At 35.4% G+C, this 144,179-nt stretch overlaps 7 protein-coding genes, 2 long non-coding RNA genes and 2 pseudogenes across 9 annotated transcripts in view; 6 read left to right on the top strand and 5 right to left on the bottom strand.

Moving 5' to 3' along the window:
• Positions 1–2,180, bottom strand: part of LOC132616092 (cytochrome P450 89A9-like) — a 2,733-nt gene extending 553 nt beyond the window's left edge. The window contains exon 1 of the mRNA XM_060330682.1: positions 1–2,180. This exon is cut by the window's left edge and continues 553 nt beyond it. Within this exon, the coding sequence (XP_060186665.1) occupies positions 199–1,782 (1,584 nt within the window). The 5' untranslated portion in view covers positions 1,783–2,180 and the 3' untranslated portion in view covers positions 1–198.
• A 6,479-nt stretch (positions 2,181–8,659) lies between these two features.
• LOC132614476 (protein SOSEKI 5-like) lies at positions 8,660–10,811 on the top strand. The gene is made up of 4 exons (XM_060328932.1): positions 8,660–9,079; positions 9,520–9,589; positions 9,684–9,944; positions 10,184–10,811. The coding sequence occupies exons 1-4, from the start codon at positions 8,857–8,859 to the stop codon at positions 10,512–10,514; spliced, it is 885 nt and encodes a 294-aa protein (XP_060184915.1). The 5' UTR covers positions 8,660–8,856; the 3' UTR covers positions 10,515–10,811.
• A 9,867-nt stretch (positions 10,812–20,678) lies between these two features.
• Positions 20,679–21,326, top strand: LOC132613351 (uncharacterized). Its single transcript, XM_060327366.1, has one exon. The coding sequence runs from the start codon at positions 20,679–20,681 to the stop codon at positions 21,324–21,326; it is 648 nt and encodes a 215-aa protein (XP_060183349.1).
• A 13,370-nt stretch (positions 21,327–34,696) lies between these two features.
• On the top strand, positions 34,697–41,328 carry LOC132614105 (uncharacterized). The gene is made up of 6 exons (XM_060328467.1): positions 34,697–34,767; positions 36,075–36,147; positions 39,055–40,329; positions 40,407–40,475; positions 40,578–40,776; positions 41,054–41,328. The coding sequence occupies exons 2-6, from the start codon at positions 36,145–36,147 to the stop codon at positions 41,122–41,124; spliced, it is 1,617 nt and encodes a 538-aa protein (XP_060184450.1). The 5' UTR covers positions 34,697–34,767; positions 36,075–36,144; the 3' UTR covers positions 41,125–41,328.
• Positions 41,329–78,528: 37,200 nt separating this feature from the next.
• On the top strand, positions 78,529–92,149 carry LOC132616070 (uncharacterized). Its single transcript, XR_009572974.1, has 3 exons — positions 78,529–78,639; positions 79,432–79,516; positions 91,886–92,149. It is a non-coding gene; the product is annotated as an uncharacterized LOC132616070 (long non-coding RNA).
• Positions 84,897–87,421, top strand: LOC132616069 (uncharacterized). Its single transcript, XR_009572973.1, has 3 exons — positions 84,897–85,628; positions 86,029–86,074; positions 87,141–87,421. It is a non-coding gene; the product is annotated as an uncharacterized LOC132616069 (long non-coding RNA).
• LOC132616065 (WAT1-related protein At2g39510-like) lies at positions 90,766–95,650 on the bottom strand. Its single transcript, XM_060330671.1, has 7 exons — positions 95,395–95,650; positions 94,324–94,386; positions 94,104–94,220; positions 93,287–93,530; positions 92,873–93,037; positions 92,160–92,311; positions 90,766–91,473 (listed from the first exon to the last, which is right to left on the bottom strand). Exons 1-7 carry the CDS (start codon positions 95,601–95,603, stop codon positions 91,296–91,298), a joined length of 1,128 nt encoding a protein of 375 aa, XP_060186654.1. The 5' UTR covers positions 95,604–95,650; the 3' UTR covers positions 90,766–91,295.
• A 3,300-nt stretch (positions 95,651–98,950) lies between these two features.
• LOC132613350 (WAT1-related protein At2g39510-like) lies at positions 98,951–104,131 on the bottom strand (annotated as a pseudogene).
• Positions 104,132–121,081: 16,950 nt separating this feature from the next.
• On the top strand, positions 121,082–122,961 carry LOC132613349 (uncharacterized). The gene is made up of 2 exons (XM_060327364.1): positions 121,082–121,706; positions 122,954–122,961. The coding sequence occupies exons 1-2, from the start codon at positions 121,082–121,084 to the stop codon at positions 122,959–122,961; spliced, it is 633 nt and encodes a 210-aa protein (XP_060183347.1).
• An 8,108-nt stretch (positions 122,962–131,069) lies between these two features.
• LOC132616066 (WAT1-related protein At2g39510-like) lies at positions 131,070–141,230 on the bottom strand (annotated as a pseudogene).
• A 2,138-nt stretch (positions 141,231–143,368) lies between these two features.
• Positions 143,369–144,179, bottom strand: part of LOC132615794 (WAT1-related protein At2g39510-like) — a 5,952-nt gene continuing 5,141 nt past the window's right edge. Inside the window, exon 7 of the mRNA XM_060330385.1 lies at positions 143,369–143,767. Coding sequence (XP_060186368.1) covers positions 143,590–143,767 — 178 coding nt within the window. The 3' untranslated portion in view covers positions 143,369–143,589. The remainder of the gene's footprint in view (positions 143,768–144,179) is intronic.

The raw sequence follows: 144,179 nt of genomic DNA, 5'->3' as shown, positions 1-144,179 counted from the left end.
AGTGTGGTTTGTTTAAACATTTATATATGTAAAGACAATATATACTATATGATTTCGCTGAAGTCTGATTTACAGGGAAACATACATACATCAGCTCATTCAGCTGATCAGCACATTCAATGATTGCTGATTTTATTGTAATATGGTCAGTGAAGCTTCAACGGAAAGATCAAATAGAAGATTTCGTATAGCAAACAATCAGTTCAGCCTGGGACTGACGCGAGCTCGAAGTGGATTCTTCATGGTAAAGGTGAAGTCTAACTCCTCGGTTAAATCAATGTCGTCTCCCTCCACAGGCTTCCATTCGAAATGCCAAATCAAGTTAGCCACGAAGTACTCTAAATGGAGCATAGCAAAATCATACCCCGGGCATATTCTCCTCCCTACGCCAAATGGCATCATCTTCATCTCTCTTCTTCCGCTTATATCAAATGGTTCGCCATCTCTATGATCCATCAAGAACCTCTCCGGCTTGAAATCCATCGGATCCTCCCACACATTTGGGTCCATGCCCATTTCTCTCACCATGAAATAGATTATAGCGTTCTTAGGTATGACGTAGCCGTTCAATTCCATTTCCTTTGTCACTCTATGTGGCAGCAAAAAGTGAGATGGCGGGTGCCTCCTTAGACCTTCCAAGATCACTGCTTTTAAATATGGCATTTTCTGCAAATCCTCCTCTGGTATCAACTTATTGCTATTTTCTACCTTTGATTGTTGGGGTCCCTCAATTTTGCACAGTATTTCTTTATACAGTTTTTCCTGAATGGCAGGGTACTTAACCAAGTTGGCCATAATCCACTGCAATGCGGTGGATGTTGTATCGCTGGCTGCACCGAGAAACTCGCCACAGAGACTGACAATCTCTTCGTAAGTAAGTTTCCTCTTTTCCTCTGGCAATTCCAAATTTAGCAACGTATCGACATAACAAACCGTTTCCTCTTCTTTTTTATGAACACATGAGTTGGCTTTTTCTTCTTTGTGCTTTATTTGAGCTTGGATTAGAGGTATGAATACACTCTCTACCACTTTTCGTAATGCAATAAGCTCTTTCCAACGGTTTCTGAAGATTAATTTTCCGACTCTGGGAAAAATGTCAAGTATTTTAAATTGGAGCATGGCTAGAAGTGCTCGATGCTGTGAATCTTTTATTTGAATAATTTGAGCCTCGTTAAGCTTGTTCCCAAAGCACATGAAGGCAAGAAGACAGAAGATGGCATGCTTAATATGATCAAGTACCATCACTCCCACTTCAGAATCAGCTTTATCATGTAGCTTTTGAATGAGGATACTTAATGCACGATTAGCTCGAGATTTTGACCGGGACTTGATAAGAGAGGGATGTAACATTTGCGATCTGAGGTTTCGACGTAGGACCCTCCACGTGGGGCCACACGAGGCGGTATTGATGCTACGGTCATTGCTACTTAAAATCTGATTGGTCGGTAATGCAAGTGGACGGTCGGAGCAAAGAGCGCCTTGTTGGACTAAAGCTTGGTAGGCTAAAGAGTGGCTAGTAATGAATATAGAAGTTGTAGTACCTATTTTGAGGGTAATAATCGGACCATACTTGGACTTGAGTTTTTGTAGAATGACTTCAATATCAAGTATGGATCTATTTCTCAACAATGGTAAGTTCCCAATAAATGGAAATGTAAAGGGTCCTGGTGGGAGCTTCTTCTTGGTTTTGGAATTGGAGAAAAAGAAAAGATTAAAGAAAAATGTGAAGGAAGAAGAGATAACAATACATAGAAGGATGACAATGATGAACCAAGAATCCATTAGTCTAGTTATATCCCTCAAACATACCAATATACATCGGGCTCGACTTAATTATCCTTCTTACTGAGTCTCTAAGATAGTTTTTCTAACGAGATATGGCCATTATGAGTTTTATATGGCTATATATTACATGCAGATTGTGGAGGGAGATAGACTTGTGCGTGTGAAAAAAGAAAGAATTAATGATAGGATGACAAAAGCTAGAATATGAGTTATGGGCAGGTTATTTAGAGCCTGTTTGGATGGGCTTATGCCTATAAGCTGTTTGCAGCTTATAAGTTAAAAAAAATAAGTTGGGGTAGTCTAACTTATTTTTTTTGGCTTATAAGCTGTTTTCAACTTATAAGCTGCTTTAGATAAGCTAAGTCAAATGGGCCCAATTATTTTTTTGAGCTTATTTAAAGCACAAAATGACTTTAAGCTGGTCAGTCAAACACTCAAAAAAGCTGAAAACAGCTTATAAGCTAACTTATAAGCCAATCCAAACCGGCTCTTAATAAAAAAGTGCACTACGTACCTTGTTCCTCCTTATAGGGCAGATAAGGATTTCTCAATTAAAAAAAATAATCTTGTTTTGTTGTACAATGGGTCACCACATATCCTCTCTGCCTAACAATAAATTCTGACATGATCATTGATTTCTTAGAAGGCATTCAATTTCGAGCTATATATATATATATATATATATATATATATATATATATATATATATATATATTTGATTTGCCATCTAGTATCTCGATTTGTGCGTGTCATCCATGTGCATGTGATCACATCACACTAATCTTCTCTTGTTTCAGTTTTATCAGATGTTTTGGAGAAGGGACCCATGTAGCGTCTAATTGTGAATTTTCCGTCGGTTGTCCTTTTTGGCCCGTTATTTAGCAAATGACTCTATTTTTATTTCTTTTGTAACTTATGAATCTTTAGTTCACGATCTAAAGATATCTTTTGAGAAAATTAAAAATCTTATTAGAAAATGTTAGACCAGGATTTATAATTTTGTGAGTTATTATAAATGTTAGATGATAATCTAGTGTTTTACCCGTAAGGTTGAGCAATATATAAGCGAATATTAGATCCGACTCTGAGATTGTTCCGAAAGAAATTTTCAAGGGGCTGCATTAGCAGAACTTTAAAAATAGAGACAAGATTAAATGGTGGCCTAAAAAAGGGACATTGCGTAAATCAGCTATGTCCGATATGCACCCACATTGAGCCTTGATTAATCTAGATTATGGTCACATAAGGCCATTAAAAGGGGAAGTCACACTCAGAGCTCGAACACTATACCTCTGGTTAAGGGTAGATACATAGGCATATCTAAAAAATTTAGTTTATAATTCTTGAATTCTAGAAAAGGTAACTTACTAGGTTTTATATTGATTATCTATATATATTAAGTGGATTTTTTTAATACATATATATAATTTTGGTTTAAAGTTGGTAAATTTTGCCGAACTTGTAACTAGAACTCTAGCTTCACCCCTAGGTAGAAAAATTCTATCCATTCCATTACGATCCTTAGTGGTCGTCTTTATATGCTATATTATTATAACTCCAACATTTAGCCCATGACCTCACTATATTCATTTCATGTGCTTAGTTAAAGCTTTTAAGCAATATGTATGCTTTCTCAATTGTTCTTGATTCCAGTCAATGAACGAAGTCCTGTGTTATTATCTTTTTGGTACATCTAATAGTTTGTTATATTTTTGGGACATCTAATAGTTTGTTATGTTCCGTGCAGGTTATGGCTCGTAACTGAATGCCTTAAAAAAATAAAAATAAAAAGATTCCATTCAGCATTCATTAATGCTACTATTCATTAAACCAATGCTACTATTCATTAAACAAAATAAACTAAATATATATACTACTCTTCAATGAATCCATAAAGCCACGTTTATTGCTCTCCCCCTCACCCCACCAAGAAAAGAAAAAAAGAAAAAAGAAATAGAGACCCCATTCATATCCCTTTGTATTAACACAATGAGAACTTTGTAAAATTTCTTGAATAGGTAGCACATTTAAATGCCAACGGCACATTAGCAAACCCAATGCCAAATATGAACAACAAACTTCTTGTTTTATTTTTTGTATAAATATTCTCGAAGATAGGCCATATCTTGATGCCATGTCATTTTACCTAAAGAAAACAACTACTTATGCGCCAACAACATTTCGTTTCCTTCCTTTAATACGTGGTGTCCGGTATCGTATTAAGGCTCAATCAAACTCTATACTTAGAGCTCAAACTCGAGACCAGCTCTGATTAAAAATGAAAGAATACTTACCACTCCACAACAATCCTTACCATTTCATACACCAACGGCAATATTTCAAATCATAGAATAGCTAGAAATTAAATTAATCTTCCAATAATTTCTATCACTTTTTCTACAAAAAAAAAGATAATCAAAAACACAATTTGAATAAAAATAGGCTTACTCTAATTAGGGCTTTGCAAATATTTGTATCCCTTAAGTGCAGCTTCTCTTTTAAGTTGGCTTAAATAGCTTCTTTATTTTCCGTAAGGATTCCTGCTGTATGATTTGGTAAAGTTGTTCATCGAGTATTGTAGCACTTTGGCCATTTCGAGCACAACTCTTCAGTAATAAGGTACATTTAGAAGAAAATTAGGATAAAGATAATGAACAATTAGAGACAGATTTATGATTTGAATTTTATGCGTCTAGGATGCTATTGGGCCTATTGATCATTCGAATTACTGAGTTCAAAATTTAATTCGTACAATTTAGCCAAAACTATTGAATCCAGTACTGTACATTCGCCCTAGTTAGTAGTAAAGTATAATGAGAACAACGAGGACAAACAATTTTGTCCTGGAGAAGAGTAACAATTCACATGCAACATAGGATATATATGTCCAAACGTTGCAAGAAAAATATATATTCGGAGTACGACAGTGTGTTCGGAGAACACCTTAAATCTCTTGTACAGGAATCAAGAAAAATATATATTCATCTGCAGTGGTGGAGCCAGAATTTACTGTAAGGAGGTTCAAATATGAAAAAGTAAATACACGAAGGAGTCCAAGGATTATCTATAATTTTCCTCCGAAGGGGGTTCTGAACCCCCTTAGCCGTATGTGGCTCCGCCCCTGTTCATGCGAGACTTTAATTTGGGATAAAGTGAAATAATAAAAAGCTAAAGAATGAACGAATTCAAGCCATTAGTTTCTGCATATACGGGAGGTAAATATATGGGTTAATATCACCGATAGTCCTAAACTTACTCTTTGTAACACTAGAGTTATAACAATACTATTTTTGTAATAGTAAAATTACTAAACTAACAATTGTAATTCTAAAGGCACAAAATTAATTTTTGTAACAATAAAGTCACTAAATTATGTGTCAGTTGTCTAGGAAATAATAATCATTGAAAAGTCAACTTTCAGTGTCGAAAAATTGTTACCCTGGAACTAATAGGTTTACAGGTTACTGATTCGAGCTGTGAAATAAATTATTAATGTAAGCAATTAATGCTTGTATCAGGATAAATTGCCTATAAATATTACACCTAGGGGTGCTAAATGAGCGATTTAAACGGAATTTAATTGGGTTGAAATTGGTTGAGCTAAAATTGATTCGTCCAAAAGTTGCCTTAGCTGAGTTGGGATGAAATTGGCTAAACAATGGGTCATAGTCCAACCAGCCCAACTCTTATACGTTTTAATTTCTTTGTTTTTTTTTTTTTATAATTTGTTTAATTATCTAATAAAAAAAATCTTTATTATTGCTAATATAACATATCAAACAATTTTTTTTTTTTTAAATTGACAAGATTTCTCATGAGCCAATTTGAATTACATATCAACCAAAATTTTGGATGGATTAAATTTGGCGGATCAAAATGGGCCTATTTAACAAATGAGCCTCAATAACCTCCCTAAATTGGACGAATCATGAGCTAATTTTGTCACTTCAAATTACACCCCTTGGAATGCGGTTCTTCTCTAACCTTAACTTAACTTAAAATACTTCGTACATCCGACTACTTCTTTTTGTTATTTGCTATAGAATCAAGAAATTTTTGTAGCAACATCCAAAGTTGCTGTTGAGTGAGACTTTCGAAACCCCAGTTTCACGGGGAGTAGGTTTTGACTTTGGGAAAGGGAAGATGGGAAGTGTTCACAAAATTAAGTCAGTCAGTCTAGGGCAGGTGCGTGAACTTTGGTCCGTGAGCTTTACGGTCGTCTTTTTCACTAACTTCCCTAATGTATTTGTGGAAACATGTTGGTATTTTACCCTGCACATTAAACTCTTTTAAATCAATTAATTGGGAGCTGCTAGTAGTAGTCCTTTCGTTTGTTTCTTATATATAGCTTTAGTGTTTCACTAGCTAATTACCCTTTCTGTTTTGTCATCATTTTAGTATTACTCTCCGTCCCTTATTACTTGACCTCATTATTAAAAATATATATTCTAAATTACTTGTTCATTTATAAAATCAAGATAAAATTAATTAAATTTTTCTCATCTTACCCTTAGTATTAAATGTTTTTGAAAATAATCAATATTTATTAAAATGCATTCAATGGAGAGAGATAGGGACAGAATATTAAAATACATCTTTTATTTATGATTTCTTAAGAGATGTGCAAAAGAGAAAGTGACCAAGTAATATGAGAAATATGAGACGGAGGGAGTATTAAACTTCCAAAACCAAGATACTTAAGTTGCTACAGGTCCCTACTTAACTTAGGGTCGAACAAAACTTGGAAAACAAGTGTTACTTACGGGGAAAGGTCTCAATATAATAAATGTCTTAATATTTAGGTAGGGTGGAAGAGGTTTACCGGAATCCCTTTTGCCAAAAAATTATACTATATATACAAAGTTAAACTTATTTTTTATGTACATATTGATTTTTTTTAATACATATTTCTTTTATTTCCCCCTAATGCATTGTATTAATGAACATAATGTTTGGATAGACTGTATCGTTTGTTGTGGTTTAATAACATTTGTATTGTTTGGTTTGACTGTATGGTACTGTATAATAACTTATAAGTTTACTAAAATACCCTTAACTCTTAATTAGAAATTAATTTATATATATATTAATAAAACTCAGGTAAAGAATAAAATAGGAACTTTAAAAAGTAAGTAGGTAGTGAGTGGGGGTGATGGAGGGGTGGGTGGTGGTTATGGGATGAGAGTGGGGGTAGTGGGTGGTAGGGTGGGGGTGAGTGGTTGTGGGGGTGGGGTTGGGAGGTGGTGAGGGGTAGTGGGTGGTGGTGGTAGAGGGGTGGGTGGTGTGAGGTTGGTGGTGGAGGGGGGTGGTGTGAGGTGGGTAGTGTGGGATAGGGTGGGGGTGCGTTGTTGTGGGTGGGGTTGGGCGGTGGTGAGGGATAGTGGGTAGTAGTTGGGGTCGTAGGAGTGGGTGGCAGAGGAGTGGGGTAGTTAGGGGTAGGGGTGGGGTGGGGGTGAGTGGTAGGGTTGGGGCGTGAGGTGGAGGGTGGAGGGTGGAGGGTGGAGGGTGGGTATAATACAAAAATGAAATACATAATTACGGAAAAACCACCAAATTCGTAATTTCAAAAATTGGGACTTTTCATGGTTATATGACCATGGAATGAACCACGGGTTTACAACACCATACCACATAATTTTAAGAACAGTGGAAACAGATATAGTTTCATAGAAAACCATACATTAATGAACCACGAAAAACCACCGTCCAAACAGGGGGTAAGTAACTATCCGAACTCCTACATTGTATTCATGTCCTGTTTTCATCCAACCACATGCTAATAGTGGATAATACGAGGTTGAAATTCAATGGTCCATAACTAACTTTTCCAGAAAGAAATTAAATGGCTTCCTCGGTTCCGAGAAAGTGATGGTTTGGTATGCAAATCTTTAAACGACATAAAAGAAGCAAAGAGCTTTTAACTACTCCAATTAGTTACTCCTCATATTATACATGACATATTTAAGATCACAAAATTCAATAGACAATCTGGTACTATTACACATATATTTAGTTTAAGACAATTTGGTTGTATATTTAAAACTACAAAATTCAAAGTCTTCTTTAATTTCTTAAACTCTGTACTGAGCTAAACTAACAGAGACAAATTTAAACTCTCCGTTTCACTTTTACTTGTCACGTTTCTCTTTTCGAAAGTCAATTTAACTAATCTTTAGGGTTAAATTGAATCAGATTAATTCAATAGTTTAAGATTAAGATGTTCACAAATTATATGAAAAATACTATAAGTTGTAATTTATCTCATGTTAATATGATGAAAAAATATATTTTAAAATATTAAAAAATAAAACGTGACAAGTAAAAGTGAACGGAAAGAGTGTAATATACCCGTGCTGTTTGGCATGTGATGATGCCACAAGCCATCCTCTCAGAAAATTCAACCGATTTATCACATCTCAGTACTATAGTTAGTCATCACATGCCACACAGCACCAGCTTTTGAGTTGAACTATGAGAGTTGCTAAATTACCACACTAATTTAATTTAAATTTGATTATATTTATGTAAAAATTATTATAATCTTTATTATATAATTTTAAATTAAGATAAACTTTGAGAAGAAAAGATAGAAATATTATTAAATAAATATAAATTATTAAATTTAATTTAAATAATAATATAAATTTAACTCATTTGGGCCATTGTGACAAAAATAAAATGTGGCCAAAACACCTTTCAGCTGAAGGATATTGACTGCCACTAAACTAATACACCAAATCCCATCAAACTCAACTCCCGTCATTTACGCCACTCTACTTTTAGACTTGCATCAATCCTCTCACGGACTTCAATTTACCCGCCATCCCTCAATCTTTGTGTATATATATATATATATATATATATATATATATATATATGCATGTTCCCGCTAAACTACAAACAAAAACTTCCCGTCGAACACAGCTTGCAACTTTTTTCATGTACTAAATTAGATCAATTTTCAGGATAATTCAATTTACAAGATTCTCTCTTTTTTACCTGACCTTTTGGTTTGAAAACGCGCTAAAAACAAATTTCCGGCGAAGAGTTGGAGTTGATCAAGGCAGTCCAATGAGTTCGAATTCCAGAGCAAGCACTGAGGTATTGATCCCTAAGATATGGAATCACAAGGAGACTTCTTCTCCTGAAAGAAACATCATTTGGATTGAACCAAAACCTAATAAGGGTTTGAAAAGTGTTCCTGTTATATATTATCTATCCAGAAATGGCCAACTTGAGCATCCTCATTTCATCGAAGTTCCTTTCTCTTCTTCAGATGGACTCTATCTCAGAGGTAATAACAATAAATTCACTATGATTCATATTGGCATCCTCCCAAGGCGGTTGCTACAGGTTTTGGTCGAAATTTACCTTATACTAGTCTCGGTTAATTTCGTTAAGTAGCATCTGTGGGGTTTATGTATTCCTTGTGTAGTAATTTCTTGATTGGTAATACAAAGTCAAAGTTTCTTTATGGGCTCATTTTCTCTCACCTCTCTTTTGTCTTCTATGAAATGTAAAATGTCCCTTATTGGTGGTAGGAAGTCTTTCCTTCCTCTTTACAATGAGAAGTCCTTTATTGAGCTAGTAAATGGACTAGAATAAGAAAGGTTTTTCTGTTTTACTTGTTCTTGATCAATATTGTTCTAGTTTAACTAACAACATCCTTCCTAGGGGTTTGCTACATTCATAGTGTTTTCAAATAGAGAGTGATTGAATTTTTCTTATTCTCAGATGTGATAAATCGGTTGAATTTTCTGAGAGGAAAAGGCATGGCGTATTTGTTCTCTTGGTCCTGCAAGCGGTACTAAATCTGTATCAAATTCTCTTTCAGTTGAGATATACCAAAGAATTTTAGTTTCGGATATAATTTGTGTTCCAATATTGATGATCTGCAGGAGCTACAAAAATGGATACGTGTGGCACGATGTATCTGAGAACGACTTGATTCATCCAACGAACGGACACGATTATGTTCTCAAAGGATCGGAGCTTCTAGAAACTTCAAGGAGTTCACAATTTTGTGAGATTTCGTTACCTGAATCGCGGAAATCACCTTCCGATTCAGGTGAAAATCATGATTCTTCTTCTTCGACTAAGGCTAGGAGGAGGAGGAATCAGTCGTGGAGTTCATTTGAAAATCCTCAACAAGAGTACAGGTGTTGGAAAAAATAATTTAAAGTTGTAGAAATCAAATTTATTTAATTCATGTCTAAATAAAATTTCTAGTCAAAATAATATAGGATTATATTTTCTAGTTCCTAGGGAGATTAGGTTTTGCACTATTATAAATAACGTGTTGCTAGCTATTTTGATATAGTAGAAATTGTGAGGATTAGAGAATGTATGTACATTCAAAGATTTATGAGTTTATGAATAAAATATTTTCCATCAACAGACTAGTGTACAAGTGCGAGTCAAGCAGAGAAATGGCTGGAAAATCCATGTCGGTGGCGACGCAGACGGAGGAGAAGCGAAGGAAGGCTGGAATTGTGAGGGGGCAGGAGAACAAGAGTGTGGAGCTGAGCAGAGAAGAATTGTCTCCGCCGTCGATGTCTAGCTCCGACGGAGTGGACGGTGGTAGTGGGTCGAAGTACGTTAATGTTGGAGATCAAACGGCTGAGAATGAATTTAGTAGTGGTGGAATGAGTGCTTCTAGAGTTGTGATGCAGCTTATCACTTGTGGATCGTCCACCATAGTAAAAGGCAAAAATGGGACCAAATATTGATTTATTATTTGATTTAAGATAAGAGTTTAGTAATATAGACTGTTGGTGTAAAATACAATTTTTTTTTGTTTCTCGCCCGGTGTTCGGTACTTATTTTGGATCTCGATTAATTTGAATTCTGTCGGGAGTTCCACTTTGGGGTCAAACACTCTCTATCTAAGACAACTCTATACTCCTGAAACTCGATACATCTGATTAAGGATGGATGAGTATTCACCACTCTACCATAACCTTTGGTGATGTAAAAAACTCTTTTAATACTTTTCATCTTCTTTATTCAATTATAAGCATTACCAGCTTCTTTAATACTTTGTTTTGCATTAAGTACTATGAGTAGCTGAATTTTATACTAAGGTTGTGAATCTAATGATGAGTTTTATGTGAATGAGTATTTGTTATTAATATATGTATAATGGGTGGTTTGGGTTTACTTCTTTATTCTTCAATGTTAGTTGATGCTTGCAAACATCATCATTTTATGTGAATGAGTATTTGTTATTAATATATGTATAATGGGTGGTTTGGGTTTACTTCTTTATTCTTCAATGTTAGTTGATGCTTGCAAACATTAACTTACGCAATAAAACATTACTTTACTGGGAAAGTGAGTTAGGGTTTAGTCTTAATGAGTAGCAAGACTCGGGGCGTTAACCCTCGTTTAATAAATTCATTTTGGAATAAGAGGAGTTTACTTGACACATATTAACCGTTATTCATATCTACTCTTTTATATTTGGGAAAATCATAAAGAGAAATATTTTCAAACTATTGAGAAATATTAGGAAGTCAATTAGAGGTTAAGTGCATTCATACAATAATCCATTAGAAGTATATTATATTAACACCCGTATCATTACACTTCATCTAATGGGGGACACATCCTTGGTTTTTCTTTTATTCCAATTAATTACAATCCAATCATAATAACTAGTAAACACAAAACTCTTTTACAAACTTATGGGAATACGAACAAAGATCGAAAGTCAAGTAATACACTACAATATTAACCTTTTCACACCCTATTCTTTGTGGGATTCGACCCCAACCTAGTTGGGTTACTATATTTGACAACGTCCGCTTTACGCCATTTGTTAGGTGTAATTTGAGTGTATCAAATTTTGACGTCGTTACCGGGGAATACAGTTTTGAAATTACTAAAGAGCGTTTGCTTTACTTCAAGTCTTTTTTTATTCCATCACACCTTGTTTGTTGTTTTTTTGTGAACCAAGTGATTATGAGCACGTGTCGTGGAGCGATGGCGGTAGGGGTATGCAAGTAGTACCCCCAGCACCGGAAGTTGAGGAAGAAGAAGATGTATTTGCTGATCTTCTTAATGAGGTTGAATATGGATCTGCTATTGTTCCACCAAGAGTCGGTGCTGCCACTTTCAAGATCGATAGTTCGATCTAGCAATTGCTGAAGCTTGAGACCGAAATTCTACTGATGATAACCCACGACAACACCTGAGGAATTTTCTAGGTGTGTGCCAGACACACACTCAGAATGCTATTTCACCAGATGCACTCCGGCTACGGGGTGGTTCGAAAAGCTGCCCCATAATTCTATTCACTCTTGGGCTGAGCTCGTATATTCCTGAAGAAATGGTTTCCTTTTCCTCCAAGTAAGAAACCTGAGCTTAGAGACAAGATCTTTGAGTTTAAACAGCCTATCATCTCTGTAATCAACACATTGTATGAATTACAATGCTTTTGATTTATTCTTACTTCTCCTATCTTTGTCATCATCTTCTTTTTCTTTCTGCTACCATCTGTTTCTTCTTTACATGTTAGATAGTTTGTTCAATTCATCCATCACAAAAATATAACATTCCTATATAATATTCATATCACCATAGTTCCCCTCACAGTTTCCCTTCAAGACTCCATTTTTAGTTTCTAAAAACTTGCGTAGTTTCATCTTCAGCAAATGGAGTTTCCCAAATTTACTCCCAGTACTGCACTTTTCATTTCAACCATCTTCATACACACCATTATTTGCTTGCTTGATTCATGTTATAATGCATTATTTCCGATTAAATCCTTAATACTAATAGTGTAATTTTTTTCAGTCCTTCCAGCGCAAGAGATGTACAAGAATCAATTGCAAGAGTACACTCAAAGTGAAAGAACATCATCAACACCAACATAATGTCACGCCCCAAAACCCACCGTAGACGTGACCGGCATCCGTCATCATGAACAACCTTAGAAGAACCTAAACAATGCAATAATAACACATGAACCTACCAAGTTCAATATTCGCCTCCAACAGTTTATAAAATAAATGTAACAAATCATGAATATATGAATTAAATCAGTGGAAGTCTTTATTCATCCAATACTTAGTCAAACGTAATAACGTGCCCGAGAGTTAATCAATAACTCAACAACTACCCATAAGAACGTATACTATGGAGCTTCTAATATAAAGGAATAATAGTTTGACTCATTGGGACGCAGCCCGAAAAACTAATAATGAATAAACAAATAAATAGGGTGTCCCACGAATGAACGTGTGGGCTCACCAAATCAGTAGCAATAGCAAGTCCTTCCTAAGCGCCTGAAGTGTTAAGAACCTGCTCTTCTCCATTACCTAACATACCATAAAAAACAACAATGGTATGCCTGAGTACTTCGTACTCAGTGAGTGCCTCAGGGACAATAGGTAATACGAAAATAAAATATAATAATACATAAAGAAATTAGTTCTGAAAAGATAGTATTGTGATTCTTAATATCATTTGTTAAACAGTTTACAAAGCCATTTCAAAATCCCAGTTTCAATTATGCTTTAAATCAATCAGGCATAAATACCAGTTCCATAATAAAGATGGATATCACAATCGCCCATATGGGCCTAACTCAACATCAACAACACTGCGCAATACACCGGAATATGGATTCAGGTGGCTACTCTTCCTCTCGAATAGCAAGGAAATTAATACACCCTAGGTAGCGTACCCAGAAGTGGCCACTCTTCCCCCCCCCCCCCCCCCCCCCCCCGAATAGCAAGGCAATTAATACACTAGGATCCATAGTGACTACCCTTCCTCCCGAGTAGCTAGGCATAAACGCATCGGAATATGAATTCTCGGTGACCACTCATCCTCCCGAGTGACTAGGCAAAATCACATCAACAGAGTTCATGGCATAAAAGCCGAATTACAATTCATCTCAAGGTCGTCACATCACCATTTACCATTAAGGTTCATTATGTCATATCATAAAGATATATCATTTCAAAGAATGTTTTGAAAACGTATAACTTCTTTACAGAAGATTCCATGTCCTAATTCATCAATGAGAATATCATTACCAACCCTTAACCATCATTATATATTAAGCATCTCTTATAGAGGAAAACATTCATAATATCACATACATATATAAGATTTGTTACAATCTAGGCTTAATGTGGGTTTGTCCCCTCACACACATTAACCACCATTTAGACATGAATTAGAGTTCAAGAAACATGAAAAGATTACTTTTCTTTTCATCCATTAAAGAACCTTAAATGAAATTTATACTTCCAACAATAGTTTCAAAAAGTGATTTTCATTCAAAATAAGTTTTCAAAAGAAAGACATACCTTAATATGTTAAACAAAGTTTAACAATTCACTTTTCTAATGAAGAACACCCAAACCCTACCTTGAATCACTTTGGAAAGAATTATGTTGCAAACCCTTGGTTTTGGTCACAAGAATCATGGGTTTGATGTTAGAATGGATTAATAATGTTAAGGATGTCCTTACCTTTGATTTGAAGACTTGGAGGAATGATTTTCGTCCTTAGGGTTGTTCCGAAGGTGGAGGAATAAACAAAACAAGTGTCTTATTTATATTTTTCTGGTGAAAACGGGCCAAAGGACGTCCCCGAAGGACGAACCGTCCTTTGGACCGTCCTTTAGTGGAAATTTCCAGAGAGTTCTGGTGATTTTTGAGGCATTATTGTTCCGTGTTACGGCCCGTAACGTCTCACCGTAACACATGCCAAATTTCCAGTGAAGACAGGCTTCAGTAAAACGGGCATAACTTTTTCTACATAACTTTGCTTGGGCTGTGCGACCTACCATTGGAAAGCTATTTCAAAGATCTACAACTTTCATCTAGGAAGTTTTCCAAATTCGCAACACATTTTCATGAAAATCGCCCAGAAGGCAGACCTACCAAAACTTAGGCGAATTTAAGAGCCCTTAAGAACTTCAATTGTTGGTTTGACTTCAAAACGACCATCTTCCAGTCGAATTCATCAAGAATGGATTCATATAGATATAATATCATCTTAACACTAGATTTTTACACATTCACACCTAGTTCAAGTTTATGGGGTGTTACACATAAGCACAAAAGATGAATAGTGCAAAATCATAGAAAAGGAAAGCAGTTAACTTACAAAAAAAGTGACCCTTTTTTTTAATCACCAAGAAAGGTGAAATAATCAAACCCCAAACTCCCAACTACTATTTCCTACAAAATGTTGAGTAAAGTAGTTAGGGTATATTAATCATTGTGGTTAATAGTTAGTTATAGTCGTTAGTGTTAAGCTTGTAATTAACTAGTTAAGCTAATCATAACTAACTAACTAACTATATAGGCCAGTCCTGTACTCATTCAATACAGTTTTGATGATATGAAATTACTTCTCTCTAACCTCTCTTCTTGTTCTTGGATTCACCTTTGATAAATTCGAATCATTCTTTGTGGTATCAGAGCTTATGCTGAAGTAATCAGTAGAATTCGATCCAAGTTTAGTCAAATTCTTGACAAGTTCTTGTTGTTTCAATTCAGTTTTTTATTCTAAAATTTCTAGGGTTCCAATTGCAATTGCAAGTTACAACTCTCTCAATTTGCATTCGATCGCAACTGCGGTCTACACACTGAATCATTCTTCAATTTCTACTCGTGTAAATTTGTATTCTCAATTTCAATTTCTGGAATTATAGCGATAAACGGTGTTCCAAATGTAACAAATGCAACGAACAGTGACAAGGTAATCAGAATACTGCTGCAACATCTGTTAGTCATGTACTTCTTCTCTCTTAATCTCGTCTCTCTAACCTCTCATCTTGTTCTTGGATTCACCATTGATGAATCCTCATCATTCTTCAATAAACAAATAACCCCATAACGACCCTTAATTTCATTATTCCCCTCATATCCTTCAATCAAATCCAAGTTATAAACAAATCCTCTTTCACATCTAAGAAAAAGAAAAAGTGTAGCATATTCAAGAAATTAACGTGGTGGTTCTACAAACAAAGAGAGAGAGAAAGAAGATTTCCACAACATAACAACCAATATGGGAAATTTTCCGACATTATTCTCACACCAAGTTGCAAATCCTAATCATTTCAATCACGATAAGATGGAGTACAAATTATCAACTAGTCAAGTTTTCGAGTGTAAGACTTGCAATCGCCACTTCTCATCCTTTCAAGCATTAGGCGGACATAGAGCAACCCACAAGAAGCCAAGATTATCAATGGGAGATTTGAATAATTTGCAATTATTTCATCATGAGTTGCCTAATTATAAACCAAAATCACATGAGTGTTCAATTTGCGGACTTGAGTTTGCAATAGGACAAGCTTTAGGGGGGCATATGAGAAGGCATAGAGCTTTGATGAATGTTAATGAAAATCTTCAGAAAGGTCCTTCACATGTTCCTCATCATCAAGTTGTTAAGAAATTGAATAGTGGGAGAATTTTGTCTTTGAATTTGAACTTGACCCAATTGGAAATTGATTTAGAGTTTAATTTGGGAAAGGTAAGTTGCTTTGTATGATTGGAAGTCTAACCTTGTGAATTACCTTTTACATTAGATTATATGTAATTAAGAATATCGTAGAACGATTATAGCTTGTGATTCATCATAAAACCCAATGCAACCAATTTGATGTTTAAATATATCATGAGATTTCTATTTGTTAATCCCTGTCTAAAAAAAATTGTCTTAGTTTCTATTTGGACAGTCAAAGGATATTTTTTTTACCATAAATTTTTTAAATACTTTCTAAATATTTTGAATGTTAACTATTGTGACTTATTGTATTTTTTTATGTAGTTTCTGAATATGTAATTTTTATTTCAAAATAAATAAAGCACCATGTCTGGATTCACACAGAAAATTAGTTAGTTTGACCCTCGTAACCGTAACCGAAACATGACAATCTTTTCGAGATAGAGGGAGTACTATAAAAAGTAAAACTTACTTGCACTCAATGTTTACACCAAACCAATATATATAATGTCGTGTTTATCATCATAGAATTCAGCATACTCAGTTTAATATATATTCTCACCTTATTAAGTCATTTAACCTTAGTAAATTGATAAGATGTCGTGTACCACCGGATTCGTAGTAATTTACCCTGTAAGAGCATGCCATTCAAGGGAAAATGATAAATTATATGGCAACTGTACATACCTGCTGAGTATTTTATAAATATTTATTTTGAATTGGTAATAGGTATAAAGTGTAAATATTTTTAATGAGTATTTTTCGGATAATTTTTTCGGCCTTACAGGAAAAAACGTAATTTAAAAAATAATAATATTTTTTCAAATTGTTTACGGGCCATGAAAGCCCAGCCCATGTTTAAATGGGCTACAAATGATAGTCCAAACCCACCCAACTACTGAGTTAGCATTTTGACGGTTCTATAATTTTAAAACCGAAGAAAAAAGTAACTGTATTTCATTTACGTACATTTATCAAATTAGACCGTCCAAATTCTGATACGAAAATTTCACAATTTCACTAATGTGTCCTTTTTCAGGACCCGGTGTTTAAAAATTGTCCTCGTTTTATAATTTATTAATTTTTTGCAAAAATAGGCTATGAGATAGAAAATTGCTTTTATCTCCACACTCCTCTTCTCCTTAATTCTTTCTTGGAAGTAATTAACTAATTCAATCTTTGCAAGTAAGTAAACATTGAGATTTAACAATTGAGGACAGTGACGACAACAAGTGATATAAACTAGAGAATCCACACGGAGAGGATAAATCACATGGCTGAAGAAGATTAACATTAATTAGAGATATGAATAATTGAATAACACAGGAAATTAAGTTTCGGGCAATTCGGCAAGAATTGTAGACAAATTGAATAAAATAAGTAAAGTGAGACAAAATCTTGCTAGTCCGAAAAGACTATCAACAATTGAACACTGCATGCAAGTTTTGTCAATTCGGTAAGACTTGTGAATAATTTAACTAAATAAGTAGATGAAGATATTACGACAAGAGAGGGTTGCACAGATGGTAAGCATCCTCCACCTCTAACTTGAAAATTGTAGGTTCGTGTCACCAAGAAAGCAAAAAGGGAGAAACTCCTGAGGGAGGGGTAAAAAAGAAAAGAAAAAAGAATGAAAATATTACCAAGTACCAATCCAGAAAAATTTATGAACAATTGAATAACATAGACAACTCTTATCGATTTGGCGAGACTTGTCAACAGTTTAAAGACAAGTAAAATAAAAGTTGTACTACTTGTCTCGTGAGCATAAGTTGTTAGAAGGCAAGTCTTAGCTTGCAAATCCAGCAAGTATTATGAGCAATTTTAAAATGAATGTAGATTGCATTAAAATTATGTCCTGTCGGGATAACTTGTGAAAGTATAATTTTCCATTCTTCCGGATATATAGTGTTGAGGCTACTTTTGTGCATATTTCTTACGCAGGAACAAAAGTTAAATAGTAGTCCTAAATGATCCTATTTGTGCAAATCACCCCGCTCAGAAATATTCACTAGTTGTCCCGTTTTCGAGATAGTTATTTAATAAATGACTCTCTTTTTCTTTTCTGGTAACTTATGGACCTTTTAGATTACGGTTTAATTAAAGTTCTCTTTTGAAAGAAAAAGTTAGACTATAGTCTAGAATTTTGTAAGTTAGCAAAAGTTAGAAGGCAGTAAAAAAAAAATATGAACAAAGGTTAAATCCGAGTCTAAGGTTGTCTGAAAGGTTAATTTCTTAATAGCTATATTTCCGCAACTTCTACAAACAGACAAAAAATCTGAATAAAAGCCTAAAAAGAAATATTTGCGTAAATAAGTTGACATCGCTGGCACAAAATTTGCTTAGCTATTTTCAAAATATATAAATTAATTAGAAATTGTGATCCCTTTTTTTTTTTTTTTTCTCTTCTCTCTCTCTTTTTGCGGTAATGGAATACTCTAAATCACCAGCAAAAGCGAAACAAAAGTCAGCACAAACGTTGAATATATCATTCCTATTTACTACTCCGTCCGTCTCAAATTATCTATCTCTTTTTTGTTTTATACGCCCCTTAAGAAATTATTAATTAGGAGGGTATTTGACTAACTTTACTCTAAATGTTTAAGTTATAGTGTCTCTGTTCGAAACAAATTTTCAAGTGCCGAAAATTAACTGTAATAAAAAATAAAAGATAATGTAATTTTATTTATGAATCTTGTGAGTACAATTCTGTTCTCTCTTGATTCTTCTCTCCTAAACGTCTCCGTGTTTCGAGGGCCTTCGGTAGCGTATTTCTCGAATTATATTGCAGGATGATTTGGATTTTCTAGAGATGTATTTCAATCCCTAGGAATGTCGAGCAGTACTTCGTCGTTTGGTTGATCTCCGGGAAGAACTCCGTTGAATAATTATATAGTTGATGTAGCTGCTTTCTCCAATGCTTGCTGAAAATCCACCTCAAAAAGTTATGTAAATCCTCTATTTATAGTTGTAGGGAGTAGGCAACCCAAGTTTAGATAAACTCTTTTGCTCCTTCTGATTGGCTCATGTCAACCATCAAGCTTATAACAAATGATATGTGATAGGCTGCTTGTGATTGGCCAAGACATGTCATTTTAGACACTTGATGATTTTTTATTGGTTCTTATATTTGACCGGGATTGCCACATCATTTGAGCACGTGACATCATTTTGTTGGTCCTGAATTTAATTGGGATGTCATGTCACTTGACACGTGACATGAGTTTTGGGTCTCAAGATGAAATGGACCTTGGACTTGAATTTAATTAAATGGACTTATTTAATTGTTCAGTCCCAATTAATTGTTCAGCCCAAATTATCATGGATTTAATTTAAATTTTGTATAAATTTAACCCAATAAAATTTATGTGTCTACAAATGCCCTTACTTCAGGATTCATCGAGTTGTAAACTTGTTGAATTTTAACGAGGGAGCTTGAAGTAACCGTGAAAACGCTGACCTTGGACCATAGAATGAGGAACTTATCTTTTGAATAATTACTTTAATAATTGCATTTCGTTGCTTTGCCAAAATAACAATGTAGTTGAACGAGGCCAATTTGATCATGAATGAGACACTGTATAGATAACTTCATTCCTACTTGGACTTTAGCCTCAGATAAGAAGTCCTTATCTATGATAATCATCTAATTTTCATAGGAATCTTGCTTCAATAGCTTAAGTTAAATTGGATACCACAGTCCAACTCCAACTCAAATAAGGTCACGGACTTATGAAATCCATTTAAGCTTCATGTGCTTCAATTGACGAGTATCAAGTATTTTCTGAGATAGTTAACCCAGCAATCTCAAATACGACCCTTCCTTTTTCTCTTTGCTTTTGAGAGTGGCAGCATAACTCTGTTTCAACAGTTTTGCGGTAGCAGTCTTCGGATAGAACTTCAAGCTTTACGAATGTATCGGTACCTGTTAGAATATATGTAAATATCTTTCATTATCTCTATAAATATGTTAGGAGTATATTTAGTTACTTTTATTGTTAGGTGTATATTTAGTTACCTTTGTTATAGCCTAGGATTATGCTAAGCAATCTTTGTATGTTATTGACCAGTTGTCAAGGAACAAGGCAGACAGAATTACCTTCTTTTATGGTATTAGACTAGGGCACGATTCTGCTCCTCTCTCTTCCGCCAAGCCCTGCGTCATCTTCACCTTCTTTCTCATCTTATCAGCCACCATGACTGACTCCTCCTCCTCTGATTCCACCAAGTCCTTTTTCTACCCAGCTTTGGCTGTCTCAAACATAAAAAATCACATCTCCATTACTCTCAAGATGGAAAACGTCCAATATAAGACGTGGGTGGAACTCTTCAAAATCCATGCAAAATCCCACAAAGTCCTCCATCATATCATTCCACCGGAATCAGGGAAAAAGACCCAAAACCGATGTTGAAAAAAAGCTATGGTGACTCTTGATGCCACGGTTCTTCAATGGATTTATGCTACCATCTCTACTGACCTGTTGCATACTATCCTTGAACCCGACTCCATGGCCATGGAGTCGGGTTGTAATAGGCTACGTGACATATTCCAGGACAACAAAAATGCTCGAGCCGTCACTCTTCAGCATGAATTTTCTCACACCAATATGGAGGACTTCCCTAATGCTTCCGCGTATTGTCAACGACTCAAGATTCTATCCGATCAACTCAGGAACGTAGGTGCTCCAGTCTCAAACAACCGCCTCGTCCTTCAAATGGTAGCCGACCTCACTGAAGCCTATAAGGGGGTAGGTACAATCATCCGTCAAAGAAATCCCCTTCCTCTCTTTTATCAAGCCCGTTCAATGCTCATTCTTGAAGAAACAGGCTTTACCAAACAGCTTGCTACGGGATCCATTACCGCCATGCTTGCTCGAGATTACAATGATAATCCATCTTCTGGAAATAACCACACAAACCGTCAGAATAACAGTGGTAAAAAGCATCAAAACCGCAGCAACAATGGTGGAAAGAACCGCGGCAGAGACGGTGGCAGCAGGGACGGTGGCAACCTAAACAGTGGTGGTTTCGGTGGTGGACGCGGCAGCTGGCAGCAGCACCACGACTAGCAGCAACAATGGCAGCCTTGGATGGGGAATGGACAGCAATGGCAGTGGCCCTTCATGCCGTGGCCTGTGCCTCCTTGTCCATATCCAACCGCTCTAAGGCCCAAGACTACCACTCAACAGAGGCAGGCTGGCACACTTGGACCACGTCCACCACAAGCTTATTCTACAACGTTCAGCCCACTCCAACTGACATCGAGGAAGCAATGCACACGCTTAGGCTCACTCATCCGGATGCAAATTTGTACATGGATACCGCAGCTACTTCTCATATGACATCCGCGCAAGGTAATCTCTCGTCTTATTTTAATTTGAGCAATAATCGTGGTATAATTGTCGGAATGGTCATTCAATTCCAATTCATGGTTATGGTCATACAAACTTGGCTCCCCCCAACCCACCTTTAGCTTTAAAAAATGTACTTCATGCTCCTCAACTTATCAAGAACCTAGTCGCAGTTAGAAAATTCACTATCGATAACTTAGTTTCCGTTGAATTTGATCCTTTTGGTTTTTCTGTGAAGGATTACCGGACGGGGATGCGTCTAATGAGATGTGATAGTCGGGGCGAGCTTTATTCCATCACCACCATACCACCATCTTCTTTTGCAGCTTTAACTTCATTTTTGTGGCATTATCACTTGGGTCATCCGGGAGCACCTGTTTTTGACTCCTTTAGGCTAAAAATTTATTGAATGTAATGGAACACTTAACTCCATGTTTGTCATTCCTGCACTCTTGGAAAATAGGTTAAATTGCCATTTGTTGCATCTCATTCACAAACATTTATGCCGTTTGATATTGTCCATAGTGATCTTTGGACATCTCCCGTTTTGTGCTCTTTGGGCCACAAATATTATGTTCTGTTCTTGGATGATTACTCTAATTTTTTGTGGACATTTCCCTTATCTAATAAGTCTCAAACTTTATCCACTTTCTTAGTCTTTTGAAATTTCGTTCGCACTCAATTTGAACGGGAAATAAAGAACATTCAATGTGATAATGGTCGGGAATTTGATAATGGACCATTCTGGGAGTTTTGCAAATCTAATGGCTTGTCTTTTCGCCTCTCTTGTCCTCATACCTCATCACAAAATGGAAAAGCCGAAAGAAAAATTCGAACAATCAACAACATTGTTTGTACTTTACTCACCCATGCGTCATTACCTTCTTTGTTTTGGCATCATGCATTACAAATGGCCACTTACCTCCTGAACATTCTTCCTCATAAAGGATTATCCTATCAATCTTCTCTCAAAGTACTCTATCACAAAAACCTATCCTATTCTCATCTTCGGGTGTTTAGTTGCCTATGTTACCCTCCTTTTTCCCATCTACCGCCATTAACAAGCTTCAAGCCTGTTTTACCCCATGTGTGTTTTTAGGCTATCCATCCTATCATCGTGGTTACAAATGTTATGATTTATCATCCAAGAAAATCATCATAAGTCATCATATCATGTTCGATGAAACCTAATTTCCATTTGCTAAGCTGCATGCTTCCTTAGATCATCACCATTATGACTTTCTGGATGATGGGCCCTCTCCTTATGTGATCCACCACTTAACCTCACAAACAAGTCTAACTTCCAGCAACGATACTCCACTGCCCATTCGTCCTAGCAGTCCACCACCCATGGCCCGCACTCTCTCTCCCTCAAATGCTGCCACTAGTCCCACTGTTCAGCCCATGATAGTTTCCTTAGGTCCACAAAATAGCCCGCCTCCTAGCAGCCCAAGCACGACAGTCTACTGTTATTTTCCGGCCCAAAAATCGGTTACTATGAGTCAACGCGGGATTATCAAACCTAACCCAAAATACAGCTTCCTTACTCATGCTTCCAAATCTCCTCTTCCTCGTAACCCCGTGTCTGCCCTACGTGATCCGAATTGGGACATGGATATGGACGATGAATATAAAGCTTTTATTCAAAATAAGACGTGGGATTTGGTGCCCCGCCCACCTAATGTCAATGTAATTCAATCTATATGGATTTTTAGACATAAAGAAAACTCTGACGGTTTCTTTGAGAGGCATAAAGCCCGACTTGTAGGTGATGGCAAAACTCAACAGTTTGGCGTGGATTGTGGCGATACTTTTAGCCCGGTGGTGAAACAGGCAACCATCCGCATTGTTCTCAGTCTAGCTCTCTCTAAAGCATGGCCTATTCACCAACTTGATGTGAAAAATGCTTTCTTACATGGTGAACTCAAGAAAACTGTCTACATGCATCAACCCATGAGTTTTCGAGACCCAACACATCCTGACTACGTCTGTTTACTAAAGAAGTCCTTATATGGTCTCAAGCAAGCTCCCCAAACCTGGTACAAACGATTTGCCGACTATGTTTCTAGTATTGGTTTCACCCACAGCAAGTCTAATCATTCTATTTTCATCTACCGCAAAGGTATTGATATGGCTTACCTTCTTTTGTATGTGGATGATATGATCTTGACTACCTCCTCTGTTGATCTTCGAAAGTCTATCATGACACTTCTCAACTTTGAATTTGCTATGAAGGATTTGGGACCACTCAGTTATTTCTTGGGAATAGCTGTTACTCGTTATGCAGGTGGTTTATTTTTATCTCAAAAGAAGTATGCCGAAGAGATCATAGAACGGACTAGCATGTCATCTTGTAGGCCGAGTACCACTCCGGTTGACACCAAATCGAAGTTAAGTGCTACTTCTACCTCACCATATAAGGATCCTTTACATTATCGCAGCTTGGCAGGTGCACTGCAATATCTTACTTTCATGCGACCAGACATTTCGTATGTTGTGCAGCAGATTTGTCTATTCATGCATAACCCGATGGAGGTCTACATGAATGCTCTCAAAAGCATTGTGCGCTATATTAAGGGCACCCTTTGATCATGGCTTGCATCTTTATCCATCTCAAGCCACCACTCTAATTTCGTATACAGATGCAGATTGGGGTGGATGTCCGGATACCAGGCGTTTGACTTCTGGTTATTGTGTTTTTCTTGGTGATAATCTCATCTCTTGGTCCGCCAAGCGGCAGGCCACTTTGTCTCGATCTAGTGCGGAGGTCGATTATCAAGGGGTAGCCAATGTAGTTTCTGAGTCTTGTTGGCTACAAAATCTTCTTCTAGAACTTCATTGTCCAATACAAAAGGCTACATTGGTATATATTGTGATAATGTTAGTGCCAAATATCTATCCGGAAATCCTGTTCAACATCAACGCACTAAGCATATCGAGATGGATGTTCATTTCGTCCGTGAACAAGTTACTCGTGGTCATGTACGTGTCTTACATGTCTTATCACGCTATCAGATCGCAGATATATTTACTAAATGTCTTCCTTTGGTTCTATTTGAAGATTTTCGGGACAGTCTAAGCGTCCGCAAACCTCCCGCTTCGACTGCGGAGGTGTGTTAGAATATATGCAAATATCTTTCATTATCTCTGTAAATATGTTAGGAGTATATTTAGTTACCTTTATTGTTAGGTGTATATTTAGTTACCTTTATTATAGCCTAGGATTATGCGAAGCAATCTTTGTATATTATTGACCTGTTGTCAAGGAACAAGGCAGGCAGAATTACCTTCTTTTAGTATCCACCAAGTTGAAACATCATATAGCACAATGTTCACGATGCCAACTCAAAGCATCGTGCCGTTGGCACCGATTCATCGGAAACCAATAAACTTCATGCAAATAGCAGTACCGTCGTGGGATCCAAAATCTTTTTTTTCTTTTTCTGCAGGTTTTCGTCTTAATATCTGACCAAGGAGATTGAAGTGACAGTCCATATACAAGGACCAACTTGGTGGTGTTTACCTTCCAGACGGGGCGTTGGTGAGGAAGTTCATGGAGTATTCCTCTTTATGGCGGCATTGGCAGGAGACCATCGGAGCATCCACCTTGCATTGGAACATCCTTGTTGGCATATATCTACAACTTCCTTTTCCAGATTGTTGAGCTATTGTTGACATCTATCATGAAGCGTCTTTCCATTGGTACCGCTACTAACTACTGAACTGAAGCTTCGCGTTGCTGGCATCAATCCGTGTGGCAGAAGAAAGAAACGTAGTGCAATTGTCCGTGGCTCCATGAACACATTTTTTTTCTAACTTCTTATTGTAGATCCAGAAGGTTCGTCCTTTGGTGAGCGATCACGTAGCGTACCTCATTCTTACGGCTTTGCTGAAAAAGGCTTCGAGCAACCGCATTCCATCCTTGGCGAGCGAGAATGTGGCGTCATCCGACTTGGAGAGGTTGTCACTATTCCAACTTTGACGAGCAAATGGAGCATCTCCCTCTTGTTTAATTTTGATGAAAAAACATATGTAGCTTTATCTTCTGTCATTGTGCCATGATAAGAGAACTACATGGTGGTGTTCGCCATTCTACTCGTGGTGAGAGTAAATTGAATATCCTCTAATTGCAGCTTTGTGGAAAGACAACATGGAGCATCCTCATCGGCTCACTGTGGTAGCTTTAGCAACTTGAATAACTCATATCCCTGAAGCTCACACGAGAGACTAGAATATCCTTATTCTTGTGGCCTTTGCAAATTGGAGTGTTTATGAAGCATCACCTTCTTAAGGCTTGGCGAAAGGCCACTACCACCTTCCTGACCGTGTCAACGGGAGATCATTTTCAGTATTCACCTTCCTTAGGGACTTGGCGAGAAAGCATTTGAAACATCAAACTTCTTTGCAGCCATGAAAAGAGATCGCTTGAAGCGTACACTTTCCTTGCGGCCTTTGGCGTCGAGCAACTTTCTCTAACAACTCATCCGAAGAAGTTCATGGCGTGTTTGTGTTCCACCCTTCGCAAAATGATGCCCCTAGTTGCAGTAAGAAGGCCTTGGCACGTCACTTCAAATTCTGCCACGTCAATTTTCAGATTTGCGCCTTCACCAAAAAAAAAAAAAAAAAAACCGTATCTTGATGCAGGAGCTTCTGAATCGAGAGCCGCTTGCTTCTGTATAAGTCCTACTTTATGAGTGCAACATATCAAAAATTTACAGCCAAGCGTCACCTGGATCAACAAAAATTAATTCTTGAAGTTTACGATTCATTCTTCCATGCTGAATTTACAGCCTTAGTGTGTCAGTGGTACAAAATCAATAATTCGGTCTAGGAATATCTAAATCATGAGCCGCTTGTTCCGTAGGAAAGAAAATTCCCAAAACTACAACCTATATGAAAATCACAACCAAAGTCTTTCTGGATTTGTACAGGTAGGGCCACCAAGTTAGCTCAGATTCTGTCTTGCTCGATTCTTCAGCTTTGCGCCTCTGCGGTAGAAAATTCATAACTCGGCATAGGAGTATCTAAATCACGAACCGCTTGTTCAGTTGGAAAGATAACTCTTCGAACTACAATCGATGTAAAAATCACGATAAAAAGCCTTCTAAATTTTTACAGATAATTCCCCAAAATTCGCCTAGACATCTAACATGCTCATTTTTTCCAGCTTTATGCACTTTCGCTGAAAAATTTGTATCTCTGCAAATTTTACAACTATGCCGAAGATGGGCACGTAATTTCATGTTGGATTCTGCTATACAAACTTTCTTGCAGTGGCGTCTTCTTTTAAAGAAATAACTCCAACTTGATAGAGGCATTTAAGATGTGTTGACGACAATCCTTGGCGTCACTTGCTTTCATGAGACAGATTTTCTATATAGGATGATGTACAAATATTTTCATCCCCCTTTTTTCCCACTAAATCATTGATGTATAACTCTTGAAGCAATACAATATCTTTTAGGCTTTGGATCCAGTTGTCTTCTTCTTTTTATTTATGTATGCCACTTTCTTCAAAAGAAGGATGATCGAGTAAGGCCATGCTTTGTTTTTTTTTTGTTGGACCGTACACAGTTTAAACTTATGCGGGCCAGGAGTAATATGCGGTTTATGCTTGTGCGTTAAGAAGCTTAGCAACTTGCACTTTAAGCTCGAATTTGAGGAGCTTTACAACTTGAAGACTTTGCTCTAATTTGAGGAGCATTGTGACTTGAAGATTTGGCTCGAATTTGGCGAGCTTCATGATATGCAGTTTAGGCTCATGCATCGAGGAGCGTTTTAACTTGAAGATTTAGCTCGAATTTGATGAGCTTTATGACATGGAGTTTAGGCTCGTGTGTCGAGGAGGGTATCAACATGCTGTTGAGGCTCGTACGTTGAGGAGCGTTTCAGCTTGCATTTTAGGCTTGTGCTTCGAAGAGCGTTTTGGGGAAGAATTCCAGCAATGTAACCATCCCTTTAACTCTTTCTTATGAAACCTTGTTGCACTTCGATTTGGCGTTGGTATTTGTAATTTTATTTTGTTGAAGATGATTTGCACTTGATTTTGTATTGACTTTCGAAAGCCGAAGTTTAGAAGTCCCTTGGCGCTTTTGTCTTTTGCTAGCGATCAAAGTCCAATTGTCACCATCATTTTTGTTGGACAGGTCATCTACCTTGAACGTTTTTTATGTTTTCTTCAAGGCGGGAACTTTAATAGGTTCAAAGCTCCCAAACTGTAGCATGATGATTTCTTCTTCAATTTTTGGTGATGCAACATAGCGCATTGGTTATAGAGCTTCTAAAATTAAACCTTTTGAGTGGTCAAATTTGGCACTAGAATGGTTTGCATTAACTGTCTCACCATCATCAATGATGATTTGTCCTTCTCTTACCAGTTCCATGATTTTTTCCTTTAAGATGAAGCATTTTGCCGTGTGATGACCGACGATGAGGTGAAATTTGCTGTACTTTGGATCGTCGACTTTGTTGGATTCTTCGGGTCGCTTGGATTTAGGGAGTTCAATGACTTTCTTGGCTAGCAACTTGTTAAGAATCCCAGGAACGTCAGAGTCAGGAAAAGATATACTTTTGCTTGTAACTCCTTCAAGGTTGGTTCTGTCACTTCTCGTTGATTTTCAGCTTTTTGTTTCAACTTTTTTCTTGTGGAGTCCTTCGTCGAAGCCACGGTTACCGCCATAGATTCCTTAGTTTGGTGTTTTGACGCCTCCTTGAATTTTGTAGCTTCTTTCCTTGGATCAAATACATGGGATGCCCTTCCATGGCTTGCAATACTCAACTCCATGTCATGAGCGCGTGCATAGCTAATTCTTCAATAGTTCGAGGCTTAATCCCTTGAAGGATATACACGAGGCCCCAATGCATTCCTTGGATACAAACCTCAACTGCAGAAGTTTAAGAAAGTTGATCCTTGCAATCTAAGCTCAATGTTCGCCAACGATTGATTTATTCCACTACGGGCTCATCCTTACTTTGTTTTGTGTTCGTCAACTCCAGCATGTCGCACGACGAGTGCTGTAAAAACAATTGAGGAATTGACTTTCAAGTTGCTCCCATGAATCAATTGACTCAGGCACCAGGTCAATGTACCAGTCAAATGCATTCCCATTCAGCGAACGAACAAACTGCTTTACCAAAAGGTCACCATGTGTTCCAGTGTTGCTACAAGTTTTGATAAAGTGAGCAATGTTTTGCCTTGGGTTACCTTTGCCATTAAATTGCTGCAATTTTGGTGGTTGGTAGTTCGCTGGCATGGGTAGACAATCAATCCTCCTAGTATAAGGCTTGGAGTAATATAATGAACTTTGCGGCGCTCCGCCGTATTGAGCCCTGATGTTGTTTGTTATCATGTCTTGCAATTGTTGGACAGATAACACTGCAACTGAAAGCTATTGTTTTTCCTCTTGAAACTTGGACTTAGCAAGTGATTCCTCAACTTTTTTGTTTTGTGGAGTGAAACCAGGCGGACAAGAAGTGGGGATACTCAACTCTGCAGGTGTGAATGCCCCCAACTTTTTCATAAGTTGAGCGATCTGAAGATCCTTATCTTCAATAGATTTTTTCAAGGCCTCAATGGTTTGCATCATCACAACAAGTTGTTCATCGACATCAATTGCATCAGTCATCAAGGCATTGACCTTTATTGAGATAGATGAATCTGCTGAATCGTCAAAGTCCTCAAAGTTGGTGTCAGTTTGAGAGATTTCATCTAATGGAAAGAAGTGGATGTTGTCCCCAGAGGTTATAGCCGTAGTATGAGATCTGCTTTTCTCTACTGTCTCCAAAGAGATGAATTACTCCAATCTATCAATATCGCTAGCCTTGAACATGTTACGGCTCATTGGACCATTGCAGTTACGTTCAGCAGATGCGGCAGCATAGATCTTGTTACATGAATTGTCGTTGTTCTTTCTAAAGGCCACTAAAGCGGTTGATTTTGAAGTTTGAAAGCGTCGATTCACCAGAGGAAGAGATGAAGAGCAGAATTGGTCCCACTGGGAGTGCCAAAATTTGTTCACAACAAATTTTCAAGTGCCGAAAATTAACTGCAATAAAAAATAAAATAAAAGTATAATTTTATTTATGAATCTTGTGAGTACAATTCTGTTGTTCTCTTGATTGTTCTTTCCTAAACGTGATTCGAGGGCCTTCGGTGGCATATTTCTCGAATTGCAGGATGATTTGGATCTTCTAGAGATGTATTTCAATCCCTAGGAATGTCGAGCAGTACTTCGTCATTTGGTTGATCTCCTGGAAGAACTCCGTTGAAAAACTATGTAGTTGATGTAGCTGCTTTCTCCAATGCTTGCTAAACCCCCCCCCCCCCCCCCCCCCCTCAGAAAGTTATGTAAACCCCCTATTTATAGTTGTAGGGAGTAGGCAACCCAAGTTTAGATGAACTCTTTTGCTCCTTCTGATCGGCTCATGTCAATTATCAAGCTTATCACAAATGCTATGTGATAAGGTTGCTTGTGATTGGCCAAGACATGTCATTTTAGACACTTGACAATTTTTTGTTGGTTCTTGTATTTGATCAGGATTGCCACATCATTTGAGCACGTATCATCATTTTATTGGTCTTGAATTTGACTAGGATGCCATGTCACTTGACACGTGACATGAGTTTTGGGCCTCAAGATGAAATGGACCTTGGACTTGAATTTAATTAAATGGACTTATTTAATTGTTCAGTTCGAATTAATTCTTCAGCCCAAATTATCATGGATTTAATTCAAATTTTGTATGAATGTAACCCAATAAAATTTATGTGTCTACAGTCTCTCCATTAAATGTTACTCTATTTATGTGTCATCTCCACTAATGATAAAATTTTACTAAGGATAAAATGGAAAAAGAAATAATTAATTGTACATTAAACTTCTAAAATAATAAATAATTTGAAACAATTAATTTTAGTAACCACAATAGATAATTTGGGACGGAGGTAGTATTACTGCTTATTGTAATCATATGAATTTTTGGTGGACAATGAATGTTATTGGCTTATGGCTTTTTAAATATTGACTGTCATCGATTAATACTAAATGCAAGATGAATAGTACAAAATGCTAATGGCTTCACGTTAAGCATATTACTTGGCAATTAGGTGCATCGCACATTAACTTTTGTAGTCTACTCAGTAATTAATGAGGGTGATAATCTGCTGGATGGAGATCGATTAGAGGCTGGCTCTATTTGCAAATTAAATACCATAAAGGTCTTTTAAAAATCTGAAGTAGTAGCCAACTTAGAGATATATTTAGGATTTGAAATTTATGAGTTTTTTTTTAGCGATCTCGAGATTTTAATGAATTTCTACATGACCAAATTTGTATAAATGTTTAATGGATTTAGAGGCAAATCCAATATTTTTAGTTTAGTCAGATAAGTGAATTACAAATACCAAATGAATAAGCAAGAAAAAATCTGCTTCTCAATTTTGAACTTGTCCTTGAAAGGAAATTACACATTGAGTAAATTTCCTTTTATCATAGGATTGTGGTTAAAGATCACTAGTTATGTGAAAAAGTTAATTTTTAACCAAATAACAAAAATGAAAAGTTTTTCAGTATTTACAAAACTAGGAAATTTTTTAATTTCTTTATTTTTTCTTGAAAACTGAAAAAACAAATATTTTTTGATATTTCGTTGTTTTTTTTTTTTCCAAAGACTCTTCATCAAAATTTTGAAAGAAACACCAATTAATGTGTAGAAAATTTGCAGAGACTTTTTGCTGGAGAGTAGACCAAATCATTAAGTTAAGAACCTTTTAACTTCTTTACTCAAGAGTAATTAAGTAACTAATCGTACTTGATTCCATCTTAATTAGTCACTCTCTATGTATTGTTGATAATGATTTAGCTACCTTTACAATCATGACAGATATGATTAAGTTTACTTAAAGCCATTGTTCAAAAATTTCAATATGACCCCGCAATCTTTTACTAAATTCTTTGCTAATCTCAAATTATATTTGACCATGTATATATTCTTCATACTGTTAATGAACAAAATTCAAATTCTCAAAACAAGGGTGATCTAGTAATTTAGACTATAATGAGCGTATATGGACGAATTTTTATTTACTAAATCTTAAAAATGATGATGAATAAAAATCAAATTCTCAATAAGCATGATCACGTAATTTAGGACAAAACAAGTATTTATATGAATAATTTTCTATTTACTTTTCTTTGCTTTATAAATTTAGTAACACTAGAAAGAAAAAGAAGAACAATCATTTTTTTAACATTTCTCTTATTCTAGCGGGCCCCAATGAACAACAGAGTAACGTAATTCTTAGCTCATCACCTCTGTCACAGTATTTAAGCTAGTGATTAGATGGGATTAACTATTCATTTAGGGCCAGTTTGGAAAGCCACCTGGTAATTGGAATTCGTGTAATTACTAGGGTTGTGTAATTATAACGATCTGTTTGTCTGTCATAACATAATTACAGTATAGTTATAAGCGTATTGTTTGGTTGGATAAGTGTAATTACATAGTTAGTTTAATTTAAAAATAAATTTTAATTATAAAAAATTTAAAATTAATATTTAAAAAATATTTTCCTTCATAAATGATATTAAATTTTCTATTTAATAACACATTATTTCTTGAAAATATATTAATTAATAATCATATATTTATAACTAATATTGCAAAAAATAATTGATATATATTTTTCAAATTGATAATATTTAATTTTAATTAATTACAAAACTTAAAAGAAGACATTTTTTGTGAGAACGTCATGGATTGGATGTTTAACAAAAAAATAATATTTATAAATATAATGCCATAACATTATTCAAATGTTTGACACAAAAAATTCATTAAATGTAAGTGAAAAATAAACAACATGCAATGTGAAAGCAAATAACCTAAAATTAAAAACATAACCTAAATTCAAAATCTAAAAGAAAAAGTTTAACATAATACTCTTATGTCAAATTTCAACATTACATAAGTAAGTTCCAGCGTAACGTAAGTAAATAATTTAAAAGAAAGGAAAAATGTAAGTTTATAACCTCATTCACAACGAAATTCTACTTTAATAACGTCACTCTTTATATGCTAAGTTTGTTAATGACTCATTCTTTCCAATATTAACAGGTGTAGTTTCAAAAATTAGAATAATAACACAGTTATGTTAAATGAATAAAATAAAAAAAAATACGAGCAATTACATAGAACCACAAGAAGTAAAGGTTGGGAATGAGAAGAAAGGAAATGAAAAATAAATAATATAAAAAGAAAAATACATTTTAAAAAATAATAATTTAAAAGTAAAAATAAAAAAGAAATTAAAATAATTATAAAAGATAAGTTAAAATCAAAAGAAATTAAAATAATAGAAATAAGAAATAAAGAAATTAAAATAAACTAAAAAGTAACCTGTAATTACAGGGTGTAAATTACACCCAATTCTCAAACCCCTCTTGAGAATTGGAGAGTGTAATTACACCCTCTCAATTACACTTAATTCCCGCCTAACTATGTAATTACTTGGTCAAATAAACAGGCCAAACTGTGTAATCACATCCAATTACACCAATTCCAACTACTTGAGTGGATTTCCAAACAGGCCCCTAAGATGAAAAAGTCTAATTGTCCTCGTGAAAACCAAAAAGAATTGGCTCGTGTAATTAATTCATTCATAGCTAATTACCTACTTTTTAGATTCCTCTTGATAAGCTTCACATAGAATACCGTTGTAGCATTGAACATTTCTTGAATGTAAGACCATTTGTCAACAAGACAAGGTTTAAACTAGCTTTGACTTAGATTCTGTTGGAGAAAAATAACCTTAAAACGTAAGAAATGATTCTGACACTTATATAAAAAAAAAATAAGCTTTAATCGGTTATGTGCATTTCTTGAATTATATAATTTTCTATATAAAATTATATTTGTATAAGTTTATAGAATTTTAATTAGCATTTGCATAATATTCGTATCTTAATATGCCTTAAGAATATAAATTAGATAAGTAGTAAAAACCAAAAATAAGTTTGAGCCTCGTGACATGGTAGGACTCATTCCAGTGGCGGAGCCATAATATTCACTAAGAGATTCAAAATATAAAAAAATAAATACATGACATAAAAAATAATTTTAATCATGTATAAACAGTGTACTTTTCCGCCAAAGGGGTTCGGATGAACCACTCGACCCTTTCTCCCTCCTCCCCTGCTGACGTGTCATCTCATAATAAACAAAACGTCATGATTTACACATTACCTGTTGAAATATATTATATCAAAACTACTATAAAAACCTAATAGACTATAATAATCATGATGTCAAGTTTCGAGTAATACTGTATATCCAAATCTTTAAGTCTCGTCTCATAATAAATAAAACGTCTTGGTTTAAACATTTGTGTATTTATAAATACTAAGATCAATAACTTGCCATAAACTCCGAAACGACAAACTAATAGTCGTGGTGTCAAGGTTTGAGTAATCGTTTATTCAGGTCATAGTAGTCTTTTGTTATCCGATCACGCTTTTCTTATTGTTTATATCAACTTACCATTATATACGAAACGATAAAAAAACGTCATGAGGTCAAGATTCGAGTAATCGTTTATTCAGATCATAGTCGTCTTTTGTTATCTGATATTCCCCTTTTCTTATTGTTAACGTCAACTTACCATTAAATTCAAAACGACGAAAAGTAGTCACGAGGTCAGGATTCGAATAATATTCTCTATTTAAATCTTTAGTTGTCTTTGTTATCTAATCACGTTTTTCTTATTGTTAACGTCAACCTATCATTAAATTCGAAACGATAAAAAATAATCACAAGGTCAGGATTCGAATGATATTCTCTTATTTTAAATTTTTAGTTGTCTTTTGTTATCTAATCGCACTTTTTTCGCGGTTAATTTAACGTGGAAAAAAAAAAACAAAAAAAAAATTCCTCCAATTTCACAACCAACGGTTAGGATCATTTCTCCTTGAATCGGGTGGTAAATCTAGACATGAGTACCACGTTATTTCCCGTAGGCCGCGTTGTACATGATTACTATTTATAGTAGTATATATACCCCTTAGCTTTCATTTTCACAAAGTAAAATTTCAGTTTTTCATATATTGAGAGAATTTAGAAAAACACTGAATTTAGACAGTTTTTCATATTGGAGAATTCACCGGTGAGTCTCTGATTAAGGTGAACCGATTGGAAAAAATAAAAATAAAAATAAAACTGAGTCATTTTGCATGATCTGTTTATACATTTATATATACTCTACAAGTACCTGAATTTTGTTTTCGATGGAGATATAAACTGATTTTTTGTTTCATTGAACTATATGAACTGTCGAGTTTATAAGTTTAAACATGTCAAAAATGAACAGTTTTTTTTTTTTTGATTTATTTTTTTAGTTGATGTATATGAACTGTCTTTCTATGGGAAACATCCTGTCTACCCCCACAAAGATTGTTGTTATCGTCGTCTCGTTTAAAAGTTTAAAAATATCAGATATAAACATTTTTTTGCTGATATTTTTTTTAATTGAGTTATATGAACTGTCCGTCTATCGGAAATATCCTCTCTGCCCCACAAAGGTTGTTGTTGTCGTCGTCTCGTTTAAAAGTTAAAAGATGTCAGATATAAACATTTTTTTGTTGATTTATTTTTTGATTAAGTTATATGAAGTGTCTGTCTATCGAAAACATCATCTCTAAGACTCTAACCCTACAGAGGTCCTTGTTGTTGTTGTTCTTGTCTCGTTTAAAAGTATAAAATGTCAAAAATGAACATCTTTTTGTTGAATAATTTTTTTAATTGAGTTGTATGAAGTGTGTGTATGGGAAACAACCTCTCTACCCCCTCTCCCGACAAAGGTAGGGGTAAGGTTTGCATGCATCCTACCGTCCTGAGGCCCCAAAAGTCCCCGGGCCCCACTTGTGAGACGACTCGGGTATGTTGTTGTTGTTGAAAAGTTTAAAAATGTCAAAAATAAAAATTTATTTGTTGATTTATGTATCAGAAACAGGTCTCTGTATCCCACAAAGGTGGGAATAAGGTCTGCATAGATGCTACCCTCCTTGGACCCTACCTGTGAGATTACATTGGATATGTTGTTGTTGTTGTTATCGTCGTCGTCTCGTTTAAAAGTTAAAAAATGTCAAAAAAAAGAAAAACATTTCTTGTTGATTTATTTATTTTAGACCTACAACAAGTGAAAATGTTTTTGTGAATGGTAGAGACGACTTTGAACTTAGCACGTCTACCTGAGAAGGAATGGATTTATTTATTTTTGACCTTCAACATTTTTGGTGCTCTGTTTGGTGTTTTCTCCCATAATTGAGTTTTCATGAGAATGCAACTTTTTTTTTTTTTAATAATTTATCTCAGTTTTTATTTCTTCGTTTGATTAAGCCTAATCTGAATATTTTGTCTCTTTTTTGTTTTCTAATTATTTTATTTTCATTATTTTTGGCTTTGCTTTTGAAGTGGAAGATTTTAGCATTGGTAAAGCTCCGTAGCTGCTATTCAGTATTGAAGTTATCTGAAATACTTGGAAATGGTAAAGTTTTCGATTTGAATTATTTCAACATTTATTCTGTTTCACCAGCGGTTCTTTTAAATGTTGTAAGGCTGTTCTATGTATGTTTATCGTGTTCCGATCTGTGGTAAAATTGGCAGTAATTCTTGCTTTGATCTTTATTCTCTTTTCAATCTGTACATGTGCTTTGATCTTTGTTCTTTTTCTTTTTGGTGTAAAATGAATGTTTTTCATATTGAGGAAGTGTTATTGTTCATGCCTTGTACAATTAATTGAGAGTCAGTTGTTCGGACCAAAAGTTAATTAGATACATTTCTCTTCTCTCACCCTTTAAAGTGACTATATGTATGCATGTTGTATTTGGTAAACTAGAAATTAGTTGGTTCAATTATTAAATAGGGTATCTTTATCCTTTGTATCTAGTCACTTGTGTTTAGTTTTTCTTTTTTCTTTTGTCAATTAGGAGTTTTAGTTTTCAGGGATAGTTTTAAGTGCTACTGCAGGGTATATTTCCATTCAAGTTCGTGGGCAAGTCGGTCTAAAGTTTTGCGAACAATGCTCTAATGTTCAAGGTGATAAGATAAATTAGGAAAGATTACTAAATGAATACCTTATAAATCTTGATATACATGTATGTTAACGTATAGGAAAAAAGCAAACCAAATACAATTACATGCCCTTAACATGTTTAATTGTTCTGATGCTGGCTGAATAGCCGACATTCCATTATTAGTATCCCATAATTGAAACCCCTATGTCTTAACGAATGACATTTGTTTGTTAAACAATAATGGTGATTCTTCTCGAGATAAGCTCTCATGTTAATAATACAAAAATGAATATGTCAAATTTGTAATGTTGACAAATTCTAATAAATGATACCCACAGGTTTGCATCATAGAGATGTCTGTGCCTTTTTACCTTAAGCTTTCCCAGCTTTTCCTTCTTGAAATCCTACACCAATTGTCGTCGACTTGACAAACAGGCCATAATACGACTTGGTAACCTATTAATATATCAGGTTGCATTCCTGGTCAGATTCTTTGAACTGGTCATTAGATAATTTCCATGGGCGCAGCAGCTGAGAGTTACCTAGAGCTTTTAAACTATTTCTTTTAAGGAAAAACTGTCAAAATTTGCCTCTGTACTACAAAAATCTCAAGTTTAGTCTCTGTTATACTGTGGTCTATTCAAATCCCCGCTGTTAGGAAAAATTAACGTTCCTCCAGTTGGAATTAATTATTCGCTCTTTGCTGGTGGATACTTATCTCCCTCTTTATTAATTTTCCTTGTCTTCTTCATTAATAGGGATCCGGCCAACTCTTCCAAGCCAGGGCTATTCGTCAGTTAATTTCCTCTCCAAGCTTTCTTCTTAATGTCTGAAGAATGTGAATCATCACGTGAAATTCAGTATGTGAGGAGATGTCGTTGTGCTGTATAAAATACCTTTGACAATTCCTTCACCTTTCCCTAACAGACAGGGGCCTTTTCTATACTGAACCAACATCTCCTTGCATACCGAATTTCATGTGATGATTCACTTTCTTTAGACATTAAGAAGAAAGGGAAAGGAACTTATTGATGATGAACCTAAACTCGGAAGAGTTGGTCGCAACCCTAATTGATGAAGATAATAAGGGGGAATTAATAAAGGGGGAAAAAAGTGTCTACGTTGGCAGATTCATCAGCAAAATGTGAACGAAAATTCCAGTGGAAGAACCTAACTTGTAAAATAATTGATGTAACTGTTAATTATTTTTATTTTTGGTTCTTTTATTTTAACTCTGGCGTTTATACATATGTTAAGGATCTTGATCTCATAAGAGAAAGTTGAAATTGTCATTTATATCATTCTAAGTAGGTATAGAGCTTCTATGCTAAATGCTACTTACTTGCATATGAAGTCTTATATTATTTCTTAAGGTTGCTCATCAATATGGCATAGTTGAAAGCACCATGTTGATGGAGGGGGAGGCATATGTTATTAAATTGTTAATATCCAACTACTTGCTAAGGTAGTGATTGATGAGGTCCTCAGTAACTTTAGCTTATGCATATCGTGATTGCTCTGCCGTCAATAACTTTATTGTATGTGTAAACAGGGAAGTATATAGTAGACCTTCTCTCTTGACTGTGTTTGGTGAAGAGTTCTGGCCCTCCAGGCACTTTTGTTTGTATTATACTCCAGTCTTAGCCCCCTCATAGGACACCTATATTTTAATAGTTTATGCATAAAAATGTCCTTTTAGCAAGCATCCGTATCTCCATTTTCAATTGCAGTAGAAAACCTTTTCAAAATAACATCAAACATTTCTGCCTTTATTGCTTTCTCCAAGAAAGGCTTTTTGGTGCAACTCGAATAGCCTTAATCATTGTCTTAAACTCTTGTTTCCTTCTATTCTGATACATGTCTCCAATGTATCATTTCTCTGAGCAAATATTGTTAGCTTTGAAGGGCTATCTTGTTAGTTGGTAGCACCACAAACATTCCAGTTAGAACCCACCCCCCAACCCCCCACCCCCTTACCCCCACCCCAAGCAAACCAAGCAACCTGTTTAAGTTGCTATTATTGACTCTTCCTCAAGTATCACAAGTCCAGCTGTTATTTGGTCTGAACCTGATCTTGCTACATTGTGATTTTCCCCCTCATAGCAAATACAAAAGTTAAATAAAATAAATTCATGTATATCAATTAGGCCTTCATGCAATCTGAACATTATCCGCTAAAACGAGAAACTTTGAGGATTTGCACCAAGTATCATTTCCTCATAATTTTTCCTAATGTTGGTCATTTGCCTTTCTAACATTGCTTCATAGTCATTCCCTTCACTTAGATGTTGAGAACAAGGAGAATAGAGCTCCTTTTACTATTATTACCTGAATAATTTCTTTTCCACTCTCTGACAACTGTTATATGATCTTTCCAGTCTTTCCAGAATAAGGGCCCTTGGGTGCTAAAAGACATTGGTGCTCTAACTGATGGAGAGAGGGGTGGCGGGACTTCCTTGCGGATGGAACAGAAGCGTGCTCATCAATTTTTTATGGATCCTTCAGTAGGGGAGTTATTCTCCAATAAGAAACAAGTTGTGCAGTCTGTCAGTGATACACCAATTTCAACACCTGCAAGTGCGAACTTGTCCTACTGGAGTAACACATCCAATTTTCAATCTGCCCCAGTTCCTTCTAGTGATCGTTCATGTGCACCTCAGCCTCTAGGGTCATTCAGTTTTGGCAATGAAAATGTGAAAAGTGAAAACAGCCATTTCATTAATCTTCTTCAAAATAATTCAACTGTTGGCTTAGCTATGTCTCATGTCTGGGAAGATACTCTTTATCTGAATGCTGGAACTACAGGAGCTAGAGTCAATCTAGCAGATGAACGTATAAGTGATTATTCTTTACTTTCACGCAACTCTTCAGATACCGGAGAAGATAGCATAAATGCTACATCTCTAGGACTGACATGTAGAGCTGGAATTGGAAGTGTTATTTCGATGGGGCACGACTTTGCAAAGGAAAAACAAACCGCCAGTCTTGTAGACCGTACAAATTACAAGGGGAATGATAATTTCATGCTAATGGGTCATCAGTACAGCAGGGGTGACCACAATCTGTATCTTATGGATCAATCACTAGACACAGGAAACGGCTATTATAAGACAGTGAATCAGCCATACAAGGAAAATGGCAATTTCCCTTCTTACAGGAAAGCTAATGAAGACTTAATGCCTGCGGGTGTGACCAGTAATAAGGATATTGGTGTTGCCTCTAGGATCCCAACTCTTGAGGAAGTGGTACCAGCTGTTGTATCAGCTGGTACTTGCAGCAAAGAAAATTCAAGCTTCATATCAATGAATAAGTTTGAAAACGGCAACATATCTTTTGGAGGGTTTCAGCATAAGCCTGAGGAAATTAATACACCTAGTTCTGGCAAGGTCATCAGCAGCTATGACTTGGTGATAAGTGAACCCTCTCGTGAAGCTTCAGAATCTCTGACAGACAAAAGTATGGTGGAACATTCTGTGGATCAAATTGAGACTGTTGCTCCAAAGTCTACTGTCAAAACAGAAAACGCGTCCAAGCAGAAGGTGCAGAAGACACCTAAGAGTTGGCGGAACAATTTCCCATCCAATGTTAGAAGTTTAATGGCAACTGGTATACTTGATGGAGTGCCCGTGAAGTATGTCTCGTGGTCAAGGGAGGTAAGTTTTGATTCTCGAATTCTTCCTTGAGGTTTAGATGTTTTTGTTCTGAGTATGTTTTACATGGATGCATGCAGAAAACTGTTAGAGGAGTTATTAAAGGGACTTATTACCTGTGTGGCTGCAATGACTGCAAGCTGTCCAAGGCAAGATTTTCTTTTACTGTTCTGTTATATGTTCTCGGATATATTATCCAAAACTATTACTCAATATTTCATGTCTAAAGGGGCATTAATGTGTGTATGCAGAGTCTAAGTGGTTTTGAATTTGAGAGTCATGCTGCTTGCAAGACCAGACACCCTAACAATCATATTTACTTCGAGAATGGGAAGACAATTTTTTCCGTGGTGCAGGAGTTGAAGAATACTCCTCAGGAAATGCTCTTTGAAGCAATTCAAAATATCACTGGTTCTCCAATCAACCAGAAAAATTTCGAAACCTGGAAAGGTGAATACTTTGTTTCGCCATTAATGCCCTTATAGTCACAATCTATTGTTACTTCTTTGTTCCTTCTATTCTGAGGTGGAAAAATGGATTAGTGTGTTATGAATGTGTGACAAAGGTATCACAGGTTTGTCATTTAGTATGAAAGTATGCAGTTATTTCGCCCATTAGTCAGACCCATTTAACCGGCGAAATTTGTGTTGACTTTCACTCATCAACCCATTTTGCCACCTCCATCAATATTTTATCCTAACACACTCATTTCTTGGTTTGTGTTCAGCGTCCTTCCAAGCTGCTAGTCGTGAGCTTCAGCGTATCTACACAGAAGATGAAGTGGCAAAACCATCTTGATCTGCTGATTCTTGTGCAACTGGTTTTTCTTGATGTTCCTGATGGAGCAACTGTGCTCTAATTTTGAAACTGCGAACCCCCCGTTTTGATTTTATAGATGAACATATGGTGTTGTGTTATATTGGATTTTTAATGGCTGTGACCGCTAATCATGCTACTCCCTGTTTAAGCTCTTTTTTCTTTTATAAAAGTTTGGATTTTGGTTTTAAATATTCTTTCTGAAGTTCCTGGTTTTTGTGTTATTAATTGTTTTGGCTATATGAGTTGAGCCTAGGGCAGTTAGTTGTTGATATCACGGTACGGGACAAGTTATTTTCTGTTTGAGAATAACATCAGAAAACATTCAGGGGAATGAATGAATTCATAGATACTAATGTTAGAGGTGTTTTTCACTAAGTTGTGGTCAAAATATGAGCAGTAGTAACTGGATAAGCTATACATTTATGGGTGTTTTGTGGTTGAAAAGATGCATCAGATCTTAGAAGTAGCTCAACCATTTTCACCCAAGGGTGTCGGTTAATGGTCCATAAAATAGGTGCAAATCCTGGAGATTGCAGAAACAAATAATACTAGACGATTTCTTCTCATTTGCCTTAACATTAGTGAGGCAAGTTAGTCGATACATGTGTGGCAAAAGATATCAAATGGAATGGTTGAGTTGCACACAAACTATCAAGGTGGCAAAAGATATCAGATGGAACGGTTGAGTTGCACACGAACTATCAGGGTGGCAAAAGATATCAGATGGAACGGTTGAGTTGCACACGAACTATCAGGGTGGCAAAAGATATCAGATGGAACAGTTGAGCTGCACAGAAACTATCAGGAATAGTTGAGGTGCACACAAACTATCATGACACCACCGCGTTTTTTTTTTAAAGTAGCTCAATTCGTTTTCATATAATTTGCAAACTAGTCACGGCCTCACGGGTAGATGCTTTTTTTTTTTTTGTAAAAAATGGATTTAGACTAACAATAAGCCAGGCTAGAAGTTAAGATTGCTTGCTATAAAGGAATAATGCAAGTAATGTGAGTAAAATTTACGATATACTCTTCTTCTAGATTTTGCTTTTAGTGAGGTACTAAAGTTGATATATAGGTATAAATTTCTTTAAAGTCATATTAACATTAGTCAAAAGAGACTATCCCAGTCACTTTACAAACTTTAAACTTATAAATTTGATTTTAAGCGTTAATATAACTTCACATTCATGCATAAGGGTAGAAGATTAGCAGGTGAAAGATTGATATATTTGCTTGAGGGTTGTTTAATTTAAATATTTAATCTGAAAGGAGCGCCCCCCCCCCCCCCCCCCCCCCACCCCCTTTTTTTTTTTTTTTTAATTTTGGAAAACACGAAACTCTCATTGGACCATTCTGTTTATAAATTAATCAACCTGTTAGTTTTGGAAATATAATGGTAAGATTTACTCAAGAAAATGCATTGCGTTTTTTTTTTCTTTTTTCTTTTTCTCAAAGGTGAATTGCATATACTACAACATTGTTTAAGTTTCCAATTAGAAAATTCTAGAGTTATAGCCAGTTTCTTGAGTGGTTGCATGTATATTGAGGTTCTTAATTCCAAGTATTAAATGTGTTTCGCGTGTCTTTTTATAAGCACTCGAAGAAAAAGAATTCCTTTTTTTCCACATGGTGTTAGATATCCACTTTGAGGTTCCAACTATTTCAGATTTGTGCCGCGGTCATTAAAGGGAAAAACATTCTCTGCCAGGATTTTTTTTTTAATTCTCAGAAAAAAGGAGTTCCGAAAGTCTGACTATCTCTATTCTAAATAGAATCCGAGAAAGCATACCAAAGTCATATCTTCCTAAATCCTACGCATTCAAAACTGCCTACTTATTGGCAAGGCAAAGCCAATAAGGGGTAAGGGGCAGTGGCGGATCTAGTAAGGGCCGAACCCCTTTCGGCAAAAAATTACACTGTATATACAAGGTGAAAAATATTTTTTATGTATATATAGTAGATGTTGAACCCCCTTGACTTCTTCGTTTGTCTACTTTTTTATATTTTTTAACCCCCTTATTTAAAATTCTGGTTCCGCCAGTGGTAAGGGGGGATGAGCCCCTTCGGCGAAAAATAACAATGTATATACATATTAAAATTATTTTTTACGTATATATAGTTGATGTTGAACCCCCTTGTCTTCTTCGTTTATTTACTTCTTTAAATTTTTGAACCCCCTTAGTAAAAATCTTGGCTCCACCACTGCTCATCGCTAATGAAAAGGTGTATATATATACTAGATGGTTTTTGCCCGTGCACGCACGGGCCCGATAGTTACCTATATAAACACACATCTAATGTAAAAGTTATGATGACATATGTAGGGCAATTGAAGCATATCGTTTACACGATATATATATATATATACACACACATTATATTAATAGTATGACAGAAGAAAGTATTGCATAACTGAAGCATAATGTTTATATACACATTGATCATTGTCTATGCATACACACATTATTTACATATTGATAGAAGCCAGTAGTGGCAAAAGGCAATATAGTAACAAAACCACCAACTATGCCGCTGGCAGTCATCTTGTTCTTCGCAGTTAACATTATAGCTGTGTGATGCGTGGTTGACAAAATACCTAGAGAGGCTATTAACGATGGCTTTCTTGTTAAAATAGAAGTGTGTAATGGAGATAGTAGAGCGTGTAGTAGCAATAGAGTTGAGTTAGTTGTGTGACATACCTTGTTAAAGCATTGTGCGTTGCATATATTCTTGTTCTTCAGGAATCCAGCTTTCAAAAAAGGCAGTGCAATTTTGCAAAAAGATAGCAGCCTGATGTTTAATTTGCTTCAAAAACTTCCTGGAAATACCAAATTGAGAATCTTGGATGAAGATCACACTAAAGAAACAAAAGAATGAATGTGATAATGGAAAACTTTAGTATGTCAGTGGCAGAAGTGCACAAAGTGTCTCTCAAACCAATACCATAAGAGGATGAACATGTAAATATATCGCAATATAGGAATAGTTCCCTCCGTATAGTGCTAAATAAAAACTTTCACAGGGACAACCTAATTGTCCCAAAATAGAAGCTGAACAAACATATCGAATATAAAAGATTAATAGATAGCAGAGAATGTTTCATGCTTACTTTATTCAGAGAATGTTTCATGCTTACTTAATTTAGAGAGATTTTCAGCTGATTTTAATTAATAAGACGTGGCAGTAAATTTGATATAAAGTTATTTATTGGGTTGTTTTATTTTTTGAATAAATTTATTGGGCTGTTTCTTCCCGTTGAAAAGTCAATACAATATACGCATTTATACATTTCTCATCCAGTGATCTTGTTCGAGAATGAAAACATCTAGGTAGGATGCAACCTAGAAGTGGAGCTAAAAGGAAATCCTTTATAGATTGAAAAAGCGGCCAGCAACATCTTCTCCTTACTGAAATAAAACAAGTCTGTATTAGCATGGTAGCATGTCATTCAACTATGTAAACACAAAAATATATGCTACATTCTATATATTGTAGTTGTTCATTTCCCACAAAATGTATTAAATCTAATGAAAGTCCAGATTTTTCTTGCTGGTAATGTCTATAAATTTTGAGGCTTAGCTCTTACCTGATGCAGCAGAATATGGAGATAACATCAATTGCATGATAATCCCAAGTATTTCAACTTTTTTTTTTTATCAATCAACCCCACTAATCGAGGGACTCTTTTATTCATTGCATTATAGCACAAAAACAGTGGATCATTATCCAACTGTACCTGTCTTGTATGGACAAGTCCCATACTAAGATTGATAGGATTTCATTTAAGCTTACAAAAATTTTTACATGAAGAGATATGACTCTCCTTCTATATACAGATTGCCTCAAGGAACGTCAAAAACATATCTCCTATCTAGCTTCCTATTTATGTTACAAGACTTCTTAATGACATTATTCCTAAAAGTTGGCATCTGTAATCTGTCCATATTCACTTCTCCTTTGACTTCTTTTGGAAGAGCTTGAAATTCAGTAATCCAGGTCATTGAGTTACACTCTAATCCCCAATTCGACAAACAATCAGCCACCCTATTGCCTTCCCTAAAACAGTGATTGATATTCCAATGTTCAGCATGTTCCAACAGATTTTTAATCTCCAAAATAGCGTCCATGGTGTTCCATGGTGGGTTGATAGCATTCCGAATCCAATCCACTACTAGTTTAGAATCACTTTCCAATTCCAAACATCTAAACCGATTCTGAATACACCATTTAATACCAATCATCATAGCTTGTGCTTCAGCCACATTATTGGTTGTAATCCCAAAGTTAATACCAAATGCAGCAACAAAATATCCCCTATGATCTCTTACAACTCCACCACCTCCACTGTATCCTGGATTCCCTTTTGAGCAGTCATCCGTGTTTAACTTCATATATTCATTGCAGGGAAAAGTCCATTTAACAGGAATTGATTTAGTATAGTACTTAAACTGTTCAACAGAGCTAATAAACTGTTCCCAATTTAGAAATGGATTGATAGCAGGAAACTGTTTGTGAACCACCATTACTAGTTGTTGATAAATTCTCATCTTTATCCTTTGTGTAGACATTTTCTTGTTTTCAAATCTAGCCTGTCACCTATCTATCCAAATTTTCCAAATGATAATTCCAGGTAGAACCTGCAAAACCATTTCCTCCATGGGGTTCTTGCCTTTACTGAGCCACCATGTGATTACTAAATGTTTAAGCCCATTGGTGTTTTGAAAAATCTCAAACCATTGATTAAAATGAGTACAGATGTCTTTGCTGATATTGCTCTTATAGAAGAGGTGCTCCACATCCTCTTGATCATTCATAGTACAACAAGAACAACAGGAGGGTAACTGAACATTAAATCTTCTCAAATTCACGTCCACATCCACCTTATTTTTGAACACTTTCCACAAAAAGAAAGACACTTTGAAAGGAGACTTCTTGTGCCACATCATCTTATTAACTAGAGATGTATTCTGAGAATTCCTGACCATATTCCAAACCGATTTACAACTAAATCTTCCATCTGTAGTGGTAGTCTACACTGGATTATCATTAAGAGGAGAAGATTTAATAATAATTTCAAGGATATGTTGAACTACATGTTCAGGCAGTTTTTGATTGAGCTTTTGCACATCCCATGAACCATCAACTATATATTCAGAAACAGAGCCCCTCACTGAGGTGTTGGCTGCCCCAAACTGAGCTAAATCCCCAAGTCCTGTCCAATTATCCCACCAAAAACTGGCAGTGCCTTTATTAACTTTCCATAAAATACAGTGATCAACATTCATTTTAATCTTCATCATCCCTCTCCAGTTATGGGATTGAGTGTAACTCCATTTTCTAGCAACATGATGGATTCTTCTAGCATATTTTGCTCTCCAAAATTCAGTCCACAGAGAATCTTTTGTTCTAAATTGCCACCATAGCTTGGCTGAGAAAGCTTCAGAAATATCATGCAATGATCTAATGCCTATACCACCTTCATTAGTAGGCAAACACAAACTAGGCCAATTTGCCCAATGATATTTATGCTTACCCTCATTATTTCCCCATAAGAAGTTAGCAAAAATTTGTTCCATTTGCTTGAAAATAGTTTTTGGAGGTTGACAAATAGCAAGAAGGTGTACAGGCATAGCAGAAAGTATATGTTTGATCAAAATGATTTTTACTCCAGTAGATAATCTACCATAATTCCATGAGTTCACCTTTTTGAGAATTTTTGTAGCCATATCAGCAAAGTATTGAATTAATTTCCTACCTTGAAATAAAGGGCACCCTAGATAAGTGATTGGAAATTCTTGCCTTTGCACTTGGAGAATATTAGCCACTATACTGCTCCTTTTCTCAGAAGTCTTTTTATCCATAATAAAGCAACTCTTGGTCTATTGATCATCTGCCCAGAATTGGTGGCATAATCTTCCAACACCTTCATAACAATTTCAAAGTTTTAGATTTTCCTGCACAGAAAATTATTAAGTCATCAGCATAAGATAAATGGTTGATCTTAGGTCCAGTGGCTTCCATAGAGAAACCTTTGAACATAGGATTTTTATATAAATCATTCAGCATACATGATAAGGATTCAACAACTATTATGAAAAGAGATGGAGATATGGGATCTCCTTGCTTAACCCCCCTCTGTGATTTGAAAAAACCATGCCTCTTACTATTTATAACCACACTGTACCAATTGTTAGAGATTAGATTCCATATAATAAAAATCCAACTTTCATCAAAACCCATTTTCCTTAAAACAGCACACACAAAGTACCAAGAAATTCTGTCATAGGCTTTGTTCGTATCAATTTTAAAAACTACATTACCCCACTATTTTCTTGTTTGATTTCATGAATGATCTCTTGAGCTAGTAAAACATTTTCTCGTATTGCTCTACCCTTAACAAAACCACTTTGATTAGTAGAAATTATTTTGGGTATATTATAAAAAAGCCTTTCAGATAACACCTCTGAAATGATTTTTTGAGTGACATATCTGGGCATTTACTTGCCATCAAAGACAGCCCTGACCAATTTAACAATGTCATCACCCATAATATCCCATGATTTTTGGAAAAATAAGCCACTGAATCCATCAGGACCAGCAGAACTGTTAGGATTTATATTAAAAACAGCTTTTTTCACCTCCTCATCCAAAGGGATTTTAGATAAAAACTCATTATCATCAGAATTAATGCATTTGGAAATATGTTTAAGGATATTATTGTCAATAGAATTGTCCTGTTGTGAAAAGAGATTTTGATAGAAATGAGCAGCTGCCCTTCCAATATTCTCCTCTCCTTCTATCCATGTTCCTTCATCACATATTCTCCTGATCTGAAGATACTTTCTTCTACCCTTCACTACCGAATGAATTTTTTTTGTGTTTTCATCCCCTTCTAAATTCCATTTCAGATTAGTCTTTTGCCTCCAAAAGCTATCAACATGTTTATGATGCACTATAAGATCTGCTCTTTTATCAGATATTTTAACCTCTCAGTTGCAGCCTGGGATTTCATCCCTCTAATATTCCAATTTAGGCACTTAATCATTAAGAGGATGTTTAGAGGTTTTTTGAGACTTCTTCTTTTGGTTCCTTGTTACAGGATTCACAATGCTTTGTTTCTCCCCTTTCTTTTCTGTCACTGCTTTGTTGAAGTTCTTCTCCCTGGCTGTTTTTCCAGCACTAGATTGCCCCCTTTATCAATTTCTTCTCTGTCAGATTCTCCTTCTTCTTCACTTTCATTCTCCTCTTCATCTTCACCTTCTTCTGAATCTTCTGAGGTATTTTCTTCCTCAGATGATAAAACCTCAGCCCATTCATCCTCATTTCCTTGTTCTTATTGTTGTTTGTCATCTGTACCTACTACCTGAGAATTAGATTTAGCCTTATCTATGCCCTCCTCTAATAACAATTCATCAAAACTGTTCTGAGTAATGATTTTCTCTTGTCCCTTCCTGCCAGGATCCTTTTGTTTTTTGCTGGAAGTGTTTTTTGCCTTTTTACTCCCAGCAGCCTCCCAACCTTCATCAAACAATACCACATCCAGTTCACTAGGGCCATTTATCATGAAAGTTTTTTGAACAGGTTTTAGTCTTTCTTGATTACTATTTTGCCCATCGGATGTTTTGTGGCTCTGCTCAGCTATATCTTTGTTGGGATTCTTAGTATGGGTATTGACCTCCTGCTCCTTAATTTTACTACCATTCAGCTCTTTGTCCTTACCAATATTCTCCTTATCCGCATTTTCATCCCCCACTTCCTCATGATTCTCATTGTTGATAGTCCCTTTTTTTTACTCCCATTTTCTGGTAAAGATTTATGAATACCAAATATTGCTCCCGTTGGTCTGAAAACTATTTTTGGAGGCTCACTTTGCCATCTATTTCTTCTATGATGTCTATTCTGATTGATTTGAGCCTCTTCTCCTCTCTGATCACCACTGGATCTATCTTTTTGCTCTTCTGATCCATGTTTATCATTGTGATTAGCTTTCTTATCTTTTTGCTCCTTTTTTTGATTGTCTATGTTCATAACAGCTACCCTTTCTTCTTCCTTCTTCTTTTCTTCCATTTTTTTTCTCTAGGATCCTACAACTTGCTAAATCATGACCCAGTTTCCTACAGTGCTTTCAGAATTTAGGAATATTTTCATTCTCAATTTTTTGATCAAAACCTTTTAGAGGGGCATTATCATATTCTATTCCAATCCAAACACTCTTCACTAAAGGTTTAAGTAAATCTATTTCGACTCTCACCTTTTCCATGCTTGGTCTAGTCATACTTCTAGTAGCAACATCTATCTCCAGAGGAATTCCAACTCCATTAGCTATTTGCTTAACATAGTGCCAATTATGTAAATGAAAAGGTAAACCTGGAAGTAGAATCCAAACAGGAACAATAGGGAGATCCTCCTCTGGTTTGAAATCCGGTGTCCACTTCTGAAGCCAAATTGGGTACCCATCTATCTCAATCACTCTTTTATACAAGATGAAATTGTAATTTTTTTCATTAGTGGAATTGAGAAATATGTTGAAATTGTCAAAAACCCCAATCTTTGGGGTTCCTTTCATAGGGAATTTTTCAGAAAATTTTGCCCTAATTGTGTCAATTTGTGGCCTACTCTTGAGAAATCTACGCACAATTGTTCTTCGACAGTGCATCGCCATAGTACCATAGAAATCGACTGCCTTAAAGATTACTGCAGGGTTGCCATTGTGAGAGGTTCTTCTAGCCTTGATCGACTCAGGTTCAATGCGATTAGTGGTCCCAGATGATCCCGAAGCATCCGTGCGAGTATTGGCGTATGACCCTACTGGATCATATCTTGGTGGAATCCCCTCAGCTGAGGCTTTCTTTTGATCACTTGCATGCGCCGGTGGGGTGCCCGTCGGCGGCCCCATGGCATAATCAGATAAGTAACGGTAATAAAGCAGATAGGAACGGTATTATTTAGGAGAGATAAAAGGTGAAGCGCGTGTGGCGCGTTCTATTAATAAGTAAGCAACTTTTTCCAAGTATTTCAACTTGTTGACATATTTCTACTGCAGAGCGAGCATCACTTGTTACTATTACCTGGATAAAGTACACAATACTTTAATAGTAGCTTAGAGTCACATTTATACAGCTTATAATCTCAAATAAGTATTTTAGATGATTAAAAGTAGATAATTAAAAATCACAATGGACTACTAATTTCCTTGAAGCAGATCGAATTACAGGTTTTCAAAGGATCAATTTCATGAGGCAAATTAAACTAATTTCTCTTCACTTATTTTCTCAACTAACTTCATGTCTCTGTTATATTCTTAGTAACTTGATTCTAATTAAAATGAGAAACTTAATTTCCAATTACATAATGGAGATGCATCGGGATTTAACTGAATTAGTCATTTCAAGTAATCTAAAAGAGCTATTCATTACATTACTTTCTTTTACAATATTTAATTCAATTGCGACCTTTCAGAGATGTGTCAGAGGACAAGATGAATTACCACTTGCCTTGTTAGAATGTGGAATTAGGTAGGTTCCAAGTTCCAACACATAATTACACCTCTTGCTTGCAAATAAATAGAGGCCGATATACCATAACCATTAATTCTTCGTTACTGTGAGTATGAAAAAAAGATAACCCTATATTTTTTCTTGAAATTACATTCACTGCTGAAATAGGTACCGGTTACTGGTTTGGTAAGCAAGAAATTTGAAGCTAATAAAAGTTTTTTTCTGTACCTAGCAGGAGCATAATCCGATAAAGCATAACGAAGAAACATCTGCTTCTTTCTGACAGAAAATTGAGCCCATTTTTAAACATTAGCTATGAAATTGAAAATCTGATTAGGGTAAAGATTGAGACAAAAACTGACCTAGAATTGCACATCCAGTTGAGAAGATGAATTCGAAGAGCAGTCCTTGAAAGTTTGGAGAAAAAAGAATTTCAACCCATGTTTCTCCATAGTTGGAACAAAAAGATGAAAGAACTCGAAAGATTCTTCTGGAATATATTGAGAAAAGCTAAATATCTCTTATGCCCTTGAAGCATGTTGACGATCCTATTCTCAAACCCGTGCTTCTATTATAGTAGAAATATAAGTTTACGAAGCTAAAATCCACTCAAATTCTGAGCCGGCGAATTCGAAATCTAGTATTTTGTTACCCGAAGATCTTTGGGCTTTTTACATGGGCATGCTATAAGACTAATATTTACCATTTATAGCGATAGAACATATTTTACCAAACATTGCAAAACTTTGTTAATAAAGCCTTTAAGGACTAGAATCACAAGAATATAATATCTTAACTTACATTTTCCCAATAAAATAGCACAATGGAAATCAATAAGCTGATAAACTCACCAAGTTTATGACCAGTACCACATGAATGCAACAAAAAAGCAACCAAGCTATTGGAAAAGAATGCAGCCATCATTCCTATGTAAGGAACTTTACTCGAATGACCTATATGCACGTACACGTACATAAGCTTTGCTTGATTCAGCAGCCGTGGTGTAGTTACAAGTAACCTCTTCAAGTTCAGTTTTGCTCAACCCCATGACACCCTCTAGGGAACTTTTGTTTATATATTTTAGTATTAAAATGTATTACTCCCTCCAGATTAAAAAAAGAGTCCACTTGGCATTTTTTTCTTGGATAAAAAAAAGAGTCCACTTAGCAAATCAAGAAAGAATTAACCTTGTTTTTTCATGTTTGCCCCTGTTAAGTGTTATATGATCAAATTCCAATGCTAATTTAATTGGGGTCGTTTAGTCAAATTACCTATTTTTTGTCTAGTAGTTAGTGTTAGACAATTGGCATTTTTGTTCCAGCTTATTGTTTTTACTTAGTTTAAGTTTACTGCTTTCCTATTTTTTAGCAAAGACTTTGTCAGATGTAGTTGCTTAATTTTCTGAAGTTAGTGGCCCTTTATATCTGTTAGTGGGCATATTTTCCTATCGAGTTCTTAACCCACTTTGTAAGTGGCTGCTAGATAATAAGTTAGTTAGTTTTTTTTTCTTCTTTAAATTCTGAAGTTTTCATGTTTAATGATATGCTGGAATTTTAATCCTTTTATACTGTTTTTACTCTTCAATTCAATTTAAGAGCTTTTATGTTCTAACAGTGGTATCAGAGCCATAGTTGATCTTATAGGCCCAAAAAGTTTTCATCTACAACACAAATGGCATCCAGCAGCCTACCTTTAAATCCACCTTTCACTTTCACCGGTGAAAATTATCAAATTTGGTCTGTGAAGATACAAGATTTTTTGGAAGCCTATGACCTCTTGGAAACTGTGACAGAGGACAAACCAATACCTGTTCTACCAGCAAATCCTACCTTGGCTCAAATCAAATCCAACAGTGAAGAGAAGGCAAAGAAATCTAAGGCCAAGTCGCTTATGCAGAATTCTGTGGCAAATTCAGTGTTCTATAGAATCATGGCCTGTAATACAAAAAGGAGGCTTGGGATAGATTAAAAAAAGAATATCAAGGCAGTGATAGAACACATCAAATGCAAGTGTTGAACCTGAAAAGAGAGTTTGAGTCTCTGAATATGCAAGAGGATGAAACAATCAGTAAGTATGCTGATCGAATCTCCTTAATTGTTAATAACATTAGACTTCTTGGTGAAGAATTTACGGACAAACGGATTGTGGAGAAAGTTCTTGTAACTCTTCCTGAGAGGTTTGAATCTAAGATTTCCTCTCTTGAAGAATCCAAGGACCTAAGCAAACTCTCATTAGGTGAACTAATGAGTGCTCTTCAAGCATAAGAGCAAAGAAGGACTATGAGACTGGAAAAGTTCACTGAAGGAGCTTTTTCTGTGCAAAAGCAATATTCTGGTAAAGGAAAGCAACAACTCAATCAAAAGAATAAGGGCAAGCATGACAGTGGAAACAATATTGGAGATTTAAAGCAGAAGTTTCCTCCGTGCAAACATTGTAAAAAAACAACACATCTGGAAAAATACTGCTGGTGGAGAGCCGATGCTATATACGGCAATTGTAAACAAATGGGGCACATATCTAATGTTTGCAAATCTAAAAAAAGGGCCTCTGGAGCTTTCAAGCACAACTAGCAGAAGATGATGATGCAGATGAGGAGCAACTCTTTGCAGTTTTAAACTTTTCAACAAATTAGTCCTCTGATGCGTGGCTTCTCGATAGTGGTTGCACTCATCACGTTTGCAATGATGCTAAAATGTTCAAGGTCCTTGATAATAGTTACAAATCCAAAGTAAAGGTGGGACATGGTGAGGCCGTAAAAGTTTAAGGCAGAGGTACAATGACTATTTCAACAATCTTAGGTATCAAAACTATTCCTGATGTTTTGTACACACCTGATATGAGTCAAAATCTGTTGAGCGTTGGACAAATGCTTGAAAAACTTACTCACTGCATTTTAAGAATCTCAAATGTGTTGTTTCTGATCCTTGCAGAGTAGAATTGTTTTGTGTTAAGATGAGCAATAGAATGTTTTCTGTTCATTGGGAGAAAAGGACCGAGCAGGCTTATACCAGCACTTCATAGACATGTGCTGACCTATGGCATAAAAGGTTTGGTCACGTCAATCAAAGAAGCATCGCAGAGATGAAAAAGAAGGAGTTAGTGGAAAATATGCCTGAAACTTTTTCTAATACTCAAGTTTGTGAAACCTGTCAACAGGGAAAGCAAACAAAATTGCCATTTCAAGAAAATCAAGTACGGAGAGCTAACCAGAAACTTCAGCTCATTCATACGGACGTGTGTGGCCCAATGAAGACAGAGTCCATAAGTGGTAACAAATATTTTCTCCTCTTTATTAATGACTGCACCCGGATGTGTTGGGTTTATTTCATTAAACTGAAGAGTGAAGTCTTTAGTGTTTTTAAACAATTTAAAGCTTTAGTGGAAAATCAGTGTGATCTTAATATTAAATCTTTAAGGTCTGAAAATGGAGGAGAATATATCTCTGCTTAGTTTGTAGAGTTTTGTAATAGCACAGGTATAGAACACCAACTAACATTACCATACACGCCACAACAAAATGGCGTGTCTGAAAGGAAGAACGGGACTATAATGGAGATGGCCAGGTGTCTTTTGTTTGAAAAAAAAATCTCAAATAAATTTTTGGCCGAGGCATTCAATACCTCGATCTATTTGCTGAACAGATTGCCTACGAAGGCCTTGCAGGACATGACTCCATATGAAGCTTGGTGTGGCAACAAACCATCAGTACACCATCTCAGAATCTTTGGGTGTATATGTTATTACCAAGTTCCAGAACCTTAGAGGAGTAAATTAGAAAACAAAGCTCAGAAGGGCATATTTATGGGCTATGGTTCATCATCCAAAAGGCTATAGGATTTTCTGTTTGAAAACAGAAAAAAAAAAAATCTCAGCAGAGAAGTGAAGTTTGATGAAGCAGCTGTTTGGGATTGGAAAAATCAGAAAAACTCTGATTCTGATTTACTTTCAAAAGAGCAACCTCAACTTGAGAAAGATGAACTAGTGGATGATGTACCAGTGCGGGGCACCAGAACCTTAAAAGATATCTATCAGCAGTGTAACTTGGTTATCTATGAACCAACAAGCTACGCTGAAACACAAGACTCTCAGGCATGGAGGAGAGCTATGCAAGTTAAACCGGACATGATTGAGAAAAATAGAATCTGTCAGCTCGTTGACAGGCCTAGAAATCGCAAGGTGATAGGTGTAAAATGGATTTTCAAGACAAACCTGATGGCTCAATTTGCAAACATAAACCTAGGTTGGTGGTGAAGGGATATGCACAACAATATGGTGTGGATTACCAGGAAACATTCGCTCCAGTAGCAAGGTATGACACAATCAAGCTTCTTCTCACATTTGCATCTCATAATTCCTGGCAGATTCATCAGCTTGATGTCAAATCAGCTTTTTTGAATGGTTTACTTGCTGAAGAGATCTATGTTGAGCAACTTGATAGTTTCTCACTTCCCGGAAAAGAAGATCAAGTCTATCTCCTAAAGAAGGTCTTGTACGGCCTAAAGCAAGCCCCAAGGGCATGGTACGAAATGATGGACAGCCATCTCACCCAATTGGGTTTCAATGTAAGTCAAAGTGAAGCTACTTTGTATGTGAAAGTCACTGGTGGTGAGTCCTTAGTTGTTTTAATTTATGTTGATGACATGCTTGTGACAGGAAGCAAAATTGAACTAATCCAAAGGTTCAAGGATGAAATGGAGAAAGTCTTTGAACTAACTGATCTTGGAGTCATGAAGTACTTCCTTGGCATGGAAGTGTTGCGGTCCAGTGATGGAATTTTTATATGCCAGCAGAAATATGTTTCGGATATTCTAAACAGGTTCAAGATGCAAGACTGCAAACCAGTGAGTACTTCAATTTCTACTGGTGTGAAGCTTGGCAAGGATGAGTATTCTGAAAACGTGGATGATAGTATGTATAGAAGCTTAATTAGCAGCCTTCTATATCTAACTGCAAGTCGACCTGACATTCTATTTGTTGTAAGTTTGCTCTCTAGGTTCATGCATTCACCTAGAGACACATACTTTACAACCGCTAAAAGAGTGTTAAGGTATATTAAAGAAACCAGCACGTTTGGCATTTTTTTTCCAACATCTGCAGAAGAGATGATGAATCTGGTTGGTTACTTTGATAGTGATTGGGGTGGCTGCATTGATGATTCGAGAAGCACTTCTGGATTTTAATTTTCTTTGGGCACAAGTTTCTTTAGTTGGAGCTCTAGGAAACAAGAAACTACAGCTCAATCAACTGCAGAAGCTGAGTACATTGCTGCTGCATCTGCTGTGAACCAAGCTATCTGGCTAAGGAAGATGTTGAAAGACTTGGCCCATGAACAAACAGAAGCTACTAGGATCATGTGTGACAACATTTCAACAGTCTCAATCTCAAAAAATCCAGTCTTTCATGGTCGAACTAAGCACATCAAGATCAAGTTTCATTTTATTCGAGAAGTCCAACAATCTAATGAAGTGTTGCTTGTTCACTGCTCATCTGAGAACCGTTTAGCGGATATTTTCACCAAGCCACTGCCAAAGGAAAGGTTTGAAGATCTGAGGCGAAGAATTGGTGTTTGTCACAAAAATGCCAAGGAGGAGTGTTAGACAGTTGACATTTCTGTCCAGCTTATTGTTTTTACTTAGTTTAAGTTTACTGCTTTTCTATTTTTAAGCAAAGACTTGGTCAGATGTAGTTGCTTAATTTTCTGAAGTTAGTGTCCCTTTATATCTGTTAGTGGGCATATTTTCCTATCCAGTTCTCAACCCACTTTGTAAGTGGCTGTAGAGGAAGTTAGTTAGTTTTTTTTTTTTTCTTCTTTAAATTCTGAAGTTTCCATGTTTAATGATATGGTGGAATTTTAATCCTTTCATACTGTTTTTACTCTTCAATTCAATTTAAGAGCTTTTATGTTCTAACAGTTAGTATTTTCTTAAGGGGTGTGCAAATGACTAAGTGGACTCTTTTTTTGATCTGGAGAGAGTATAAATGTATTAGATAAGTATTCATATGTATTAAAGTTGAACATAAAATGTATATAATATGTATAATATAAAGGAACAGGTAAATAGCCTATCAAAAATGTATTTTAATATGTATTTCTCTAATTAATGATGCTAAAACTATATTATAATTGTATTAGAAATATTTTTGTTATTTAAGGTAAAAACTCGCTATATATCATAATAAAATAAAATTACCCTCCAGAATGGTAATTAAGTCTTATAAGTTGCATGCCCATGTAAAAATTCCAAGGCCTTTATTCGCGGGCTAACTTACATGGTACAACTATACTTTTGTATGCTAAATAGTATACACATTCTTTTTGGATTATATCGTTATTTTTCTATATATTAGAAATGACAGTTGTTTGGACGAACACGGCTTCAGGTGGCTGTACAAAACACTCTATAGATAATTTCATTAATTTTCCAGTTCCTTTTTGTATGGATTAATATGAAGAAACATCTAAAGTATTTCGTTGTATCAAGACTTTTAATTATTTAATTTTAAATGATATCTTTAATTATTTAATTTTAAATGCTATCTTTATTTATAAGTTAACTTCATTGATGTCATTATACAACAATTACTACCATTAAATATTTTTTTATATTACTTGAATATCGTAATTATTTTTCTCTTCCAAAAAATGGGTTAGTCAATATAAGTTTAATGAAAAAAATTAAGATGAAATCTAAGTAAGGTAAAACTCAATTTATATCAGTAAAGATTTCTCAAAAAATATAGTAAAATAAAAGGGAGAAAAGCTTTGATGCATGCATTAATTTGTATGAAAATAAAAAGGAAGTCTAAATATATTCTAAAAGATGTTGTTTTTTAACTTACAATTTTTTCTATATAATTAAATATCTTAGAAACATTGAAAAATTATCAACCTACCTTTACAATTGATATGATGATACAAAAACAACACAAAAAGCAAGAGTAGGAAAAAAAAACATTAAAAGTAAAAAAAGAATTGCAAATTTAAATTTTAATGGAGCTTGGGCCCAGGCTTAGCACGGATATATATATAGGATCATACAATTTACAACCTATGTATCTCCTTCGTCAATATCCTTGGAGCTATTCCCAGCGAAATGTAATATGAACCTGAACAACATTAACATTGTTGTTACAACATTTCTTTCAAAAAGTAATAGATATGAATCCAAAATTCACACAAAAAACCCCTATATAGGTCATTTGCTCAAATAAGCGTTCTCTGAGAAGATTAACGGCATAACGAGCAATCAAACAATCACGTTCTATCTCACCAAATAGTTGACCAACTGCACGGAACTTACCCTCGGTGAGCTACCTAATGAGAATTTCTATAGGGTCTCTCGCACGAGAATAAACTATATCATCAAACATTCTCTCCCTACCAATCATCTGATAGCCTCGTTTATGCAGCTCTTTACAAATGTTTTCTACTGTAACCACTGTGAATTTCATTCAAGAAAGGATAAATCTATTTTGTTTGAAAGCGTATTTTGAAAATGGTATGCTGGAATAATTCTTTTCAAATATACCGACTCAACAAGATTTTCTTTCTCAAGTCATTAACTTAATAGTTTACATTTTGTAAATTCAAAAATGAATTATGTATAAACTCTCTTTTTCAGTATAATCGTTCTTTGTTTGCTCCTCTTGTGAATAAATCATAAGCTATGTGGTAAGTAGTTTCCCTTTTAAAAATAAATGAAAAAAGAAACAATGTGCCCACAGTCATATAAAGAGCTTAAAATGAGCTGGAAACCCTTCTTAGAAACAAGAGTTGCCCAATAAAATTAACGACGTAAAGTTAATTTTTAAGAAGAGACTATGTTCCCTTGTTTTCCTTCATATAGTGTAGTAACATAAAACTTTTAACATCATAGAGTAATATTATTATTTTTATTATTAAGAATTAATTCAAGTTAACAAGATGTTAGCCATGTATTTATAATACAATCCATTGGATGTTGTCGCATAAAATTTTAGTTATTAATATGAAGCCGTGGTAGTTTAATATTAAAATTCTAAAATATTTTACTATAAAAATAGACAATCTTTCTTCTTTATCTTTTAAAATGATTTTTTACTTTATACCTTTTCCTACAAATTTTAATATTGTCTAACGGAAAATAAAATCATAAAATTTACTATCAATTAAAAAAATTGATGTCTCAAATTTTTGAGAGTCTAAAGCAAAGACTTTATTAGCTTCCTTGAGCCTAGGGCTGGGCATTCGGTATTCGGTTTGGTGATTTCAAAGTTCGGGTTTGATAATTCAGTAATCAGTAATTGAAAGTTGATGTCAAATACCGAACCAAAATAGTTCTGTTCTGTTCGGTAAATCCCGATACGGTATTTGGGATTTACCATTTAAGATAGCATGACTGTAAACTGGGGAATTTTGGTTGCAATAGTCTTGATGTCCTGTCCTATCTTCTGCTTAGGGCAACTAAAGCTAACCGATTGTTTTTATGCTAATAGCTATCAATTTACTTATTTTAAATGATTGAGTGTCTACTAGAGAAATTTACTTTGTTGATAATAAAAATTGAGAAAAAAGATAAAAACTTTTTTTTTTTGGCCAAATGAAAATTTTATTCAACCAAGTATAAAGTTATGTACATGCTATTCCCTTGGACTATAGGAACAACTCTCTCAGTGTATCCCACAATATCTGCTATGTAGACTAAGGCTAAATCTAAGCTATCAGTAGTGCTATCCGCATCACCTAGTCTATTAACATGAAATCTATTTCTACTCTCTAAGATGGGACTCCAAGCAGCCATCTTCTGCCCTTTGATAAACACTTGCATGACTATCTCCTTTAGTCGTTCGTTACTGGTCTTACTTCCCTGTTGGAACCTGCGTTGATTCCTTTCCATACAGACGTGATATGTAGTCGCTGCCAGTAGGAAGCCAAGGATATCCCCTCTAGCTCTTGTATGTCTCACGTTGGAGCAGACCCATTGAACCTCGTGCTCCCAGCCTTGTATTTGTCGATTCTAGCCCATCCATTTAACCAACTGCTGCCAAATATATGAAGAATACGAGCAGCTGAAGTATAAGTGTGCATGCGTCTCTGTCATGGTTGAGTTACAAAGCACACACTCACTTGGGACATGGATCCCCCAGTTGCTTAGGCGATCCACAGTGGATAGCCTTTGCTGTAATGCTAGCCATAGGATAAAGTGGTGTTTGGGAACTAGCCCCTTCACCATAATCACTTTCTTCCAAGGAGCTTTCGGGAATTGTGGCAGCATATCTTGATAAGCTTTTTTAATGCTAAACTTACCCGAATCTTCATATTTGTTCAGCCCCAACTCGATGTTCAGGTCGTTGTCGAGCCATTTCCTAACGAGCCAGCTGGCTTGTTTTGGCGCCTGCATATCACCTACCTTTCTGCCTTTGATGTAGAACGCGTGTATCCATTTTACCCACAGCTTCTCCTTCAATTTAGTCATTGCCCACAACAATTTAAGTATAGCTGCCTTGTTCCAAAGAAAGAAGTTCAAAATGTTTAAACCACCTGTAGACTTGGGTTGGCATAGTTTATCCCAAGCTACAGGCAGTCTTTTTGTGTATTCACTGGACCCGGACCAAAGAAAATTCCTGCATACATTCGTGACCAGCTGGAGTACTTTCTTCGACAGCAAAAAGACTTGTGCCCAGTAGGTTTGCATCTCGAATAGCACACTTTTAATCAACTGGACCCTTCCTCCATAGGACAACATATTGGAGGACCAACACTTAACTCTGTTTGTGATTCGATCCACCAAAGGCATACACTGGCTGATACTGAGCTTCTTTGAAGAGAGGGGTACACCCAAATACTTGAAAGGTAAACTTCCTAGCGCAAAGCTCATATCTGCTAATATTTCATCCCTTAGTTGCACGGATATACCAGCTACATACAAGGAACTCTTCTCAAGATTTTCCTTGAGGCCTGACACATTGGAAAAATGCTCAAATCTCTCCAACATGTATTTAATGGATCCCAAGTCATCCCTGCAGCATATTATCAAATCGTCAGCAAAGCATATATGAACCAGATTCATCCTCTCACACCTAGGATGGTAGTTAAAATTAGGCTCGAATCGTAGTTGCTTGAGGGATCTGTTCAAATATTCCATTGCCAACACAAACAGATAAGGGGACATCGGGTCCCCTTGTCTAAGTCCTTTCTTTGCTTGGAACACCAGGGTTAATCCTCCATTTATCAGAATCGAGTAACTGACTGAAGTCACACATACCATGATCCACTCCACAAACTTCTGTGGCAACCCGAATTCTAGTAGAACCATTTTTAGGAAAGGCCATTCAATTGAGTCGTAGGATTTTCGGATGTCCACTTTGATTAGACATCTTGGTGAAACTCCTTGCCTGGTGTATCCCTTCAGCAGCCCATAAGCAACTATCACATTATCTAGTATACTCCTTCCCTCAATAAAAGCCGATTGTGAAGGACCTACTATGTAGTCTACCACTGTTTTCAATCGCACTGTCAGAATCTTTGCTATTAGTTTATAAAGAGTAGTGCAACATGCTATGGGCCTGAAGTCCTTTACATAGGTAGGATTCGGCACTTTAGGCACTATTGTAACAGTTGTGCAATTCACAGCTTTCAGCAGTTTGCCATTTTGAATGAACTGTAGTATGGCACTTGTGACGTCCTCTCCCATCACATTCCAAAATTCCTTAAAGAACTCCACTGGATAACCATCTATTCCGGGGGCTTTATCGGCTGGCAGTTCCTTCAGTGCATTACGGACATCATCGGCCGACACAGGTGTAAAAAGCACTTGCTGCTGTGCTAAGGAAAGACACGGTCCATCCCTAGCAATTTCTAAGTTGAGACAAGGAAGTTCAGTAGCAGCTGTACCTTGGAGCTTGTGAAAGAATTGCAAGAATTCCTGCTGCACTTGTACAGGATCAGACAGTTTCATTCCCACCTCAGTATATATACTAGATATTTTGTTCTTGGTCTGTCGGGCTTTGAGATGGGCATGAAAGAACATAGAGTTTGTATCACCAACAGCTATCCATGTTGCTGTGGATTTCTGTCGCAAGACTTGCTCTTGAATATTATCCCACTTCTGTATTTGCGCCAGCACCTCTCTTTCCTCCTCGATCAGTTGAGCATTGAAGAAGTCTAGATTTAGAGCATCCTGATAAGTTGGTATTTTACCAACTTATTTCTTCTTTAATCTTAGATTGTTGCTATGTTTTGATTGAAAAAATAGTGCATTTAATGTCGTTTACTTCCATTTTATAGGTTTATGTGATTTAGAAGTGATCGGAAGAAACCAAGTCAAAAAGAGGCCAAATTGGACAAAAACTGCACAGTTTTGCAAAACTGTCAAAAGTGGACAGTTTTGCAAAAACGGGACAGAACTGCAAAAAACGGGCAGAACTGCAAAAACTGAAATTTGGGGCATATTTTGTCATTTTTGGAACTTGAAAAAATGAGGTAATTACAAAAGAAAGAGAAGGGAGCAATTTTATTCATCTTTGGTCATTTTGCAAGTTTTGGAGGCTAGGGTTTCACCTACACAATTGGAAGAGAAGATTGGAGCACTTTAATGAGATAATTCTTAAACCTTTCTTCAATTCCTTGTTTTGTATTGAATATTTTAGTGTGTAGTATTTCATTTCTAGACTTGAATCTCGTTTATGAAAGTATTCTTGATTAAAGTTTGGTTTGAAACTCTTGTTATGCTTATGTATTGAATGATTCTTATTGCTATTGAAGTGTGTCTTTGTTGATTTAATTAATCTCGTTCTTGAATGTTTCCAAAGGGATTAGCTAACCCTAGGACTCACCCATTTACTTAGATTGAGCTTGGAAAAGGAAATCTAGGTTGGGAAAGATTAATTAACAAGAATTTGGGTCATTAAACTCATCTAATAACTTGAGCTCGGAAGAGGATAGTTACTTGAGGTTAAATTGATTGTGCCTAATATCACACTCTAAGGCTTGGAAAAGCTTAGAGTGAAATTCATTGATTTGGTTGGAAGACTTTCAATGAGATTTTAGATATCATTATCTATTGACATAAACCCATTCTTAGTTGTAAAATCGTGAAATACATTGGATCGTTACTTGAGTGTAATTTCCTTTGTATCCAAACTTGTGGCCATTGATCATTTTACTTGCTTTCTAGGTTAGTTTACATTTCCGCATTAGTCATAATTTTCTCAAAAACCCAAAATATCATTTATCGTTTGGCAGAGCTTAGTTAGTAAAAATTCCTTACTTTCTTAATCGCCTAGCACATTGTTCCCTGTGGGATCGACCCCGACTCATAGTTGGGTAAATATATTGCATACGACCGTGTACACTTTCTCTTTGAGGAGTGTATTTGGACGTTATCAAAAATGGCGCCGCTGCCGGGGAACAATTTGGCGTATTTGAGTTAGTTTGGGATTTAAGCTAACTTGCTTTGGTTCAAACTTTCATTGCTCTAAAAAAAAAAAAAAAAAAAAAAAAAAAAAAACTGACCAGTTTTGCAGAATTGCAAAACTGTCCAGTTCTGAAAAACTGTCCAGTTTTTGCTTCTGCAGAAACTGTCCAGTTCTGAAAAACTGACCAGTTTTGCAGAATTGCAAAACTGTCCAGTTCTGAAAAACTGTCCAGTTTTTGCTTCTGCAGAAACTGTCCAGTTCTGAAAAACTGTCCAGTTTTTGCTTCTGCAGAAACTGTCCAGTTCTGAAAAACTGTCCAGTTTTTTATTTTTTTGCAAAAACTGTTCAGTTTAAAAAAAAAAAAATGGCATCATATAATGATAATTGGTCGGATGGTAGTTATGCATACTTTGATGACCCTTGTCTTTATTGCGGAGGACCACACTCATGGCAAAATTGTTTGAATTCTTCCGGGGGCGGGTTGTGCGCACAATCCCAAACCTATGAGTGGAGTATATGTGATAGATGTGGTGGTCAAAATGGTCATTGGGATAATTGTGATTATTTGTCCTTCCCTTCCCCGAACCCCCACTATGACTATTCTAGTTGTGATTTTGATGATAGTAGGGATAAGGAAATGGAAGAAGCCTCAAATGCTCAAAATGAGAGGATAATGCTCATGTTAGAGACCATCCTTGAAAAAGTTGAAAAACAGGACTTAGCGGTTAAGGACTTGAGGCAACCACTTGATGACTTGAGGCAAGCAATTAATTGCAATGACAAAGCTATTCACATCTTGGAGGATCAAATGAAATTATTGGTTCAGATTCATAATGCTCAACAACTTGAGGATGTTGAAAGTAGGCAAGAAAGTGACCAAAACATGAATGTCTCCAAGAGTGAATTTCTACAAGCTTTGAATGACTCTCAACTTGAAGAAAGCCTTGACAAAGTGGAAATAGTGAGCCAAGATTGGCTTATGTCTCAAGCTCAACAACTTAGAGCCTATGGGGATCATCGAGAAGACATTTCGAGGATGGTGGAAGAATTTGTAAAAATCCATGTTGAGCAAAGGCAAGAGTTGAAGGAACTTGAAATTGCTATCCGTGACTTGAAAGCCGAATTGAATGCAAAAGTTGAGGTATGCAATACTCAACATCAAATAGTCATGGATAGTAGTTTTAAGTTAGTTTCCAATGAAAAAGTGGTCAACATTGATTTTCAAGAGCTAATGATAAATTGCCAACCGACCAATCCAAATATAATGCAAGATGCCGAAATTGAAGAAATGATACTAGAGTTGCATAAAAAAGTTCATATAATGGTTTTTGAAGACTCTAGTTCATTTTTGGGTGAGGATGTCAAAAATGAAGTGAATTTGAAAATGGAGCGCCTTAGACCACATTCCAACCATTTTTCAACACTGTGCTTGGTTGATGATATGGAAGTTGAACTAACCGAGCCTATGGAGAATTGTGAAAATGAAGAAGAAAGCGTTTTCATTTTGAAGTTTGCTATGCCAAGAAGACAAAATGGCATGCCTCACTTAAGGGCCAAGAAGTGCAAAATGCGATACCCGAAAGTTGGCCTCGTTTTTCTGCCACCGCCCCATGAGCGCCATCATGATCTTGATTCAAAGTTGGGGCGCAAATTCATATCTTCCAAATGGAAGGAAAAGTGGTAAAGGTAACCGTCGTGCCGCGACGTTAAATCAAGCGCTTGGTGGGAGGTAACCCATCGTTTTAAAAGTTTTAAATCGTTTTTGAAATTTTATTTTTTAGAATAGTTTAGTTTATGGTTTTTGACTAATCTACAAAGTTTCAGAATTTTTGGAGTTGTTTTGAGCATGTTGGATATCCGGACAGCCCCTAAAATCAGTTAAAAAAAAAAAAAAAAAAAAAAAAAAAAAAAAAAAAAATCTGGTGGCATAACCTGCGAAACGTAGGTAATACCTGCGAAACGCAGGTCATACCTGCGAAATCGCAGGTCTGGTCGCATAGTGTGACAGAGACAAAAAAAAAAAATCTTTCGCAGGTCGTACCTGCGACTCGCAGGTCATACCTGCGAAATCGCAGGACGGGTCGCAGGTCGTGCCAGTGAGCAAAAAAAAAAAAAAAAAAAAAATTTTTTTTTTTTTTTTTTCTCTTTCCTTACTGTTTTATGTTTTGTCTGATTATGTGCAGTGAGGACACTACATTGTTTGTAGTTGGGGGTGACATGTGATAGCTAGCACATTATATTTTGGTTATGCTTTATTTGTAACCTTGTCGGGCTTGTTTTGTGACTGTCGTTGTGGCTGTGGATAGACGTTGTTACAAATGGAACTTGCTCAAATTTCTGAAAATGTCGTTCTTTTGGCATGTTGTGGATTAGTCACTTTACTTAATTTATTTTCATTCTTAGTTAGGTAGTTTAGGAGTAAAAATGGTATTGGGATGTGATTTTTTTTGCCTCTTGACTAACTTTTGGCTTACTTGGTACCAACATATTTAAATCTTGGCATATGAATTCTTGATTTTTGAAAAAGAAAAAAATGATTGAAGTAAGGGTTCTTGTTGTGACTTTTAGATTCAATTTTTGGCTCTTACTTTCACTAATTAGTCTCTTTTGGCTATGAGTGACTTTTTGAGTTCATTTGTTTCAATTTGTTCTTGGATACATATTCTACTTGAGTTTTCATGTGCCATGTGTGATGAGGTTTATTTGTGAGTTCTGTTGCATTATTTGTGGTCTAGAACTTGCCCGGAATGAGTTTCAAGGTGAAATCCTAGACTACACTTGGTTTGAAAAATGATGTTAGGCCTTCATTGAACCGCTTTTGTGCCTTAAATATCCTACCCTTGCATATTCTCCCTAGTCAACCCCTTTTGAGCCTTTAACCTTTTCTTTGGCAACCATGTTACAAACTTTAACCTTTTGTTCTTCATTGATCCATCTTTTGGTACCCTACCTCCTTAAGTGCGTTGAAAGTGCAAATATAGGCTAAAAGCCTAAGTTTGGGGGTGATGGTTGGAAAAAGTTGTTATGTGGGAGTTACTTTTAAGGCGAAGAGGTAAAAAAAAAAAAAAAAAAAAAAAAAAAAAAAAAAAAAAAAAAAAGAGTTGTGAATAATGGGAAGACTAAGTGGTGCAATGAAAAATGAAAAAAAAAAAAAAAAAAAAAAAAAAAAAAAAAAAAAAAAAAAGGGTGGAAAAATTTCAAAGGAAGTGTACTTTGATTGTTGAAAATTGTAGTGCTTAGGGAGGTTTTTGAGTCACCATTTCCAAATTATATCCCTACCTTAACCAAAAGCCTACATTACAACCCTTTAAGTCCTAATTGATTTTGAACCAAGTGTGTCTATATTAGCGGAGAAATACATGAAGGGCAAGCTTATGGTACTACTTGTGCAATTGAACATCTTTGTGAGAGAAGAGAGTTAATTCTTTCCATTTGATATCCCATTTGTGTTTCAAATTGCATTTTTTTTGTGAGTTTGGGATTCTCTCTTGATTGTGAGGGCACATGAGAATTTATGTTGTGAATTTGTTCCATTTTCCAATTAAGATGAATGAACAAAAGAAAATTGTTTTGTGATAATGAGGCAAATTTTGAAGCTTTAGTGTCATGACGTGATTGCTACTTTGATTAACTTGGTGTTTGAGCACTTGAAATGAAAATTTAGTTTTTGAGAAGAAGTTGGTGATTCATATGTTTTGGATTAATTGTTGGTACCAATCAAAGTCATGTGTTTGTGCTTAAAGTAGACCTTTTTGACTTGGTATGATGTTGGTGCACTTTTGAACGGAGTCCTTTGAAGGAAATTATAATTTGATTTGCTTGAGGACAAGCAATAGTTTAAGTTTGGGGGTTTGATAAGTTGGTATTTTACCAACTTATTTCTTCTTTAATCTTAGATTGTTGCTATGTTTTGATTGAAAAAATAGTGCATTTAATGTCGTTTACTTCCATTTTATAGGTTTATGTGATTTAGAAGTGATCGGAAGAAACCAAGTCAAAAAGAGGCCAAATTGGACAAAAACTGCACAGTTTTGCAAAACTGTCAAAAGTGGACAGTTTTGCAAAAACGGGACAGAACTGCAAAAAACGGGCAGAACTGCAAAAACTGAAATTTGGGGCATATTTTGTCATTTTTGGAACTTGAAAAAATGAGGTAATTACAAAAGAAAGAGAAGGGAGCAATTTTATTCATCTTTGGTCATTTTGCAAGTTTTGGAGGCTAGGGTTTCACCTACACAATTGGAAGAGAAGATTGGAGCACTTTAATGAGATAATTCTTAAACCTTTCTTCAATTCCTTGTTTTGTATTGAATATTTTAGTGTGTAGTATTTCATTTCTAGACTTGAATCTCGTTTATGAAAGTATTCTTGATTAAAGTTTGGTTTGAAACTCTTGTTATGCTTATGTATTGAATGATTCTTATTGCTATTGAAGTGTGTCTTTGTTGATTTAATTAATCTCGTTCTTGAATGTTTCCAAAGGGATTAGCTAACCCTAGGACTCACCCATTTACTTAGATTGAGCTTGGAAAAGGAAATCTAGGTTGGGAAAGATTAATTAACAAGAATTTGGGTCATTAAACTCATCTAATAACTTGAGCTCGGAAGAGGATAGTTACTTGAGGTTAAATTGATTGTGCCTAATATCACACTCTAAGGCTTGGAAAAGCTTAGAGTGAAATTCATTGATTTGGTTGGAAGACTTTCAATGAGATTTTAGATATCATTATCTATTGACATAAACCCATTCTTAGTTGTAAAATCGTGAAATACATTGGATCGTTACTTGAGTGTAATTTCCTTTGTATCCAAACTTGTGGCCATTGATCATTTTACTTGCTTTCTAGGTTAGTTTACATTTCCGCATTAGTCATAATTTTCTCAAAAACCCAAAATATCATTTATCGTTTGGCAGAGCTTAGTTAGTAAAAATTCCTTACTTTCTTAATCGCCTAGCACATTGTTCCCTGTGGGATCGACCCCGACTCATAGTTGGGTAAATATATTGCATACGACCGTGTACACTTTCTCTTTGAGGAGTGTATTTGGACGTTATCACATCCTGGATTTCCCTTAATCTAAGATGGAGCAGGTCCAACTTTTTATCTAATGTGGAGTACTCCTTGCTCAGCCCGCTAATCCCTACTTCCAACTTTTTCAATTTTTGCCATACCACAAACATCCTATATCCTGAAATTTGCTGGTTGCAGGTCCTTGCCATGGCCTGTTTAAATGCGTCTTGGTTCAGCAGAGCATTTACCAATCTAAATGGCCTTCTGGTCGAAGTGATAGTAGTCTCAGTGTTCAGAATAATAGGCGAATGGTCAGAACATTCAGGATTCATGTAGATAGCTTCCAACTGCCCATACTTGCGAAACCATTCGGCATTCCCCAAAATCCAATCAATCTGGCTGTAGATCCTATCATCTGAGCCGCGCTTATTGCACCATGAAAATTTGCATCCCCGTCTCGTGACAAGCCCCAAACCGAGATCAACAATACAATCCTGGAAATCAGTAGTTTCACTTATATGGACAGGTGCTCCATGAATCCTATCCTTCACAGTTAATATCGTATTGAAGTCGCCAAGTAGTAACCAAGAGTCACTCATGCCTGTACTAATGGTCCTTATTTGCTCCCATAGTTGTTTCCTTTCAGCAACAATGTTTAGACCATACACAAATGTCACATTGCAGGAGAAGTTAGAGTGTTTGGCCTTCACCTTACAATGAACTATTTGGGCAGTTTCCCGCAGCGTAGTAACCTCTGCTTTAGTATTCTTCCATCCAATCCAAATCCTTCCATTGTGAGCAGAAGGGTAGTTGGAGTAAAATTCCCAACCCACCCCAAAGCCTTGCTGAATTTTCCTCCCCTTTTCCACCTTTATCCTCGTTTCCAGGATAGCTATAATGTCTACTTTGTTCTTTCGCAAAAAGGATTTAATTTCCTTTTGCTTATAGGGGCGGTTTAACCCCCTAATATTCCACGAACAAAGTATCATGGCGGGTTGAGTGCCTTGGGGCTTTGCCCCTGACTAGCTTTAGTGATCATTGGTACTTGACTCTGTCGGGCTTGAGGCTGTATCACCTGAGCTACAGTGCCCTGGCTGCCATTCTCAGTAGCCACCTCTTCCGTATTTGCGACAGTGTTAGAGGCTTCCCCCTGCACTTGCTCACCATAACCCAGCGTCACTTGCTTCCCAGCTTGTTCCCGAGCACCTTGTTGAGGTATCACAGCCAGGTCAGTAGTTCTTACTTGCCACTCAGGTCTGTCCTGCTTCCTTTTCCTCTTAGCCTTCTTCTTTTTCTTAGGCATCTGCTCAGTCTCCTCAACCCGTGCTTTGCATTCCTGTACTAGATGCCCTAATTCATGACACTCGTGGCACAATTTGGGACGCTACTCATATTCAATCTCTTGCTTCCTTAGTTCCCCATCCAGTTGCTCAATAACCAACACATCTGGTAAGACCTGGGTGATATCCATCTCTATCAGCATTCTAGCTTACGACACCCTCTCACACGAAGCTGTCAATTTATCTGTACATACCGGCTTACCCAGATAGCTTGCTATACGGCCCATATTATCAGCAGACCAGTATACCAGGGGCAGTCGTAGGAAAGTTACCCAGATGGGCACAATTCGCACAGGTTCGTCATCCATCTGAAAGTCTGGCGTCCAGTTCTTCAATATCATCAGTCTGCTGTTGAAGGTGTATGGTCCATTCTACATTATGAGGTCTCTATCCGCCTCATCTTCAAATCGAAATAGGAAATAGCCATCATCATGGAGTATCACTCTTGGAGTTGGAACAGCAGTCCAAACCCCATATACAAACTTAAGCATTTCTTTAAACGCCAGAGTGCCTCCCAAGACATAGCCAATTAGAGTTGACTGCTATTTCTCACATTGTTCTTTCAGTTCCTTATGGTTGAGCTTGACCACTTTCAATCCATCCCTAATTGTTGGGGGAAATAAAGTTAGTTTCAACCCATATTGTTTCGCCCTATTTCGTCGCACAATCTCCGCCATAGTCGGAGTTTGCCCAGTATTGAACTCAAGTTTACGAGCAGCCACAGCTTGAGGACCAGTCGGTACCTTCTCCTTTTCAATATGTTCCAAGTTTCCCTCACCCTTTTTCGCCGGTGAAGCAGCAGGGTTTGGGGTTGGTTCACCGACCTCGATTGGGCCTGAATTCGCAGATTTTCGTTCTGCCGGAGTAAGTTGACTTACCGTCGGCATCTTCCCAGATCTCGCCTGACTCGACTCCGGTATCCAGTCCGCTAGTTGTAGTTGTTCGAGGTTTTGGGAATACCAGATTCCGGCATCACCATACGCCGGTCCTCTTGCGTTGTCGCCGGTGTCCTCGTGTTCTTCTTCCTCTTGCCTTTATCCTTAAGCGGATGCCCAGGCTTGCGCCCGTTAGCCATAGCCGCCGGCACACAACAGCGAAACCTAGCCTATCGTGCGCCGAGAGCTTTTTGAAATAGAGAGTATTTTTGGTTGTTTTAAAAAGATAAAAACTTTACCAACCCCATAAAGCTCAAAGGCTCTATAATCAATTGTACGTATAACTTTTTAATGGAATTGCAAAGAGTAATTAAACAATCAATCGTCTCGTAGAACTTTGACTTCACTATTTTACCCACAATAATAAGCTCTTTAATAAATAATTCGGTATTCAGAAAATACCGAACATCAAACGGTATTAATATCTCGTATCAAATCCGAATTCAAATAACGAATTATCGAAATTTCCGATTCGGTTCGGTAATTCAATTTTCGATAATTTATGCTCAGCCCTGCTTAAGCCACCCCTCCTTAGAAAATAAAGATCAACGGAACATGAGTGTACATAAATCTTTTTCTTTTTAACTTATAAGTTATAACCAGTCCATAAAGATATCCACCCACAATAAGTAAATGAAGTGCCAATTCCTCCAACTATAAGATCTTTCCAAGTCACTACTTTGTGCATGTTTCTTTCGACAAGCTAATTAAAGAGAAATAAAATATTTAATTAGTTATTCCCTGTATACTATACTTCTACTGTTCTACATTATGATTATTCATTCTTAACCTAAAATCTACTATTACTTTATTATAAACAAAAATATTAAGTACGCATATTCCACAATTTAGAACATATTTAATATTTTCTAACAAATATTTAATAATTTCTAACAACATGCCTTCATATAAACCATAACACAAAATATTTAACATAATATTGTCTAAAACTGTGTAATTCAAATAGTCCATAAAATCCTCAATTATTATAAGATCAATGATAGTATCACACTATATTGGATATTTAGTTTGACTTTATTGAGAAACAAACTAAAAGCAATTAAAAGTAATCACACAGATCCCTTGACATAAAAAAACACAAAAAAATGACAAATCATTTCAAAAGGCAAAAGAAAATGGACGGAGAAAATCATGGTACAAATGGGTAACAAATAGTCGATTTTTACAGACATAACAAATATCTGTGATTTTTACAAGTTAATTTGTAGTTCAATATGTCGATTTCTTCCATTATTGTGAGAGACTGTTGGTAATCAATTTATGGATATATTCATCATTATAAATCTATATCTATATATCTATATATATAAAAAAGGAGAGGTACAGGCAATGTGGTTAAGCCAAGTGGCAAGCTAATAACAAGCCACTTGGCAATTTTAAGACAAAATTAATGAGAATTAGGACAAAGTTTTTAAATTAATTTTATCAAATTCCAAAAATGTAAATTAATTTATGAGAAATAAAATTTAAACTTTTTAATTATAACAAGCAATATTTATCTGCATTTATCAAGCTAAAGTTTATCCTAATTAACAAAATCACAATTATAGGACTATTCAAACTGATCAAACATATCCGTTAAGAAAGAGTTACGTATTACCAAATTCCAATTTAGTTTATAATAAAACTGAAAGATAAGAATGTGCTAAATTCATACTTAGCAATATCATAATTGTAGGACCATATCTTTTAAATAAGAGTTATCTACTAATCAAATACCACATTAAATTTAAAGTTAACCTGAAAGATAAAAATGTGGTGAACTTTATTCCTACCAATATGTAATTATTTAGAATAAACTCAAAGATGTCTTTTATCCGATAAAGTATTTGCTTTTCTCAGATTATTTAAGTCATTAATTGTCATGAAATTCAAAATCAAAAGTTGGCTTCAATTAAATATTAATTTAAATCATTTCAGCAATTAGATGAGACTAAATTATTGTAAGTCAACTATATAGTTCCAATATTAAAAAAAGGTTTTTTATTTATTTTGAGAAAATAAAAATAAATTGAAATTGAATAAAAAGATAAATCTGAAAATTTCAACAATAAAGCTTATCTAAGCTTAAATACATCAAGCTTATCTAAGCCTAAATATATGGAACTTATCTAAACTTATCGTAACAAATCCATTCATCAAAACTAAAATGCAGTATTATATTAAATGGATTATTCGATATTAAATTAATTCTTTAAAAGAAGTGAGTTGAAATTTGAAAATAACAAGAATGAGTTGGATATTAAATTACATCAAATTACATCAATTACTCTCTAACAAATAATTTAGTATTCCTGCCAATTTCCGATAATACAAATTAAATCCAATAAAAATGTAAAATTTTGAAATGGATAAGAAATTCGAATTTGGATACATCAAAAATTTAGTCCTCAGATTTCGTAGCATTTTTATTCAAATTTTTTTTAATCTTTTATGTGCTTATTTATCATCTTAAAGAAGCATATTTTAACATGATGAATAAAAATAAAAATAAGAGCAGCAGGAAACTGAAAAAATATATTTTAAAATTAAAAGATTAAAAATATCAACACTAAATTAAAATTCAAAAAATTATAAAATGAATTTATAAAGTAACTTAAGGAGTAAAAACTTTAACATAATGAAAAAACAAAAATAAGATAGCAGCAGGGATGGGGGCATTAGGCGTGGAAACAAATTGATGGGGTTTGGGGTGTGAATAACAATTGTGTTGCCTATGACATACATATTTATTTGTTTTTTAAAGTAAAAAAAATGTGATAGCTTTGATAATTTAAAATTTAAACATAAGAATACAAATATATATTCTTATTTGAAATTGAAATGATTTGTTAAAATTTGAGTTTATCTCCTATTTGGAGATAAGGCAAATCGAGTTTAAAAAAGGAGACCAAAGCAAACATTTCGGAATTTTAGTATAAATAGATAAGTACAATGTTTATGCTATATAATAATATTTATTGAAAGATAACGTGTTTGAAATTAAATGTAAATTTTTTGAATAGAAATATAATCTTTTTGAAATTTGAATCTATTATCCTTATCCATATCTCCTTTTCATTTTCCTATTTAATCCCTTAATGTGGGAGCCAACATTCAAAGCTCAACACTTTTTTCATTTGCAATAATATGAAAATCATAATTCTTATTCTCATATTGTTTTCATTAGTTTATTGAATTATTTGGTTCGCTCCTGATCATTCTTCTTTCTTTTGCGATATTTTCTAGATTCTTTAGGAGGTCACGGTTCAAGCCGTGGAAATAACCTCTTGCAAAAATGCAAGGTAAGGCTACGTAGAATATAAACTTGTGGTCCGGCCCTTTCCCGGACTCCACGCATAGCGGAAGCTTAGGGCACTGGACTGCGCTTTTTTACTTTCTAGATTCTTTAAAGGGGTAGTTTTTATTTTTGTTTTAACTCATTACAATCCTCATTATTCACGTTTCTAATCACACTACTTATAAATTGATTATTGTTGTTTTTGTTGGTGCATTTCAACTTTTCTACAACATTTTTACTGGATTTATTTGCAGTAGAAAGTCTCAAGATAAATTTCTATCGCCAGTGAGGATTAATTGAGTTTGTTTCTCAATGTGTCAAATTTATTACTTTAAAAGATTAATTTTGACTGACAACTGATAGGGCTCAAGATATTAGAGTGGAGTTGTTACCACGAGAAGTCATGGATGGATAAGGTAGCATGATGAAACTTAATAGGTCGTTCGTGCTTAGAGAGAGTCATGCACAAAGTTTCGTGTATAAAGAAGCACATATTACTTGAACATCTGATTTTTTCTTTATATATATATCACTCCGGAAGAAAAGAAATTCTTACTCTTATTCTCAGAGTTTAAGCTATGTGCATTCATCTTTAATTTCTTTGAACAAGATTTTGCGATCAATAGTAAGCACAAAGATTCTATTAAACAAACTATTAGTAGCATTTACCTAAAAAAGTAATTTTATCAACTAATATAGCTGCATGAACATCTTCAACAAGATGGTCTAAAGAGAATTTGTAATATTAGTATTCGATTAATTAAAAGATGAAAGTTCATTTTTTGTTTGACAGTTTCCTTGGGGGTTGATTTCATTATTTGGATGGATTCAATTTATATTCAAATTAATCAAATGTCTAGGATACGTTACTATTTATATTCTAAGCCAAACTATAAATTTGATTAAATACATCTAAATATATATATCTCAAGTATTTGTCTTTGATTTATCTATGTATAAATTTACATTTAATTATCACTACTTTTTATTTATCGCCATTACCTCCTTTTGAATTAAACCAATATAATATAAGAAGTAATTTATAGTTCTTCTCTCACCAAAACCAATAATATCAACTGGCTTTATAATTTAGTCTTTGAATTTGAGTAAATAACATAAAGGAGACAACAAAAATCTAAAAAGTATGGCTTCAACTTGCAAGCTTTGCAAGATTTAGAAGTTAGATTTAATATAATCAAACATCAATCAAAAGAAAGATACAATTTGATTGGTTAGTAAGCAGTGGCGGAGCCAGGATTTTTCATCAGGGAGTTCAAAAATATAAAAGAGTAAGAAACGAGGAAGCCAAGGGGGTTCAACATCTACTATTTATATATAAAAAATAATTTTAACCTTGTGTATACATGATAATTTTTCGCCGAAGGGGGTTCGGGTGAACACCCTGGCCACCACTTGGCTCCGCCACTGTTAGTAAGTCTTCAAACTAAGAAATAATTCCACAACATATTAAAAGAAGCACGTAATAAAATAATAGTATGACCATAATAAATTCAAAGTGTTAGGTATTTGAACAAAAAGATCAAGTTAAAAAAACACACACACACAATTAAAAAATATGAAATTGTTATTAGCTAACAAATATGAAATGCATGTTGAATTTCAAAATGACATATATCTAACAAGATTAACTCAGTTATGAAATGTATGTTTGACTTTTCAAGAAATGTATGTTTGACTTTTCAAATAAAACATTGAAAATATATGCTAGATTTTTTTTTTTGGCAAGCTAATCCAGCTAAAAACTAAAAATATCAAGTAAGGAAAATAATTCTGGATATCTTAATACATAAAACCTATACAAAAGAAGGATAATAGTCATAGGACATGAAGTCGAGTGTCACATCAAGAGAAAATCATGTATGTACAAGTATTGAAACAAGTTAATAAGCATTACAGTAATAATATTTGATTGAGATAAAGGAATTTGAATTTGACTTGAAAGCTAATATTGTTTGAATTGCATAAAAAATTTATTTAAATTAAAAGATAAAATATTTGAAATTGAATTGAATTAATGGCTAGCTTAACATAATAAATAAAAAGAATTACACAGTTGCGGTTAATGTTTGAATTAGAATTTAAACTGAATATAGTTAATTTAAATTTGTGTGCATTTTGATGATTTTTGCATTCTTAAAACATTTAATAATGAAAATAAATATTATAAGGGTGTTTATACTTTGAATTAACTTTAAAGATAAGATAATTTAACTAAAAATTCTATAAGACTTAATTGATAAACAGTAGGGCGATATATTAAATTATTAGAGCTTTGGTTACCATTAATGTAATATTTTCTAACTATATCATTTTTTGAAATTCATTACGGAATTTTTATAATCTATATAACTATTTTTAATAATTATTTATTTATGTTACATACATCAAAATTACTTATACGAATAATTTCTAATTAAAATGTCATTATGCTCAATTATTAAAATTATACATGTTCAAAAGTTATTTTTCATATTTTTACTTCATTTATTCTATAAGTACAGTTAAGTCCATAATATATGTTTGGTACTTTCAGACACTGTATTTAATTTTAGAGAATAGATCTAATATACATCTAATTAATCAGTGAAGAATTTAGAATTTTAAGAAAATGGATATGAGAGACGGACCACAGACGTGAGATATCGTTGGATTCACGATTCCAATATATAATTGCCAAGAGATATGGGAGGATAACCATATTTGTTTTTTGAAAGAATTTAATGTTTACATATCGAAGATAATAATCTTTGTCCTCATTAATTAAGTTGCTTAGAAATTACTTATAGTTGTTCTTTTATCATATGCAACTGAAAATAGTTCTTACTAATGGTTAAAAAATGAAAAGGGTCGGGGGGGGGGGGGGGGGGGGGAGGGGCGCTATCAACAAGAGAAAAATATATATATCATAATATTAAAAAACTAAAACAAGAAAAGGTCAATAAGTAGAGGGTAAAAAGGTACTTAAAAGTTCAATTGAGATGGCGTGGGGGTAGAAAAAAGTTATATCATAATATTAAAAAACTAAAACAAGAAAAAGGTCAATAATAGAGGGTAAAAGGGTACTTCAAAGTTTAATTGAGATGGTGGGGGCAGGCGGGAGTGGTGGTGGGGAGGGAGGGGGGAATGTCGTTGTTTAAAGTCGGGGGGAGATGTTTAACTTTTAAAGCAAAATTAGAGGGAAAAATGATTGTCACCCATGAAAATCATGATATAATTTTGATCAAAGTTAAATAAAAATATTATTAAGGGAGTAAAAGAAACTCTATACCTATTTAAGGAACTAACAAGATATCCTAGCACTTATCATCCGTCTTTTCTAACTTCATAAAGGTTTTGTTATTAAATACATTGCATTAGAAGATAAGATGACAATTGAATTTTGTTAAAGTAATACTATATGATTCAATGTACTTAAACAAGTCATATTAAAATTTATCATAAATATATTCTTTAAATTTTCAGCGCATCGCGCGGGTATGAATACTAGTATATAAAATAGGAGAAGTATAAGCAATATGGTTAAACCAAGTGGCAAGCTAATAACAAGCCACTTGGCAATTTTAGGACAATATTTAATATGTTTTGTAATAAAAATGAATTTGAAATTTTGATTTGGTTGACAATTTAATTTTGAATTGAAATGAATTATATTCTTTTTGAAATTTGAACGGTAATAATACAAAGTTTTTGAATAGATAAACTTCAAACTTTGAAATTAACTGCGTGAGGTTTTTGAATTGAAGTTGACTTTTAAACAATTATCAACTACTACACCAATGAGATTGGCTATTTAAAAATAAAATTATATTTTTTTTGACTTAATAAGCAACTATTTATATCTACTGTATATCTATTATACTATATTACATATAAGCATATTTAAATTTAAATTAATTAATTTAATATAAAAAGAAAGAAGAAGCCATTCAGCAACTTCTAATGAGAAATATTAAACTTCGTCGCGGCTCACCTCCATGAGGAGTGCTTAGGGATAAGAACTCTTATGTTATTAGGACACAGTTAAGACAATTTGAAGAAAGTGAAACTAATCAAATTAAAAGTAGTCTTATCCAATAGGTACTTGACAAATTATATAAATATAATTAGAATATCATAAGATATCGTTTGATTTTAAAGCCTAATGAATAAGAGATCTTGAAAAGAATTTCTGACTTCCGTACGTATAAACAAAACAAAAATTGAAATCACAGTTTAAAAAATTATTACTCTACATGTATTCAATAAAAAAAAATATCTATTAAATTTTGTAAAAATTGATTTCTTTTTGTAACAAAAGAAAGTAAGAAAGAAAAGAAGATGAAAGGGAGAGAGAAAAATAACGTATGGGAAAGTTTAAAAGCCAAGGATATGGAGTGATAATATCAAATTTTAATTTGAAGGGTCTTATGTATTTCAAAAAAAAAAAAAAATTCCAACTAAAATGTATCGATTACAAGATAAGGATTCATGAGAATCTTATCTTTTCAAATATTTATTGTGTTTAAAAAGTTTATTCTTAACAAACTCATTTGAATTTGAATTTAAATTAAATTGAGTTGGCATGAAGTTCTAGCTTCTTAACTCTTATATATATACCCTTTTAGCAAAATATAAATCAATGTTAGCCTTTTCCCCTTTCTCTTTAATTTCTATTATTATCTAACTAAAGTTGATTTTTTTTTTTTGTATCTGCATATTGCATACTTTCTAAAAGTCCATGATAACAAGTTCTTCATATTTTTTTCTCAGCAAAAAGCTTATGTTTTCTTGCGTTACTCTGTATTTTGTAGACACGTTAATTTTCGATAATAAGAACTAATTACTCGCGCGCAGTTTTGTAGATTTAGTGAAGAAAAAGTTAATAATAGTGTATTGTTAACAGGTTTGAACCTCATGTGCTTACATTCTTGGAATGTTTTATGGCGGAGAGGACAGAACCAGAAAAGATACGATATATCGAAGGCAGAAATTTTATACGTGAAATCCCAAGTATATTAGTTTTTGGTCATTTTCTCATATAATGAATCATTATGGTAATGTACTTTAAAGATTTAATAGTTTTATACGGGATTTTATGTATTCATATCTCCTACTTTTATGCAGATTTTCAATTTTGTATGGCACAAGGAAATTAAATGAGAAATCATAAAGGGAATAAGAGTAATATTGAATACGTGAAGATATTGATATTTATGTAGCATCCGGTAAAGTATACGAAGGTAAAGACTAAATAGCCCAAAGCCTACATGTGTATAAACTAGAGTTTAATTTGTTTTATTAACAATAAAGTGCACCTTTTAACAAGTGTGATGAATAAAATAAATATCTAGATTTTCTTACTATTTTTTTTTTAATTTTATGTAATAAATTTTTTTCTTCTTCTTTAATTTGTTTGTGTGTTACGGAAGAGTAATGACTACAAAATAGTTCGAAGATGCAATGGAGAGACATATCATATTGACTATTATTTAAGAACAATAGAAGACCACCCCAGTTCTTAGCTACTTAGCTACTCCTTGATGCAATTTTTTAGTTTATTTTTCCCGGTGAAGAAATCGCTTAGATGTTAATTATCTTAATTAAACTTTTTATGTAGACTGATGGCAGTCCGTAGTTTTTGGTGAGTAGGCCATTGTTATCTATTTATGGTTAAAAATAATAACACTCCTGTTTTTGCATTTATTTCAAAACTGCAGCAGGTGTACCTCTATTGCAACCAACTTTTCTTAACCTCGAATTTAATTTAATTTTTTAAAATTTGTTTGTATTGGATAAATGCAGGGAATAATCAAGACTATAAAGATATTTGTTGGACATAGTAAAATTTTATATGTACGTTCTAATTGGAACATGCTTCAAGTCACAAGTACGTATCATTGGTCTTCGTTATTTAACTTGAATTTTCTTTATTTTATGTTCAACAGAAGTCTTTCTTCCTCATCAGATAATTAATTTTCTTAAAAGTTGTTTATAATACTATATCACATAGCAGTTCATAATTAGTAAGAAACAAAAATCAAATAATTTTATGATGAATTCTTAAATACAAAAGATAAACTGCCGGTAGTAGCAAGAGCACACCAAAGACAAATGGAACAAGCAAGGGTGAATGGGACTTCCCAAGGGGCTCTTTAACTTGCACATCTTGTTAGGGTATCTTTCTAGCCGTGAAATCATGATTTGCACTTTGCACAGCTGGTCTGATTTGGAAGAGATAATACTAATTAATCATTCACACGAAGAATAACTGAATGACTAAATATATTATGTATATTTGTACAATAATTTTTTTTCTGGCATTATTTACTATCCTAAGAACACTGCTCATATAAAACTTATTTTTTGTTGTTTTATTTTGCTTGCTTTTATTTTTCTTTCTGGAGTACTAACTTATATAGCTATTGTGAATGTATGTATCTTTTTAATTGGATAACAATACATGGCAGGAAAAAAAAACATATAGACTTCAAAATAACTTAAATTAGGAGACATGATATGAAGGCTCTTTAAGATATTAAAAGCACTTGAATGAAATAAATCTTATGATTATATGGTGGTAAACTGCATCAAGAGCAACTTCAACTTCGGTTATTGTAAAACAGCTATAATTTGTTGATTCTTCGTAAAAGCATAATGTTTTTTTCCTTCTGAAAAGGTATTTTGAAGTTTTATTATTTTCTATTTGATGAGAATTATTTTTGTTAGTGTTGGAAAAATAATTTTTATTTGACCAATCTATTAAAAATGTGCTTTATATCCTCACAAGCTTGACCAAATAAGTCATAAGTCAAGTTTCAAGCTAATAAAAAAGTTCTATCACAGTGTGCAAATAGTAACTATAACCAAGAAAGAAAAGAAAAAAAATCGAATGATAACACCTATTGAATTGGGATGAGAATTCTTTTCAAAATTGTAATGAGCAAAGTAATTCGGTGGATTGTACCCAGTAACTAATATCTTAATAAATTAGGTAAAGAAAAAGAGTAATGAAAGAATTCCAAGCAACATAATAGAAATATAAAGATACTATTAAATTCTCATATAAGATAAATTCAATAGTAAAAATAAAGACGAGAAACTTCACTGTTAATTGCAATATAACACAAACATAACAAAATAAGAAGAACTTTTGTTTCATTTCAATCACATCATCAGTGCAATCTGTTAAGTTAGGAACTTGAAGTCAAAATTGTTACCCTTAAATAGAAATTAGGACAAGAGGAATCCGCGACTTAAGTAGCACAAAAAATAAAAAGTTGAACCAAACTAGTACAAAAAAAAAAAAAAAAACATAAGTAGTATTCACGCACGAAATTCGTGCGTGAAAGGACCAAACTGCAAAAATGCAGCTTGACCCTTTCACGCACAAAATTCATGCGTTAAAGGACCAACTTGCAATAATACCATATACTCCTTTCACGCACGAAATTCGTGCGTGAATGGGTCAACATATATTGACCCCATCTTCCCCACCAGCGACTGCTCCCTTCCCCACCCCCATTAAACCCCGTTTCAGTGGTCCCACCCCCCTTAAAACGATAATTTCGTGTTATTTTTCAATCCAAAACTCAATATTCTTGGTATATTGAAGTGTAGGAACAAGTTTCTAAGGTTGGATTTCGGAATAGAGCGGCGTATAACATATTTCAAAAACTCAAAAAAAGCTTCAATCTAGGTATTTCACTATGAATTTTCTATTACATTGTTAAATATATTATTATCCTAAGCATGATCATTGTATAACTGTGGTGCATTACCCTTTTTTTTTTTTTTTTTTTTTTTTTTGCGTTTTTGGGCAGTCCGTGCACTGTTGGGACTGCCCATTTTTTCATTTTTTTATTTGTTTATCTATTGTTAATTAGTTAATTATTTATTGCTTGTTTATTTAGTATTTGTTAATTGTTGGATTAGCGACTTAAGTATTTGTTAATTGTTGGATTAGCGACTTAAGTATTTATTAATTGTTAGACTGACTAATTATTTATTTTGTTTTTGTTAAGCCAATTGTTTATTTGTTAATAATTTCTTAATTGTTTCATTAGTTAATTAATTGTTTATTTGTTAAATATACGATAATAATTTATTAATTTTTTGATTAGTTACTTAATTGTTTATTTATTAAATATGTGATAATAACTTGTTAATTATTTGATTAGTTAGTTATTTGTTTATTTATTAATTATTTATACTAATTGTATGCTAACTAATTGTTAATTATTTGACTTATCTTTATATTTTAGGAATGAAAACCGTTAGTTTAGGATTCTTAACCCGTAGCTTAGGATTGAAAACCCTTAATATAATTTTCTATAAAAGATTACATAACTAATATTACTTGTTAATGATTTATTTAAAATACGTAAAACAGATGGGTCACCACAATCTTTAATAAAATATTCGATAAAAGATTACATAACTAATACTAATACTACTTGTTAATGATTTATTTAAAATGCGTAAAATAGATGGATCACCACCCTCTTGATCCGGGGCCCTTCGACCGAGAGTTACTGTATCTTCAGCCCGAGCATAGGTCGCAACATATATGGACATCCGACCTGCAGCCTGAGTCTCAGGTCCGTACCCGGTTAGGGGACTCAGCATGGGAGATCTTAGCTGCTCGCCCACCACATCCTCGTGTCCTGGATATACTACGTCGGGGTGGTATCTACCGGTGCGTCGAAGTTGGTCGGGTACAGCACGATAGGTCGCTAGTGACGGCATTGATTGAGAGGTGGCGACCGGAGACGCACACATTTCATCTCCGCACCGGTGAGGCTACCATTACCCTTCAGGATGTGGAGGTCATTTATGGGCTAGAGGTTGATGGACGCCCATTGTATATTGAGGAGCCTCCTGTGCTGTCGCCTTACCGGGGTGAGTTGACTAGGCTCACCGGTTTCCCGGCTCTGGATGGTCATATTTCCGGCCAGAGTCGGCTTTTATTGTCGGCCCTTTACGCTCACTTGCGCCTCACAGACATGCAGCATCCGATTGGAGAGGACACGCCTCAGGCTGATGTTGATCGACGTGCGCGTCTATACCTACTCATCATATTCGGGGCCATCCTATTCCCGAACACTTCGGGTTCGCATATGAGCTTGAGGTATCTTCGGTATATCGACGATCTCGCCGAGATAGGATGTTATAGTTGGGGCGCTGCTGTGCTGGGCTACATGTATCGAGGATTATGCCGATGTTCTATGGGCACGAGGGTAGAGGTCCCTGCATTTTCCTCGCTTCTTCTGGTAATATATTTAAGTGTGTGTAATTATACACAAAATATATTTATTTAAAACGACGACTGATAATTTTTTTTTAATTGACTATATTAGATATGGGTGTGGACTAGGTTGAGACCTTTTCAGCCCATACCAGCTGACCCTCTCGCTGACTATCTTACTGTCCCGATGCCATACGCGCGGAGATGGTCGCGAGGCGTACGCCGACGTGTGGAGACGCACCACAACCTTCTCCCGTTTAGGGATCATCTAGACGGCATGACGGCGCAGACGGTATGTTCATATTTTGGATTCACACGCTAGACCACATAACTACTATTTTAGTCTTTTGTTGTTAACTAGTTCAATTCTTTTTACAGGATTTTATATGGACGCCGTATGATCATATTTTGGATGAGCTGCCGGCGTTTTGTAGGGCTGGTCAGCACATGTGGATGTCGCGGTGTCCATTGATACATATGGATATCGTTGAGTATCACGCGCCCGACCGCGTGTTACGGCAGTTTGGGTATGTACAGAATATACTCGTGGCTACGGTTTGGGAGCATGACCACTATGCGAGGGACGAGCGTGCGGGCGTCGATGATGCATGGCGACTCCATATGCAGCAGCAGGTCCAGAGTTGGGATGTGAGGATGGCGAGCCTAGCGGTGGTCGGACATGACACTCCCATCCATGTGTACATGGAGTGGTACATGCGGATCACTCGCATCATTATTGGCAACCCCTCTAGGCGTCGTCCAGATGGCCTGGGATATGTAGCTCTCGCAGGAGCATACGAGGCGCTGGTAAGTTTTATTAGTCTTAAACTTAAACCATCGTCTTATGTACTACTTTACAAATTTATTCAATTGTTAATATTGACAAACATATGCAGGTACGGACCGTTCAGACGATGCGCTATGAGAGCACTGCCCGTATGGAGTCCCCCGAGACGGCGGAGTTCGCAGCACGGATGATTGAGCTTGCCGAGACTGGTATGAGACAGGCACATGACTTTGAGCGTCTCCATGAGCGTGTTCCCCGTGCCCCACCTGGGGCAGCAGGTAGCCGTGGTCGCCGAGGAGCTGGTGGCCGTCGCAGAGGTGCTAGGGCTGGCAGAGGTGATGACGCTCCGTCGACAGATATCCCATCGACTCCTCATTCCCGGCCGTCGACTTCACAGACACCTCTGTATACGCCGGACCTTTTTTCAGGTTATGTGCCCTGGCCTTCACTTTCAGATCCACCAGTTCGTGATCCACAGGGTGAGCGGCATGTTCGTGATCTACAGGGTGGCCTACATTTGCAGTTCGACGACTCCATGTTCGACGACTTCGTGTTTGATGTGGCACCATCTGCATCTCCTGCTCCAGCGGCCGCTCAGGAGCCCTCTCACCAGGCATCTATGGAGGCCGTCGACACACAGGTTTGACTTTTACAATAAAGTGAAAATAATTTATTAATTATTTTTTATTTCAGTTCCATTTTAGAATACATCAAATCCAAATTATTTATATATTATTTCAGGTTCATTGTTCTACGCCTGTGGGTCCACAAGAGCGACCCATCTAGGAGACTACCTCATATTCACCACCACACCTATCTCAGGAGCCTACTCAGGCGCCCGTTGACACACAGGTTCTATTAAATAAATAACGTTAATGTATTCAATATAAATAATAAATGGTACTAATTATTATATACTTTTCAGGTTCATCCTTCGGCGCCTGAGGTGGCGACTCCCGACGAGGTAGAGTTCGAGATACCAGACCTAACTCAGCCTGAGGTTCTGAGTGTGCCAGCGGGACCAGATCCCAAGAAGAAGCACGTTCTAGTCAAGGGAGCACGTGCCAGGCAAAGAGATGATGATCATGACTTGGAGCGCTGTTATATCCCGTATTTTCATACGTCGAATTATTCTAAGCTAATCGACGTAAGTTTAAGGACGAGATTATTTTTGGGATATGAGACAAGGGCTTGTAAATCCCCGATTTTGTTTTTTTAGTACACGAATTGCTTTTAAATTTTATTTAGTATAGAAACAATATTTTGTGTGTACCAAAAGGGACTATGGACTAGTGCTACATCACATAATCATGGGAATGAGTATATGAAGTGTATTAAAAATAATTGGTATTAAAGTAAATTGAGATCAAAGAATTAATTATATGGGTAAATAGATTAAACATTAGAACACAATGGGAGAGTAAGGAGTTAATTATGGTACTATTAGAATTACGTGGATAAATTCATATGGATGATTAATTCCCATGTGAAACGTGGCAAGCATTTGGAAGAATGACTAACGTTATGCATAGTAGGTTGTTTACACGTTTTTTTTGGGATAGGAAGTTAAGGTAGGCACTAAAGTGGACATATGGGGTAAGATTATTCTTAGTATATTCTAAAGAAAAGGGAAAGGAAAGATTAATAGAGACACAAGGGGCTGCTACGTGCAACTTTAGGAAGAAAACTATTGGTTCCTTTTCATATTTTTTTTCTTTCTTTCTTTTCCTTTAGATGAAATATACATGTTGATTCCATTTCACTTCCATTTTAGTCGTTATATCCCTATGGAATGGTACTGTAGCACCCACCAATATATTGGAGACGATATACTCTTCCCGAAAAGAAGATACCAAGTTCAACTATTGAGGAAAACGTGAATAACGACGTAGAGTCGGTTTCCTCCGGGTGATAGTAAATCGGAGATTTTGAAGTAAGGTGGCAGAGGATTATTTTTTGGCATATAAGGTAAGATTTATTCTCTCCTAGGTATATTTAAATTCATCCCGGTATAGCTAAATTGTTAGATGGGAACAACGAAATTAATTGAGGGAAATCGGGTAAGTTATTATTGTAGTGTGGGCTGATTTGAGGTATATTTTTGAGTTGTTTATGGGCTGGATTTTAAAGATTTGATATGATTTCATTATTGTTGGTATTGTTGTGATAATCGGAGATTAATTGGAAGTTCGGGTTAGGCGAGTTATACAGGGGAAATGCTGCCCGATTTCCGTTAAGATCTTAACTAATCAGAACACTAATCAAGAAGTATGAACTAAGAAGTGATCCCCATAAGTGATTGGATGTAAATTTATATGTTTGGGAAGTCGTAATTTATTAATAATAGTGTTACTCTCAAATTAAATAGGCTAAAGGGCGACGAAGCAAGCTTGGTTACGGTTGATCTACGACAGGTATGTAAAGCAACCCCAATTCTTCCCTTGGCATGCCCTTAATGTGTTAGGGTCGGATCCGGGCCTCGAAGGACCTCTTGGCCCTCGGAATCCGCAAGAGAAAATTTCAGTTTTTCCTTCAGTAGAATTGAACTACTTTGGTACACTTTTCTTGAAATAATGCAACTTTGCTCCAAATTACTTGGAAAGTCATAGAATGCTTGTAGAACTTTCTTAGGTGATACCATAAGCTTAGAGGGCATAATTTGAGCCCGTCGCCTTATTTGTCCCGAGGCGGGCCCACTATTCCCGGTTTTGCCCTTAATGTGCTAAAGCTTCCTTTTTAAGCGATTTTTGAAAGAAATGTTTTGATTACCCTACTAACCGCATAACGAATATTGTTTTAAATATTCTATTAAATCTTATAAATTATTTTGACACTCGGAATGACTTCAGGGAGGTTATATTTCTGTAATTTATTATGATACCCGAAATGCATCTATTATGATTCCGTCCGTCTTCATTGGATTTGTTTATCTTTGATATGCCTCTTCGAGTCTTTGAAAACAATTATGGTATTTTTAAATTGCATTAGTCTCTCACTACTCTATTCGTGGATGCCCCAATGTTTCCCACACTGAGCCCGGGCCAGGATATGTTGTCAAGCGTGATTCTCTGCATTGTTCGCCGCGTCCCGATGTGAGGGGGCAGGTATACGCATACATGGGTCTGTGGAGTATGATTTGCCATGTCCGCCTATTATGATCTGATCTGTTATGGCCATTTTGATATGACATTTTATGATACGGGGCCACGCCCCTTTTTCTGATTCCTCTGTATTGTGGCACCAGTGTCGGGAGGGTGGCCACGTTCTGTCTGCCGAGTCCCGTGGCAGGGGCCGGATATGATATGACATATGTTTCTGTACACATTCTGTTTGTTTTGGAAATATGCATCTGACACTCTGGATTTTGTACTCACTTTCTGTAACCGTTATGATTTGACTTCTGTGATTCCGCTTTACATATTCAGTACATATTTCGTACTGACCCCCTTTCTTCGGGGGCTGCGTTTTCATGCCGCGCAGGTACAGACGACAGGTTCGCTGATCCACACGTTTAGGATCCCATTTCTGCTATTTTGGGGCGCTCTCTTCTTCAGAGCCCATCTTTTGGTACAGTCTGTCACTGCTATCTGGATATGTACATTGTTCTGGGCATGACGGGGCCCTGTCCCGTCTTATGATTATGTTATGTTCTGTAGAGGTCTGTGGATATATCTGTGTGGGTTCTGTACATATGTTTGGGATACTTTGTTCTATGATGGCCTTATCGGCCTATGTGTGCCAAGTCTGCTTTTTATGCTAAATTCTGTAGCGTCCACTAATATTATTATTATATTATTTGTGAATATGCTAATTTGGGTATCGGGTACGTATAGGTGCCCAGCTAGGGCACTGGTCGCGGCCCACGGGGTTGGGTCATGACAAGCGCCCTGTTATTAAGAGGAAAAAAGGCGATGGAGACGATGACGAGGGCGGTGGGGATGGTATGAACCTTAGGCCTAGGGATAGTCTCCGGCATACTACATGTGGGACCCATCCTCGATAGTGTATATACATTAGTGTTGTAAAATTTATCGTAAATAACATATTTTTTTTTGCATATTTAGTCTTTATTATTGTTTCATATCGTAAATTGAAAGTGCAGCAACTACCACATAAACCCTAAAATCTGTGCGTGAAATGACGTTATGCTCAAGTATTACTTAAGGACATTGCCAAAACGCCAAGGTAACTTATCCTACCTAGTACATCATATGTCTTATATCGATTAAAAGATCAATTACTAAATGTTGTTTGTTTAAACTTGTGCAGGATCCCCATCAAAGATTGTATTCGAAACGTTCAAACCATATATAGAAAAACTATAAGCAACAGAAAGGGATTTCTCGGGCGTAGACGCGCTTTTGAGATGGTCTTTGGAAATTGGCATACTTCTTTTCAATCGCTGCCAAGGTATATGGCAGCTCTACAACATTTTAATAATGGTACTGTTGTAGAGTGGCGGCTTATAGAGGGTAAAATCTTCAACTTCGTATTTTGGACATTCAAACCATGCATTGATGGTTTTGCTCACTGCCGACCAGTGATATCCATAGATGGTACACATGTATATGGTGCCTACGACATCAAGCTCCTAATTGCAATAGGAATGGATGCCAATGGGTCAATATTTCCTCTTGCTTTCGCAATTGCCGCTAACGAGAGAAACGACACATGAGGGATCTTTTTGACCCATTTGAAAACTCATGTTATTAAGGATCGTACCGGCATATGCGTGTTGTCTGATCGTCATAAAGGCATATTGCACAATATGGCTAATTTACCAGGGTGGCAGCCTCCCTTTGTTTACCATCGCTATTGTTTAAGGCACTTGAAGGAAAATTTGCAATCAACGTTTCACAATGGCACTCTAAACAAATTGATGTGGGGGGCTGCGATGGAGCATCAACAACGAAAATGGGCTGCAAAAATGGATCTGATCAGGGCAGTGAGTGAACCCGCATATATTTGGTTGATAAAGCTCGAAGTTGAAAAATGGACGCTTCATGCTGATGGAGGCAAAAGATGGGGCATGCTCACAACAAACAACTCAGAATCTTTCAATGGCTTGCTGAAATCAGCTCGAGGACTACCTGTCACCGCAATGGTGAGAATGACTTTCAAGCAGGTTGTGGAGCGATTTGTTGTTAGGACAAGGTAAGCTAGAGCGATATTAGCCGACGGCGGGACATGGATGCCAAAGCCCTTCAAAATTATGGAGCATTATCGAAAAAAATGTGAGCACCACCAAATGACCGAGTATGACCCAATTCGACATGTCTACGAAGTTAGGACGGGTTATCACAACGGTAAGGGTGGCAACGTGCATAACGTTTATGAGGCAACAAGAACGTGCACTTGTGGTAAGTGGCAAACGTATCACATGCCATGTTCTCATGCTGTCAAGTGCTTCGAGAGAATGAGAAAAACGGTAACAAGTTATGTGGCGGGGGAATACAAGGTCCACAGTTACCTTAGAGCATATTCCGGTCAATTCCACCCACTTGGTAATGAAGCTTATTGGCCAAACGAGCCGTTTTCGATGGTTGCTAACAAGGATTACATCAGGAAATTGGGCATTAACTCACGAAGTCGTAGACCCAATCAAATGGATGTTAGTGAAAGAACTTATTCTCGCAAGTGCTCTACCTGTAAGCAATATGGCCATGACAAGCGTTCCTGTGGGCAACAAGGCCGTGGTAGTACAAGCACCTCTCGAAGTAATAGAGTCTCTAGAACTTGAAAATTGTATTATTATTGTAATTTATTATTGTATTACTTTGAATTAGTATTGTAATTAGATGAAATGAATTATTTTTAAATTAGTATAAACCTCTCGTATTGGATGAATTATTATTAAATCAAATATTTATATTTGAACATTCAAATATAATAAAACACTTAAATCAAAACCCTATAAATAGACAAGTTTCAAAACTTACTTCGGGGCACCTTAGAACCCCTAAAACGGTTATCCAAACGTTTAGGTGGACTTGATGTAATGAGCCGACATTATTGTACGCAAAAAAAGATATTAAGTTTTATATAAAATATTGATATTTTGGGATTTTGAAACATGACTAATCTTTGCCCAAAGTATGGAAAAAAATGTGATTTGAAAGGTAAGACCAAAAAAAAAAAACTGTGCTGCTTCACGCTTGAAATTAGTGCGTGAAAGGAGTATATGGTATTATTGCAAGTTGATCCTTTAAAACGGTCAAATAATGCTCCATTCACGGACTAAATTCATGCGTGAAAGGCAAAATGGTTTCACGCATGAAATTAGTGCGTGAATGGAGTATATCCTATTACATTTCATGCGTGAAAGGAGTATATGGTATTATTGCAAGTTGGTCCTTTAACGCATGAATTTTGTGCGTGAAAGGGTCAAGCTGCATTTTTGCAGTTTGGTCCTTTCACGCACGAATTTCGTGCGTGAATACTACTTATGTTTTTTTTTTTTTATACTAGTTTGGTTCAACTTTTTATTTTTTGTGCTACTTAAGTCGCGGATTCGTATATGAATATATCTTAACTTCATTATTTTAAATCATATTACTCTCTAAAAGCCATCTTAAATGAAATTTTTTGTTCTACCATTTATCTATTATCACCAATAAAAGGAATATAAATTAAATGTGAATGGGAATCCAAAAATTCAAATAGAAGATTAAACGCACAATAAAAATAATCAAATGCATAATTGCGAAATCTTACGATCAGTTTTAATTTTTTTTAAAAGTAAGTAATCGACAGTTGAAATTAACAAAAAATATTTATAGTAGTGCATGTGTTTTTTCAAACATAGGTGAATTTTTTTAGCTATAACTTTGATAAGATATCATTAGAAATATCAACCAAAGATCTGCAGGGAGGTGAATAATGAAATTTTGAAGTTTGAACAACGGTAATCTTACATATTTAATACTTTGATATATAGAATTCGCTGCAATTAATTTTTTTTTACATCAACTGCGTATCGCGCGAGTACGAATACTAGTCAAGAATAAAGGAGGAGGTTATGTGTTTTTTGACTTAGCTTGGACCCCTATCGTATCTATTATGAGCAAAAGTGTACAAAAGAAGGGACATAAGACGTCAACCTTTAGACGTTCCTTTGATCATGTCCACTATTTTCATTGAGTCCATCCCCAAAATAACACTGTTGATGTTATAAATAAAATTAAAAAAAACGTTCTTTTTAAGTGCACAATTTAATCGTGTCACATAAATTGAGATAGAGAAACATTTTTATTCATGTGATCGAAATAGCTCCTACTATCCCAAATTCATGGATAACTTGTTTCTTCTTTGTCATTCCAAGTTACTTTATAATTATGCGCGCTATTTGCATAAATTGATACAACATGCAATTGGTGAACCTAACTAAAGAAAGGCGAAAAAAAGAAGAACCAAAAAAAAAAAAAAAAAGGCATTCTCTGTTGAGAAAATTACTTAATCAAATATTAACCAAAATCCAGCCTCCAGTAGTGCTAGACTTATTTTCCAAAAAAAAAAAAAACACATTATGAGATTAGAAAAAAAAAAGGAAATAATAAAGATAATAAAAATTAAACTCATACATCAGATATCGTTGGTCGATATCACTAAATTATAATTAAGTCTTAATTAGTTTTCTTAAGCAGACTCCTCTCTAATTACGGCATGATTTGAAGATTTTATCTCAGCTAATTCTTTATCAACTGATTCAACATCTTCAGTTGTGCTCAATATTTTTGAGGATTTTCTGTCATCCTTGCTTGTACCCCATATTACTAGGTATAATCCAATAACAATGATAGCAGCTCCCAACACCCTACATTAAAAAGCAGCACAAAATTAAATTAGAAAATTTCATTTTGTAAAATTCAACCAAAAAAAAAAAAAAAAAACGACGGCCAACTTTGTCTTTAAATAACAAAAAAAGACATCGTTAATTACATCTAACGATTGATTAATGATGAATTATTAAAAAAATTCTATTAGTACTTACAATTTAACTATGAACTAACTACGAATTTTCCAGCTATTTTTTTTTAGTAACTCTACTTGAAATAAGACCTCACAAATGAATCTTAAACAATCCTCCATCACCAGCGCAAAGAGTTTGAGTTTGATGTATTGATGTTTTAATTTAGTTTTTTTTTTTACATAATCAAGTTACTTCTGAGGTCTTATTTTAAGTAACTAATCCACCTTTACATTTTATTTTATTTTGGAATTCTCAGGAAACCCGCAGCCGCTATCTTTCGGGTGAGCACTGGGTAACTTGCTCACTGTGCAATAGCTCGCAAACCGCACTAGGCAAGCTCAGTGCTACGAGCTTTGACTGAGAAGGCTGTTGGTGAGGGGAATCGATCCCAGGTCTTCCATGTGAAAAATTAATCACCCAACCCTTGTGGGTCTCTCACATGTTAAATGATACTAAAATATTTTACTGCCAGTGTACATAATTTAAATTCGTTAACAACGCAAAAAAGGAGATAATAACCATTTAAATACCTTCCCAAGTTGAGCTGTTCAGATAAAATAAATGACCCCAAAGTGGCAACAATAACCATGTTGAGAGGATTAAAAGCAGTGACAAAAACTGGTCCTTTGGCCTCCATTATTAATCCAGAAATATAATAGCCAATCCCAGAATTAACAACTCCCTGCATCCATAAAAATTTTCATGCATAAATTAAGTTGTACTAGATAATTACCGATATAACAATAATAATATAGTACGAGTTTAAGTTTTATATACCGTCAGTGTAAAAGATTTTCTTTTACATAATCAAGTTACCAAAGAATATTTACACGTATGCCTGAGGCAGATGCAAAATTTTAAACTTATGTGTTCTAAATAGATTATTTAATATACATATTAGCCGCCAGCACAAAAAAGTAGTAGGCATATGTTTAATATATGTATACTGTATGAGGCTGTGATGTTTTTGGCCGAGCGGCCATGTGCTAACTTCCTGTTTTTAAAAATAAAATAAAATAAATAAATATAGGATTTGAGCTACAGTTTTTGAGTTTTGCCAAACCCACTAGGATATCCATCCCTGACGAAAGCCTTCTTAAAATATAAAATTTATAATCTTGAAAACAAAATAAGTTATTGACTACAACAATTTAGAGTTAGCATGATCAAATAAAAATCTCTTACACTAACAGTAGAGTAAAATATTAGTATGAAGAATGAATTAAGAAATTTTTAGGCTTACACAGTAAACAGATGCAAAGAATTTGCTAGTGCCCCAGTGAAGGGACCAAACTGCAGAATTGCCTCTTTGGACCACAAGTGTAAGTGCAGTACCTTGTAGAGCCCCAGCCATGCATATTAAACATGTCAAGGACAATCCTGCTGGATATGTCTTCAACGTGATTGCCTATTAATATATAGAAATATTATTATACTGAGAAAAAAACCGAAAATAAAATTGAATTATTCATTTTAGTTGACGTAATGATATTTGACTGGACACATAATTAAATATGTTATATTTGATATTTCATGTGTATCAGAATCTATTAATGATAATAGAAGAAAACCTCGGGATAGTATCCTGAAATTTTCACTCGGTAATTATTTCTCAAGACAGAACTATGACCAGTAAATACTATTTCTAACATACTACCTGAAGGTTATAAAAGCAGGCCCAACAGAAACAACCAACACCAATGAAGAGAGCACCTTTAACACGATTGAGCTCAGTTGGAGAAGCAACATGAGTGACAATACTTGGAACATGATGTTTGGTCCGTGGCAATCCAATTGTTGGTCCTCCAACAAGGCTCATTATAGTTGCACCTCCAAGTGTTACTATTGTCCCCACTATTTTTGCTTGGCTAGGTAGTTTCCATATATTCACATTCTCAAGCCTACATTATGTTCAAGTCATCACCCATTATTCCACGTGAATTAACTTGTACACACTGATAATGTAATAATATAATTACGCCGCCGATAATTATACGTTAAGGGACTTGATAATATGAAAAAGATTTAGCACAATCACTTCATAAAAACATAAAAACTAAACTTTATCCCATATCATTGGAAATTACCTGATCCACTAACCTACATCTACACTTCTCTTTTTTTAAAACATTTTTTTTTTGGGTACTTGTATGGCACTTATATAAGCACTAATGATTGGTCTTAGGATTTACATTCGTCTTGACTAGAGTCCATGGTTTCGTGCAAATTCTTTAGTAAAGTTATTCTTTATATATGACAAAGTTATGTGTTTTATTTTTCAAGTTACTATTTTTTTTTCCGGCTATGTTATTGTAGGTCAATTTAACATGAAAGTGTAAATAAATTTGTGCACAGAACTTAAATTCACTAATATCTTTAATATCTAGTTTGGCCAATTTTTTTTGTTTTGATCTATCAATGGGAGTTAAGTGCACGTAATAAACTAATAATTTGCAAAAAATGGCCTATTTTACCTTAATATCCAGGCTAACAAAAAAGTGATGGCTGGAAGAACATTGCACATTGCTGTTGTAAAAGTAGCAGTGGTATATTTCATGCCTGCGTAATATAAATTCTGGTCGATGACAGGCCTGCAAAGAATAATTTAGTTTTAAAACATCATTAGAATGAATATAATAAATTAAATCACTTATAAGAAAATGTGTATCCGTAATATATATCAGGAATATTTACTCCAACAAGCCCAGCAACATAATCTTCCAGAAAATGGATAGAGTCATTTTTGGCCTTATTTTCCTGTATGTTAAAAAGAAATATGACATTAGTTTCTAACTAAATACTTCATCTAAATAAAATAACGTCTCAATGCTCAAAGTTAGTGGTGAAGTCAGGAAAATCGCCAAGCTTATTTAAGATTTAATATATACAAATAAAAAGTAATATTTGACATACGGTACATAATATAAATTTTCTGCGAAGAGTACGCTAAAGGTACGTTACTACTTCGCCCCTGCTCAAAAGGCACAGTAATATCTAAATTATGGATTCTCCATTGGTTTGTGTTGTGAGTGTGTGTATATATGTGAGAAAAAAAAAATAAGTATTGAATAGAATCAGATGTATATATTTCGAAACCCGATATCTTTCAACTTAGAACCACTAATGAAGTCAAAAAAATCGCGAAGGGTATTCATGATCTACGACATAATATTTGACCTATATATGCATACGATATAATTTTTCGATGAAGAGTGCAGAGGTGGATCCAGAATTTTAAATGGATGGGCTCATGATCAACCTTTAAAATTCTTAGCACTAAATTCCCTATTCTCTTAAAATTATATATGGATCATAATCTAATATTTGTTAAAATTTTGTTGTTTTATACATATATATCTATTTTCCATGTCAAAAATTCTGAGGTGAGTTGAACTCGTAGCACTGAGCTACATCCACCAAATGGAAGGGTGTTCAATCAATCACACCTTTTGCTAAGGGTGCATAGCTCCGCTCCCGCTCAAAATCGGATTTTACAACTCAAATTCAGTGGCAAGTAAAGCCAGAAAAATTGTTAAGGGTGTTCAAGATTTAATATAAACATAAAAGATAGAAGATAATTTTTCGCCGAAGGATGTTTCACTGATTTTTCCGGCGAAGGATGTTTCACTGATCACCATCACCCATCACCCTTTTCTCTGCCCCGCTCAATACGGATTGTAATATTTAAATTCTGAATTCGTTGCTGATTTGTGTTTGTGACTATGTGAGGAAAAAGTTAGGAGTGGTTACTAAATTAAAGATTACCTTTCTAGGAGAGCAGCAAAAGGAGCAAATACAACAACAGCAAAGACATTTCTGTAAACAGCAAAAGTGTAATGGCTAAATCCATCATTCAAAGCATTTTTTGCTATAATTGCTGCGCCTGCATATCCAAATTGCAAGAGAATTACAGCCAAATATGGCTTAGCTTTCTTCACACACTTCAATAAACATTCCTTTGTATTAGTTGACATGCTTACAATAAAACTAAAATTGATGAACAAATGCTTATAATGTTGTTTTAATTGCTTTGTGTAATTTATAGTAACAAACTTCTCCCTTGAGTGGTATATATAGGGGACAACAACATTAAAGTGATTTAAGCACGTCTCCATATCATCAATTTAATTACCTACGGATTCCACTATCTTTTGTTATACTAAAATAATGGGAGTGTTCAGTTAAACACTTCTTCATCAAGCTAAACAACTTTTGACGAAGAGGTTGTTGAAAATAGTAAACCTAAATGTTTAAATGTCTAGGTTCATAATTTGGTATATCCATATGATTATTAGGAAATCTAGGTGCATGATTTGATGATTTTAATGTGGTCAAGTTCATAGTATGTGTGTGAATAGTAGTTTTATGTTTAGAATCATTCTTTAGCACTTATATAAATCCCCTTGTAATGTTATTATGTAAGATTGAAGGCTTTCTAATGATATGAAGTGAGTTCAATATGTATTTCACCCTCTTCCATCCTCTTTGTATCCTATGATAGTACTAAGGGCCAGCCTGAATATTTTCAACAAGTAGTGTCAGAGCGTTGGTTCGATCCTGAAAGGTGTAAAGATGAAGACTTTGGCAATCTCCATTGAAAATATGTATCTAGGCTTGAGAGGTCTTGTTGAGAGGACGGCTATTTGCAAAAGAAGAGTGAATTCTCCGGATTTGTGAAGAGAAGAACATCTCATCGAGAAGATTTAAGTCTTGAAGGACATTATAAAATAGGAACATAAGATAAGAAAAGCGTTTCGTGAGTTTGTGTTTGCTATAGCCTAAACTTAGAGAATGAACTGGCTATAGTTGTGAAGGTGTACACAAACACGAGATGTTGAAAGCAAAGCTAAAATCATCAACATTAATTGAAGAAAAGACATTTAACTTTAAGAAGTGATGTTGAAAATAGCAAACTTAAATGTTTAAATATCTAGGTTCATAAGTTTGATGTTATCCATATGACTATTAGGAAATCTAAATGCATTGATTTAATAATTTTAATGTGGACAGGTTCATATTATGTGTGTATAATATTGTATAACAGTGTAGAAGTGTGTATAAACACCTCTTATACATTGTTATACACTTTTATACAAGATTGATACATTATCTTCAGTAGATGTATAATGTTGTATATCATGCGTATAAACATTGTTGCAAAAAAAGTTAGCTATGTGGATATAAATTAAAAATATAGGTATGTGGATGTAATTTTCTATGGTGAATTATATATTATTGAAATTATCCCAAAAAAAATATTATATATTATTGAAATTATTCCAAAAAGAGTGTCACATGAATATATGCAAAAACAGTAGCTATTATAATGTTTAGATTCTCGCTTTTACTTGATCAACTGACAATTTTCACTTGTGCGTATAAGTGTGACTGTGAGTAAAATCAATTTTGTTTTACCAAGAAAACAATGTAAGGAAGATCAAAATCCAAAAAACAGGTGGCAGTTTTCAACATAAAATACGATGAATTATAGGTGCTGACAAGTGGCAAGTGACAAGGCGATAGAAGTACTTTTAATCATTACATTGCACTAAGCAAACGTGTTCATTTGAGTCGACATGCAGATGAGATTAGATTCTTTAGAATATTAGATATAGCAAATCAGAATAATGATTTATGAGGTTTATCATATGCATCATAAATAAAATATTATTAAAATCAAAACCAGTCTACTTATTGGAGGTTTAAAAGAGTGGGTAAATAATGTTGACTGTTTGTACTTGTATTACATGTGAAAAGTGAGTAATTAATAGCTATGAAGTGGACACCAGTACACCACTATGATTTTGGAGTTTGTTTGTTTGAATATGATTTTGGAGTTTGTTTGTTTGGATAAAATAGGAAACTAAAGCTGAAGATTAACTTTACCTTCTCCATTAAAATTTATTAATAGCTAAAAATGGTATAATTAGGCATTTCGAAGTATTTGTTGAAAAGACCCTGTGGTACTTCTCTGAAGAGATTTTCTAAGTTTTAACTCGAGATGGAATTTTCTGAATAGATGATTTGTGCCTTTACAATTACATTCTTTTCATATGTTAAGCAATGTTGAAAATAAATGAATTCAAGTAAAGGTGAATGTTTTTTCTCTTATCTTAAAGAGAAAATAATTGATTGAGAATAAATCTTTTTTTTTTCTTTCAAAATTGCAAGTGATAATTTGATAATTTTGCTGTACAAATTAACAATAACGTATTGGAGACATAAGTTTTTAGTAACAGGGATTACTACAGCACACAAGATCAAACGCTCATGCATAATCCATATGTAGTCAGACTTCTCTACGACAATTATTCTCCTATAACAATATTTCACTGTAACAATCAAGTTTTCTTCGGAACTGACTCTCATATTATATTATATTATATATTCTTTATAAAAGCATCTCGATATTAATAATAAAAAATTATTTAGACAAATGATGTCATTATGAGGTTTGACCGTATATACCAACACTCCATTTGTATGTTGACAATCCAGCTCGACAATGCAGTTGCGTTAGGCGGCTTAATTCATATATATCATGTGTTGTTACTTGTTAATTAGGTTGTATACGTTTTCTCTTCGTCTTTCTTTTGCTCTCTCTTTTGTTGTACTAGTATACGTAACCATCTGAGTCAAGTAGGAAATATGTTACTGTCTCCGAACAAATTCATAAGATACATTTTTTTTAAGTTTATCTTAAAAATATTATTTCCTTAGTCCCAATAATTTAACTTTAAACTTTTCTTTTTGCTCATAATTAGATCATCTGTAACATTTGAGAATGAAAGGATGGCCTTTGAAGTTTGCAGCCTATAATGAGCCATAGATATTTATTGTAGTTACAGATGATCTAATTATGAGCAAAAAGAAAAGTTTAAAGTTAAATTGTTACTAAATGTAAAATTGCGTGATTCCTTTTTGAACTAACTAAAAGGAAAAGAATGTCAAATAAATTAGGATGGATGTAGTATTACTTTTCTATATTTAAAAATAATTTAACTTTAAAATTCTTATTTACCCTTAATGAAACGATCTATAATAATACAAATATCTAAAGTTTATTTTAATTTTAAATTCCAAAAAAAATCCATTATTTCTTAAGTGCGCATTTTATTCTACCAAATAAAATGAAACGCATGTGATAGTACTTTATTCATGGGATCGAAATAACTCCTATAATATCCCAATAATATATCATGCGTAACGTGGTTCTTCTTAGTCATTCGGAGTTAGTTCATTATTAATTATTATGCGCATTATTTGCAATAATAATAAAGGGCATTATTCAGCCGACTATAAAGAGAATGATGCTGAATTGGTTGTACATGTTCCTAAATCAAGTAAGGCAAAAAAGCAAGCATTCTTTGTTGGGAAAATTATTTGATATTCAATATTAACCAAAATCCACTAATAGTGCTCGACTTGTTTTTTCCGGAAAAAAAGGAAAAGAAAAAAAGAAGTTGTTACATTAGAAAATTAGGAAAAGGAAAAACAGGAATAAAGATAATAAAATTAAACTGAAATGCGAAACATCACCCGATCGATACCACAAAATTGTAAGTCTTACTTTTTTTTTATCATTTCCTCATAAACAGATTCCTCTCCAGTTACTGCATGATTTGAAGATTTTATCTCAGCTAATTCTTTGTCAACTGATTCAACATCTTTAGTGGTGCTCAATATTTTTGAGGATTTTACATCGTCCTTGCTTGTAGCCCATATTACTAGATATAATGCAATAACAATGACAGCAGCTCCCACAACCCTACATTCAAACTAGCAAGAAATTAAATTAAGAAACTTCATTTTGTACTCCTCAAATCAATATAAAAACATAATTAAATTAGCGATCGACTATTTTTGTCGCTAAATAGCAAAAAGATGTCGTTAATCCTATTTAATAACGGATTAGCGATGAATTATCATAAATTCCTTCCTTACTTCAAATAAAACTTAACGAATGAATATAAAAAAATCTTCCATCAATAATGCAAAAAGTTTAAGTTCGATATGTTAACGATTTAGAAATATGTACACAATCAAGTTATTTGAAAGATAATTACATGTAAATATTTGTCATAAATAGCTGAGTTCAAGTTTAATGCGATGACACCGTAAAAAATGTTTACACAATAAGGGTACTTATTAAGTTAATATAGATAAATATCTTGATAAATATATATTACTCATTTAATCTGAGTAGTAATAATATAGTAACTTACTTTCACAGGTTAAAATTAACTATTATTAAAAAACTTTTCCGCTATCAATACATATAACTTAAATCCAAAAGATAAGTATAAATGATTGAGAGGTCCACAATTATAAGTGAACTACTAACCTGAAAACTACATTGATCATGCAAAAATTATTTAATTATCAGTATGTATATACCTCATATCTTTTGAAATAAACCATCATAAAATGATCAATCTCCAAGGTTTTAGATCTATTGTGATAAAAAAAAATTAAAAAAAAAAAACAAGAGAAGTAAAAGAGGTAAATAAGCATTATGGAATACCTTCCCAAGTTGAGTTGCTCAGGTTAAATGAATGAACCCAAAAAGGCAACAATAACCATGTTGAGAGGATTAAAAGCAGTGACAAAAACTGGTCCTTTGACATTCATTATTAATCCCAAAACATAATAGCCAATACCACAATTAACAATTCCCTGCATCCATAATGATATCTATGCATAAATTAAGCTGTTGGAGAATAACTAATGAAGGTATCTGACAACAACATAACACAATATAAGCTTTAAATTATATACGGAGTTATTATAAGGAACTAATAAGTCTCTTTAAAACATATGTGTTGATCTTGAAAATAAGACAATTAGCTACCTGCTATAACGGGTAAAAGTAACATGATAAATTAAAAATTCTTTACATTGACGATAGATAGAGCGTAATTTAACTTCAGACCGTATTTGTAAAATTGAATTAAGTTGTAGTAGAGTAATTAATGATTGGTATGTAATAACAACAATGATATATATACTACGAGTTTAAGTTATATACTCGTGTAAACCTCTTTAAAATGTGAGCATTGTAATCTCGAAAATGAGACAAGCTACCACAGTTAATTAAAATTTTCTTATACTAACAGTGTTTATAACTTAAAAAACTTGTACAAGTTTTAAGTGCTATGCACCATCGATGTAGAAATATATTTTACACTTATCAGGTCATTCAAAGATTATGTACAGATAAATCTCTTTAAATATAAAATTTATAATCTTGGAAATAAAATAAGTTACCAACTACAATATGTAAAATTGAAATGATATAATAAAAACTTACACCAAAGATGTATAATTAGATTTATATATAACTTAAACTCAAATAGTATTATTAAAAATGGATTTAGGATTTTTTAGACTTACAAGGTAAACGGATGCAACGAATTTACTACTTCCCCAATGAATTGTTCCTTTGAACCACAAGTGTGAGTGCAGTGCCTTGCAAAGCCACAGCCATGCATATTAAACATGTCAAAGACAATCCTGCCGGGTACTTCTTCAATGTAATTGCCTGTAAATATAAATGCAGTAAATAAAAATATTATTATACTGAAAAAAAATTGAAAATAAAAATCGATCATTTATTTGATTTTGAATAACTATATTTGACTGGACACGAAATTAAATATGTTATAACGCATGTGTATCCTATTATTAATGATAATGGAAGAAGACTTTATTAATGTAATTATTCATAAGTAAATTCATAGAGAAACCATCAAATAAAAGGAGTTTTAGATTAGTGGAATAGCTTTATATCTTGGAACATCCCAAAATAAAAGGAGTGTTATATAAATTGGAAAAATTGTATCAGAAGGTTAATAATTAGAATAGATTTAACTTAGCACTCAATATATTTTAACACATATTATAACAAACTACTTACCCTATTTTCCAGTTTACTAAATTTATTTATTATGGACAGTTACTTGTAGTCATCTCTTAAGTAATTGATTGTGTCAAAATCTTTTAGAGTTGCCAACATATATAACTGAAAAGTAGTTATTAGAAAAACAAATGCACTGTTAGAGAAAAGGATAGAAACAACGTCCGTTAGCCTCTTTTCGGCCCATGTCTTTGAAAAATAGTCATTGTCATGGTGTTTTCAATCTAACATATGAACCTTCGCGATAATATCCTAAAGTTTCACTTGTAGAATTTGAAACTTCATGACCATAACTATCTTTCAGTTACAAGAGCTAAAAAGTGGCTATTTGTGCAAAGGTGTATACCTGAAGGTTATAAAAGCAGGCCCAGCAAAAACAACCAGCAACAATGAAGAGAGCACCTTTGACTGGATTGAGATCAGTGGGAGAAACAGCATTAGTACTAGGAACATGATGTTTGGTCCACGGCAATCCAATTGTTGGTCCTCCAACAAGGCTCATTATTGTTGCACCTCCAAGTGTTACTATTGTTCCCACTATTTTAGCCTGGCTTGGTACTTTCCATATGTTCACATTCTCAAGCCTACAAATAAGTTCAAATCATCACCCAGTAATAATTGGGCTTTGTCATTTCTGGCCCGTCAGCCAAATTAATCACAGGAGCTAGCCAAAATATACAATATATATACATTGATCATGACTATTATATGTATATGATCTGCATATACCACGTATATTTTATATAGTTGTACTTAATGTACAAGACGTATACATTTGTCGGCTATTATTGTTTTGAACGGTCCAAAAAGAGAGGAATTAACTTATATCAATTGTCAAGTGCTGTAATGAAAGTTTACGCTATAGTTAATACAATTTAACCTGCTATGGAAAGTTTTTTATATTCCCATTGTTTCAATTTTATGTGGTGTTGGACTGGATGATGAACTTAGAAAAAAGAAAGAAAGAAAGATTTTTTTTTTTTTTTTTAAATTATGGAATCTTTTAAATGTGTATATCCACTTACCTGCTAATGGATTTTTATTTATTTAATATCAATGTAGTTCAATACTACTATTGAAGGCATGGGTAGAGCCACCTTAGGTGAAGGATGGTCAGATGCACACCCTTCGCCGGAAATTACTCTTTGTACATAGGTTAAATATTAGCTATTATAAGTATATATTTAATTTTGCACATCCTTAACATAAGAGAAGAAATTTGCACACCCTTCGCCAAAATTCTGGCTCCGCCACTGATTAAAGTTTAGCTGTCTTAATTTCCAAGTTGTTAGTTCCACTTATTATGAATCGTTACTTGTGATTATCAAGGCGATGTTAGCTTGAAGAGAGGGGGTTTAATTGAACCTCTTCTTTAAAAAAAATGATAAATTTATCACCCCTCAGAGTGTTAAATTAGACCTTTATGCTCTCAAGTTTGTCTTTCTTGATTATTCTCGGGTACAAAAAGGGGCATAGTTTCTACTCACTCGATCCTCATCAGTAATGCTGATGTCACATTCTGTGAGTCTCGAGCTTACTTTCATTTTCTCCTGATCATCATGACATATCTAGGGCCTTACCTATACCGACTTTTGAGGAATCTACAATTACTTCTACATCTCCATCCACAGTACCACCAGACTCTTATCCATACAGACTTTTAAGGAATTTATAGTTACTTCTACATCTCCATCTTAACTAATCATTGTCGTCCATGTCCAGCATCAGGCCCCATATGTTTCAGGCTGTGCACTGGACTCTGCACCTACTGCAGACTTGTCTCCTCCTAATAAATCAATTACACTTTGAAAGGATATACGATCCACTCTTAATACTGACCCCATTATATTCGTTTAAGTTATCATCGTCTGTCATCATCCCACTATGCCTTTTTTCATCTTTGTCCTTTGTCTCTATCACGACCAAAAATCACACTAGCCATGATGCCACCTACTCCTAACCCAGTAGGCGAACCTTAAGTCAAATTTTAATCTCTTAATACGAGGAAAGGTAAAGTAAGAACAATATCAAATTCAATAATGAAGTCTCAATATCATAAACATGTGAAACTAGGAAGTACACCCCAAAAACCTGGTGTCTTAAGTCTTACAAGAGCTCCTAAAATACGAATACAAAAATGGAATGAGTCTAAATACAACTAAGAACTCCTTTAATGCTCCCTGGTTTCACCCACCTAATCTTCGTCAGACTGATGAATATGTTCCATAGCTGATTTGTCCATTTGCAGCGTAAAAAGAGATGGTTGATTGTCTCTGCTTGTTCGCCATATAAATAGCATCTAGAGCACAGATGGAACCCCCACTTGTTTAAATTCTCATGAGTCAACACTACTTCCTTTGCGGCCAATAGCCAGGGAAAATAATTTACCTTGTAAGGTATTCTTGTTTTCCATATCATCTTCCATGGCCATCCTACCTCCTGGTTGTTTGATGTGTTCAGGTCTCTGTAAGCAACATTTATAGTGAACAAACCTTTGTTGTCTATCTTCCAAACCACAATATCTCTTTCCTCTGTTAAATTATTGAATTGAGCAACTGTGGAGTAGAAGGCTACTGTTCTTTCCATTTCCCAGTCATTTAAATGTCTTTTGAAGTGTAAATTCCAGCCTTATCATGTCTATAAATCAGCTGATGTAGCTTGTTGTTGAAGGCATCAGGTGTATAAATCTGGATAAAATTGCTTTAGAGGTTTATGACCAATCCACTTATCATCCCATAAGGAAACTTTCAGACTATTACCAACTTTAAACTGGATCTGTTTAGGACTCAAACCATAGATTCTGATTGAACTCCATACACTACAACCATATGGTATTGTAACAACATTTTTCATCCAGCTATTCTCCAGACCATACTTTGTAGAGATGACCTCCTTCCATAGAATATTGCCAGTTGTTGCAAATTTCTATAACCACTTCGTCATCAAAATTCTGTTATGCATTTTCATGTCTCTGATCCTCACACCTCATTCTTTCTTGTTCGTTATCACTTTTTCCCAATTGACCAGGTGGAGCTTTCTCTTGTCTTCATTAACATGCCAGAAAAATTCCTTCTTAAGGCATCAATTTTTTTATCACACTCACTGGAGCAGGGAAAACTGTCATCATGTAAAAAGGTAGAGCACCAAGCACACTGTTGACAAAAGTCAGTCTTCCTCCCAAGGAAAGATACTGACTTTTTCATCTTATTAATCTCTTCTCACACTTCTCCACTACCCCATTCCATATTCCCTTAGACTTGCTTTTTGCTCCCAAAGGCATGCCTAGATATGTAGTTGGAATTTCTCTTACTTTGCCTCCCAACTTTCTGCAAAACTTTCCACATCTATTACTTCATTGATGGGATAAATGAAGTTTTTCCCCCAATTGATATGTAATCTTGATACTGCTTCAAATATGATAAAGATGACCCTCAGGATCAGTATCTGTTCTTCCACTGCTTCACAAAAAACTAGTGTATCATCTGTATATTGCAAATGAGTAACTTCCAAGTTATTTGCTATTATGTTGTCCACCTTAAATCCCCTGATCCGACCTTTTCTGTTGTTGTTTGAATCATGTTACTGGAACCTTACATTGCTACGATGAAGAGAAATAGGGATAAAGGTCTCCCATTGTATTTCTCCGCTCAACCTAATGTCTTACAGTGGCCCAGCCAGATAGCACACCAGTAAGCATGCTAGTACGCAAGGTTTTGTCACATTACGGGGTGAAGATGAGTAAGTTTGCTAACTTCTGTAATGAAGTCTTCACGAATATTGTTCAAACCTTGTCCCAACATCATTTAAGAATTATGTCTGACTTATAATTTCAAAAAAAATTGTATGTGAGTTAGCAGAGCAATTTTTCATTTCTTTTCATAGTTTATGATTTATGTGTCATGTTGAACAGTAAGAGAGAAACAATTAATGCGAAAGTATTAAGGTACAACTCTTATCACGAACTTTTATTCAACCACACATCATTTTCTATGTAAATGTTTTAAACTAAGTTTTTCACAGATAAAGAAGTTTTCTGATTTTTTTTTTTTGGTCCTGGTTTTACATAGATTGGAGATAGAAAAGATAAAATTTGACCTTGAAATCAAGATTTTAAGGGCAAGTTGGCTGCTGAAGAGCTTGCGGGTTAGTACATCTTTCTATTAACTTAAGATTTGCCTTCGATTAACTTCACTATTCCGATTATACTCTTTTAGATCCACACTTTTTCTCTTAAACCAATGGATATAAGGAGATGCAATCATATTGTGGAAGGTGTTTGTTACTATCCTCAGTTATGGATCTAGTTACAAGATGAAATCATATGTGTTCTTCCTACGACCTATGGTGCTTGTTCGTTAAGATAGAACCCACGATCTCTTGAGTTAAAGTACTCAAAAGATGGAATAATTTTCTTCTTACAGTTCATGAGATAAACATTGAGTTTAAATACGACACTAGTTTGGGATTGGGCTTAAAACGAGATAGAAACCCCTTTTAGAAATAAGAGTTGGTCACTAAAATTAACGACCTAAAGTCAGTTTAATTCTAACAAGAGACTTATGTTTTTTTTTTTGCCTTCATATAGTGTAGTATCTCTAAAAGATAGAGCTTTTAACATCGTAATATTATTGTTTTTATTTATATTAGTAAGGATTAATTCAAGCTAAAAAGATTTTAGCCATGTATTTATAATACAATCCATTGGATGTTGTTGCATATAATTTTATTTACTAATATGAAGCTGCAAATTGTTTAATATCAAAATTCTAAAATATTTTACAATAAATATTACTTAGCAATTTTTCTTTCTTTTTATATTCATAAAGATTTTTTACTTTCTATGTCATGCAAATTTCAATATTGTATAACCGAAATAAAATCATAAAATTCATTATTAATTAAAAAATTTGTTGTCTAAAGTTTTTGAGGGCCTAAAACAAAGGTTTTACTAGTCTTCCCTTGAGCCACCCCTCCTTAAAAAATAAAGATCAACCAAACATGAGTGTACATAACTCGTTTCCTTTTAAATCCATTGTCTCTTCGTAGTTTTAGGTATCATATATATATATATATATATATATATATATATATATATATATATATATATATATTAAAATTGATATAATATTATCTTCTGGTACCTATGTTACAAGAAGGCTAAATGGTGCATTTGGTTGAATGTTGAGTTATTTACCCAGAGGATTAGAAAACAATTCCCATTTAACACATTTTTTTTTTCTTTTTTTTACTGGTGCACCTATGTTCTAGAAATTCTAAATTCGTCTCAGCATGATGTACTTACCCACCAACAGTAAGTAAATGAAATGCCAATTCCTCCGACTATAGGATCTTTAAGAGTCATGACGTACTTTGTGCATGTTTCTTTGGACAAGCTAATTAAAGAGCAATAAAATATTTCTTTTTTGCTTTTAGTGTAGGTACTAAAGTTGAAATATAGGTATAATTTTTTGTTTTCTAAAACTGATTTGTATTGATCAAACAGCAGTCAGTTATACAAACCATTGAGAAGCCTCTTTGACAACCCAATATGGGAAGTTCCCAAACCAAGAGACTTCATGAAATAGTGACAGAGCTAACTTCGCTCATCTATGACAACACGTATTAGCACGTCTACTTATATATATAAAAGCTACATCGTCTAAAGAACACCTGAGATGCCAGATGTCTTCACACACAGTAAGTACATCCCAAGAGGGAGTGATTCTCCTATTGAGCATCTGAGTCATCGTCGATGAATATGATAATATCTTTATATTCTTCCAGCCTTACTCCACCGTAATCCGAATTGCATTGCGAATCTCCAACGTGTCTGCTATCACGACTTTTCCAACAAAATGAATTGGACTACCATAGGAATGAAGTACGTCTCCATTAGCCTTCAAGGCTACCATCACAATACTCATCTAGTATTTTGAAGTACACCTGCATCAACATACAACAACAAATGTTCTGGAGAAAAAGTTAGTGAACTGGGGTGAGTCACAACTTGCCGCTCCCGTCCCATCATGTTTTCACTAGTGCTTTCATCTGCAAACTCGTTAAAGTCAGATAAAGATTTTGATAAAATTTCAGCGTCACTCCACAACAAGAATTGAACACATAATCATTTATAGCTTTCCATATCATCCATAAGATAGTTACTGACAATTGCAATAAAGTATTAGTATTAGGAAAAGTTTTGTATCCAAATATAATTTATAGCACCATGCTGAAAAGTCTACGATAAGGTTCAGGTCAGGACAAAGGATAGGACTTCTTTTCCACACTTTAACGGATCTAGAACATTTTAAAAACATATGTTCTATAGTTTCAGGTTCCATTCCACAAATAGGACAAGTTGAATCTATGGTTCTGACTCTCCTCGCAATAGTGTTCCTAACTGGTAGGGTATTTAGAATGCACTTTCGCACAAAATGTATCAATTTATTTTTAATTTTCATGGACCAAAGTTGATTCTAGAAGCCTTTAGGGAAACAGTGGGAACTACTTTCAAGTCAACTAACCAAACTTCTATTATTTGAAAGGACAAGTTTTGCTAGATGATATTCAGATTTCACTTCATACTTGCCAGAGTTTATAAAGTGCCAAATAAGTTTTTCATTGCTTCCTCTAATAGATATTGGTATAGCTAGAATTGTACTAACATCAGCCTCGTTAAATAAAGTATTCAGAAGTTGGGTGTTCCAAGAATTTGTATTAGGATCTATTAAGTTTGACACTCTTTAAGTTATGTGAAACACCATTTATCATATAAACGGGTAAAACGAGTTGTCGCTTGGTAGCCACGGATCTTTCCATACTCTCACTAATGCACCATTGGATATATTCCATCTCACATTTGACTAAGAGATCACGTCCCCACAAAATGCTCCTCCAAACCCAAGAACTATACCTATGACCTTGTACATGTAAGAAAGATTCATTTGGGAAATACTTGCTCTTTAGTACTTGGAAGACTAGCATGTCAAGTTCAGTCAAAATTCTCCAAGCCAGTTTGGCTAGAAGAGCCATATTAAAATCTTTTAAGTCCCGAAATCCTAAGCCACCTCTAAACTTCGGTTCACAAAAATTTTCCCATCTTTTGAAAATGCATTTTCCGCTTCTCATCATTTTGACCCCACCAAAATTTTGAAAATATACTTGTGATTTCTTTACATAATCCACCAGGTATTTGAAAACAAGATAACGCAGAAGAAGGGATATCTACTAAAACAGATTTTATTAAGACCTCTTTTTCAGCCTGACTCGAGAATTTCCCTTTCCAGCTCTTTATTTAAGACAATTCTCTCTTTAATAAAGGATAGCATTGCCTTTTTAGATCTTCCTATGACAGCAGGCAAGCTTAAATATGCTCCCCTTGTACATGATCTTATATTACCTAGGGAGGAGCAAAAACTAGATTTTTCCTCATTAGTAGTATTTTTGCTAAAAAAAAGTAGTCGATTTCTCATAGTTAATCACTTGTCCCGAACACCTTGCGTACGTATCCGAAACAGAGTTAAGTTGAGAAATACTATCCATATCATCATTACAGAAAATAAACGAGTCATCCGCAAAGAACAAATGTGAGAATGAAGGTCCATTTCTATCGAATTACAAGCCTTTTAAAGTTCCTTGCTGCTCAGCAGAGTGCAATAATCCTGATAGCCCTTCCGCACAAATAAGAAACAAATATGGTGACAGAGGATCCCCGAGAAGGTTTAACAGATCCTTTAATGTCTCCATTGAAATTAAAAGCTAAAGAGGTAGTCGTTACACAAGTCATGATCCAATCGACGGATTTATTATGAAACCCCATTTTGAGCATTAATTGTTGAATATATGGCCATTCAACACGATCATAAGCTTTAGACATAGCTAATTTTAAAGACACAATCTTATCTTTTCCTTTCCTTCTATTTTTCAATATCCCCATAAATTCATAAGCCAAAACAATAGTATCAACTATTTGTCGTTTTCCCACAAAAGCTGCTTGATTAGAAGATATAATAAAAGGAATAAGCTTCATTTGTTTCACTATAATTTTGTTGATTATCTTATACAAGGTAGAACATAAACTCATAGGTCTAAAATGTTGTACAGTGATTGGAGTCTTGATTTTAGGCACCAGAGTTATTAGCGTTTGAATCCAAACTGGTAAAAAGGTAACCAATCTAAAAAAAAAAACATCTAACATCCTGGCATACATCATTAGATATTAATGGCCAAATTTGCTGAAAAATAATGGGGTCATTCCATCCACACCTGGAGCCTTAGTAGGGTTCATTGAAAAAACCGTCTCTTTAATTTCTTCATTTGAAACAACACCAATCAAGTCTTGATTCATGTTATGTGTAATAGTAGAGGGGATATGTTGCAACACTTGGTGTAAGGAAGAAGGATGTAGGAGAAAATAACGCTCTATAAAAACCCTCAATTTCCTTAACTATACCAGGTTTATCATAAATCCACTGCCCCATCTTGTTTTTCAATCCTTTAATAAGGTTCCTATGTCTTCTTTGAGCAGTAGACATATGAAAAAAAAGAGGTATTTTAATCTCCCTCTTTCAACCATTGGACCCTAGATTTTAACTTCCAGTATAACTCTTCCTCATTATAAGTAGCGGTTAACTCTTTTCTCAATTTGAAAATAAGGGAAAAGTCAGGTTCTCTTGGGTTATTTTTAACCATATTAAGCTGATTTTTCAAAGTTTTAATCTTTATTTTTGAGTTCGACTCACCCTTCTTACTCCAATCTATTAAGACTCTTCTACATTTTCTAATCTTAGAACTAACTGTGATTGGCTATTCCCATTAAATTGTTTAACCCAAGATTTCTCTATGAGCTATTTAGCCTCAAATTTTTCTACCCATCTCTTATCAAAATAAAATCTTTTCCTTCATCTATCATGAAAACCATCAGTAGAATAGAGCATTATTACATGATCGGAGGCATCATCTTATATGTGCATAACAGTAGCCTGATCATACTTTAATCTCCAATCCGGAGAAACTAGAACTCTATCTAACTTTCTTTGGATCATCCTTCATTCATTCCATAACAAGACCACGTCCAAGGTTTCCCTCGATATCCAAGGTCTACTGATCCTATCTTGTATATAAAGTCTCTTAAATCCCTAAAGGTTCAAGGATCCCTCCCAGTTCCTCCTGATTTTTCCGTCATATCAGTTATGTCATTTAAATCTCCTAGAAGAGTCCAGTTAGTTCCCCAATTCACGGACCTAGCAGTCAATTCATACCATTGTTGTTTTCTCATATCTCTATCGGGGCTAGCATAAACAAATATACAACAAAAAGTAACATCCTCCTTAGCATCATGTATCAAGAATTCAATAAAATAAGATGAGGATAAGATATTGCATACCTCAAGTTCGTCGTTCCAAAATAGAGCTAGTCCACCACAGAGCCCCACTGGATCAACAATATAGGAATTTTGCATTCCAATTTTATGTTGGAGCCACTGAAGCTTTTGTTTTGGATTTTTAGTTTCACATAAAAGAACACATTCCGGGGAGTGGAGATACATCGTCTCCTTTAAGCAGGGAACTGTCAAGGATCCCCCCAACCCTCGATAGTTCCACGCCATGATCTTCATTGTATCGAGAAAGACCATTTCAGGCTGGTCTCCCACACCGTCTCTTTCTTTTGGCGCTTTCTAGTAATGTTTGGTGTATATAGCCCCTTATCTTTTATTTTTTCCACCCAGAGAAGACGAATCATCCAGGACTGGGATATCAATTAGCATTTCATTATCTTCTGTATCCCCTTCTTGATACCTATTTTTATTTTCCTGATTCTCAACTACTGGCACCTTTACAACAACAACAATAACATACCCAGTTGAATCCCACAGTGTGGGGTCTAGGGAGGGTTAAATGTACGCAGACCTTACCCCCACCTTGGTAGGGAGGCTATTTCTGAAAGACCCTCGGTTCAAAAGAAAACAAGAGAACAAGGGGAGAAAAGTCAGATACCGACAGGCATATCAAAGCAATGCTAAAATGAAAAAATAAACAAGGGCAAAGAAATCATGATAAAACAGCATGGAGAGACAAGACCCAACACATAAAAGCAGGAAACATAGGGCAATAAAAAGTAAAGCAAAGCTACGCCTACTAGTGCGACAGAAAAGTGAGACTACCTACTAGCCTTCTACCCTAATCTAAGCCCTCCACAACCTCCTATCTAAGGTCATGTCCTAGGTAATCTGAAACAACGCCAAGTCCTGCCTAATCACCTCTCCCCAATATTTCTTTGGCCTTTCTCTACCTCTCCTAAAACCGTCTAAAGCCAACCTCTCACACCTCCGCACTGGGGCATCTATGTCTCTCCTCTTCACATGCCCAAACCATCTCAACCTCGCTTCCCGCATCTTGTCCTCCACCGATGCCACTCCCACCTTGTCCCTGATGTCCTCATTCCTGATCCTATCTCTCCTAGTGTGCCCACACATCCACCGCAGCATTCTCATTTCTGCGACTTTCATCTTCTGCACGTGAGAGTTCTTGACTGGCCAACACTCTGCCCCGTACAACAGAGTCGGTCTAACCACTACTTTGGAGAAATTGCCCTTAAGTTTTGGTGGCACTTTCTTGTCACACAGCACTCCGGAAGCGAGCCTCCATTTCAACCATCCTGCACTAATACGATGTGTGACATCATCGTCAATATCCTCATTTTCTTGTAAAATAGACCCAAGATACTTGAAAATTCCTTTATTTTGAATGACCTGGGTACCAAGCTTCACTTCCACGTCAGCCTCCTGAGGTACACCACTGAACCTGCACTCCAAGTACTGTGTTTTGGTCCTACTCAACTTGAATCCTTTAGACTCTAACGTTTGTCTCCAATCCTCTAGCTTATAGTTGACTCCACTGCGAGTCTCGTCTATCACGACTATGTCATCCGCAAACAACATACACCATGACACCTCACCTTGAATTTATCGCGTCAATCCATCCATCACCAAGGCAAATAGAAATGGGCTAAGGGCTGATCCCTGATGCAAACCCATCAGAACAGGGAAGTTCTCCAAGTCTCCTCCTATAGTCCTCACTCTGGTCTTGGCTCCATGATACATGTCCTTGATCACTCTAATGTATGCAACAGGTACACCTTTAGCCTCCATGCATCTCCACAGAACCTCTCTTGGCACTTTATCGTAAGCTTTATCTAGGTCGATGAATACCATGTGTAAGTCCCTTTTCTGCTCCCTATACTGTTCCACCAATCTCTTAACAATATGAATGCCTTCAGTAGTAGAACGCCCCGGCATGAATCCGAACTGGTTCTCTGAAATAGAAACGTCTCTCCTCACCCTCATCTCTACCACCCTTTCCACACTTTCATAGTGTGGCTTAGCAGCTTGATACCTCTATAGTTGTTACAGCTTTGAATGTCGTCCTTGTTCTTGTACAAAGGGATCATTGTACTCCACCTCCATTCTTCGAGCATCTTCGCCGTCTTGAAAATGACATTAAACAACCCAGTCAGTCACTCCAAGCCTGCCTTTCCTGCACTCTTTCAAAATTCCACGGGAATCTCGTCAGGTCCGGTTGCTCTTCCCCTGCACATCCTTCGGACAACACCCTTAACCTCGTCGACCCTTATACTCCTACAATAACCACAATCGCGATGCCTCTCAGAGTACTCCAAATCACCCAACACAAAGTCTCTATCCCCTTCTTCATTCAAGAGTTTATGAAAGTACGACTGCCATCTCCGTCTAATGAGAGCTTCCTCCACCAACTACTGGCACCTTTGCGGTTGCAATTTCCGTCTTCAGGCCAACATCTAATGGATTTGTTGAGTCCACTACTATACCAGTAGTATTTCCTTCCCCAAAGTTTTCCCCTAATTATCTTATGTGAGTAGTTGAACTATTTTCCTGTGGTGTAGAACATTCAGTTATTTTAACCCCTGTAACGACATTTTTATGCAAGTTCGATTGTAGTCGTCCAAAATCCTCCCAAGTGGCATCTAGAGAATCGCTATTACTATTTACAACATGCGTAATATTTTGCTCGTCCGACCCATATCTCATCATCTCCATAGGTTGCAGTTTAAAGGATTCATCTTTTTTGTTAAAAAACATCATCGTTGTTCCCAGGCGACTCCGTACTTCCCTTCCCTTTTAATCAACTGTGATCCGCTACTATTAGATCGTCTTTTTCTCTGCCAGCCTGCATATCATTCATGTTATTGCATTCTTCTAAATTTGTCAAGTTCACCTTTGTTCCCTGCATCTCTTTCTCCGTCGACCAGTTTACCCATTCGATTTCTACTCACTGTATTCCCTTTATCATTATTTTTCAAGGTGTAAATTTCTTTGAAGTCATCATATTTGCTAGTAACCTAACATTGGCCTTGGCCCATTTAGATTACTTATCTCCTAAAATATTCACCCACCTCCATAATAATAGTAGTAGCAGCAATTAGTATTAGAATAAGAGGTTAATAGAAAATGAAAGGAAGCAAGCGGTGAAAAAAGGGAGAGAGAAAGAGGTGGTAGTGTAAAAGGAAGAGGAAAGGAGTGAAAATTTTCTACTTCCTAATCTTAACCACAAAGTGCTAGAAGACTTGAGTATGTTGGAGTTTTTAAGCTAAACTACAACTCTAGAAACAGAAATAAAGGCAAGAAGACTAGAAGAAATATTTGTTGCTGGAAAGATGATAATTTCATTGAACTGAAATGGTGCTTAAATACAGAAAAATTCAACAACTAGAGTCTAGATTTAAGCAACTACTTTGCACATGATTCCATGATCAACAAACTCCTAAAAATCTGAACAAACTCCTAAAAATCAGCAACTAAGTTAACACTACTGAAAATGGCGAAAAATCAGGAAACAATCCAACAACTTCTTTTGATCTTGTATAGCAGTAACTGAGATAATTAATCAACACTCCTCCTTGCTTCAGTTGCTGCAAATTCCAAGCTTCTCTCTAAGAAATTCAAATCTGCTCCTTGGCAAGGCTTTGGTAAACATATCTGCCAGTTGAAGATCAATCTAGCAATAATTTAACCTAACAGATCCTTCTTTCTGCGCGTCTCTGAGAAAGAATAATTTAATATTGAAATGTTTGGTTTTTCCATGAAAAACAGGATTACTTGAGATAGCAATAGCTGCTTGATTATCCACAAACACCTCGGTGCACTTTTCTTGCTTTAAATTAAGATCAAGCAGCACTTTTCTAAGCCATAAGGCTTGATTTGCAGCAGCTGTTGCTGCAATGAACTCAGCTTCAGTCGTTGATTGTGCAACTGTAATAACCCAATTTTAAAATAAGGGTTATTTGGTAATTTATCCTAAAGAGATTAATAAATAAATCAAAAATGAAATTAAAAATGGATGGGCCAAGCCCATTCTCTTATTTTCAGTTGTTGCTCACGTTTAATAGAATAGTAGGGCATTAGAATATTCTTGTTTTGGAACGTAAACAGAGAAACAACAAACAATTTTAATGAGGATTGAAGGGGGTTGGCAAAAACAATAAGGAATACATTAGCCACTATTTTGGGTGATAAGCTTCAGGTATGTATTGCAAAAATTTGTATGTTCTTTTCATTAATTTTGGTCAATTAGTAATGATGGCAAGATGGAATAGTAGGAATCAGTGATTATGCCATTATTGGCAGTGGTTATAAGGCAATAAAGATTGGAGATGGAATAATTATATTGAAGTTGTGAGATTAAGTTTTAGAGAATGATGAAGTCTAAGCCACTGGTGGCTATCCGAAGCTATTGATATGGCATATTATTTTATTTCTATTTTGGATTTGGTCTTAAATTGTTCATACACTTTTGATTATTATTTTGGAATATAAGTATTAATATATTGTACGGAGTACTCACTAATTAGGTTGGAACGATGATGTTGAGATATTACATCTTTAATTCATGGTCTAAGAGTGGTAGATATTAAGGTGTAGTTCTAAGCTTGCAAGTTGATCCGACCAGCATAATTGACATCGTTAATCAATATTTTACTTAGATTGAGGTCATTGGAGGTCGTTTGGTTGGTGTTCTATACGTTGCAAGGTTGGGAAACTTATCGTTAGCAAGGTAAGTGAGACTTTAAGCTTTGGGTACTTGCTTTTAAAACCCCGTTTTAAAAATATGTTTTGTCTGCCTGGTCCATGTGTTGGGCCGAGCGTGTGCTTTGCAGAATCGGTGGTCCTTCAGGCCAGCCGCATATATTTTATTTTCAAATACTCTAAAAACTCTCTTTATAAATTGTTTCGTAATGTGATACGGCTGTGAGCCATGAGACTGGGGCATTGTGTATGCTCCCCTTTGGCATTGTGTATGCTTCTTAATTTTACTGGGCATTGCGTATGCTCCCCTTAGCATTGTGTATGCTTATCGAGCATTGTGTATGCTTCTTGATATATTTGACACATTGTGCATGTTGTTGTGGATTCGTGGTATTGATAAATTCTTTAACTGCTGTTATGACAGGTCCTTAGTGTAAATTGTGTTGAGATATATACTATTCTTGATAAACGATTGTTTGGACCTTGTCGGATATAATTCTTGTGCATAATATAAAGTGTTTGTTGTGTGTTTTTATTTTCTAACACTTGTTCCAGGGGTATTTAAAGTGACGGGTCGAGGATCTTACCAGGTTATATTTATGTATAACTCTCTCCTTACCTGCATGTCCATGCAGATACTTTCTTTGAGAACGAGACTGGTAATTAAAGATTTTGTGAGTGGATTCTATTGCTGAGGTGAGCCACCGCATTATTCGTGGAGGCAGTCATTTCAGCTTTATCTAGTTTATTTCTAATTATTTCTTTTATTTTGGGTTTACATGCCCGACACTCAAACTCATTTAACTCTGTTAGATGCTCCATGGCCTTAGCGTGGGATGTGGGCTAGAGATTCTTTTTCTCTTAGCGTTCGTTGGTTTTCATAAATCAATTATGAATTTGGTTGGCGACTATTTTGCATTTTTTTCATTAATAATGTTGTTAGACCTGCACTTATTTTCTTTTAGTGATTTCGTAAATGATTAAGGGTATGATATATGGTCCGCCTAGCGGGTGGTGCTTGTTGGGTGTCAATCACGTCTAGCGGGTATTTTAGGATGTGACAAAGTTGGTATCAGAGCTTAGACTTTAGGTCCCGGGTCATGGAGCAGTGTTTAGTAGAGTCTTGTTCATGGGTATGTAGGCACCCATACTTATGACCTTGATGCTACTGGACATCAAGGAAGTTTTCCCTTCTTTCATTCTTTGTTCGTGCGTGATTTGAATCAAGTCTAACCTTGTAATATTTATTTCGCAGATGGTTAAGAAACGCGCATCTTCATCTGTTAAACGTGGTGCTGGACAGAGTGCTACCCGCGGTGGTAGACAACCTAGTGCTTGTCAGACTAGACCTCAAACTAGGACTCAGGCCACTCCTCAGCCTGAAGTTATGAATAGGGGTCAACCCATGTTGCGTCAGAGCAAGTGCAGGCACAAGTGGTTCAGAACACTCCACCGGCACCAGCTGCTGCACCTACTATTGCTTTGCCTGCAAATGTGGTAACCAGATTGTTGAATGTGTTGGAGGCATTGGCGCCTAATCATGGTGGACTTCTAGGTCCTCAAGTCACTTCACAGGCACAAGCTCAAGTTCAGTTGAATGTTGCAGCTAATCAGACACCTCAGATAGCCCCTCAACAGGTTGTCCAGTCTACAGGGAAATCCAAGGAGTTTAAGAATTTCATGAATCTTAAGCCACCAGCGTTCGATGCTTCACCAGCTTCTATTGAGCCTCAGAAGTTCATTGCTCGCTGTGAAAAGATTTGGACTACATTGGTGCTAAAAGAGACCCGTGGTGTGGAATTTGCTACTTTATTATTCTCAGGTTCTGTAGAGTCTTAGTGGATTTCGATTCAGAGAGGTAGACAAGCAGGGTTACCACCTATTACTTGGTCAAAGTTTTTAGCGGTGCTTTAGGATAGGTTTATTCCATTAAGCAAGCAAGATGACATGAGACGTCAGTTCAATAATCTGCGGCAGGGAACTATGACCGTTACAGAATATGAGGCCAAGTTTACAGATTTATCCAAGTATGTACCCTATTTGGTTGAGGATCCGAGAGAGAAGGTGAGACGATTTGTGGATGGACTTGAGCATCGCTATCGTGGTCCGGTGGTACGAGATGTGCGATATGGTACCTATTCAGATTTAGTTGACGCTGCACTCCGTTACGAGTCCTATCTAGAAATGGACAAAGTTGAGCGTGAAAGCAAAAAGCCACGTAACACAGATGGGTTTAGTGGTGCTCCATCTGAGGCCAAGAGTGGTTTTTATCGTGGGCAGTCCAAACCTACTCAATCAGAATCACTGGTGCAGTCTTCTAGGAGTGGTTATTCAGCTAGACAGGGTCAGCAGCAGATGCAGAGGAAGGGTAGTAGCTCATATCAGTCAGGTTATCATTCGAGGTGTTCTAACTGTGGTAGAAATCACAGTGGTCGTTGCTTTGGGGCAGATGGGGCTTGTTTTACTTGTGGTGAAAAGGGGCATATTGCTAAATACTCTCCTAAGGGTGATTCTGGTGCTAGTCGAGCTACTACACAGCCGCAGGGAACTACTATAGCTACACAGGGTCAGATTCAGCCAGCTAGAGCCGCTCCACAGAGTGCTCATGGACAGGGTCGACAGGTTGCACAGGTTGCTCAGGGAGGGGGTGGACCGCCGAGATTCTTTGCTTTGACTAGACAGGATGTCGAAACATCTAATGCAGTAGTCACAGGAATTATTACTATCGGTTCTCATAGTGCATATGCTCTTATTGATCCCAGTTCTACGTATTCGTATATATCTATTTCTTTTGTTATATTCCTAGAACGGGGAGTAGAGTCTATCAATGTACCATATGTGGTAGAAACCTCAGTGGGGGAGAGTATATTAGTGGATAGAGTTTATAGAGATTGTGTGATATCTGTTCAGGTCAGAGACACCGTAGTCGATTTATGTGTGTTACCGATGTCCGCGTTCGATGTGATTATGGGCATGGATTGGTTGGCATCATGTTATGCATCGGTTGATTACTATGCTAAGCTTGTACGTTTTAATTTTCCTGGAGAACCTTTAGTGTGGAAAGGCATGACTCCCGTGACTCAAGGAAAAATAATATCTTATGTAAAGGCACGCCGAATGATTAATCATGGGTGTTTGGATTTTATTGCCACCGTTCATGATACTCGAGCGGAGAATGCTATTATTGATAGTGTTCCTGTTGTTCGCGAATTTGCGGATGTTTTTCCTGAAGATTTACCCGGCCTACCCCCGATGAGAGAAATCGAGTTCAGCATTGATTTAGTTCCAGGGACTCAACCTATCTCTAGTCCTCCATATCGTATGGCTCCAGCTGAGTTGAGAGAACTGAAGGCTCAACTCCAAGAGCTACATGATAAGGGGTTCATTAGGCCTAGTGTATCGCCTTGGGGTGCGCCTGTGTTATTTGTGAAAAAGAAATATGGCACGATGAGAATGTGCATTGACTACAGGCAACTGAATAAGGCGACGATCAATAATAAGTATCCATTGCCTCGTATTGATGATTTGTTTAATCAGCTGTAGGGTGCTACTCATTTTTCCAAAATTGACTTGAGATCAGGTTATCATCAGCTGAGAATCAAGACCGAAGATATCTCCAAGACAGCTTTTCGGACCAGATATGGGCACTTTGAATTTTTGGTGATATCATTTGGGCTGACTAATGCCCCCGCAGCATTTATGGACATTATGAATAGGGTATTCAAGCCATACTTAGACCATTTTGTGACTGTATTCATTGATGATATTTTGGTCTACTCTCGGAGTGAGGCTGAGCATGGACAACACTTGAGAATTGTGCTACAGCTACTTAAGGAACGAAAGCTTTATGCCAAGTTCTCAAAATGTGAGTTCTGGTTGAGCACAATTTCCTTTTTAAGACATGTAGTGTCCCGAGATGGGATTCAAGTTGATCCAAAGAAAATTGAAGCAGTTCGAGATTGGCCTCAACCCACTACTCCCACAGAGATACGCAGCTTCATGGGACTAGCTGGATATTACAGAAGGTTTGTGGAGGGTTTCTCGAAGATAGCCGCTCCATTAACACGTTTAACTCAGAAAGGTGTGGTATTCCAGTGGTCAAATGAATGTTCAGAAAGTTTCCATAAATTAAAGATTGCATTGACTACAGCTCTGATTTTTACCTTACCTACTGATGAAGGTGGTTTAACCATTTATTGTGATGCATCTCGAGTCGGGTTGGGTTGTGTCTTGATGCAGAATGGAAAAGTGGTAGTTTATGCGTCTCGACAGCTAAAGAAACATGAGAAGAATTATCTGACTCATAACTTAGAATTGGTCGTAATTGTATTTGCACTCAAGATCTGGCATCACTATCTTTATGGTGAGCCGTGTGAAATCTATACCGATCACAAGAGTCTGCAATACATATTCAAGCAAAGAGATCTGAATTTGAGACAGAGACAGTGGTTAGAGTTACTTAAAGATTATGATCTTAATATTTTGTATCATCCTGGTAAGGCGAATGTGGTGGCAAACGCCTTGAGTAGAAAGTCTATGGGTAGCTTGGCCCGATTTACTGCTGAAGAACGACCTATGGCTAAGGATATTCAGGCATTAGCCAACCGCAGAGTTCGAATTGATCATACAGTGCAGGGTAGGTTACTTGCAGGTATGGTGGCGCAATCGTCATTAGTGGGACAAGTCAAGGCTTGCCAATATGAAGATCCCCGTCTTGCTAGACTATGAGATCGAGTGCAAAATGGGGGCGTTAAGTCATTCTCTATTGATAGCGAAGGCGTGTTACGTTGTCATGGTAGACTGTGTATTCCTATGGTGGGTGATGCGAAACAACTAATTCTTGAAGAGGCTCATAGCTCTCAATACTCCATCCACCCAGGTACTACGAAGATGTACCAAGACTTGCATGGATTATATTGGTGGAAAGGTATGAAGGCTGATATTTTGAAACATGTGACTAGTTCCTTAAATTGTCAGCAGGTTAAATATGAACATCAAAAACCCGGTGGAGTAATGCAAAACTTGATTATCCCAGAGTGGAAGTAGGAAAGGATTACGATGGATTTCATAGTTGGTTTGCCGAATACTTTCAAGAAACACGACTCAGTCTGGGTGATTGTGGATAGACTCACAAAATCTGCTCATTTTATATCAGTTCGGGTTACTCATACCGCAAAGCAGTTAGCGAATATTTACCTCCGTGAGATAGTTCGACTTCATGGTGTGCCCATTTCTATAATATCTGATCGAGGTGCACAATTTACTACTGGTTTTGGAAGTCTTTTCAGAAGTCGTTAGGTTCACAGGTCGAGTTGAGTACAGCTTTTCATCCACAAACTGATGGACAGTCTGAGCGGGTTATTCAGATTTTGGAGGACATGCTTAGAGCTTGCGCGATTGATTTTGGTGGTCATTGGGACGATCAGCGACCGTTGGCAGAATTTGCTTATAATAACAGTTACCAATCGAGCATATAGATGGCGCCGTTTGAAGCCCTATATGGTCGCAAGTGTCGTTCACCAGTTGGATGGTTCGAATCGGACGAAGCACAACTATTAGGTCCAGATTTGGTTCAGCAAGCCTTGGAGAAAGTTACGATGATACGAGAACGACTTAAGACGGCACAAAGCAGACATAAGTCCTATGCAGATAAGAAAGTTCGCGATATAGAGTTCATGAAGGGTGGAAAAGTCTTCTTAAAAGTTTCACCTATGAAAGGAGTTATGAGATTTGGTCGGAAGGGTAAGCTAAGCCCTAGGTATATCGGTCCTTATGAGATTTTGGATCGAATTGGGTTGGTGGCATATAGACTTACTTTACCTCCGAGATTGTCTGCTGTTCATCCTGTATTTCACGTGTCTATGCTAAGACGATATGTTGGCGATAATAGCCATAAGATTCAGCCAGAGGATGTGGAGCTCGATGAGAATTTGACTTATGAAGAGGGTCCAATATCTATTCTTGATAGGCAAGTGCAACAATTGAGGTCGAAAAAGGTAGCTTCAGTCAAAGTGTTATGGCGTAATCACCCAACCGAGGAGGCTACTTGGGAGTTCGAGGCGGATATGCGAGATAAATATCCTCAGTTATTTGATGCGACAGGTATGATCTAGATCCGTTCGAGGACGAACGTTATTTTAAGTGGTGGAGAATGTAATAACCCAATTTTAAAATAAGGGTTATTTGGTAATTTAGCCTAAATATATTAATAAATAAATCAAAAACGAAATTAAAAATGGATGGGCCAAGCCCATTCTCTTATTTTCAGTTGTTGCTCACGTTTAATAGAATAGTAGAGCATTAGAACATTCTTGTTTTGGAACGTAAATAGAGAAACAACAAACAATTTTAATGAGGGTTGAAGGGGGTTGGCAACAACAATAAGGAATACATTAGCCACTATTTTGGGTGATAAGCTTCAGGTAGGTATTGCAAAAAATTGTATGTTCTTTTCACTAATTTTGGTCAATTAGTAATGATGGCAAGATGGAATAGTAGGAATCAGTGATTATGCCATTATTGGCAATGGTTATAAGGCAGTAAAGATTGGAGATGGAATAATTATATTGAAGTTGTGAGATTAAGTTTTAGAGAATGATTAAGTCTAAGCCACTGGTGGCTATCCGAAGCTACTGATATGGCATATTATTTTATTTCTATTTTGGATTTGGTCTTAAATTGTTCTTACACTTTTGATTATTATTTTGGAATATAAGTATTAATATATTGTACGGAGTACTCACTAATTAGGTTGGAACGATGATGTTGAAATATTACATCTTTAATTCATGGTCTAAGAGTGGTAGATATTAAGGTGTAGTTCTAAGCTTGCAAGTTGATCCGACCAGCATAATTGACATCGTTAATCAATATTTTACTTAGATTGAGGTCATTGGAGGTCGTTTGGTTGGTGTTCTAGACGTTGCAAGGTTGGGAAACTTGTCGTTAGCAAGGTAAGTGAGACTTTAAGCTTTGGGTACTTGCTTTTCAAAACCCGTTTTAAAAATATGTTTTGTTTGCCTAGTCCATGTGTTGGGATGACCGTGTGCTTGGCAGAATCGATGGTCCTTCAGGCCAGCCGCATATATTTTATTTTCAAATACTCTAAAAACTCTCTTTATAAATTGTTTCGTAATGTGATACGATTGTGAGCCATGAGACTGGGGCATTGTGTATGCTCCCCTTTGGCATTGTGTATGCTTCTTAATTTTACTGGGCATTGTGTATGCTCTCCTTAGCATTGTGTATGCTTCTCGAGCATTGTGTATGCTTCTTGATATATTTGACACATTGTGTATCTTGTTGTGGATTCGTGGTGTTGATAAATTCTTTAACTGCTGTTATGACAGGTCCTTAGTGTAAATTGTGTTGAGATATATACTATTCTTGATAAACGATTGTTTGGACCTTGTCGGATATTATATTACGATATAATTCTTGTGCATAATATAAAGTGGCGGGTCGAGGATCTTACCGGGTTATATTTATGTATAACTCACTCCTTACCTGCATGTCCATGCAGATACTTTCATTGAGAACGAGGCTAGTAATTGAAGATTTCGTGAGTGGATTCTATTGTTGAGGTGAGCCACCGCATTGTTCGTGGAGGCAACCATTTCAGTTTTATCTAGTTTATTTGTAGTTATTTCTTTTATTTTGGGTTTACATGCCCGACACTCAAACTCATGTAACTCTGTTAAATGTTCCATGGTCTTAGCGTGGGATGTGGGCTAGAGATTCTTTTTCTCTTAGCGTTGGTTGGTTTTCATAAATCGATTATGAATTTGGTTGGCGACTATTTCCCTTTTTTTTAATCATTAATAATGTTTTTGGACCTGCACTTATTTTCTTTTAGTGTTATCGTAAATGATTAAGGGTATGATATATGGTTCGCCTAGCGGGTAGTGCTTGTTGGGTGCTAATCACGTCTAGCAGGTATTTTGGGACGTGACAGCAACAATCTCCTGCTTTTTAGAACACCAAGAAAATACCCTTGAACCAAGATTAAAACAATTATTAGAAGTGCTCTTCATGTCATCAGGAAAACCAGCCCAGTCACTATCAAAATACCCCTGCAACACGCACTTCTGATTTGCATAGAACTTGATTCCAAAATTCAGTGTTCCCTTAACATATCTTATCACCCTTTTAGCTGCTCTAAAATTAGTGTTAGTTGCACAACTAGTGAATCTAGATAGAAGACTTACAACATATAAAATTTAGGGTCTAGTTGCTGTAAGATACATGAGGCATCCAACCATACTTCTGTAAAGAGTCTTATCCACTTTTTCAGCTTCATCATTCTTGCTCAGCTTCTCCTTTTGACACATTGGGGTAGTTGTCTCTTTGCAATTTTCCATTCTGAACTTTTTCAGAATGTCTTTTGCATACTTCTTTTGACAGATGAACACTTAATTTTGCTTTTGCTTGATTTCCATTCCCAGAAAATAAAACATTTCTCCCAAGTCTGTCATCTCGAAAGTATGTTGCATATCTTCTTTAAATTTCTTAACAAGTTCATCATTGCTTCCTGTAACCAGCAGGTCATCTACATATAGTGATATAACAATAAAATTGATTTCATCACCTTTAATGTAGAGAGTAGCTTCGCTAAGGCTTTTTCTAAAACCGAGCTGCAATAAATGCTCATCAATTATGCTGATACACTTCATCTTCATGCCCTTTGACGGCAAATCCTTCCGGTTGCTCAACATAAATCTCCTCCTCAAGAAAGCCATTCAAGAAAGCATATTTAACGTCCAACTGAAACACTTTCCAACCCTTTTGTGCAGCTATAGCCAACACTAATATGATGGTTTCTAATCTAGCAACAGGAGCAAATGTATCAAAAAAATCAATACCAAAAATTTGAGCATACCCTTTTACAACAAGCCTGGTTTGTGCTTGTTGATAAAGCCATCTGCATTCAGCTTGGTTCTAAAAATCCACTTCACTCCTATGACTTTTCTGTCTTCGGGCCTTTTCACGAGTTTCCAAGTCAGATTCTTCTCAATCATGATGAGTTCTTCCTTTATTGCAGCACTCTATTTTGGATCTTTTTCTGCTTCCCCGAAAGTTGTCGGCTCAAGAACAACCATATTGCATCTCTGATAAATATTAGAGAGAGATCTCGTGCCTCTTACTGGAACATCATCCACCAATTCATCTTCTTCCAGCTGGAGCGGTGTACTTTGATCTGGAATTAATATTGGTTGTGCTTCTTTCCAGTTCCACTGCTCATCCTCCATGAAATGCACATCTCTACTTATCAGAATTTTCCTTGTATGAGGTTGGAAAACTCTGTAAGCCTTAGAAACAGTGCTGTAACCCACAAATATTCCAGCTTCCGCCTTTTTATCCAGCTTATCTCTTTTAGTCTATGGCACATAAGTAAAGCACAAGCATCCAAACACTTTGAATTTTTTTAAAGAAGGTTTATAACCATACCAGACTTCAAATGGTGTCTTTCCTTCTAATGCTTTTGTTGGAAGCTTGTTGAGTAGAAAGACTGAGGTACGTGCAGCTTCTGCCCAGTACTCTTTTGGCAAACACTGTTCGTACAACAAACATCTAGCCATCTCCATTATGGTACGACTCTTCCTTTCACTAACTCCATTTTGTTGTGGAGTATATGGAGCAATGAGTTGGTGTTCAATCTCGGCTTCTTCACAGAATACATTGAATTGATCAGATGTGTACTCCTTGTCATTGTCAGACCTTAAAGATTGAATCTTATAGCCACTTTGAGTTTCGATCCACTGCTTGAATTTCAAAAAGATAGTGGCAACCTCTGACTTGAACCTGAGAAAGAAAATCCAGCACATTCTCGTATAGTCATCAATGAAAACTATGCAATACTTACTCCCTTTGAGTGAAGGAGTTCTTTGAGGACCAGCCAGATCTGTGTGGATTAATTTTAGTTTCTCGGGAGCTCTTCAGGTTGCTTTCTTGAAAGGAAGCCTTGTTTGCTTTCCAAATCGACAAGTTTTGCAATCTGGTATTTCAGCTTCAAGGTTAGGCAACCCTCGAACCATATCTTTCCTCTGTAGGCTCATTAGAGCAGCATGGTTAAAATGTCTAAGCCTTTTGTGCCAAACTTCTGCATTGATCTTAATTGCAGAATAAGCTTTTTGCTCACGCTCTAAAGGATCCAATGTAAAGCTTTTTCCGTTCATCATTACTTTGAATAGGTTATTACCTTCCGCATCTTTAATTTGACAATAATTGATTTCAAAGTGAAGTTTGAAACCCTTCTCAAGCAGCTGGCCAACACTTAACAGACTATGACTTAAATTAGGTAATAAAAACACATCTTTGATTAGTTTTGTACCTGAAGAGCTTTTTATTGCCACAGTACCTTTCCTTTCAGTAGGAAGATATTCTCCGTTGCCAACTTGTACTTTGGAAATCACTGAAGTATCCAACTCCTTGAAGAGATCACGATCAAATGTCATGTGGTTTGTGCAACCACTGTCAATAAGCCACTCGTCACTTGAGCTGCCAGTTGCAAAACAGGTTGTTACAAAGAGTTGCTCCTCATCTTCCTGATTTGCAACCTGTGCAGTATTACTTTGCTGAGTGTCGTTCTTGCAAATCTTTTGATGATGTCCCATCTTCTGACAATTTTCACACTGCTGATATGGTCTTCTCCAGCATTTGAACGGTGGATGACCCTTCTTTCCACAATGCTTGCAAGGAGGAAAATCATGTTTTGTTCCCCTATTGAACCTAGGAGAATCAAAACCTGAGTTTTCCTTCTTGTTCCACTTTTTCTTTCCTTTGTCTCCCTGGTTTGACTGTACTTTTGCAGGTAGTGCACCCTCAACAGAACCTTCAGGCCTCATAAGCCTTCTCTGTTCTTGTGCCTGCAAAGAATTCAATAATTCTGCCAAACTAACTTTTGACAGATCCTTGGAATTTTCCATCGAGGAAATGGTTTCTTCAAACTTTTCAAGGACTGTTATGAAAATTTTTTGAACCAATCTAGAATCAGGAAATTCAGAGCCAAGCAATCTTACATTGTTGGCAATGTTGAGTAATCTATCAAAATACTCTCTGATTGTCTTTGAATCCTTCATCTTTTGAAGTTCAAATTCTCTGATTAGGTTGAGAACACATATTCCTTTGATCTGTTCATCTCCTTCATATTCCTTCTTTAGGAAATTCCAGACCTCAAACGCTGATTTCATTGTCATAATCCTGACAAAGATTTCAGATGAGACTGCAGCAAATAACGTCGCTCTAGCCTTTGATTTTCTTGTTTTCTTCTCCTTTTGATTCTTTATCTGCGCCATAGTGGGATTTGCAGGCAATGGAGGAACTTCGTTGTCCTCCTCAACAGCTTCCCAGAGATCATTTGCCTCCATATGTGCCTTCGTTCTTGCTGCCCAGATCTGATAGCCTTCACCTTTGAAGACAGGTGGTGCTAGTGCAGTGAAAGGAGTTTCTGAATCCATAGAAGAAAAAAAAGATGCATTTCCCTCAATTACAGGTCCCTCAAGAAGAGAGCTCTTGATACCACTTTGTTGGAGTTTTTAAGCTAAACTACAACTCTAGAAACAGAAATAAAGGCAAGAAGACTAGAAGAAATATTTGCTGCTGGAAAGATGATAATTTCATTGAACTGAAATGGTATTTAAATATAGAAAAATTCAACAACTAGAGTCTAGATTTAAGCAACTACTTTGCAAATGATTCCATAATCTACAAACTCCTAAAAATCTGAACAAACTCCCAAAAATCAGCAACTAAGTTAACACTACTGAAAATGGCTAAAAATCAGGAAATAATCCAGCAACTTCTTTTGATCTTTTTCTACAGTAACTGAGGCAATTAATCAACAGAGTACCTTCTTTCACCCTTGACTTGTGCAGGCCCATTTTCTAACAAAACTATCCTTCTCATTAGGGTAAAGGGCACTAATAGCTAGAATTTGAATTGAATAACCTGGAAATTTTAGAAGCTTCAACTTTAGGGAAAAAGTTGATTGTAACATTAGAACTTGAACATATATGTATATGTAGGGAGAACAATTTTTATGCTTAAGTATGCCTAGCAAGACAGAGGAGAGCAATAGCTAGAAAATAAACTCAGTATCTTGGTGAACTTGAGCTAATTGGGGAAATTGGTATCTGATGAGTTAATCTTTGACTCAGATATTACATTATAGATAATTGATACTCCGAGGACGCGGCCGTTGGAAGCGAATTGGAGTTATTCGGTGGGAGTATTGTGAGTCATAATACTTCCATAGTTGATTTTCAAATATAGCATGTTATAAATTCGTTTTCTTGCATTGCCATGATTTATCAATAAATTGATTACTTGCATATGGACAAGCGATAGTATATTCACTATATGAATATGCAGAAAAATCTTCTTACCATGAATTTCACTCTGATTTCTTGAACTTATGATAGTTTTGAGACGTTACATACTATTGGATAGTAAATTCTTTACACTGAAGATCTTGAATATATTTTGTACTATTCGCCATTAACTTGTCAGATTCGCCGTTATCTAACGTCGGGACCGTTAGACCTGGTGCACCTTGTAAGAGAACTAGTATTGTACATAGACCCTCTAGAAGGGAAACTAGCTGACGGAGTAGTCAGGCGGCTATGGAAAATCCATAGTGCTAGAAAGTATACTCAAACCTGGCATAGGCACTTCCAGATTTATAACGATATGATTGTTTAGCTAGTTTGAATTCAGTTTTCCTACATGAATTGTCATATTGATTTAAATAAGATATCTTGATATTTATAAATTGCATGATTTCTTATATATGCTTGTCCCAAATAAAACGCTATGGTTGTTGTTATTACAGGCCAGTCATTGTGACTGACCCCGCTCCCTTCGTTTTTATTTTCCTACAAATAACTTAGATGAAGGTAACATTCTGACTCAGACAGAGTGATAGACAGAGCTGACAACGAATCCAGTAAGCCCCACACTTGTTTCGCGTGGGCCATCATTTTGTTAACTACTGTAGTATATTAGTTTTTTTTTTCCTTTTCAAATTCTAGTGTTTGCTCCTTAAGTCGGTCTTGTAAATCTTATTTTAGCTTGTGTTAGTGAATTAGTGGCTTGGAACTTGTAAAGTTTTGCAAAAACCCAATGATTTGGGATTCCGATGTTCTTTAGACTTTTAGACTTAGTATGTTGTTGTTGTAGTACGTTGGGTTCTTCTTTGTTGACCGTTGACAGGTTTGACTTTACGGATTGCTCTCAGTACTGAGGAAATTTTGCCAAATTTTTAACGTGAAATGGATCAGGCTTGCTCAGTAGGCTTAGGCTTACTGGGCAGGGGTCATGGCCTAGGTGGGTGGGTCGTGTGACAAAGTATAAATTGCATTAGTCCAAAGGGATTATCCTTGAGTCACTTTACAAACTTTAAACTTATAATTTTCATTTTAAGCATTACAACTTGATATTCATGCCTAAGGGTAGAAGAATAGGAGACGAAATATTGATACATATGCTTGTTTGAGGGTTGTTTAATCTGAAAGGAGCCTCTTTTTTTTTTTTTTTTTTTTTTGGTTTTTTTGGTTTTTCAACACGAACTCTTATTGAACTGTTTTGTTTTGTGAAATCAACCTGTTAGTTTTGGAAATACAGTAGTAGCATTTACTCAAGAAAATGCATTGCGGTTTTTTTCCCCAGAAGGTGAATTGGATATACTACTACATTGCTTAGGTTTCCAATGAAATTTCCCGAGCTATAGCCAGCTACTTGAAGGGTTGCATGTATATTGAGGTTCTTAATTCTAATTCTTCAATGTGTTGTGCGTGTCTTTGATCAATTAATTCAATCAGCAAGCACACCAAGAAAAATAATTCCTTTTTTTTTCACATGGTGTCCAGTATCTGTTTTGGGGTCTCAACTATTTTAGACACGTGCTGCGTAAGATTCATATATAAAAAAATTCTCTACCGTAATTTTTTTCATTCTCAGAAGAAAGAAAAAAAGAGTATTTAGAGTTTGACTATCTCTATTCAAAAAATAGAGTATTATATATCCTATAATTATAGGGCTAGGTTCCGCTCCTCGCTCGAGCTACCAGCTTTGTTAGATTTCGTTCCAGTTTAGGTTCAAGTTGGTTTAGTGAGGACGGACGCGAAAGTCACCAAATGGAGACGAAAAGCTATGTGACCAAATAGAGGAAAGAGTTGTCGACTGCTACTAAAAACTTTGAACGGTTTCATTCTATTATGCTTGTAATTCAAAGAGTAGATCTATGCTTAACTAGGTTCGTTGGACCAATTGAGGTATTGGTGGTTCGCAAGCAAAAGAAGAACAGAAAAGAGGGGCATCTAGCTTATAATTCAGAAATGATTAAATTGAGCTGCTTCTTTTAATGTTCATTGTCGAATCACTAAACCCCTCCCACTCCAACTACGTGGAGTTACACTTTTAACTTCTAGAACCGGAAAAAGCATAAGCAAAACAGGTCTTTACCAAATCATATTTTCCTAAGCATTCAAAACTGCCTATACTCAATTTGTCTTCAAGAAAAAATAATTGATTCAAAATTATCTTTCTCCCAGCGAATTTTCAATTAATAATTCGGAAAATTTTGTTTACAACTAACAATAACATATTGGGGACATAAATTTCTTAAAAGTGGTGACTACTTTAGCACACAGAAAAAAAGGCTCATGCATAATCCGCATGTACATGCCCTTCGCTTTCTCTTTTGTTGTACTGTTATATTAAGTTTCTATTTTAGGGGTTCTTGATTTAATAACTAGATTTTAAATTTTAATATATATACATATTTAATAAATTTCTTAACACAAATATATTATTTAATTTGACCAAAGTAGGTTCGGTCGAACCCGTATTGCTACTTCTACTTTCATCCCTGGTTATACTATTTGAGCCAAGTTTATTCTTTTCTCTGTTTCAATTAATGTCTCACTTTTCTTTTTAATTTATTTAAAAAACAATGTCACATTATATATTTAAAAATAATTTAATTTTAGAATTTTCCTTTTATCTTTAATGAGGCAATTTATTGCAGTACAAATAAAAGTCTAGGACTTGTTTTAGATCATAAATTTCAAGAAAATTCTATTCTTTCTTAAGTGCAAGTGTAATTATGCCACATAAATTGAGAAGATAGAGTAGTATTCTATTCATGGGATCAAAATAGCTCCTAATATCCCAATGTCATGGATATAACTTATTTCTTCTTTGTCATTCCAAATTAGTTCATTATTATGCGCGTTAATTGCATAAATTGATGTAATAGGCGATTGGTGTTTTCCTAAATTATAAAAAAAAAAAAGAGAGAGAGAGAGAGAGAGGAGAAGAAGAAGAAAAAGCAATCTCTGTTGGGAAAATTACTTGATCAAACATAACCAAAACCAGCCTCTAGTAGTGCTCGACTTATTTTTCCAGACAAAAAAAGAAACAAAACATTAGGGGATCAGCCAAAAAAATAAAGGGTGGGGGGTGGGGTTCTAATAAGCTCAGACGTCAGATTGATTCGATATCACTAGCTAAATTATAAGTCTTAGTTTTTTTAAACAGATTCCTTTCCAATTACTGCATGATTTGATGATTTTATCTCAGCTATCAATTCTTTATCATCTGATTCAACCCTTTCATCAGTGCTCAACTTTGAGGAAGTTTCCATATTACTAGGTATAATCCAATAACAATGATAGCAGCTCCCACAACCCTACATTAAAAATCAGTACAAAATTAAATTAGAAAAATTCATTTTGTACTATTCAATTAAAGAAAAAACACAGAAAACAGCAACGATCAACTATTGTCTTTAAGTAAAAACAATAAAAATAAAAAGACGTCGTTAACTCTATCTAACGATAGATTAGTGATGAATTATTAAGAAATTCTATTAATACACACTATTTAAATAAATATATATATATATATGAATTCTCTACGACTTTTATAGCTATTAATTTCTTCTAGTAACTCTACTTGAAATAAGACCTCATGAATCTTAAACAATCCTCCGTCACTAGTGCAAAGAGTTTAAGTATGATGTATTGATGGTTTAATTTTTTATTTTTTTTAACATAATCAAGTCATTTGTGAGGTCTTATTTCAACTAAGTAATCTACTTTCACTTGCTAAATGATACCAAAAATATTTTACCGTCGGTGTACATAAATTCAAATTCGTTAAAAATGTGAATAATGGGAATAATAAGCATTTAAGTACCTTCCCAAGTTGAGCTGTTCAAATAAAATGAATGAACCCAAAATGGCAACAATAACCATGTTGAGAGGATTAAAAACAGTGACAAAACCTGGCCCTTTGGCCTCCATTATTAATCCAGAAACATAACAACCAATCCCAGAATTAACAATTCCCTGCATCCATAAAAATATTTATGAATAAATTAAGCTGTAGTAGAGTAATTAATGACTGATATAACAATAATATATCCTCAGTATAAAAGATTTTCTTTTACATAATCAAGGTATCCAAAGAATATTTACACTTAAGCCAGAGGCGGATGCACAACTTTAAACTTGTGGGTTTTGAATAGATTATTTATGCATATTAAGTAGATTTTAAAAAAAAAATTAACATATATAGCCACGAACACAAAATAGTAGCTGGCATATGTATAATATGTGTATATATTATATATTTCATAAGAGGCTGTTATTTTTTTAGGCCAAGCGGCCATCTTAACTTCCCCTTTCTAAAAGTACATATAAGGTCTAAGCTAAATTTCTTGAGTTTTGCCGACCCGTTATTTGTATTAGGATATTCGCCCCTGACGTAAACCTTCTTAAAATATAGAATTTATAATCTTGAAAATAAGATAAGTTATTGACTACAAGAAGTAAGAGTAAATATGATCGAATAAAAATCTCTTCCGGTGGGTTCTTCCTTTATCTGTCTTTTCCACTAACAGTATCTGTAACTTAAAACACAGTAAAATATTAGGAAAAATGAATTAAGAAATTGTTAGGGTTACGGAGTAAAGAGACGCAAAGAATTTACTGGTGCCCCAGTGAAGGGACCAAATTGCAGAATTGTCCCTTTGAACCACAAGTGCAGTGCCTGGGGTTCATTGGAACCCTTTTTGTCGGAAAATTACACTGTAGATATAAGGTTAAATTTTTATTTTATGTGTATATATTAAATGTTGATCCCCTTATAACAAACCAAAAGCTTAGCTCAGTGGTAAATGGGGGTTCAAATTTATGTAGAGCATACAGGTTTGAGTCTCACTGACAAAAGTTTTTCAAAATTTTTGAACCCCTTATCAAAGATTCTGCCTCTACTACTGATTTCATGTGTATCATAATCTATTAATGATAATATAAGAAGACTTTATTAGTGTGCAACTGTTAAAAAGTATGTTCATTGAGAAACCATCAAATAAAAAGAGTGTTAAATTAGTGGAATAGCTTTAAATATTTCAGAAAATCCCGAAATGAGAAGATTGTTATATAATGACAGAGAAAAACTGGTATCCGAGACATGCATATAAAGGTTAATCAGAAAGGATTAACACTTATGTATTTACAGCGTAAATAATTTAACACTCTCAACATATTTTAACTTGGTGTAGCAAGTTAATTGTCTTACTTTCCAAGTTACTAATCTTATTTATTACGGACAATTACCCATAATTGTCTTTTAAGCGACTAATTGAATGTTAAGCTTTAAAGTTATGAGCTTTAAAGATGAGTGTAGTGTGAATTGGAAAATGGTGGAAAAATAAAATAGAGGGAAATGAAATTCAAATAAATTTCATTTTGCAAAAGTCCTTTGTGGCACTTTGTCCCTCATTGGTGGGGGAAAGCACTTCTTGTGTACTTATATATAGAATCACCTCTTCTAGCTCTTAAAGAGTTTAGAGGAGGGACTCCCCTTGCGTCGTTGTCATCGCTTGGCTTGGATGTGGATTTGGTATTGATAATCTTTTTAGATCAAATTTATGAACAGGTATTTCCGCACATATTCATACCCAAAATTCCGAGGCTTCGCCTCAGTTTTGTGTCACTGAAAAATTTCGAACTTTATATCCCCTCTTCACTCTTTCATTGTGCATTTCTTTCAAAAGCAAAACGCAAGTGTTCAGCGTGATTTGTTGCCGCCCTTTGAGTTTCCGAAATTCTGCAATTTGCATTGCCGCTATTGCAAAATAGTTTTCCGTTCTATCCTGGGAGAAATTAATCTATTAACCTTAGCAACCTTAGCAACTGTGAGGGGATTAGTTGAACACTTAGAGATAACATTGAGTAAAAGTTCTTTTACTATTTTTGTATAGTGTATATAACTTACATTCTAGTTACTAGAAAAACAAACATGGATTAGGAAAAGAGATCGAGATGTACTATCAAGTAAGTAAAAATTCACAGATATCTACAATTCAGTCTTTTTAGTTGAAAAATAGCTATTGTCCTGGTGTTTCAAAATCCACAAGAGAAACTTCATGATAGTATCCCGAAATTTTCACTCGGTGATTATTTTCCAAAGATAGAATTGAAATGTGACCAGTAAATATTACTCCCTCCGTGCCAATTTATGTGATATAGTTTGACTGGACACGGAGTTTAAGAAATAAAGAAAGACTTTTGAATCTTGTGGTTTAAAACAAGCCGAAGATATTTGTGTGGTTATAAATCATCTCGTTAAGCGTAAAAGGTAAAGTTTAAAGTTAAATTGTTGTCAAATAAGAAAATGTATCATTCTTTTTTAGATGCACTAAAAAAAAAAGCATATCACATAAACTAAAACAGAGAAAGTATTTCATCGTATACCACCAGAAGGTTATAAAAGCAGGCCCAACAGAAACAACCAGCACCAATGAAGAGAGCACCTTTAACAGGATTGAGCTGAGTGGGAGAAGCAACATGAGTAGTGATACTAGGAACATGATGTTTGGTCCATGGCAATCTAATTGTCGGTCCTCCAACAAGGCTCATTATTGTTGCACCTCCAAGTGTTACTATTGTCCCCACGGTTTTTGCTTGGCTAGGTAGTTTCCATATGTCCACATTCTCAAGCCTACAATATGTTCAAGTTATAACCTATTATTCCACCTGAATTAACTTGTATACGCTGATAATGGAGTACGCGACTTTTGTAGCACAAAAAAAAAAGTTGAATTAAACTAGCACAAAAACAAAAATATTACTAGGTTTCACGCACTAATTTAGTGCGTGAAAGGACCAAACTGCAAAAATGCAAATTGGGCCTTTCACGCACGAATTTCGTGCGTGAAGGAGGCAACAAAAAGTCGCCCCCTCCTTCCCCACCACAGACCCGACCATTTCACCCATCCACCAACCCGCCATTAACCCCGTTTTCAGTGGTCCCCAACCCCCCCCCCCCCCCCAAAACGCTATTTTCGTGTTGTTTTTCAATCCAAAACTCAATATTCTTGGTATATTGAAGTGTAGGAACAAGTTTCTAAGGTCAGATTTTGGAATAAAGCAGCGCAGAGCTCATTTTGAAAACTCAAAAACACCTTCATTCTAGGTATTTTACTACGAATTTTTTATTACATTGCTAAATATATTATTGCCTTAGGTATGGTGGGAGGGATCTGTGGTGGATTGCGCATTTTGTTTTTGTGCGTTTTTGGGCAGTCCGCACCCACCACTGGCGACTGCCCCCTTTAATTTTTTTTTTTAATTTGTTTATCTATTGTTAATTAGTTAATTATTTATTGCTTGTTTATTTAGTATTTGTTAATTGTTCGATTAGCGACTTAAGTATTTATTAATTGTTAGATTAGTTATTTCAATTGTTAGACTGGCTAATTATTTATTTAGTTTTTGTTAAGCCAATTGTTTATTTATTAATAATTTTTTAATTGTTTCATTAGTTAATTAATTGTTTATTTGTTAAATATACGATAATAATTTATTAATTTTTTGATTAGTTACTTAATTATTTATTTATTAAATATATGATAATAACTTGTTAATTATTTGATTAGTTAGTTAATTGTTTATTTATTAATTATTTATACTAATTGTATGCTAACTAATTGTTAATTATTTGACTTATTAATTTTTAATCTTTATATTTTAGGATTGAAAACCCTTAGTTTAGGATTCATAACCCGTAGCTTAGGATTGAAAACCCTTAATATAATTTTCGATAAAAGATTACATAACTAATATTACTTGTTAATGATTTATTTAAAATACGTAAAACAGATGGGTCACCACAATCCTTAATAAAATTTTCGATTAAAGATTACATAACTAATATTACTTGTTAATGATTGATTTAAAATACGTAAAACAGATGGGTCACCACAATCCTTAATAAATTTTTTGATAAAAGATTACATAACTAATACTACTTGTTAATGATTGATTTAAAATGCGTAAAACAGATGGATCACCACCCTCTTGATCCGGGGCCCTTCGATCGAGAGTTACTGTATCTTCAGCCCGAGCATAGGTCGCAACATATATGGACATCCGATCTGCAACCTGAGTCTCAGGTCCGTACCCGGTTAGGGGACTCAGCATGGGAGATCTTAGCTGCTCGCCCCCCACATCCTCGTGTCCTGGATATACTACGTCGGGGCGGTATCTACCGGTGCGTCGAAGTTGGTGGGTACAGCACGATAGGTCGCTAGTGACGGCATTGATTGAGAGGTGGCGACCGGAGACGCACACATTTCATCTCCGCACCGGTGAGGCTACCATTACCCTTCAGGATGTAGAGGTCATTTATGGGCTACATGTTGATGGACGCCCATTGTATATTGAGAAGCCTCCTGTGCTGCCGCCTTATCGGGATGAGTTAACTAGGCTCACCGGTTTCCCGGCTCTGGATGGTCATATTTCCGGCCAGAGTCGGCTTTTATTGTCGGCCCTTTACGCTCACTTGCGCCTCACAGACATGCAGCATCCGATTGGAGAGGACACGCCTCAGGCTGATGTTGACCGACGTGCGCGTCTATACCTACTCATCATATTCGAGGCCATCTTGTTCCCGAACACTTTGGGTTCGCATATGAGCTTGCGGTATCTTCGGTATATCGACGATCTCGCCGAGATAGGATGTTATAGTTGGGGCGCTGCTGTGCTGGGCTACATGTATCGAGGATTCTGCTGATGTTCTATGGGCACGAGGGTAGAGGTCCCTGCATTTTGCTCGCTCCTTCAGGTAATATATTTAAGGGTGTGTAATTAAACACAAAATATATTTTTTTTAAAACGACGACTGATAAAATTTCTTTTAAATGACTATATCAGATATGGGTGTGGACTAGGTTGAGACCTTTTCAGCCCATACCAGCTCACCCTCCTGCTGACTATCTTACTGTGCCGATGCCATACGCGCGGAGATGGTCGCGAGGCGTACGCCGACGTGCGGAGATGCACCACAGCCTTTTCCCGTTTAGGGATCAGCTAGACCGCATGACGGCGCAGACAGTATGTTCATATTTTGGATCCACACGCTAGACCACATAACTACTATTTTAGTCTTTTATTGCTAACTAGTTCAATTCTTTTTACAGGCTTTTATATGGACGCCGTATGATCATATTTTGGATGAGCTGCCGGCGTTTTGTAGGGCTGGTCAGCACATGTGGATGCCACGGTGTCCATTGGCATACTTCTTTTCAATCACTGCCAAGGTATATGACAGCTCTACAACATTTTAATCATGGTACTATTGTAGAGTGGCGGCTTATAGAGGGTAAAATCTTCAACTTCGTATTTTGGACATTCAAACCATGCATTGATGGTTTTGCTCGCTGCCGTCCAGTGATATCCATAGATGGTACACATGTATATGGTGCCTACGACATCAAGCTCCTAATTGCAATAGGAATGGATGCCAATGGGTCAATATTTCCTCTTGCTTTCGCAATTGCCGCTAACGAGAGCAACGACACATGGGGATCTTTTTGACCCATTTGAAAACTCATGTTATTAAGGATCGTACCGGCATATGCGTGCTGTCTGATCGTCATAAAGGCATATTGCACAATATGGATAATTTACCGGGGTGGCAGCCTCCCTTTGTTTACCATCGCTATTGTTTAAGTCACTTGAAGGCAAATTTGCAATCAAAGTTTCACAATGGCACTCTAAACAAATTGATGTGGGGGGCTGTGATGGAGCATCAACAACGAAAATGGGCTGCAAAAATGGATCTGATCAGGGCAGTGAGTGAACCCGCATACGTTTGGTTGATGAAGCTCGAAGTTGAAAAATGGACGCTTCATGCTGATGGAGGCAAAAGATGGGACATGCTCACAACAAACAGCTCAGAGTCTTTCAATGGCTTGCTGAAGTCTGCTCGAGGACTACCTGTCACCGCAATGGTGAGAATGACTTTCAAGCAGGTTGTGGAGCGATTTGTGGTTAGGACAAGGCAAGCCAGAGCGATATTAGCCGACGGCGGGACATTGATGCCAAAGCCCTTCAAAAATATGGAGCATTATAGAAAAAAATGTGAGCATCACCAAATGACCGAGTATGACCCAATTCAACATGTGTATGAAGTTAGGACGGGTTATTACAACGGTAAGGGTGGAAACGTGTATACCGTTTATGAGGCAACAAGAACATGCACTTGTGGTAAGTGGCAAACGTACCACATGCCGTGTTCTCATGCTGTCAAGTGCTTCGAGAGAATGAGAAAAACAATAACATGTTATGTGGCGGGGGAATACAAGGTCCACAGTTACCTTAGAGCATATTTCGGCCAATTGCACCCACTTGGTAATGAAGCTTATTGGCCAAACGAACCGTTTTCGATGGTTGCTAACAAGGATTACATCAGGAAATTGGGCATTTACTCACGGAATCGTAGACCCAATCAAATGGATGTTAGTGAAAGAACTTACTCTCGCAAGTGCTCTACATGTAAGCAATATGGCCATGACAAGCGTTCGTGTGGGCAACAAGGCCATGGTAGTACAAGCACGTCTCGAAGTAATAGAGCCTCCACAACTTGAAGATTGTATTGTTATTGTAATTTATTATTGTATTGCTTTGAATTAGTATTGTAATTAAATTGAATGAATTATTTTTTAATTAGTATAAACCTCTCGTATTGGATGAATTATTATTAAATCAAATATTTATATTTGTACATTCAAATATAATAAAACACTTAAATCAAAATCCTATAAATATGACATGTTTCAAAACTTATTTCGGGACACTTTAGAACCCCTAAAACGACGATCCAAACGTTTAGGTGGACTTGATGTAATGAGCCGACATTATTATACGCAAAAAAAGATATTAAGTTTTATATAAAATATTGATATTTTGAGGTCTTGAAACATGACTAATCTTTGCCCAAAGTATGGGAAAAAAGGCGATTTGAAAGGTAACACAAAAAAAAAAAAAAAAAAAAAAAAGAGGGCCTCCTTCACGCACGAATTTCGTGCGTGAAAGGCCCAACTTGCATTTTTGCAGTTTGGTCCTTTCACGCACTAATTTAGTGCGTGAAACCTAGTAATTTTATTTTTATTTTTTTGTGCTAGTTTGGTTCAACTTTTTTTTTTTTTTTTTGTGCTACAAAAGTCGCGGACTCTTGATAATGTAATGATATATTTACGTTGTCAATAATTATAAGTTAAGTGACTTGATAATATTAAAAAAAAAATATTAACACTGTCACTTCATAAAATTAAACTTTATCCCATATCATTGGAAATGACTTGATCCACTAACCTACATCTACACTTCTCTGTTTTTGAACATTTTTTTTTTTTGGTGCTTCTATGGCACGTATGAACTAATGATTGGTCTTGGGATTTACATTTGTCTTGACTCGAGTCCAGGTTTTTGTGTAAATTTTAAGTAAACTTATTCTTTATATATCTTATTCTTTATATATAACAAAGTTATGTGCTTTATTTTTCAAGTTATTATTTATTTTTATTTTTTTGTTATGTTATTGTAGGTCAATATAATTTGGAAGTGTAAATAAATTCGTACACAGAACTTAAACTCATTATTATCTTTAATATCTAGTGTAGCCATTTTTTTTGTTTTGATCTATCAATGGGAGTTAAGTGCACGTAATAAACTAATTAGTTGCAAAAAAATGGCCTATTTTACCTTAATATCCAGGCTAACAAAAAGATGATGGCTGGAAGAACGTTGCACATTGCTGTTGTAAAAGGAGCAGTGGTATATTTCAACCCTGCGTAATATAAATTCTGGTCGATGACACGCCTGCATAGAATAATTTAGTTTTAAAACATCATTAGATAAATATATATTAAATTAAATGTATTATAAACAAATGTATGTTGGTAGTATATATCAAGAATATTTACTCCAACAAGCCCAGCAGCATAATCTTCCCGAAAATGGATAGAGTCATTTTTGGCCTTATTCTCCTGTATGTTAATTAATTAAAAACAACCAGAGATAGGACATTAGTTTCTAACCAAATACTTCATCTAAATAAAATAATGTCTCAATGCTTAAAGTAAGTGGTGAAGTCAGGAAAATCGCCAAGTTTATTTAAGATTTAATATATATGAATAAAAAGTAATATTTGAAAAAAAAAATGTTTGTGTTGAAAAATATCCTTCGCTAAAGGTACGTAACTACACCGCCCCTGCTCAAAACACACAGTAATATCTAAATTCTGGATTTGTCATTGGTCTGTTTGTGAGCGCGTGTGCGTGTGTGTATGTGTGAATAAAACAAGTATTGAATAGAATGATACACACACACACACACATATATATATATATATATATTTGGGTACCCGGATCTTTCAAACTCAGAACCACTGATGAAGTCAAAAAATCACTAAGGGCATTCATGATCTAATATATACGTATATGACATAATATTTAACCTATATATGCATACGGTATAATTTTTCGATGAAGGTTGCAGAGGCGGATCCAGAATTTTAACTTGATGGGTTCATCAACCTTTAAAATTCTTAGCACTAAATTCCCTATTCTTTTAAAATTATGGATCATAATCAAATATATTTAAAAAATTTGTTGTTTTACACACATATATTTATTTTGCATGTCAAAAATTCTGCATTGAGCTACATCCACAATGGAAGGGTGTTCAATCGAGCACACCTTTTGCTAAGGGTACATAGCTCCGCCCCTGCTCAAAACCGGATTTTGCAACTCAAATTCAGTGGCAAGTAAAGGCAGAAACATTATTAGGGTATTCAAGATTTAATATATACGTAAAAGCTAAAAGATAATTTTGCAAAGGTTGTTTCACTGATTACCCTTTGCTCTGCCCCTGCTCAATACGCATTGTAATATTAAAATTCTGAATCTGTCGCTGATTTGTGTTTGTGACTACGTGAGGACAAAGTTAGGAGTAGCTAGGTACTAAATTAAAGGTCACCTTTCTAGGAGAGCAGCAAAAGGAGCAAATACAACCACAGCAAAGACATTTCTGTAAACAGCAAAAGTGTAATGACTTATTCCATCATTCAATGCAGTTTTAGCTATAATTGCTGCGCCTGCATATCCAAATTGCAAGAGAATTACAGCCAAATATGGCTTTGCTCTCATCAAAACCTTCAATAATCATTCCTTAGTATTTGATGACATGATTTAAATAAAACTGAAAATTGATGAACAAATGCTTAGAATATTGTTTTAATTGCTTTGCATAACGTATAACAAACTTCCCTCTTGAGTGGTATATATAGGGGACAAAAATTAAAGTGATTTAAGCACGTCTGCATATCATGAATTTAATTATCTACGGATTCCACTATCTTTTATTATAATAAAATAATGGGAATGTTAAGTTAAACACTTCTTCATCAAGCTAAACAACTTTTGATGAAGAGGTTGTTGAAAATAGCAAACCTAAATGTTTAAATGTCTAGGTTCATAATTTGGTATATCCATATGATTATTAGGAAATCTAGGTGCATGATTTGATGATTTTAATGTGGGCAAGTTCATAGTATGTGTGTGAATAATAGTTTTATGTCTATAATCATTCTTTAGCATCTATATAAATCCCCTTGTAATGTTATTATGTAAGATTGAAGGCTTTCTAATGATATGAAGTGAGTTTAATGTCTTTCTCCCTCTTCCATCCTCCTTGTGTCCTATGATAGTATCAGGACCAGTCTTAATATTTTCAACAAGTGGTATTAGAGCGCTAGTTCGATCCCGGAAGGTATAAAGATGAAGACTTTTTCTCCATTGGAGATATGTCTCTAGGCTTGAGAGGTCCTGTTGAGAGGCTTGCTATGTGCAAAAGAAGAGTGAATTCTCCGGATTTGTGAAGAGAAGAACATCTCATCGAGAAGATGTAAGTCTGGAAGGATATTACAAGACAGGAACAGAAGACAAGAAAAGTGTTTCGTGAGTTTGTGTTTGCTATAGCCTAAACTTAGAGAATGAATTGGCTATAGTTGTGAAGGTGTACACAAAGAGGAATGTTGAAAACAAAGCTAAAATCATCAACATTAATTGAAGAAAAGACATTTAAGTTTAAGAAGTGATGTTGAAAATAGTAAACTTAAATGTTTAAATATCTAGGTTCATAAGTTCGGTCTTATCCATATGACTATTAGGAAATCTGAATGCATTGATTTAATAATTTTAATGTGGGCAGGTTCATATTATGTGTGTATAATATTGTATAACAGTGTAGAAGTGTGCATAAACACCTCTTATACATTATTATATATTTTTATACAAGGTTGATACTATCTTCAGTAGGTGTATAATGTTGTATATCATGTGTATAAACATTGATGCAAAAAAAGTTAGCTATGCGGATATAAATTTAAAATATAAGTAGGTAGATGTAATTTTCTATGTTGGATATTGTATATTATTGAAATTATTCCAAAAAAAAAGTGTCACGTACATGAAGGCGAAAACAGTAGCTATTATAATGTTTAGATTCCTGCTTTTACTTGATCAATTGGTAATTTTCACTTGTGCGTATACGTGTGACTCTGAGTACAATCAATATTTTTGACCAAGAAAACAATGTAAGGAAGAACAAAACCAAAAAAAACAGGTGGCAGTTTTCAACATAAGATACGATGAATTATAGGTGCTGAGTAGTGACAAGGCGATAGTACCTTTAATCATTACATTGCACTAAACAAACATGTTCATTTGATTGGACATGCAGATGAGATTAGATTCTTTAGAATATTAGAAATAGCAAATCAGAATAATGATTTGTGAGGTTTATCATATGCATCATAAATAAAAATATTATTAAAATCAAAGCCAGTGAAGTGTACTTATTGGAGGTTTGAAAGATTGGGTAACTAATCAAGTTGACTTTTTGTAGGTATATTATATGTGAAAAGTGAGTAATTATTACCACTATGATTTTGGAGTTTGTTTGGATAAAATAGGAAACTAAAGCTGAAGATTAACTTTACCTTCTCCATTAAAATTTATTAATAGCTCAAAATGGTATAATTAGGCATTTATTAGGCATTTCGAAGTATTTGTTGAAAAGACCTTTTGGTACTTTCTGAAGAGATTTAATTTAGATCTGAAATTGAAAAAAAAAAATCCATTATTCCTTAAGTGCGCAGTTTATTCTGCCAAATAAAATGAAACGGATGTGATAGTACTTTACTTTATTCATGGGTTAACTCCTATAATATCCCAATAACGTATCATGCATAAAGTGTTTAATTTCTTCTTAGTCATTCGGAGTTAGTTCATTATTAATTATAATGCGCATTATTTGCAATAATAAAAAAGGACATTATTCAGCCGACTAGAATGATGCTGAATTGACTGTACATGTTCCTAAATCAAGTAAGGCAAAAAAAAAAAGCAAGCATTCTTTGTTGGGAAAATTATTTTATATTCAATATTAACCAAAATCCACTAATAGTGCTCGACTTGTTTTTCCCAAGAAAGAAAAAGAAAAAAAAGAAATACATTAGAAAATTAGGAAAAGGAAAAACAGGAATAAACATAATAAAATTAAACTGAAATGCGAAATATCATCCGATCGATACCACAAAATTGTAAGTCTTAATTTTTTTTTATCATTTCCTCTTAAACAGATTCCTCTCCAATTACTGCATGATTTGAAGATTTTATCTCAGCTAATTCCTCGTCAGCTGGTTCAACAACTTCAGTGGTGCTCAATATTTTTGAGGATTTTTCGTCGTCCTTGCTTGTACCCCATATTACTAGGTATAATCCAATAACAATGACAGCAGCTCCCACAACCCTACATTCAAACCAGCAAAATATTAAATTAGGAACCTTCATTTTGTACTCCTCGATTCATTATAAAAGCATCATTAAATTAGCGACGGACTATTTTCATCGTTGAAAAGCAAAATATTATCGTTTATACTATTTAATAATGGATTAGCGTTCTCAAAAAAAAAAAAATGTTTGCTTGGGTTGTTTAGAACTCGCCGAATTTTATAGTTAATTTCCTCCTTACTTGAAATAAAACTTAACAAATGAATATTAAGAAATCTTCCATCAATCGTGCGAGGAGTTTAAGTTCGATATGTTAACGATCTAAAAATATGTATACAATCAAGTCACTCGCAAGATAATTGCAGGAAAATATTCGTCATAAATAGATGAGTTCAAGTTTAAGGCAATGATGTTGTCAAAAAGTTCACAGA

Source organism: Lycium barbarum, chromosome 10 (genome assembly GCF_019175385.1).
Source record: "Lycium barbarum isolate Lr01 chromosome 10, ASM1917538v2, whole genome shotgun sequence".
In the NCBI taxonomy this organism is placed as follows: Eukaryota; Viridiplantae; Streptophyta; class Magnoliopsida; order Solanales; family Solanaceae; genus Lycium; species Lycium barbarum.
Note: the sequence above shows the minus strand (reverse complement) of the source record. Positions and strands in the feature narration are given on the sequence as shown.

Coding starts and splice junctions, on each gene's coding strand:
- LOC132614476 (XM_060328932.1), top strand. CDS start 8,857: ATGAGTTCGAATTCCAGAGCAAGCACTGAGGTATTGATCCCTAAGATA. Junction 9,590..9,683: donor TTCTCTTGGTCCTGCAAGCG/GTACTAAATCTG, acceptor GATGATCTGCAG/GAGCTACAAAAATGGATACG. Junction 9,945..10,183: donor AATCCTCAACAAGAGTACAG/GTGTTGGAAAAA, acceptor TTCCATCAACAG/ACTAGTGTACAAGTGCGAGT.
- LOC132613351 (XM_060327366.1), top strand. CDS start 20,679: ATGGTGACTCTTGATGCCACGGTTCTTCAATGGATTTATGCTACCATC.
- LOC132614105 (XM_060328467.1), top strand. Junction 40,330..40,406: donor ATGTCTCGTGGTCAAGGGAG/GTAAGTTTTGAT, acceptor GGATGCATGCAG/AAAACTGTTAGAGGAGTTAT. Junction 40,777..41,053: donor AAATTTCGAAACCTGGAAAG/GTGAATACTTTG, acceptor GTTTGTGTTCAG/CGTCCTTCCAAGCTGCTAGT.
- LOC132616065 (XM_060330671.1), bottom strand. CDS start 95,603: ATGTCAACTAATACAAAGGAATGTTTATTGAAGTGTGTGAAGAAAGCT. Junction 94,221..94,323: donor ATGTTGCTGGGCTTGTTGGA/GTAAATATTCCT, acceptor TATTCTTTGCAG/GCCTGTCATCGACCAGAATT. Junction 93,531..94,103: donor TTGTTAGCCTGGATATTAAG/GTAAAATAGGCC, acceptor AACATAATGTAG/GCTTGAGAATGTGAATATAT.
- LOC132613349 (XM_060327364.1), top strand. CDS start 121,082: ATGGCGCCGTTTGAAGCCCTATATGGTCGCAAGTGTCGTTCACCAGTT.